The sequence below is a fragment of the Prinia subflava genome, unplaced genomic scaffold (genome assembly GCF_021018805.1).
Source record: "Prinia subflava isolate CZ2003 ecotype Zambia unplaced genomic scaffold, Cam_Psub_1.2 scaffold_52_NEW, whole genome shotgun sequence".
Taxonomy (NCBI): domain Eukaryota; kingdom Metazoa; phylum Chordata; class Aves; order Passeriformes; family Cisticolidae; genus Prinia; species Prinia subflava.
The window spans coordinates 151,516-286,264 of NW_026961053.1; the positions used below are offsets into that span (position 1 = coordinate 151,516).

A 134,749-nucleotide genomic window follows, 5' to 3' on the forward strand; every position below is an offset into this window, starting at 1 on the left:
CTACCAAGGCTGGGCCGGGCGGCTCCCCTTGGAGCCTGGCCAGACGAAGCCACCTGCTCCAAGGGCTCACAGGCCACCGAGCGTTCTCTGGGCCTCCCAGGCCTGGGCCCCGAGCACAGAGTTCTGTCTGGGGGGCCCCTGGCCCAAGGCAGCAGCTCTGGGCCCGCACGGCAGCTCCCGGCTCCCACCCTCCTGCACACAACTCACAAAAATACCATTGCCCGTGTCCACCCTCCAAATACTAAAATCCCAACCAGCCATGAAGTCACCACAAAAAAAAATTCCAAAAAACAAAACCACCATCCAACCACTTCCACCCTGTCCCCCTGCGCCTTCCGAGGGACCCCAACCCTGTGGGAATGTCCCCAAATAGGGACAAAAAGCTGCTCCCCTGGAGGCACTTGGAACACCCACCCGCGGCCCAGCTCTGGCACACGGCTCCCGGTAGCTGCCCCGCTGTCCCAGCCGGGCCTTTGCAGCAGGGAGGCTCTGCGGGACCCCCGGGCTGTGCCTCCTCCCAGTCCCTGCCCGCCCCGGGGCTGACCTTCAGCCCGGGCTCTCTCGCTGTCCCGGCTCCTGCAGAGTCCCCGCTCGCAGTTCCTTGGCCCCCTGGGCTCTCCTGTGGGGCTCGTACAATACAGTGGAACCTTGCCCTCAGAAGGAACCATTTTGGTGCTCCCTAGCAAGACCAGAATTGAAACTTTGTTCTTTTTACCTCCCTGCAAAGATTCCCAGGGTGTTTTCTGCACAGAGTTCCAGCCCTCAGGTTTTGCTGAAGGAGCTGCCTATGAATGTCACACTGCCAGGCCCTGTCCTTGCTGTCACCTGCTGTGGCTGGGCATGAACAGAGCTCCTGCCCTTGCATTTCCAGCTGCTGTGCAAACAAAGCTGGAGCTACCTGAAGGCAAAAACTGCAATATGAGCCTCTCCCCTAGGGAAAATCTCCCCTTCCTTTGCCAGCCCGGGGCAATGCTGTCATTCTCTGCTGCTGCTGGGGCACTGGCGGGTCTGGCTGAGCAGGAAAGATGTCCCTGAGCCAGGAGATTTCCTTGTGGCTGCAGCAAAGCCTGGGCACACAAAGACCTTCCTGGCACTGTGCCCTGGGGCAGGAGGGATTGTGCCCCAGGAGCTGACCCTAAATTTCTTCTCCCAGGCAGCTTTAGGACATGGAGAAGGCAGAGCTGACTGTCAGCTTTGTGCAGTCCTCCAGAAGGATCCTGTGTGTGAAGCAGCCTGAGAACAGGGTTTGCATGTCAAGGGAGAGGAATTGAGAGCCCTTTTCTCCCCTGTGGGTCGAGGGTTTGCATTTCCAATGGCCCTGCAGCTGCCAAAGGGGTCTTTTTCATGCAGCTGAGAGCATGTCTACTGAAAGCCTGTCTAAACCTGCTTTTCCTGCAAATGTGCCCAATGAATCCTCATATTTTGCAGCCCCAGGTCTTGTGTGGAAGCAGGTGTAAGAACTGAAGGATGGAACAGCTGTGCTAGAGGAAAGTTCATTTTCTTGTTTCTTCTTCTTCTTTTTTTCTTTTTTTTTTTTTTTTTTTTTTTTTTGTTGGTTGGTTGGTTGGTTGGTTTGGTGTTTGTTTTTTGGTTTTGGTTTCTTTCTTGTTTTTTGGGGAGTTTTTTGGGTTTTTTTAATTGAGGGTGGGGTACTTTGATTTGGTATGGGTTTTTTGTTGGTGGTGGTTTTTTGGGTTTGTTTTTGGTTTTGTTTTGGTTTTTTGATTAACTCCCCCAGCAGCTCTGGGCAGAGATCTGTAACTGCATCTGACACTTGTCTGTAGTACTGTGGAGGTGGCCAAGGGGACCTTCCCCGAGCTGTCTGCAGAGGAATCCACATCAGCCCAGGCTGGCGTGGTCAGTGGCCGGTCAGTTCTGTTGAGCGGACGCAGGTCTGGACACTTCCCTTGGAGTGTCTCCAGGGAAGGAACGCTAGGGCTGCCACCACTGTGGTGTCACAGAGAGGAGGAGGCTGGGGCTGTCACTGCAGTGGTGTCACAGAATCACAGGGTTAGAAGAGACCTTCAAGATCATCAAGTCCAACCCACGCCATAGCACCTCAACTAAACCATGGCACCGAGTGCCACATCCAGTCTTTTTTTAAACACATCCAGTGATGGTGACTCCACCACCTCCCCGGGCAGACTGTGTCAGTACTTCATTATTCTTTCCGTGAAATCTTTTACCCAATATCCAGCCTATATTTCACTTGGTGCAGCTTGAGACTGTGTCCTCTCATTCTGTCAGCTGTTGCCTGGAGAAAGAGACCAACCCCCCTGACTACACCCTCCTGTCAGGGAGTTGTAGAGAGTGATAAGGTCACCCCTGAGTCTCCTTTACTTCACGCTAAACAACCACAGCTCCCTCAGCCGTTCCTCACAGGGCTTGTGTTCCAAGCCCCTCACCAGCCTCGTTCCCTCTCTGGATGGGCTCAATTGTCCCAATGTCCTTCCTAAACTGAGGGGCCAGAGCTGGACACAGCACTCGAGGTGTGGCCTCACCAGTGCCGAGTACAGGGAGAGAATGACCTCCCTGCTCCTGCTGCCCACACCATTCCTGATCCAGGCCAGGAGCCATTGGCCTTCCTGGCTACCAGGGCACACTGCTGGCTCATGTTCAGTCGCTGTCACCAGTACCCCCAGGTCCCTTTCTGCCTGGGCATTGTCCAGACACACCATCCCCAGCCTGTAGTGCTGCAGGGTTTGTTGTGGCCAAAATGCAGGACTCAGCACTTGGACCTTTTCAACGTCATCCTAACAGACTCTGCCCATCCTTCCGATCATTACAGGTCTTTCCCCAAAGCCCTTTTTCCTTCCAACAGATCAACACACGCTCCCAGCTTAGTGTCATCTGCAAATTTACCAATGAAAGACTCAATCCCCTCATCCATGCTATCAATAAAAATATTAAACAGAGCTGGCCCTAGCACAGACCCCTGAGGAACACCACTGCTCCCTGGCCACCAGCTGGATGCAGCACCATCACCACCGCTCTCTGGGCCTGGCCATGCAGCCAGTTCCTAACCCAGCAGAGAGTGCTCCTGTCCAAGCTGTGGGCTGCCAGCTTTTCAGGAGTGTGCTGAGGGACACAGGGTCAAAGACCTTGCTGAAGTGCAAACAGACAACATCCACAGCCTTTCCTGCATCCACCAGGCAGGTCACCTGCTCATTAAAGGAGAGCAGGTTGGTCAAACACAACCAACTCCCTTTACTCCTCCTAAACCCACGCTGGCTGGGTCTGATAGCCTGGCCATCCTGTAGGTGCTGCATGATGACACTCAATATAAACTGCTCCATTTCCTTACTGGGTACTGAGGTCAGGTTCACTGGCCTGTAATTACCAGGATCCTCCTTCCCACCCTTCTTGTGAATGGGCATCACACTGGCCAGCTTCCAGTCCTCTGGAACCTCACCAGTGAGCCAGGACTGTTGGTAGATGATGGAGAGTGGCTTCACAAGCTCATCTGAGAGCTCCCTCATCACCCTGGGGTGGATCCCATCTGGACCCAGAGATTTATGAACATCCAAGGAGCTCAGCAGTTCTCTGACTGCCTCCTCCTGGATAACAGGGGGACCATCCTGCTCCCTGCTACCATCAACCACCCCTAGAGGACAGTTGCTCTGAAGGCAAGTTGTCTTTCCACTAAATTCTGAGGCAAAGAAGATGTTAAGCACTCCTGTCTTCTCCTCATCAGCAGTTACTAAGTTCCCACCCTCATCCAATAAGGAGCAAAGCTTGGTCCTACCCTTCCTTCTACCATTAATATAGTTGTAAAAACATTTTTGATATTCCTTTACAAACATCATCATTTTAAATTCAAACTGCACTTTGGCCTCCCTATTTTTTTCCTATATGCCCTAGCAGTCCCCGTAAATACTTCCTGAGAGTCCTGACCCTCCTTCAAAAGATGATACATCTTCTTTTTATTCCTAAGTTCCTCCAAACTGTCCTCGCACATCCAGGCGGGATGTTTGCCTCATTGATTTGTCTTTTGGCCACAAAGATAGTCTGTTCCTGTGCCCTCAAGAGCTCTGTTTTGAAGCACGCCCACTTTCCCTGAACTCCTTTGTTTTTAAGGGCTGCTTCCCAAGGAACTCTCTGAATAAGTCTCCTAAACAGGCCAAAGTCTACTGCCTCTGGAAGGCCAATGTAAAAGATCACCCGGGGAATGCTCCCAGGTCTTCTCTGAACTGAAAAATAAAAAAAATACTCACGTGATTACAGACAAAAAGTAATGAGGTTCACTTTGAAATCTTCCTCCTCAAAAGCGCTCAAAACTTACTCCAACCAGCTGCACAGCACTGGAGACCTTAAGACAACTGAAGGAAGATGAAGCACCGCTGAGGGATTTCTGTATTTTACGGAACCCCACAGTGGATTTAGGGCTGAGTCTAGGACCCTCAGGCACTGAGAGAAGGTTGGAGAAGCTGCTCCAGGAGTCAAAAGCCAAACTCCAGGTCCCTTGGAGCATCAATGGGCTCCACTGAGGGACTGCCAAAGGCACCCCAGGGACTGCTGAGAGCAGATCCCTGAGGCCAGGAGTGCAGGCAGACAAAGGCTGTGAGCAAAGAACTGCAATGCTGAGCAAGACCTAGGCTGGCTTGAGGGAGCAGAAAGGCCAAGCCCTGAGCCCAAGCTCAGCAGCAGGGCCTGTCCCTCACGGCTGCCTCGGGGTTCTTTGTGGGGCAGTGGGATGGATGGGGCAGCAAGGACAAATGTCATCAACCTGTGGGACACTGCAGATCCTTCTGGAACCAAGAGGCCAGGGTGACACTGTGGGAAGTTGTGGCACTGGGGTCATTGTGGCACTGCTGGAGCCCATGGAACCAAGGGGCCAGGGTGACTCTGTGGGGCCTCATGGAAACAAGAGGCCACTGTGAACCTGCAGGGCTGTAACACCCCAGAACACTGAAATGCTGGGGGAACCAAAGGTTCCTGTACTTGACTTTGGTGCACTGGAGAAACACCAACCAGATATTCTCAACATGGACAGATGCAGAGAATATTTTTGGCAAGAAGGGCCCCACAAGGATCATCAAGGGCAGCTCTAAAGTGAATGGCCCACACAGGGATTGAACCCACAGCCTAGGTGATACCAACACTGTGATGTAACCAACAGCGCTAAGAGGGCAGAATGACACAACATTTTACTGGCAAAATACAGACAATCAAGGAACTTTGGCAAAGGGTTTAACACAATGTTCAATTCAGCTTAAAACTCTTATCATAGCATTAACTTCACACACTTCATTTAACATAAAAACCTTTTAACTCTTAAGATGACAAGGGCTAAAACAAAATTGTTCAGGTAAGGTAAGCAGGATTAGAAGAAGAAGAAATAGAGAACAACAGAACAACAGCAGATCTACAGAAGGACACACATACAGGTACCAGCTGCTCGGGTTCCAGCGCTGCTCACAGAGGAACCCCAGGAGAAGGCAAGCGCCACACCATGGGCTGGCCTCGTGCTCCGGCTTTTAACGGCTATGAGCCTCTATGGGCCCGCCCCTTGAGTGGGACTTCCAGTTGCTTGTCCAATCAGAGTTAGGGTAGGTGGCAACTGCTGCTAGTTTGTGATTGATTGAAAGCTGACCCAATGAGAGCTGGGATAATGCTGTCTTGTCTGTGACTGATTGACAGCTGGACCAATCACAGCTGGGCTAGCACTGCCCTGGCAGCATGATTGATACACAGCTCGGCCAATCAGAGCTGGGTGACCATACCAGCTGTGCACTATGGTGCCCCATGGACTCAAGGAGACTACTGTGAAACTCGGGGTTCCCGAGGAACGAAGGGTCCCTGGTGACCTTGTGCAGCCCGTGGTGTCACGGAGGAGCCGTTGTGACACAGCGAGGGCGCGTGGAGCCGAGGGGCCATTGTGACACATCAGGGCACTGTGGAACCACAAAGCCATTGTGACACTGCAAGGCCTCATGGAAGCGCGGGGCCATTGTGACACTGCAGAAGCAAAGGGGAACATTGTGACCCTCCAGGGCCACATGGAACCAAGAAGAGCATTGTGACCCTGTGGGGTCCCACAAAACCAAGAGACAATGGAACAGCTCTGGCTGGCTGGGCCTCCTGGGGACCACCTGACAGGTCCGGCTGCCCTGGGTGTGTCAAGGGCTGCTTCTCATCGTGCCCTGGAGCACTGGGACTCTGGGCTTTCCTTCCTAATGAAAAGAACTCTTCTTCCCGTCCAGGCGCCCACGGCCAAAACTGAGATTCAACCTCCAAAATACCCTGTATCCAACGATAGCCCCTAGACCAAAGGTGGCAGTAGTGACAGACCTGGCTGGCTTGGCCTAAGGGTGGCCACCTCTCATCTTCTACCAAACCATGTGGTTTTCTTTCTTCTAGGAAAAAAACATCTGTCTTGACTAGGTGCCAATGGCTGAAATTGAGATTTCACCTCTAAAATTCCTTACATGCCACGATTGCTCCCAAGTAAAAGCTGCCAGGACAGACAGGTCTGGTGGTCCCTGGCCTCTTGGCGGTCCCTCTCACCTGCTTTCCAAGCACTGGGGCTTGGTGCTTTCTTTCCAATGGGAGAGAACTGTTCTTCTTTCTCAGGGTGTCCGTGATCGAAACTGAGATTCTCCTCCCAAATTCCATTTATCCAAGGATTCCTCCATGACAAAAGCTGCCAGGACAAACAGGTCTTGCTGGCTTGGCCTCCAAGGAGCCACTTCTCTCTTCTTCTGCCTTTGAAACACTTGGGCTCTGTGCTTTCCTTCTTATGGCAAAGAACCATCCTTCTTATCAATGCAAAAATGGCCAAAATTGTGACTACAGCTCCAAAATTCCCTATATCCAAGAGTCACTTAATGACAAAAGCAGCCAGGACAGAGAGTTCTGGCTGGCCTTGGCCTCTGATGGCTCTTTCTTCTTGCCCTCAAACTCTGTTGTTCAGTGCTTTCCTTCCTGTGGAAAAGAACCGTCCTTCTCCTCCATGTCTGAAATTGGTATTCCACCTCTAAAATTCTGTATATCCAAGGGCAGCTGCCAGGCAAAATCTGCCAGCACTGTCAAGCCTGGCTGGCCTTGGCCTCTGGTGACTGCCCCTGCCACCCTGGGGCTCAGTTCTTTCCTTCCTGTGGAGATCACAGGGACACTGTGGGGACCTCATGGAACCAAGGGGATCCTTGTGGCACCCCTGGAGCCCATGAAACAAAGGGGCCACGGTGACACGGCGGGGCTCCATGGAACCCAGAGACCATTGTGACTCTGGGGGGCCTTATGGAACCATGGAGACCATTCAGAGCCTTCAGGGCCCTGTGTAACCACGGGGACATTATGGCACCTCAGGGCCTTATGGAAGCAAGGGACTGTTGGGACACTGTGGGGCCCCCTGGAACCGAGGGAACATGGAAAAGATCTGGTTGGTTTGGCCTCCCAGGGGCCACCTGACAGGGCTGTCTGATCTTGGAATGTCAAGGGCAGCCTCTCATCAGCTCCTGGAGCACTGGGGCTCCATGCTTTCCTTGCTATGCAAAAGACCTTCTGTCTTTTCATATGTCCCATGCCAAAATTGGTACTCTCCCAAAAAATATTCTATATGCAGGGGTATCTCCCAGAAAAAAACCATCCCCCTCAGCTGGCCTTGGCCTCTGCTGGCCACCTTAAGTCTTCCTGGGAAGCACTGGGGCTCTGTTCATTTCTTCCTATGGAAAATAACCAGCTTTCCTGTCCAGGAACCATGGCCAAAATTAGAATTTGGCCTGCCAAATTCCATATATCCAATGATTACTCCCAGACGAAATCAGCCAGGACAGAGATGTAAAGCTGGCCCGGTCCTCTACGGACTTTCTCACACTATGAGCAGAATGTTTTCAATTGTAAACACCTTGGAGAGGGCCCAGGGATCTCCCAAGGTGGGGTTTGGAGGCCTCAGGCACATGAGCACTAGACAGGGAAAAACGAGCTCTGTGCTCCCTGAGATGGAGACTGAGGACAGTGGAGAGCCATAAGAGTGTTTAAAGAGTGGTTTCAGAGATGGTGGATCCTTTTCACCTAGTGGAAAACAGCCAGAGAAAGAAAGAATTAATGCCAAGTGTAGCTGGGAAGGCCTAGGCTGGACACAAGGAGAAAGGAATTTCCCTCCCAGGGCAGGGCTGTGGTGCAGCACATCCCCCAGAAGGAGTCTGGAGCAGCCCAAGGCTCTGTGTGCCCAGGCAGAGGCAGGCAGGATGCAGAGCTGTCAGCAAAGGAAGGGACCAGCGAGGTGGGGCAGCCAGGGGATGAGGACAGCCTGCAGGGACAGAGGCACAGGGCAAAGCCCTGACCTTGGGGCCCTCCAGAGCTGCTCCTGCTCCTGCAGGGTCCATCCCAAAGCCGGGGCAGCCAGAAAGCTGTGCCCATTTCTGTTCTTTCCTGTTCTGATGAGGATAGATCCTCAGCCCCTTGGAGGCTGCTAATGAATTTTGCTACTCCAGGGGCCTCTTCTTTCTTGAGCTCTTCAGTTCAGGAATTCAGTGAGAAAATCTTGTTCAAAACACCTGAACAAGAAAAGCCCCTGGGAATAATTTCAGCTTTCAGTTCTTCTGTGGTCAATTAGACAGATTTCACAAGTGTATTCAAAGTGAATATACTGCATTGATACAATGCAGAGAGAACTGTTTTGTCTAGTTAAATTTTCTTTTCCTCTTTATAGATTGATATCAGCAATGTCCAATTGATATTGACCCCAGCACCTTCAAATGCAGTCTCAATAGATATGAAAATCAAGACCCTTCATGGCTGACAATCAATCAGACTTTGTCCCCACCCCCTCCCCACAATTTCCTTCATCCCACCCCTGGCATTCATGTGGATCAAGAATGGTGTGGCCAGCAGGAGCAGGGCAGGGATTCTTGCCCTGTTCTGAGCACTGGCTGGGCAGCACCTCGAGTGCGGTGTCCAGTTTTGGGCTCCCCAATTTAAGAAGGACATGGAGGGGCTGGAGTGTGTCCAGAGAAGGGCAACAAGTCTGGTGAGGGGTCTGGAACACAAGTCCTGTGAGGAGTAGCTAAGGGAGGTGGGGATGTTTATCCTGGAGAAGAGGAGGCTCAGGGGAGACAAGGCAGTGTCAGGCCACAGGTTGGATTTGATGATGTCCAAGGTCTTTTCCAACCTTGCTGATTCTGAGATTCTCTGAAACCACCCTCTCAGCAGTTGCAGGATGAGTCCTGGGCCTCCTCTTCAGGAGGTCCAGCAGCCCAGGTCCCTCAGCTTCTCCTCACAGCCCCAGAGCCCATCCAGTCAGTCCTGCAGAACCTCTGCAGCCCCTCCTCATTTCCCAGAACAGAGAGCCCCACAGCCAGACACAGCAGCCCAGATGTGCCCCCCGTGGGCTGTGGTGCCTCTGGCAAGGTAGCAGCAGGAGGCCCTGCAGGAGCCTGCAGACAATTCCTGAAGCACTTGGAGGATGATCCTACTCCCCAAGGGACATTCTCATTGTGCCAGTTTGGGAACTGAAATGGGGAGTGGGGCCAAAGAGGGAAAGTCAACCAAGGATGGGCTGTTTGCAGGGGAGGGAAAATGAGTGGGCAATAGGAAGCAATTTGTACCAGGGAGAGCAAAGAAAGCCAAGGTGAAGCAAAAAAAATGCTCTGGGCAGTTTGGGGATGGCTGCCCGGCAGCCCTGGGTCTGAGCAACAACGTCTGCAGTGGCACAGGAAACTCACAGCTGATGGGAAAAAACTTTCTGGCTGACTTCAGAGGCCACCCCAAACCTGGCTTCAGAGACCACCACTTTCCCTGCTGTCCCCCAGCCCTTGCTGGCCCCAGGGGCTGATGGCATTTGTGCTCACTCAGGTTCATCTCCCCACACCAACACCATGGGGGTGCTGACGCCTGCTCTGGGCAGTGCAAACAGGGGCTCCTGAGGCAGTGCTGCTGTGTCTGTGCCTGCAAGGATGTGGCACCTGTGTGAGCTGAGGGAGAGGCCAGGGCTGCAGAGGAGGGATGTTGTTGGCAGGTGCATGAGGAAGCTCTGGGACGCTGCCCTGGGGTGTCCAGCGCAGTGGGGATGGATCAGCCCTGGCTCTGCTGCTCCTTCCCGTCTCCCCCAGGGACCTTGCAGAGCCCCAGCCATGCTGTTTGCCCCCAGCCTGCCCACGGCCAGCCTGGGGCTGCTGACAGGGCTTTTCTGTGCTGAGCATTGGCCTGGGCGTGTTCTGGAGAGAGCCTGGGCAAGGAGCCTGCAGCTCCCAGGCCCTGGCCTGAGGTGTCAGCACTGACCCAGCAGTGCCCATGGCCTGTCCCTGCTGCAGCCCCGGCACTGCCACCCCCAGCCCTGTGCCCGGCCCCGAGAGCACTCAGGCCCTACAGCAACAGCAGGGCCAGGAGGGCAGCGGGGCAGGGCCACGGCAGCAGCGCTGGCAACACCAAGGGCTGCTGCTGCTGGGCACAGCTGCTGTGCCAGCACTGATCTGCCCCCAGCTCTGCACACAGACATTGCTGCTGCAGCTGCAGGGAAGGGAACAAAAGGGGAATCCCTGCAGAAAAATTGCATGGGAGATCATTTAGTTCTTTTAAAGCCACCAAGAGCACTGTCCCTCATTGACACAGTCTGTAGACAGAGGGAAGATGGAGAGAAGTAGAATGAAAAATGGCACAAACAATGACATATTTTTGTGGTCAATACTGAAAATAAAAAGCACTGGGAAAAAACTCACAACCAAACTAACAAGAAGTATCAATAATGACTTTTATTACAAGTGATTTGCAGAAATTGGCCAGCAGTTTAATATTCCTTAAACCATGCAGTCATCAGTCTCCACACTGCAGCCTTGAGCTCCTGGTTCCTCAGGCTGTAGATGAGGGGGTTCAGGGCTGGAGTCACCACCGAGTACAGAACTGACACTACCAGATCCAGGAATGGGGAAGAGATGGAGGTGGGCTTCAGGTGAGAAATTATTATAGTGCTGAGGAACAGAGAGACCACGGCCAGGTGAGGGAGGCAGGTGGAAAAGGCTTTGTGCCGTCCCTGCTCAGAGGGAATCCTCAGCACAACTCTGAAGATCTGCACATAGGAGAAAACTATGAACACAAAACAACTGAGGCCTAAAAAGGAAGTAACAGCAAGAAGCCCAAGTTCCCTGAGATAGGATTTGGAGCAGGAGAGTTTGAGGATGTGTGGGATTTCACAGAAGAACTGGCCTAGGGCATTGCCATGGCACAGGGGCAGGGAAAATGTATTGGCCGTGTGCATGAGAGCATTGAGAAAGGCACTGGCCCAGGCAGCAGCTGCCATGTGGGCACAAGCTCTGCTGCCCAGGAGGGTCCCGTAGTGCAGGGGTTTGCAGATGGACACGTAGCGGTCGTAGCACATGATGGTCAGGAGGAAATACTCGGCTGAGATGAAGAACAGAAAGAAAAAGAGCTGTGCAGCACATCCAGAGTAGGAGATGTTCCTGGTGTCCCAGAGGGAATTGTGCATGGCTTTGGGGACAGTGGTGCAGATGGAGCCCAGGTCGCTGAGGGCCAGGTTGAGCAGGAAGAAGAACATGGGGCTGTGCAGGAGGTGGCCGCAGGCTACGGCGCTGATGATGAGGCCGTTGGCCAGGAGGGCAGCCAGGGAGATGGCCAGGAAGAGGCAGAAGTGCAGGAGCTGCAGCTGCCGCGTGTCTGCCAATGGCAGCAGGAGGAAGTGGCTGATGGAGCTGCTGTTGGACATTTGCTGTGGCTGGGCACGGGCACCTATTCATGGAGAAAGGACAGTGACAAATCAGGAGAGGCGGCTTTCAGCCAAACCTGGGCCATTCCCTGTAGACTGTCCCACTGTGACCCACCCACCCTTGTTCCTGCTCTGGGAAAAACTTCACCCACGTCCCTGCCTGAGCTCCTGTTGTGCTGTCTGAGTGTGCCAGGAGCAGCCAGGCCTGTGTGTGGGGGCTCTGGAGGAGCCATCTCTGCCCTGCTGCCCTGGTTTGTGGCCATGTGGCAAAGGGACAAGGATGGATATTCAGCATTTGTCAGGGGAGTCATTCCTAAAGCAGATAGGCTTTTTTCCAGCTGCACTCCTACTTATAAATGACATGGAGAGCAGGAAGGAATTTTAGCCATTATTTTCCTGTCCACACATCATTTCAGGTTCTCTGAGGGCAGAAATCCCCAGCATTTCTGCTGCACTCAGAGTTTGCCACTGAGTGAGAGATGAGAGGCAAAGGATTCCCTGTGGTTTGGGGAAGGTGAGGGGCTGGATGGGCTTGTTCCCACCTGCCCTGGGTTTGCAGCTTTGGCTGCAGTCAGAGCACAATCCCACTCCCGTGTCACCCTGGCATAAACCAGACCCTGCCCAGAGCAGAGGGATCCCTGAATGTCTCACCCTCTCCAAACATCTCTGGGCAAGGTCTCAGTGTCCCCCTTCTCCCAAGGACACTCACGGCTGCCTTAGCAAACCAAACAGTATTTCCTCAGCTCTGCCATCTCTGCACTTCCCCTGGGACATTCAGGAAACTTCCAGAGGCTCTGGCACAGATTTGCAGCTGGCAGGAATCCCAAGGGTAGTGCTTGACTCAGCTGCTGCAAATCCCAGAGTCTCTCTGAGAGCATCAGATAACAATGAAAATATCAGAGGAGTGCAGAAACAAGAGATGATGTGGTGCTGTGCCTGAGAGGGCAGGGCAGAAGACTCAGAATGTTCTGTGATTCTGTAATTGGAATTCCTATACTGCTTCTCTCATTCCCCAACTTTACTGCCTTGATCTAAACAGAAAATTTAAACAGTCTCAGGAAATCTCCTGATCTTTACAGTCATTCCTGGCTTACCTTCTTTTGGGAAGTGTCCTCCAGAGCTGTCTCCAGGCTGATCTGGAGCTGGGAGCAGCCCTGCCCCACTAGCACATCTCAGCAGCAGCACTGCCCTGCTCAGGGCAGCTCCTTCCCCCCACAGCTTCTCCCCAGCGCAGGCAGCAGCTCCCTGGGCTGAGAGCTGTCCCTGGCAGGCAGCAGAGTCCCTGGCCCAGCACAGTGCCCTGGGCTGCAGGACCCTGCTCTGCAGGACAGCCCTGGGCACCCCTGGCTGCAGCCCTGGCTGCTCAGCCCTGCAGCAGAGCCTGGCAGCAGGGAGCTGCCCTGTGCTGTGCCTCGGGTGGGGCAGCAGGGAGACCCAGCCCTGCCCTAGGGCCACATCCCTGCACTGCAGCAGCTCTGAGAGTCCTCCTGCAAGGGCCTCAAAGCCGTGGGATGTGCCAGCTTCAGGAGATCCCTGCAGGAACTGCAGCTTCTCTTCCCCCAGCCAGAGAGTGACTGTTGCCAATGCTGTGAGGATTTCTCCTCTAGTGAGCCCTCAGAGAGCTCTGCTCTGTGCTGCCAGCCCAGGCTGAGTTAAAAACCCTCTGTGCTCCTGTGCTGTGCTTGGGGTGGCTGCAGGCAGAGCCCCAGCCCTGCTGGGCTGTGCACAGGAGCTGCTCCTGGGCAGAGCTGTCATTCTGCAGCACTGCCCTTGCCAGGAGCTGCCTCTGTGCCAGGAGCTCGGCCCAGCTCAGCAGCACAGACACAGCCCAAGGATTTTAATGACCCTCTCGGGGCTTGTGCTGAGGCCCTGAACATCAATTAGTTCCTGAGAGGGAGCTGAAGAAACCTCTCAAGAACTCCAAGTCAGAATCCAACTCCAAAGTTTCTTGACGTTTTAATGGGTCCCACTGAGGGACAGGACAGAGAAAGTGTCTCCAGGCCCCAGCCAGAGCAGAGAACTGCAGGCAGTGATGACAGGAGGGGACAAAGAGAAGCCAAGTCTTGGTGCCCTGCCCAGCCTCTGTGCCACCAAGGGCTGCCAGGAGACACCTTGTCCTGAGGCCCTGGGGCCTCCTGGCACAGCCCCAGCAAGGCTGGGCACTGTCAGCCCCTTGTCCTGCCCTCAGCATCCCCCTCCCATCCCAGTGGCCTCAAGGATCTGCTGGAAGGAGTCTCTGGGGAGCCTTGGTCAGGAATGGCCCTGGGGGGCTCCTTAATGCTCCTAGGGACTGCAGGTTCTTCAAAGGACTTTGGGTTTTGCTTCAGCCTTGGATCTCTGACAGGTTTGTGCAATGATGGCCTCCAATTATCTGCAGTAATGAGTCCCTTGAGATTCTTTGTCAGTAGCAACACATAGTGGGGCTCATTAATGCTTCAAGGTACTTCAGTTTTTTAAGATACTTTCCTTTGTCCTTTCCTCTCTCAGTATCTGAGAGATTGGTGCAATCATGGCCCAAATTATCAGCTTTAATGAGTCCCTTGAGAGCTTTGTATTTGCCGCGGTGCCTCAAAAGAACCACTGGGTGTCGCTCCGAGCCAGCCCAAGCACCGGGACAAGGCGCAGTCCAAAGCCAGCCCGCTCGCCGCGACGGCGAAGCAGCTCCGACAGGTGCAGGACCCCGTAGGAGCTTATGAGGGGATGTAAAAGCGGCTAGGTAGAGGAAGGAAAGGAGGATCCAGCAAACAGAGCAGCAGAGAGTTTATTAACTCAACTCTGAGCTGTTTTCTGGACCCAGACTTTGAATCAACACAGGGTTTTAAGGGGAGCCGAGAAGGTGGGGAGAAGGGGGTGGGGTTGGCCGCCTCCAGTCAATGGTTTACAGTCTCTAGGGAGAACAGAGGGGGAAAAGGGTGCTTCGGACCAATTAAAGATAACTGGGAGGGGAAAACTCAAGGTGGGAAAGATAACTGACAATTAACTGAAGGGAACAGGTGCAGACACCTCGTGATGGAGGAGAGGGACAAAGGAATATTAATTAGGGGGGGAAGGTAGGGGTACATAGAACTGAACCTTTACAGACAACTAAATCTTACATAAAACAGTAAACTCAAAAAACATGCACTGCCACATCTCCCCATTTTCTTTTAATTAAGATGAAAAAGGCTGCGGTGGGTCAGGAAGGTATTCGGACTCCGGATAGCCTTCGGAGCCTTCTAAGTCCATTTCTTCAGGGTCATCTGACACCGCTGTGTAATTAACTTCTGGAGAGGGGGAAGAAGTGGCACTGGAAATCAATTTAAACATCATCTTTCTAATTAGTCCGAAGGCCACCAGGATTAATAAAATGATGAACATAAATAACAAAATGGTCCTCAGAATGGATCCTACCCATCCAGAGAGCCCCCAGCCACTGAAGATGTTATTTAACCAGTCCGATGTTTCCTTTTTTATCTGCCCGACCATATCTTGCATCTACCGCAAGATCTGCTTAGTGTCCTCGGCCCGGCTCAACAAGTTAAAACAACATAGACCCTCGAACTCCTCACAGGTATGCCCGTGGAGGAGCAAGAGGTAATCTATGGCCGCCTGATTTTGGAGGGTGGCTTGCCTCGTTAAATCCTCATCTTGCAGGAGGTTATATAGGGCCTTGGAAGTCATCTTTGACTGTTTGGCCACCCAACACTCTAGATGAGCCAATTCCCCCATATTTTTGGCAATTGAAACCCAGGGGGCAAATATAGTAACTGCGACTCCTTTAGACTTACTCCAATGTACAATTTCTGAATCGCAGTTTGGGTCCAAATTCTTCAAATCTCTTTTAGAAATAGCCGATTTATGTGCACCGTTTTTCTTTTGCTCCCAATCCACAATTTGGGTTTTGTTAGGTGAAAACAGTCCCAATTTCCCTAAGGTGCACGGACCTCCTGAAAGGTGAGAGGGGATGCCTGCCCAAGCATGGGTCCCGCAAATAAAAAAAACACCTTTTGGCAATTTTTTGTGGTGATTGTAAACTTGGGGGGGAAGTGCTCCTTTGGCCATTCCCTGACACCATGATCTAGTGTGATATAGGGAATTTGACTGAACCACATTTTTTGTCTTGGGGTTAAGGGCATTTGCCTCATTGGTGAAGTGGATGCAAAACCGGGCTTTGGCTGAACCAAGGAGTTCCAGATCCTGGGGTTCATCTTTTGAATTCTCTAATCGGAAAAAGAAATTCCTCCAACTAATAAAAGGACTAACACGGGGCCTGATTTTATCTAAACGGCGGGCATAATAGAGTAGTCTTTCGGGCAATTCATGTTTTTGAAAAGGGATCCCCACAAGGCAGGAGGAGATCGGGTCCGAGGCACTGGCCTGGTTTAGGCAGATGTGATCCTGGCCTAAGGACCGCGCCAGCGTGGTCCACACATTCGCATCGGGCTGTGGCACAAGCCAGGCTTGACTGGTTGTCAGGAGGCTGACGATCACGATGATGAAATGTATGGTCTGCATAGTCGGTCTGGGTGGGCAGGACCTATAAAACAAACTTAAAAACACAAATCATGAGGTCTCATAAAAACAGGCTGAGGGGGAGTCGTTTTCCCATTCCCAGATGGTGTCAAATGGGGGTGTTTTGGAGCACTTTCTTCGGCGGCGTAGTGCCGCTGAAGCTACCTGTGGGACTCTTCCTTCTCTCTCTCTCCTCTTTTGGATGTAAGGTTTGACCCATTTTGCCGGGATCCACTTTAACCCCCCATCAGTGAGGACGCAGGCGTACCCACGCCCCCAGGTCACTAGGGCAAAGGGACCCTCAACTTTTCCTGAGTCAGGGGACCTTACCAAGACGGGCGGGTGGCGCTCAACTTTCCAGTCGGTGTTGTACTGGAAATGCCTGACAATAGGCGGATTAGGATTTTCAAAGGAGCAATTTAAAAAGTTTATGACATACAAAGCCCTGGCCAACCTGACGGAAGGTGTCTCAGTTTTTAGCACCTGTTGTTGTTGTTGGAGGACCCGTTTGATGTTTTGGTGGGTCCTCTCTACGATCGCCTGGCCTGTGGGGGAGTGGGGGATGCCTGTCTTATGTTCCACTCCCCATTGCTGCAGGAAATCTGCAAGCTCCTTAGATTTGTACGCTGGTCCGTTGTCAGTTTTGATCCCCTTGGGGATGCCCATAAATGAGAAAGCCTGGATCAAGTGTTGGATAACATGATGGGCTCTCTCCCCTGCATGCGCAGAGGCATAGACAGCACCGGAGAAAGTATCCACTGAAACATGGACGTATTTAAGCTTTCCAAATGATGTAACGTGGGTGACGTCCATTTTCCAGAGCTCACAGCTCTCTAACCCTCTGGGGTTGATTCCGGCATGCAATGTCGGCACTGCATGGGACTGGCAGGATGGGCACGAGCCGACAATCGCCTTAGCCTGCTGACGTGTGAGGTGAAAGCGTCGAGCAAGACTAGGCGCATTCTGATGGAATAGCTGATGGCTGAGTTTTGCCTGCTCAAAAACATCAGGCAAGGGGGCTATTGCCACTGGGGCAGCAAGGGCATCAGCCCTTCTGTTTCCCTCGGCAACGAACCCAGGAAAATCAGTGTGTGACCTCGTATGCATCACATAGAAGGGATGCTCTCAGTGGGATACAAGCTTGACTAGCTTCGAGAGCTGCTCATATAGAGCTGTGTTAGACACCTGTTGCAAAATGGCCTGATCAGCTCTAGATACCACCCCCGCAATGTATGCGGAGTCGGTAACTAAATTGAAGGGTTCGGGGAACCTCTCAAAGGCTCTGACGACAGCGGCCAACTCGGCAATCTGAGGAGAACCCTCAACAATTTCAATATCTGCATCCCACTGCCGAGTTTTGGGATCCTCCCAAGTCATTACTGACTTGTGAGAAGCCCCGGACGCGTCAGTAAAAACGGTCAGAGCATCAAGGGGTCTCTTGCTCCGGACACTCTTTAATGCCAATCTAAAAATCACTTCTGAATTGAACAATTTGTGAGCCGGCCGATGAATTGAGATTTGTCCCGTAAAGGAATCTAGAGCAAATTGCAATGCTTCATTTTCTTGAAGCAGGTGTTCTAACATAATTTTGGTTAATTGGCCCGTTGACAAGCTAATGGGTATGTGAATGTATTCGAAGTCACAACCAGCCAGATCCCGCATCCGCGTTCTCGCTTTGCGGATCAGCTCAGCCATGAGCTCTTGTGGCTGTGTCATCCTCTTGGGCCGGTGGTGGCTGAGAAAGATCCACTCTATAATAAGGAGAGGGTCTCCTCTGCCTTGGCCCTTGGTGTCAAGTGATTTATTTGGGTCCCATTGAAAAATCATCCCATGAAGATGTGGCAGCTTACCCATTATGATGAACCTGAAGGGTAGCTTGGGATCACACCTGTGTGCTTGCCTTGATGACATTGCCTCTTGGACTTTCTCCAATGCTGCTTTTGCCTCTGCAGTAAGTACCCTGGGAGAACTAAGCTCCTCTCCCCCTTTCAACAAATCGAAAAGGGGTGCCAGATCCTTGGTGGTCAGACCTAGCCAGGGCCTTACCCAGTTCAAAGCACCACAGAGCTGATGGGCATCGGCAAGGGTATGGACGGTAGTCCGAACGTCCAATTTTTGAGGAACAACGGTCCTCTTTCCAATTTCTAGGCCCAGGTACTTCCAAGGCGGCATCTTCTGAATCTTATCGTCCTGCAGTTCGAACCCTGCAGCAACTAACGGACTTGTTACGAGGTCAAGCGCTCGTGAAAGTTCATCGTCCGTCGGCGCGCAAACGAGGATGTCATCCATGTAATGATGGATGATAACCCCCTCCGTGGCTGCGCGCACAGGGTGCAGCAAGGAAGAGACAAACTGCTGACACATCACTGGGGAGTTCTTCATTCCCTGAGGGAGAACTCTCCAGTGATATCACTTCCTTGGGGCCGCTCAGTTGATGGAAGGGACGGAGAAGGCAAAAAGTGGTGCGTCGTCCGGGTGCAGTGGAATTCGGAAAAAGCAATCCTTGATGTCAATAACAGCCAATTTCCAATTTTGGGGTAGCATGGTGGGGGACGACATCCCTGGTTGTAGGGACCCCATGTCTTCTATCACATTGTTAATTTGTCGGAGGTCATGGAGGAGGCGCCATCGCTTTTTGTCACTCTTGCGAATGACAAAAACTGGCGAGTTCCATGGGGAGTTGGTCTCTATGATGTGCCCCTTCTGTAACTGCTCCTCCACGAGCTCCTCAAGCGCCTTCAATTTTTCTATGGGCAGCGGCCACTGTTCGACCCAGACTGGTTCATCTGTTTTCCAAGTCAGTCTCAGGGCCGGGCGCTTCTCAGTGACCGCTATTGAAAAATCCTGTGGAGGGTCTGGAATGCAAATTGTGACCCCCCACTGAGACATGAGATCTCTCCCAAACAGGGGCCGCTCATAATCTAAAACAAAAGGACGGGTAGAAGCCAATTGTCCTTTTGGTCCCTCAAATTTTACCACGCCTTTAGATTGTTTCACCGATTTAAACCCACCTACACCGCGGATGCTTGCAGGCGCATCCTCTAATGCCCAATGCGACGGCCAGTCCTTAATGGGGACTATTGTCACATCTGCCCCTGTGTCAAAAAGCAACGGTGTATTTACTGACTCATCCCCTAGTGTCATCTTAGACATAATGATGGGCTTCTGTGTAGTGACACGATGCACAGTGTTTACAGAAAAGGTGTAATGGTCGGGATCCCCATAGGGAAGGGCCTGTGCAACAATTTGTCCTTTTGGGACAAATGTTGGGGGATGAGTAGTACGCAGCCAGATCATGAGGGCCCTGGGATTGTTATAGAGTGTCCCAGGAAGCACCTCAATCTCTTGCGGAGTGTATTTACAATCGCCGATGACGATGAACTTACCTCCTCTCGCCAGTGGCCAGTCCTTCAGCTCCTTCGGGTTGAGGGTTACTTGATGCCAAGCCCGATCCCGTAGGTGCAGACCCTTGGTAAGGTGCAATCTGAAAGGGTCATAGAGAGAGGAAGTGGTTACTATTGGTTTAGCTGAGTCCCAAGCAGGATTTAAAAGTGTCCAGTCCGGTAGTTTCGTGTCATTCCAGCGACCCCCAAAGGCATCTCCCCCATTGTGGTCCACCCTGTTAGGGTCATCACGCCGGGCGGACCCGCGCTCCCCCTTCAGTTTTTTTGGTCGCTGAGGGAGGGCTGCGGTGTTCCTGGTGGTGTAGCTGGCGTCCTTCTCCCTTTAGGTTTGTTGGGGCATTCGTGCGCGAAATGCCCCTCTTCTTTACAGAGGAAACAGCATCCGTGACGAGCAGGGCAGTGTTGCGGTTGTGAACGATGAGTGGGGTGTTCTGCCACATGCACAGACCTCGCAGGATTTGCAGGTGGAACTGGAGCAGGTGGATTTTGACGCGCGAGGAATGGGACCTTCATTTGACAGACTTGTAACATTGATTGAAGAGTGCGTGGAGGGTCTAAGGGAAGACTCAGAATAGCTTGTTTACACAAATAATTAGCATTAACAAAAACAAGGTTTTCCCTGATCTTCCCCCTTGCACTCGTCTGGCACCTGCACTTCTAGAGCCCTAGAAAGTTTCTCAACAAAATCTACAAAAGGCTCTGAAGGTCCCTGCTTAATGGTGGTGAAAGGTGGTAGAGGTGCGTGTGGCTGTAATGTAAGAAATGCCTTACATGCAATGTCTTTGACAACTGATAATACTGATGGAGGAATTAAAATGGCTTGGGCATCGGGGGAACTAAAAGAGCCCTCTCCACTGAGTAACTCAACAGAGAGAGGGTTCCCCTGCTCGTCAATTGCCGGGAATGGCAATGTTGGAATGGCTTCCCGCAGTGCTTGCTTAAAGGCGGCTTCCCAGAGGGTGAACTCTGTGCCGTTCATTAAGCAAGCAAAAAGCTGTCTTAAGTCTGCAGGGATTACTGTGACCCCTGCTAAATCTGCTGTTAGGAGGCCCCGGAAGTATTGAATCTCTCTGCCAAATTCCTTGTGCGTCTTACAGAGCTCTCTAATTATGTTTTGAGAAAAAGGATGCCAATTAGCTTTTTGAATGTCACCCCCCCGTGTCTTTCTGTAGGTGACTGGTGCTGCAGAGAGATGTACTTCCTCATTCCCATCACTATTATCTAGTGGTTCCAAATCGTGGGAACCAGAAGAAAAAGCGTGGGAATTTTGCTGCCAAGATGGCCTCCTTCCAGGGCGGGGAGATGCAGCCGGCTCCGCCCTAGGGGTGGAGTGATGGGCGGGGTGAGAATGGGGTGGAGCCCTGTGGGAAATGGGAGGGGTAGTGGGAGGAATTGAGGTGGGATGAGTGGGAGGGGCTTGCCAGGAGGTGGGAGGAGTAGTAGGAGGAGTAGGGGGAGGAACAGGGGCGGGACGAGAGGGCGAGAACTTTTGGAGGAGCAGAGGGGTTGTGGGAGGAGTTGGGGAAAGAAAGGGGTTGGGTGGATAGTGAGGGGAGGGGGGAAAGAAGGGGTTGGAATGAAGGGGAGGGGGGGTAGGAGAGAAAGGATTCAGGGGAGAAGAAGAAGATGTCGACCCTGAAAATCGACTGCCGCCATTTTGTGGATCACAGGCACCATTTTGTGGAGCCTGTGACTCACTCAAAGCAAACTTAACTCTGGGCTTAACTGTAGGGGAAGATGGGGGAAGGTAAGATCCTCGAGCCACTTGGCCATGGTGCCTCAAAGGATCCCCAGCAGTCCGGCCAAGACTGCTGAGGCTAGACAAGGAATTTTGTAGAGAGCCTGGGCTAGCAGGTGTCTGGGTTTCTGCTCTCTTCAAAATTCCTTTTTTAGGGACAGAGGGACTGGTGCTGGGGTGAGGGGGAACTGGGGTAGATCTCTTAGTCCGTGGATTTTCTTGCCCCTTTTTTTGTTTTGTAATGAACTTTAGTTTTGAGATCAAAAACATGAGATCTTGGACCTTTTTGTCTTTTGAACTTTCTGCTTGAACCAGTTTTCTCTCTGCAGCCTCCCAGAACTGGGAGCTGCGAACTGCCACCTCAGAAGTATTTGGAAGGTGCAAGAAAAGCCACAGAATCAATCTCTTTAAACAATCCTTAGAAAACTGAACTTTCTGAACTTGTAACATTGAAACACAAATGTAATAAATTCCTTTCTGTGCAGAGCTCAGAGACGCACCCATTCTCTTTAAGTTAGCAGAATCTGCACACTCCAAAGACCAGACAAAGTAAAGATCACAAAGAAAAAGTAAACTGCCACGTGCTTAAAAACCGGCAAACAAAAACACACTCACTAGCAACCGCAAGACCACTGGTGCACGGCACGGACTTCAAAACTACCTCCGATCGCAAAAAAAAACGAAACCGAAAGAAAAAAAAATCAAAACGCCAGGGATTTCCAAACCGGGAAGAAGAGCCCCAAAACCCAGCTCCCGGGGCCGCGTGCCCACAGACCGCGGGCTTAGCCCACACGGAACTGCTATACCGAAAGCCCCCCTCGCGGTAAAAGGGGGTTTTATGCTTACCAAGCCTGGCGCGGGTGCAAAAAGCCGGTCTTTGGGGGTTCCTCTGCAGTGGGGAGACGCCGAGCAGAGTGCGATACAAGGCGCTGCCTTCCCGTCCTCGGGGAGCACGTCCTCAGAAGAGGCAGCTCACACTGAGGCTGCGTGACGTCCAGGAGTTCTTTTCGGGGGGTCGGCTCCTGGTCCAAGCCCCGGTAACTCCGTCCGTGGGGAGGGGTCCGTCCCTGCCCGCACGTTGGGCACCAGACGCTTGCCGCGGTGCCTCAAAAGAATCACTGGGTGTCGCTCCGAGCCAGCCCAAGCACCGGGACAAGGCGCAGTCCAAAGCCAGCCCGCTCGCCGCGACGGCGAAGCAGCTCCGACAGGTGCAGGACCCCGTAGGAGCTTATGAGGGGATGTAAAAGCGGCTAGGCAGAGGAAGGAAAGGAGGATCCAGCAAACAGAGCAGCAGAGAGTTTATTAACTCAACTCTGAGCTGTTTTCTGGACCCAGATTTTGAATCAACACAGGGTTTTAAGGGGAGCCGAGAAGGTGGGGAGAAGGGGGTGGGGTTGGCCGCCTCCAGCCAATGGTTTACAGTCTCTAGGGAGAACAGAGGGGGAAAAGGGTGCTTCGGACCAATTAAAGATAACTGGGAGGGGAAAACTCAAGGCGGGAAAGATAACTGACAATTAACCGAAGGGAACAGGTGCAGACACCTCGTGATGGAGGAGAGGGACAAAGGAATATTAATTAGGGGGGGAAGGTAGGGGTACATAGAACTGAACCTTTACAGACAACTAAATCTTACATAAAACAGTAAACTCAAAAAACATGCACTGCCACATGTATTGGCACTCAGTTGGGCTCATTAATGGAAATACTCAGGGTTTGTTAAGGTACTCTGGATTTTCCTTTCCACACTGAGTCTCTGAGAGGTTTTTGTGCAATCTTGGCCTCCAATTCTTGCTTCCAAGGATTCCATGAGGAGCCTGTGTTGGGGATGGACCTCAATCAGACCTATTAATGCCTCAAGACACTTTAGGTTTTCCCTCTGACTTTGACTCCTGGAAAGTTTTGTGCAATCTCCTCTCAGGCCCTGAGGTTCAAGGGCTCAGCTCCAAATGCAACACAAAATCAAGTGAGGATGACTTACTTGGATCAAGTAAGTCCTAGGAAACCATGGCTCTGCCTCGATTTCCCTCTGGTATGCTGCAGTTCATTAGGAAGGTTCCTTACTACAGTTATGGAGAAATAGATCAAAAAACTTCAAACAAAGCATTCCTATTTTAAAGGGTGTTTTTTATTACTGCTCTCTTTAGAAAAGTCATTGCAGCATTCAGTGACTTATACTGATCCAGTGTCTCCCCTAAGGAGGTCTGGCCTGGTCAGAGAAGCTGTGCCTGACTCATTGTGGGCAACCTTGCTCCACATTTCCCAATCCCATCTGTTCGGGGTTGGGGTTTTCTTTCCTTTTCTTTCATTGTTACCTGTGGAATTTTTTCCCATTGAGTTGCTAAGAAGCACTGATGGCAGGGAGGGGGAACATTGGGGCACACAAGACAGAGTACATTGGACCTGATTATAAGAGATCTGATAATCAGGCTGCCTTGGCAAGGACAAACAGAGTTTTGAAGATTGAATCAAGACTGGCTGACAGGAAAAAAGACTGAATCAACTTCTGCAAGGAAGAGATGTCGCAAAATGTATAAGTTTGTTTACATGATGATTAACCCAGTCATTGTAGTAAAAAAAAAAAATTACTAGCCTTCCTAGAATAGTATATAAGCATATGTAATCCACAGTAAATTCGAATTCTGATCACCAGAAGCGTTCTCTGTCTCTCTCAATGCTAAGGGAACCCTCACTCTCTCGCTTTTGGCCTTTGGAGGAGGATAGTGGAGCTGCTGCTTGGGGAAAGGGAACTCATTGCTGCTGCGGGAGCCCGGCTTGGTCCTGTTTCTTCTGCTGTGGAGTGAGCCTCTGCTCCTGGGACCAGCCACTGAACCGGGACCTTGTTATTGCATGCCTCACTAAGAGAGGGGCCTGTCGCCATTTGCTTGGGTGTCCAGGGATCCTGAGCCTGCCCCTCTTTTGCTCTGCTGGGAGCCGGGTTGCTGTTGTCCCTGCTTCTTCAGCACTGCTCCAAGTTTTTTATGGTACTCTGTAGCCCACACCCCCTGCCTGCTGAGACCTCACACATCTTCAGCCACAGCTCCGCAGTTCCTGATCCATCCCTTCCATCCCTTCCCCTCTAGGACAAAGCCGCCATCCCCGCCTGCTCCCCGAGCCCGCCCCACAGCGCCCCCTGCAGCCGCGGGGGGATCATCGCCCCTGCCCCGCCCACCGGGAGCCACCAGCGCCCCTGCCGGCCATGCCCGGAACTGCACCAAAGGGGAAAGGGCCATGGCTAAGGAAGCTGCTACTGGGTTCTTGGTTCTGTTTACTATTAATGCTGTAGTTGTGGTTGGTTGTTTGCCTTGTTATACATACTAGTAAAGAACTGTTATTCCTATCCCCATATCTTTGCCTGAGAGCCCCATAATTTCAAAATCATAATAGTTCAGAGGGAGGAGGTTTACATTCTCCATTCCAAGGGAGGCTCCTGCCTGCCCTAGCAGACACCTGTCTTTTAAACTAAGACACCATCCTGTCTCTCCTCACTCACCTGGGATCTGCCTTACTTGGAGAACCGGCTGCACTCAGGCAAAGAGGGGTTTTCTTTTTTTGAAGCAATCTAAAACTCCTGAATTTCCCCACTGAAAACGGACACCCTCTTCAAGTGTGTGCCAAGACCAAGCTGCCACCAAGGAGGTAACCCTTCCCCAAGGCAGACCCCTGCAAGGAATGCTTTAGACCTTTGGAGTCATTGGTTCACGAGGCCAGACAGTGTCCCAATGGCCCCTTGGATCCGTGAGGCTCCACAGTGTCACATTTGCACATATGAATGATGCACATTTGCACATATGAATGGCCCTCAGTCATGGTATAACTGGAAGTATTTATTTAAAGTATACATAGCTTTCATAATATTTTCACTATCAGGTTAGAATAGTGTGAGCCTGGGTAGTCAACAGTGAAACTGTTCATATGTCCAATAACTAATAACATAAGTGGTCACATTCCCAAAATTAACATCAGCCTTTTTTCCCCAACTCAGGTGCTTCTGTAACAATTTCTCCTGCAAATTACTGTGCTTCTTCTACTTGTTGCATTTTAGAAACTTTGTTATATCTCTCCTGCCATGACTGTATAGTCCTTTCTTTTCTAATTACAAGCTTTTTGTTATCTTATTACAAGTTTTCTTTGTTTTCTCTCCTCATGAAGGCTCATGCAAGCAAGGTTCCACTGTGACAAAGAAAGGCCTCATGGCACCCAGGAGACCTCTGTGGGACAATGGATTCTCATGGAACCAAGGCCCCATTGTGACAAAGCACAGCCTCATGGAAACCCGGTGCCACTGGGACATCTCCAACCTTCACGCAGCAAGTGTTCATTGTGAAACAGCACGGCCTCGTGACCAACAGGATAGCACAGTGACACCACGGAATCTTGGGGAACCAAATGTCAGTTGTAAACACAGCAGGGCCTCATGGAAGCCAGGAGACCATACTGACAGAATGGAATCTCATGAAACCAAGTCTCAGTTTTTTACAAAGAGGGGCCTCATGGAAGCCAGGAGACCACTGTAACACTGTGGATTCTCATGGAACCAAGTGTCCACTGTTTCACAGAGCAGCCTTACAGAGTACTGGTGATCATTTTGTCGCAATGGAATCTCACGGAACCAGGTCTCAATTGTTACAAAGAGGGGCCTCACTGCACCTAGGAGACGACTGTAAAACTGTGGAATCTCATGGAAGCAAGTGTCCACTGTTTCACGGCACAGCCTCATAGAGCACTGGAGATCATGGCGTCATAATGGAAACACATGGAAGAATGGGTCCCTTGTGACACAGCAGGGCCTCATGGAATTCAAGAGACCATTCTGATGGAACAGAAACTCATGGAAACAAGCATCCACTGTTTCACAGTGGGGCCTCATGGAGTGCTGGAGACCATTGTGATGCAATGGAAACGCATGGCAAAAAGGCTCCACTGTGATACAGAAGGGCCTCATGGAATCCAAGAGGCCATTGTGATGCAGTGGAACGTCATGGAAACAAGTGTGATAAACACGTATTACAGCGTCAGCTTTCGCAAATGTTCTGTGTTTTATAATGTTGACTTTTGTAAAAGAGCTTTTGCTAAAGCTTAGAGTTCTTTTAATATGAATGTTGTGTTGTGATGCTAATGTTAGTTAAGAGTTGTTGTAATGATAACATTTAACCAATGAAGGAATGGAAACCAGTTGAATGTGTTGTAAAGTAACAAATGACCACAATGAAGACAACTGCACATGCTCTAAAAAGACAGGATGGGGGAGGGACCATGTTAAAATGTTTAAATATGTATAACTGTTTATGAGTAAGTGTTTGGCTGATGCAATACAAAGGATATATAAGGGGTGTTACTGTTGTTAACTGTGTGCCTCTGGCTGTGGCTAAGCACCCAGCACTGTTCCTTTTGCTTTATTGAAATTTTCCCCTATTGTCCCTTATTAAACTTACAAAATTTCAGCTGAGGAATGGCCTTCATTTCTCACACAAGGTTCCATTGTGACAAAGCTGGGCCGCATGGAACCAAGGAGACCACTCTGATGCAACGGCATCTCAAGGAACCGAGAGTCAGTTGTCAACAGGTCAAGCTCTCATGAAACTAAGGAGAATATTGCAACACAGAGTGAGACACAAATTTTAAAGAATTAAGGATTTTAGAAAAATTAAGATTTTAGCTAAGGATAGGCTTTGCTGGAATTAATTAAAGTAGAGAGATAGGCTTTACCAGAAATATTTAAGAGTTAATGGTTAGTTGAAAGAAGCTGGATCTAAGATAGCTATCCTGGATCCAAATAACTAATGGCTTGTCATTTTTGTGTTTGTTTAGCTGTGTTTATAATGAGAAGCAGAGAAACTGATAAACAGATCTAAGGAACACGGACAATTGTAAAACTTCTGCATCCAGAAACCCATTCAACAGTCACAGAGGGAGGAAATTGGAGTTCCACTAGGGCTTATTTGTATTGTCATCTCTTGAAAAGGTTGAAAGTTCAGAACGAGGAAGACTCCTTTTCATTCATCCTTTTACAGCCTCTCCCCACACAAGAGACCACTGACCCATTTCAGGGAGTAAACTATGCATGCTTAATAACCTTTAAGCTAATTACTATATGAAGCAGATAATGGGAGGGGTTAGTGTTATGAATATGTATTAGTACTCTGGATATTCAAAACTTTTGTAAATAAATAGACTCTGTAATCACTTGTAACTCTGCAGTGTGTATTCAGGGACTACCCCATGCATCTGCCCAGCATCGAATTAAACATACACTTTCTAACTCTAAACTGTTAGAGTCTTTTGTCCGTCACAGTTGGGTATCAATATTAGATCAATATCCATATTTAATAAATCTAGTGGAATCTCATGGAAGCAAGGCTCTGCTTTGACCAAGTGGGGCTGCATAGGACAGAGATGCCACAGTGATATTGCCAGTTCTTGTGAATCCAGTATCCACTGGGACAAAGCGCAGGCTCATGGAAACATGGGGGCCATTGTGACACAATGCAATCTCATGGAACCAAGTGCCCGTTGTGAACACAGCATGGCCTCGTGGAACCCAGGGGCAACTGGGACTGTCCCATGGCTCATGGATGCAAGGGGCCATTGTGATACAGCATGGCCTCTTGGAACCCAGGAGAACATTGTGGGGCAATGCAATCTCATGGAACCAAGTGTCTGTTGTGAACACAGCGTGACCTCCTCAGCTGCTGTCAAGAAGGGGCCCCGGCACTGCCCGCTCCAGTAGCGAGGTGGCTCCATAGCCTGCAGGCAGCCCTGGGGAAGGGGATGGAAGGCTGCAGGCAGCTCCACAGTACCCCCTGGAACCATTTTACACCTCCCAGAGGGCTGCGGAGGAGCATGGAGACCCTGTGGCAGATCGCTGCTGTTAGGAAAATTAATCTACAGTGCCAGAGGTTTATGTCCAAAACAGAGACAGAGGAGTCCTGTGATTTTATTTGAATAAGGGGAGAGGCCATGGGGCATTTAGCATGGGATCTCTCAAATGGTTTAAGGACACAATCTCCTTTTTATCCTAAGTTCCTGGCTGCATCTCCCTCTTCTTTTTCCTCACTGGCTGAGGTAATCAGAAGGGACAGACTTCCCAAATTGTCTACTCAATGTTCCACTCTAATATGTACTCCCCTTTTGTCATGATAAAGAAAGAAATGAAACTTCAAATTCTGTTAAGTCTTTGTTCTCTTGCTCTAGATCAGGAATGTAACATGGCCTTGGCTAAGCAACAGTCTGTATCGATTAGTAAGAGTTTCTAGAATTAAGAGCTTCATCTGTTACTTCACTATCCCAAAGTTTCTAGTGAATCTACAAGCAGATTCACTGGGTCTGTTTGTAAAGGCACATTCATCTTATTAATTTCACTCCCACTCCCTCACCTGCTCAGCCATGGGGCAGCTCATCCTGGCACTGTTAGAAATGAGATGCTTGATACGGCCAATATTTCAAGCAGCAATTTAATTTAATAATTGATTAATTAACATGGTAAAGTATGAGCAAAGACAGCGCACTGGGTACAGTGGAAGGATTTTCCCTTCCAACTGCACACCGACTGCTGGACTTGCTCGTATTTTATTGGCTATATTCATACATATTCATAAGCTTTTCTCAGCAGTTTGTATTTCCAATTTTTAACGTCACTATTCAATACCTAGAAATCGTAAATCTATGATGGTGGTGTTTGGTTCCTATTCAATTTCTATATTCTATTGTGGTCTATTTTAAATTTCAGTATTCCAGGATGCATATCCAGGATATGTATCTCAGGTGATGGGGTCCAGCTTCCAGATGTGGGGTCCAGTTTCTATTTTCCAAGTCTATCAGTCTTTGATAGTGATGTCCAGTTCCCTTTTTCAAGAACCATAAATCAGTGAGCTGAAATCCTTCTTTCATATCCAGGAAGTTTTCCAACTTTCTGTGAGAAGGCCTGAGGCCATTCTTACTTCCTTCTTTTGTCTAAAAACCCCTTTTTATATTCTAAAACTGCAGTTTAAAATTCTTTAATACAAAGCAAACATCTAAAGTTATAATTAAAAGACACTTATTACAGAATTGCCTGAGATTTATAATAGGCAATTGCAAGCAAAAGATTTATTCAAAAACCTTCTTCCATGCTTTCCTCGGCTGCTTATTAGAACTCATCTTTGTAACTGTCCCATGGCCATATTCTACAATTACAATTACACAGATTCTTTTTATTTCCCTGACACGAAACACAACTTTGTATTTCACAGCATCACCTCCTGAATCCACACCCTGCACACACACACACTTCCTTCATACACACACACAGGTTACACACACACCCCAGCACACACAGACATGTACCCCGCACCCCCTGCACACACCCCCTGCACATACACAATCCCCCAATCCCCCCCTGCAGCACCACTCACAGCGGCCCCACCCTCTCTGTCACAGCCGGCTAGCAGAGCCCTCGGCCTGCCCTTCCTCCTCTGCCTTGTGTTGACTCGCTCAACCATCCCCCACCTGTCTTCCTCACCCATTTATTTGTCCAGGTCCACCCTTTCATTTTCTTCTCCTTCTGGGACTGTCATTGCCTTGCCCAGCTCTCCCTTGCCTTGCCTTGCCTTGCCTTGCCTTGCCTTGCCTTGCCTTGCCTTGCCACGTCACCACTTGCCTTGCCCTTGAGGCCATTCCTTGCCTTACATTACCTTCCTCACCATCCCCCACCTGGAATTTAAGACCTCTTTTTTGTGACATTTTCTGGCCTTGCCCTGCCCTGCCTGCTCCCCAGAGGACTCTCAAGACTGTCCTGCATCCACAGTGTTTCAGGACCACATGAGAGGAAGCCCAGAGGAGGTCCCATGCAGTCAGACTTGTCCTTCTGGTCATCTTTTGTCTGGGACAAAAGCACAGTGCTTACATGTGTTAAAGTTTGGATAGGCAATTCATATTTCACCCTTGGGCTCCGGGACCAGGATGACAGTTTTTTGCACAGGAAAGCAGGTAGCCCAAGTGGTTTAGGTGCAGATTAGAGATGGCCCATGCAAGATCCAGGCTAGACAGAGCATTCTGTCCTGGCAGCTTTCATGTACCAGCAATCCCCGAATGCACCTCTCACCTGCCTTCCTTTGGCAATCCAAGTTTCCTTGCCTTGCTCTGCTAACCCTCCCTAGTCTTGCATTCCCTTGCATGTCCATGCCCCTCCCTTGACCTGCCTGGGCTTTCCTCCAGGGCCTTGCCTTGCCTAGCCCTTCCTGTTTCTGCCTGGCCCACACATCACTGGACTCACTTTGTGATGCCTAGCCTTGCCTAGAACATCTGAGCCTTCTCTTGCCTGTGAGAAAACAGCACAGCCTGACCCTGGAGAAAATTCCTGGGAAGCACAGAAGAACTTAGATTACACGCTATCTAAGAACAGGAGAGGCATGCTGTTTCTTCAAAGCCTGTAAACCTTGAGAAAACTTAGAAACTGTCAGGCCGATGGATTTACTACAGGCCTGCAGCCAGGTTGCGTGCGAAAGACTGGACAAAGATTCTTACACAAAGTGTATAAGTACTGTCTCCACTCTCAATAAACAGATTCATTTTGGTCTCAGCTTGGGAGCCTCACATTCATACACCACACTTGACTACTACTCCATTTGCTGTCTCCTCACTGCTCTGGCTTTGCCAGTCTCTCCCTTGACTTGCCCACTGTTATATATGACAATATAATATTGGCTTTCACATTTATGTATTAACTTTTGCATGTTGTTATTAATCACAAGGATTTTGATATAGTACAATTTATAATTCCTTTTAACTGCTCGTTAGTGTAATATAATCTATCAGTTTATGTATGCACCGTATAACTTATAGAAATAGTAACATGATAAATGTATCACAGGCCTTAGAAAAATATTAAAATAGAGACTATGCAATATTAAAATACTTTTATGTAACTAACTCAAAGAATGGTCTACAACACTTATGTTGTTTCTCACATCTGCAAACCGCTCTCTCCAAGTGATAATAGTAACAAAAACCAGAGCCTCAGAGGAGAATTTATTGATTCTTCATTATCAGGGAGTGTGAAACAACAAGATGAAACCACAAGAAGAAATAAAATATATTGACCTAATCTACGAGATGTCATGCAAACAAGTCAGAAGTTAAAACCAACAAAAGAGTTCCTGGAACATCAAACACTCACAAGAATATTTGAATCATGTATAACTCATAAATATGCATGTACCTCCAGTAATGTTACAGTATAAGAGAACATTGTTTTAAGTTAACAGTGTGTTTTCTGGCTGATCATCAAAAACACTCCAGTGCTGGATATTGTCCCTTTTTGTCTCTTACTAAATTTTTAAAAAATTTAAAGAGTAAACTTTGTTTTTCACACCCACAATTACCTACACCTGGCTTGCATTGCCTTGTCTGCATGGAAGGCAAGGTAAAGAATGGTAGGCAAAGTAAAGAAAAGCAAGGAAGTTGTAGGTAGGGCCAGGCAAGGCAGACATAAGCAAGGGAAGCATCAAGGGTAGGCTAGGAAAAGCTGGGCAAGGTACTGAAGGCAAGGCCAAGTGACTTGGAATTCCTTTCCTTGGGAAGCAGAGGACACAGTGCCAGTGTTGGTGGAGCAGATGTTAAGGTACCAAGGGGAGGGATATTCCAGCAAGACATTTCCATCCCTTCTATGGCAACAACTTTCTGTCCTGGCATGTCTGGTGTTGAAGCACTGCCTCAATTTGTACAGCTATGGAGTCGGTACCGTTCTTTGGAAGGTGGTCTCCCGAAAGATTTCATTTGGCTTGTGGTTTTCCCCTCTCAGAGTTGGCCTTTTTGAAATTCTGGCAGCACACATCCTTTGGACAAGGTAAGCAGCTACACTGAGTCTTGGTGTGCAGCAGATCTAGTGCCCTGGGCAGGTAATGCTCAGTAAGTGTTCTGGCACCTTTGTATGGGATCAGTCCCTGGATGGTTTGCATTTCAGAGGAGGGGATGCCATTTCTTTTGAGATGGGCTTCTAGTTCCTCTCTTTGCCAAAGAAAGCAATTTTAGATGTGCACACTGGGTGCTCTTAGTGAATTTAAAGGCTTTTCCCAGAAGTCAGTTCTCTGGGCTGGAGCTGTTGAACTGTCAGTAAGAATGCAGATGCCAAGCTGCTGAGCTTTTTCTCCTGGTAGCTTTAGTGTGTAAGCAGTCCCTGCTGCCGGTCCGTTTGGATCCTGACTCTGAAACTGAAGGCTTAGGACTCTATCTCGAGCTGAGAAGGGTGTGTGCTGGTAGTTTGAGGGGTGCAGTTGAAGCTGTAAGCAGCAAGAGCTTTCTCACCTGGCACTCTGTGAGGTTTGATTTTGCCAGATGTTTTCAAGTTGGTGGCTGGACTCTGCGAGAGTGAAGAAATTTATTAGGGCTATGGAGTTTGCGTTGTCCTCCGAGTGTGGTGCACAGAAGAGTTTGTGGTTAGAAGGAAAGATCAGCAGAATCTTTTTGTGCTGGCACTGCAGGTGTCAGAGCAGGGACGTTCCCACCCCGGCCCGCGCTCGGGGGTTTGAGCCGGCCTGGGCTCCCTGTCCACAGCGCCCTCGTGTGGTTGTTCTGATGAGCGCAGCCCCATTCGCGGGGCGCAGGGCGGGGGCGAGCTCCGCTGTGCGCCCCGGCTCCTGGAGACCCACAGAACGTGCTCCTGTGTGCAGCGGGGAAAGAAGAGGGGTCCTTTCATCGCTGGCTGAGCAGTTTGAAGGCTGCAAAAGAAAAGGTAATTCTAGCATTGCGTCTTTGTTGTACAACATCTGTGCGATCAGCTGCTCAGGATGTAACTCACACCCGCTGAACTGCATCAAACTCGCTGGACACATGCACTTTCCCTCAAGCTCTATGTACTGTCTCACCGTCTGCACTTCTCCAAACATCCAGCGGCTGGTCTCAAAGAAGAAGTCCAAGAACAAGGAGCCAGTGTTGGCTGTCATCTTTTTGCCCTCTTGAAACTAGACCAAACACATGACAGATTCACACTTTCCTTCCCAACTCTATAGGGCATAATTGCATTTTCTCAACGTGGCAGAATCCATTGCTACAGGAAAGCATTTCCAGCTGCAATTTGGACTCCCAGGACAGAAAGCATTTGCTGACCTTCCCTCTTTCCTGGGAAACCTGATATTCGCAGCACAACCACCTTAACACACCTTCAGCGTTGCCAAGTCCAAGCAGCTGTATCTCAAAGAGAAAGAAGTGTCAGGACAGAAGATGTTCCTAAAGTACCCCTTCTCCTAGAAGGCTCTAAACTGCACACAGCATATTAGGACTATTCACTGTCCTTCTGACATATATGTGCCGTCATATTTTTTTCCACTCTTACGGATCTTTTTCCAATGTCCAGCAGCTGCTGCCTGAAAAAGGCCCTGGAAGAAAAAGCCGGTGCTGGGCTGCACCTTCCCCTTGCCACATATGAGCTCCATCAAACAATGCACTCTGTACTTCCCTTCTCTGCTGCATCTACAGTTGTGTTCTCTGGATCTATTATGTCTATCTATCTATCTATCTATCTATCTATCTATCTATCTATCTATCTATCTATCTATCTATCTATCTGTCTGTCTGTCTGTCTATCTATCTATACAGAGAGAAAGATCTATATAAGTCTAATGCTAAACAGGATTGTTTCCCCCAGGGCTTGGATAAGAATACGTGCCAACATGAGTAGCTTTCATTGAACTTCCTATTTATGACTGCTAACTTGAATTCAGCAGGCAAGGATGTGCCCAGCCAGGCTCTCCTTGCAGCCTGTACACAGCACACACAAGCCCCATGCTCTGCGGCTCACTCTTCACCTTCTGTAACTTCACTCCCCTTCGTTCTCCCAGAGTGCAAAAGATCCATCTGCTTCTCGCACAGAACACACTGTGCTGGTACAGAGGCAGTCTGGTGCACTGCTACTGTCAAAACACACCTGGGCCATGCACTTTCCTTCTCACTTCTACATACCATTACATTCTGTCTCTCTTGCAGTCTGAATCTGAAACAAAAATTTTTACAGCTACATCTCACAATGATAATGCGCCAAGACAAGTTGCTTAATTGAATCATGCATCTTAGGCGAGGAAAGATATATTTGTTCCACAAGTGGAATGCTCTTTTCTATTCCATCATATAAACTGCAGTCTCACTGCTGTTCTGCAGTTTTCTGCTCGGCATCAAGTAAGGTCACGCACTTTCAAATTTGCAGAGACCAACATGTCCATGTCCTTTTGTACACAAATGTGTTTTGCACAAGAAGTAGGTGGACACTTTGCACTCTGGGAGAATGAAAAGGCATGATGCGTCATAACACTGAGATCAAACCTGCGCAGCACCATGGTTGTGTGTGCAGTGTTGCCCACAGGCTGCAAGAGGAGCGTTACTGCCACTGGATTGCTTGCTGAAAATCAAGGTATCAATCATAAGGAGGAAGGTCTGTGACCTGTGCTCATATATATTCCTATCTGAGCTCTATGTGGAAACAATCCCATTTAGCTTTAGATTCAACAACTACGATGTCAGAAGATGCTTGTCTTGGTTTGAAAGACGGGTATCTGCTAGGAAAGGGGGCAGGACCTCCCTAGAGATGGAGAATTCAAATCCCCTCCCTCCAAATTATTCTAATTTAGAAAATTAAAGGGGCTTCCAGGCAGAAGTATGGGGATAGGAATAACAGTTCTTTACTAGTATATATGACAAAACAATCAAACAACAACTACAGCGTTAATAATAAATAGAACGAAGAACCTCGAGGGCTTTCTTTCACAAAAAGCCTGGGGCAGTTTGGTCTCGGTGCCCCTGCAGGACTCCGAGAGGCCGAGCTGGAAGGGAGGAAAATCCCGGGCTGGTGGATGAGATGAGGAGCTCTGCGCTGGCAGCTGGAGCAGCAGGGGTGTCCCGGCAGGGCTGGGCAGTGCAGGGCTACAGAGTAGCAGGAAAAACTTCGAAACTCCGAAGAAGCAGCGGCGGTGGGGGGAGGCTTGAGAATGCGAGCTCAGGATTCCCGGGTACACAGCAGATGACGATAGATTTCCCAGGACAAGGCAGAGGCAGAGTGATGGCCGTGAACTCTTCCTGCAGCAGCGAGGGGCAGCTTGACTGTCCTCCTTGATGCCAAGAGCGAGAAAGCAACTGCCCCCGCAGCTCTGTCTTCTACCTTTCCCAAAGCTTGCATTATCTTGCCCCTCTGAGAGAAAACTCCCAGAGACCCAAAAACAATAGGTTAGCCCAGTGATACAATCTCCTTTGGCCACTTCTTTGTTTCAGTGAAAGACTGAGTAGTTAATCTCCTAGTAATTTATGGGGAAAAATTTTATAAGAAAAGAGAAAAAACAATGAACAAATCTAACCCCCAACAATGCTGTAAGGGTAAGTACATTTTGCAGAAGTGTGTTTGGTGTGGCTGACATGCAGCAAGGGGAAGGTGCAGCCCAGCACCAGCCTTTTCTTCTAGAGCCTATTTGATGGGAGCAGCTTCTGGACTTTGGCAAAAGAGTTGCAAGAGTGAAAAATGTGATGGCATGTCTATTAGGGAAGGAAGATACACAGCCACAGTGTGTTGTGTGCAGTTTAAAGACTGCTTAGAGAAGTGAGTGATTTAGGAACGCTTTCTGTTTAATGCTTACTTCTCTCTGGAGTTTAGCTGCTTGGACCAGAAGTGAAGCCCTGAAGGTGTATGAAAGTGCATATCTCCGGGTTGTGCAGTGGAGTTCAATGTGGGCAATAGGTTAAAGCAGCAAGAGTATTCTCAGCTGACTCCGATTGTGAATGAGCTGTTCTTGGACTTTTGCAATGTGGTACACTACCCACACATGCACGATGTTGTGAGGCTTCATTCTTCACCTTATGTACGCTGGACAGAACTGAAGCCCAGCAATGGCATTCAGCTTTTCTGTTTTTCAGTGTTGTCTTGGAAAATTTAACCAAAAATGTGTATTCTATTTTCATCTGTTGAAGTCGGTTGGAAGATATTGTTCCTTATCTCTTGTAACTTTAGGGGGCGAAAGAGGGCGGATGCCTTCTGTTAATGGGACACCTGATAACACCAGATAAGGCAGGGCCTCCTTATCTCTTCCTCCACCCATCCTCCTCTGAGGGACATCCCCTGTGAATGGGCCATTGAAGGCCTCTCACAGGACTGATAACATCACCTCATTCCATTGGGAGATGCTCCACCCAGTGGGAGGAACCAAAGCCTTTCCACCCGGATAAAACTGCAATCCCAAACACCACGGGAGCCTGTTTGCACTGGATTCCCAGAGGATGACTGGACCCTTTCTTGAGGATCTATTCCAACAGAGCCACAACTGTCACTCTGGGAGGACTCATTGTGGGCTGCTTCCAACACCCTGACCAACAGGGTGTCAGGTTTGCATTCTGACTCTGTCAGTGGTCCTTTGTACTATTGCATTTGTCATTTTTTTATTTTATTTTATTTTATTTTATTTTATTTTATTTTATTTTATTTTATTTTATTTTATTTTATTTTATTTTATTTTATTTTATTTTATTTTATTTTATTTTATTATCTCTCTTGTTGTTTGTTCTCTCTCTATTAAATTGTACTTCTGACTTGGAGTCTCACTGGTTTTGCTTTCAAACCAGCACTAGTGTCTATACTGCATGCATCCACAGTGTGCTCTGCATGGTTTTTCCTCAGCTGTAAGGCCAGTCATACTCTGTTATTCTCATAATTCTGACTGTCCATTGGTGGATGCTGACAGCCTGGTCAGAGAGGAAATTTCAAGTATCAGACAGCTATAAGGTCTGTGAGAAAGAAAGTCAACTTTCCCATACACTGATCTGGGAAGCTGTGAGAAAACTCATGAAGGAATTAAAAAACAATCTCTGCACCTGGTGTTTTTGCACTCGTTTACTTGCTAGCTGTTTACACAGAGGTGTTGTTCCTAATTAGCCAGTGATGGTGAGGAGTGTTGATTGAGGACCAATCAGGTCCAGCTGTCTCAGAACAGTCTATAAAAGAATGTGATGTCTAATAAATTTTGCTCTATGCCGTCTGGGAAGACCTTAGAGTCTGTCCCTAATACAACAGCAACAGTCCATCTACCTCTCGCTCAGCAAAATGTGCCAGGAGAGAAGCACTTGCTGAAGAAGACTTTCAACACAGCACCACAATCTGGGTGATGAGAAGGGGATATGAAAAACATGTTTTCGTCCTGGCACATTTTTCTGTGTGAGACATCTCTCCTGAGCCTTGGTCCTCGCGAGTCTGTCCTGTGCATGGTGACACTCGCAGCTGAGATGGACCATGCAAAGAGCATGGCAACCTGACAGCACAGGCTGCAAAGGAAAGAGGACACTCACCCTTTGATGAATGTGGTCCAAATACAAGTTTCCAAGCTTGTAAGTGGCTAGCTCTGGACAAGATTGTTGTCCTGGCACAGTTCTCAGTGTGAGACCTAAAAAAAGTAAAGTGAGGAACACACTGGAAAGTAAAGTGAGAAGCAAAGTAAGAAATACAGTGAAAAGCAACACAAAAGCAGAAATGAGAAGAACAGAGAAAACTGAGCAGGACACACAGGAGACAAAGAAAAAAGACCAAACCACAATAAAGACAGGAGCCAAAAAGTGTGGGGGGTATCTTTATTAATGTTTATTCAATATTATTGAATTACTTTTTTTATTTACGCTTCAGGAAAACACACAGAAACAACAATGTATACAAACACAAGGCTGTATAATGCAAAACATTATCTGTGTATATTGAATTTGCCTTTTTCTGTAAAGAAATCTATCCAGTTTCTAACTGGAAGGCAATACAAGTACAAATGCAATCCATATACACACAGTTACATACACAGCGGTGGCAAACACAAACACAGAATAATACAAGGCAATACAGGCCAAAGAGATATCAACACAATATAACTACTTTTCTGTTTCTGAAAATTTTATTACATTTTGTTTTATTGTTCCAAAACAAAAAAAAATTATGCAGAGAACATGTGGGACAGAATAAGGACCTTTTTCACCTTTGTTAAATCCTGTTCACTTCTGTTCACCAAAAAGCACTCTGGGAGAGGTTCAGCTGCAGGTCAGATGGGGAATGGGCTGGTGGTCACCTCCTGCATGAGGCATTGAAGACAGACCTGGTGAGATGTGTGGAGGAGATGGTTGAGTGGAGGGATGCAGGTGTTGAGACACTGCTCTGGCAGGCAGCCAACAATTTTAAGTAATTAAAAATTGTTAGAATTATGCAATGAGACTGGAGGTTCATGAATGGGATCACGAAATTCTGGGATCGTGGAATTGCAGGATTGAGGTTTTGGGGTGCCCCCTGCACCCCCCAAATCCCTGAGACCCTTCTGATGTTCTGGGGTTGTTTCCTGTTCCCCAGAAATTAAAAATGGTTGTAATTACGCAAAAAGGCCAGAGAATTGTGAGCAGGATTGTGGGATCAGGATTTGTGTGTGCTCCTCCTTTAACTCCCGCTCCCAGAGCCCCCTGGAGTATCTGGGAGTGCCAGTGTGTAAGTGGGGCACCCCCGTGCTGCTCCCCTTTTACCACAGGTGCCCTGTGCTGGCGCTGGGTCTGGCCTGCCTGGGATCACAGCCCCTTCAGCCCCTCCCTGGGGCCACACTGGGATCACTGGGGGTGGCCCCAAGACTTTGCAGTGGGAAGAAGCTGTCATTACCCTCTGAGGGTGACACTATTGGGGAAGTCCCCAAATCTGTGTGATGGGATGAGGCTGCTCGGGGGCTTTTTATTGATGATGTCACCAGATTCATGCACTCCAATTCCAGGGTCCCCGTCCTCATCTTGGTGTCCCTGTCCACATTCTGGTATCCCTGTCCTGATCCTGGTGTCCCCAGTGCCATCAGTATCCCCACAAGCCCATTCTGGTGTCCCCATTCCCATCACAGTGTCCCCATCCTGGTTTCCCTGTCCCCATCACAGTGTCCCCATTGCCATACCAGTGTCTTGTTGTGGTTGGACACTGGCCAAATGCCAGGCACCCATGAGAGTCATTTGCCTCTTTTGCAACAGTTGGGCAGAAGAGATGGGAAAAAAGAATTAATGAAGGGTTTGTGAGTTGAGATAAAGATGGGAGAAAAACACTCTAAGAGCAAAACAGGTTCAAATATAAAGGCATAAAGTAAATTTATTGTTAGCAGAGTCAGAGGGGGACAAGGAGAAGTAAAATAAGCCCTTAAAATACCTTTTCCCCCCCACACCCCTTTCCTCCTTCCCACCAACAGCACAGGGAGACAGGGTGTGGGGGTTTTGCTCAGTTCATCACTCAAGATTTTTTTTTACTCAGGTAAAGAAGTCTTTTTTCTGCTATTCTGTGTGGTCCCTGACATGGGCAAAGAGTCTTCCCAAAACTGTTGTGGTGTGGGTCACTCATCCACGGGATGCAGTCCTCTAAGGATAGGCTTCTCTAGTTTGGAAGCAATGGCTCTCTCTCTATCTCTGGAAGCAGGGGCCCTCTCTCTCTATTTGGGTCTCCCACTGGATCACAGCTTTCTCTGGCATCCACCTGCTCTGGTGTGGGGTTTTCCCACAGACTGCGAGTGGATCTCTGCATCCTCCGTGGATTTCATGCATCACAGGGGGACAGTTTGTTTCACCATAGTCCTCACCATGGCCTGCAGAGGAATCTTGGCTCCAGTGCCTGGAGCACCTCCTCCCCGTCTTTTTCCACTAACCTTGGTGTTGCCATGTTGTTTTCCCTCACAAGTCCTCACTTCCTCCTCTTCTCTGACCAGAAAAGCTGCTGCTTGTAGGTACCATTGTCAACAAGTTCCACCAATTCAAAGATTCCTGCAGGACCCCGCAGTGCTCAGTTGATTTTGTCTAGGTTCCGCGTAGGGGGATTGCTCATTGTGCCTCTGCTGCCGGCCAGGCAGCCCCGCTGGCACAGCTGGCACAGTGCGGGCCGTGGCTGCCGCGGTGCTGGAGCTCTTTAACGTCTCTCCTCACGTGGAGTGCTGGGAAGGGGAAGCTGCTGCCACCATCCCTGCCCTTTTCACCTGTGGCACGCTGGCTCGGGGCAGGCAGGCAGGCAAGGCTCACCATGGGCCCCGCCGAGACAGTGGTGGCCACAGCACATTGCTGCAGGCTCTGCCAGGACAGCCCCGGCAGCGGCGCTTTGCCACCCCTGGAAAGAAACTGCACAAACACTGTTTTGATTTTCTTCTTAAATATGTCATTGCAGAGGCGTTACCAGCCTCTCTAATTGGGCCAGCAGCATGTCCATCTTCAAAGCTATCAGAGGTTGGCTCTATTGGACATGGTGGAAGCTTCTAGCAGCTTCTCACAGAAGCCACCCTGTGGCACCCCCGCTACCAAAAACCAGGCTGTGCCAACCCAACACATCCCTGTCCTTGTGCCCCAACCCTGGTGTCCTTGTCCCCATCTCCAACCCACCTCCCCATCCTCATCCTGGTGTCCCCATCACGGTGTCCCATCCCCATCCAGGTGTCCCTGTCCCCACGCCCACCCTGCTTCCCCCTCACACCACGTGCTCCCTGCGGTGCCTCCGGAGCTGGCCAGGGTTCCAGAAAGTGTCCCCGCACTCTGGGCAGAGATGGGGCCGCTCTCGCCCGTGGGTGCGGCGGTGTCGCCGCAGGTTGGAGCTGACGCTGAAGCTTTTCCCGCATTCCCCGCATCGGTACGGCCGCTCCCCGGTGTGCGTCCGCCGGTGCTGCACCAGCGCTGAGCTCTCCCTGAAGCGCTTCCCACAGTCCCGGCATCCGAAGGGCTTCTCCCCAGTATGGATGCGCTGGTGTGTGGCCAGGTTGGAATTCTGGCTGAAGCCCTTCCCGCAGGCGCCGCAGACGAACGGTCGCTCCCCGGTGTGTGTGATGCGGTGCCGTGCCAGGTCCGAGCTCCGGCTGAAGCCCTTGCCACACTCCCTGCAGATAGTGGGGTGCAGCCTGGCCCCCTCTGGCCCCAGCAGCTCTTTCAGGGGGCTTGGTCCCCCCACAGCAGACCTGGGGGGCTTCCGGCGTGGCCGAGCCGGACTGGGATGGGCTGTGGGAGAGAGGGGTGGGCACCAGCGGGGTAGGGCAGGGACAGGGGCCTGGGGCCCCTTGGCACCTGGCCCATCCCATCAGCACCTGCCCCAATTCCTCTGTCCCTTCCTATCCCTTCCTGCCCTATCCCGATGACACCTGCCCTTTCCAACTGGCCCCTGCTCCAGGCCCTCTGTCCCATCCTGGTCCCACTGATACCTTCATCCTTCTGCCCATTTTCCATCCTCTCTTCCCCTTTTCCATTCCTTTTCCACATTGTCCATCCTATTTGTACCTGCTCCATCCCCACTTTCCTTTCCCCATCCTCTTTTACACCTTCTTCAGCCCCTCTTTCCCTTTTCCCATCCTCTCCTCCCCTTCCTTTTCCCATCCTTATCTGCTCCATCCCCTCTTCCGTTCTCCATTCCTTCTTCCCCGTCTCCACCCCCTCTGAGCCTTCTCCATCCCTTCTCCCCTTCCTCATCCCTGCTGTACTTTCCCCATCCCTTCTTCCCTTTCCCAAACCCTTTTCCACCTTCTTCATCTCTTTTCCCCCTTCCCCATCCCTGTTGTCACCCCCTCCCTCTCCTTTCAAACCCCCATCCCTATTGGATTCCAAAGCCAGAGTTCAGTTCCCCCCAACCCCTCCATTCCCACTCAGACAAGGGTTTGGGATTGGGGTGCAAGGGGGGCCAAGGACTGGGACAGACATGGAGGTGACACTACCCAGAGATGATCCCAAATTCCCTCTGGAAACCAGGCATGGAGTTGGGGTACCCAGAAACCCCCCTGCACCCCAAAATCAGGACATGGCATTGTCACACCATGGGCTTGGGGCAACCCTGCCCCAAATACTGGGACATCCCCATCATGTGGGATTGGGACATTGTACACCCCAAAATCAAGGCACGCCCATTTCATGGGATTGGGACATCCCTGCAGCCTAATACTGAGGCATTCCCATGCCATGAGATTAGAACCCTGCACCCCCAAATCAGGTGATACTGACCCTGAACTCTGGGATTGTGGTGCTCCCATATCCTGGGATCAGGGCACCCCATATCCTGGGATGGGGGTACCCCATTCCTTGTGAATGGGATACATCTGTACCCCAACATTGGGACACTCCCATTCCATGGGAATGAGACATTGCTGTACCCCAGGACTGGGGTACCCCTGAGCTGTAGGATCAGGGCACCGTCTTCCCCTGGAATTCAGACATCCCCTACCCTGGGAACACGGCTCCCCACACCATAGGAATAGGACAACCTCACATTCCTGAGATTCCCATATCCAGGGTTTGGGGAACCCCCGTATTTCAGGATCAGGGTACCACATCTCTGGGGCACCCCCCGACCCTGGAATTGTTGTATCCCCATGCCATAGGAATGTGATACCCACATATCCTGGGGCATGGGAAATGGGAATACCTTGGAACTGGGGCACCCCACACAATGAGAACAGGACACTGTCACATCTCTGTGTCCCCTCTTACCGTGGAATTGAGGTACCCCTGTGCCATGGGAATGGGGCACAGTGACATTCCTAGGATTCCCTTACCTTGGGATGGGATCACCTCCATACTATGGGATCGGGGTCCCCCCACACCATGGGACTGCAATGCCCCCACATCCCTGGGACCCCCCCAGGACCCGGGTCCCTCCCTCAGGTTTGAGGTCTCCGTGTACCACGGGGGCAGGGTCCTCCCCCCTACTGCAGGTCCCCAGAAGACCCCCAAAAAAGCACCCACCCCCTCTCCACGATTCCAGGGGGCCCCTCAGAACCTCTTACCGTGTCCAGAGGTCTCTTCTGTGGGAAGTGGGGTGGTCTCAGCTGTGGGGGGAGCCTCGAGCAGCAGGGCGTCCCGAGGATCCGGGGGGTCAGGGGCATCTCGGGGGACCGACACCCCCCCCGCTTCCATTACCGCCGTCACCTAGATGGGAGGACCCTGCCGGGGGAGAGAGAGGGGGCAGAGAGAGAACTGGGGTGATCCGAGGACACCCCAAGGGGGGGGGTCGCTGCCGCACCCAAGGGAGGGATCCCGCCGGGCCCCAACCCCCTCCGCGCCCCTCCCGATGCTGGGGACACACACGGAGTGACATGACGTCACCGCCCTTGTCCCATCTCACACCCCGTCCCATCCCCCCCCACGGAGGAACCCCAAATTTGAGGGGGGGTCGCTTCCTCTCGCCTCTTCCCCCGCACCGCAGCCATCGCGGGGCTCTGGGGAGGGGAAGCGGAAAAAGAGAGGGGGGGGGAAAAAGGGAGGGGGGGAGACACGAGGGGGAGCTGCTCAGTCCCGGTTTGGAGGGAGGATGTCCCCGGGGGTCACTCACCGCTGTTGGGGAGCACGGGGGGGGGGCTCAGGGGGATCGGACCAGGGCGGGCGCACGGAAGGACCTCAAACCCCCAAACCCGCCCCCGGGAGGGAGCCCACCCCCCCCCCAAAAAAGGGCGGAACAATAAGGATTCTCCCACCATCGGTGGTGGAATAGACTTGGGGGAGGGGTGGCCAGGTCGGTGTGGTTTGGAGGGAAACTGGGGGGGGGCAGCTTTGGGAGGTTGCGGTTCGGGGGCGCTGGGGGTTTGGGGGATACACGGGGATATGGGGACTACTGAGGGATTAGGGGGATTGGGCGATGCTGGGATGACCGTGGAGACTGGGGGATAATGGATTTCTGGGAGATTGGGGGATACTGGGGTGTCAGGGATAATGGAGAGAATGGGGAACTGGGGGATTCTGTGGGGACTGGGGGAACTGGGGGGATTGAGGAATACTTGGGAAACTGGAGAACTGAGGGGATACTAGTGGGTCTGGCGGGTACTGGGGGATACTGGAGGACTGGGGAGTGCTGGGAGATACTGGAGGGACTGAGGAATTGCAGGGACTACTGAGGGGTTACTTAGGGTTACTCGGGGGAACGAGGGGAACGGAGGGACTGGAGGGTACCAGGGGACTGGACCACTGGGAGGACTTGGGCGACTTGTGCTACCAGGGGATTGGGGCTTGATGGGAGGGATTAGGGGTTACTGGGGGGACTGAGAGATTGGGGCCACCGGGGCCACTGGAAGTGACTGAAGGATTGGGGAGGATCAAGAATTCTTGGGGGATACTGGGGGTAGTTGGGGCGCTCGGGGCTGGGCACTGGACCCAAGGCTCATTCCCCGCACTCCCGAGCGACCCCCGGAGCTCCCAAACGACCCCCGGGCCCCGCCGCAGCCGCCCCCGGCCCCGTCCCGCCACATGGAGGCGCTCACCGGGCAGGACACGCCCCGCCATTCAAACCAAGCCCCGCCCCCGTTGCCATGGCAGCCGCTGTGGCGGGAGCGGAGGCCACGCCCCCTGGCCGGGGGCCCGGTCCCGCTCCCCAGCGCGGAACCGCGGCGGGAGCGGAGCGCGGTGAGAGCCGGGCGGGGCCGGGCAGAACGGGCGGCCTGAGGGGAGAACGGGCGGCCTGAGGGGAGAACGGGCGGCCTGAGGGGAGAACGGCGGGGGTCCGGGCTGGGGGGGCACCGAGGGCACCGCGGGATCGCAGGCACCCGGAACAAAGGGCACTAGCCACACGGCGGGGACATGGGGAGGGACATCGAGGGGAGCCCGGACAGAGAGGGGCCACTGGGGTGACACTGGGGGTTCTGGACTCACGGAAGGATGGGAAGGCACTGGGGGGACCCAGCCCCAGGGTTGAGGGGACATTGGGGTGACACTCGGGAGTCTCAGGCCCCGGGCAGGGTTGGGGCACCGGGGGCACCAGGAAAGCCCTCGGGGTGGGCGGTGACCCTTCTACCCCCAGTCTGTGGAGCACAGGGTGACCCCCTTCCACCCCCACCCCGAGTTTTTGGGGCCCAGGGGTGGCCCTTGTAATATAACACCCTCCTTTTCCCCCACTTGTTGGGCTGCGTGGTGACCCCTCTCTCCCAACTTCATGTCTCAGGAGTGACCCCACTTCCCTGCGGGATTTGCTGCCCCGATGGCGAGGGACGAGCGGGTGACGCTGCTGGAGGTGCACCAGGCGCTCCCGGAGGAGCAATTCCAGAGCCTAAAGTTCCTGCTGGAAGGGCAAGTTCCTGCCGGGCATCTGCTCCCGGCATCGCGCCCCGAGTTGTGCCGGATCCTCCTCCAGCGCTTCCCGGGGAATTCCCTGCGTGTGATCGCCGGGATGCTGCGGCAGCTCGGCCGCCTCGACCTCATCCAGCGCTTCCAGCTGCCCCTGGAAGAACAAATCCCAGAAGAAACTCCCCGGGAAGCTAACGGGGACACCCCCAATGTGAGGGGGGACCCCACTTCAGGACAGCGTCCTGGCGAAGTTGCAGCTCCACCCATGAATCCCCGGCGCTTGACAGAGAAGGATTTGATGCAAATCGCTCGAAGATTGGGAAAAGAGTGGCAGGAAGTAGGGATTCTGCATCTAGGGCTGGAGCGGAGCCGGCTGGAGCAGATCCAGGAGGAAAATCCCGGCAATCCCGTCCTGTGGAACTTCGAGATGCTGCGGGAGTGGCAGCGGCGGGAGCGACACAAAGCCACAGCGTCCCAGCTCCGGTCCTGCCTTGAGCACGCCCGGCTCGATCCCGGAATCCTCGACCTCCTCCAGAGCCTCCAGGGGGATTGAGGGACCCCCCCAAACCCCATTTCGGGGGGAGAGGGGTGTGAGAAAGAATTAATGTAAAATTGGGACCATTAAATGCTGTTTTATTCCATGGGTGTGGGATTTTGGGATCAAGCGCCACGAACTTCCATCTTAATTCCTGATTTAAAGATTCCAACCACTTCCTCAGGGATGGAGGCAGCAGGTTTTGTGGTACCCTCCCAAGAGGTTTTTGGGTGCTGACAGATCCTCTTCCATACAAATTCCAACCTGTGGAGCTTCAAGAAGTCATGGGAATATCAGGAGAGTCACAAGACTGCTACATCCTGATCCCACAATCTACAACCTCCTCTGGAACTTCCAGGGGAACTGAAGGACCCCCTATACCCCAAACTCCATTTTGAGGGGTGGGGTTATATCAAATTATTATCAGATCAGGACCTTTAAATGCAATTTTATTCTGTAAGTGTGGAATTTTGGGTCATTTACAATTTTGGGATGTGGGGAGGAAATCAAGGCTCTGCTCTCCTTCCCTGTGGATGGGGGGCAGGGTTTGGGGTCTTTCATAGGGGTTTTGGGAGTGCTCACAGATCCCATCCCAATTCCTGGATCTCATCCAGGAAGAAGTCCAGGTCCTGGCGGGTGACAGCAGGATTGGTGATAATCTGCCGGAAGAAGTTGACCTGGGATCCATGGGGTTGGTATCCCACCATCATGGAGCCCCTCCGGATCATCTTTTCCTTGATGGCTGGGGCCACCTAGAGAAACACCATTTCGGGATGAGTTTGTTTTAATTTTGGGGTGATTTTTTGGGGATTTGGAAGGCTGGGAGGGAATTTGGAATTCTGGGCTCACCTTTCCCAGTTTGTCCCAGAATTCTGGGGAGCTCTCCTGGCCCCGCAGGCTGGGCGGGATGAACCAGAAGCAGAGGTTGATAAATTCTGGCTGCAGAAAGAGGAAGGAGATCATGGCCATTCACCCAATTCTCAGAATCTGATGTGGATTCAGACCTCCAGAAATTCAGCCATGTGTATTTAACTGTCTGGGATTGGAACCGGCAGGATTTAATCCTCCAGGATTTAAACCTCCAAAATTGAAACTTCCAGGGTGATTTAAAACTCCAGGTTTATTTAAATCTCTGAGATTTCAATTCCAAATTTAAATCTCCACAGTTTCAACCTCTGGGAGTAATCCTCAGGAATTCAAACCTCTGGAGAATGATTTAAAACCTCCAGGATTTCAACCTCTGGGATGATTTCAACCTCTGGGATTTCAACCCCTGGGGTGATTTAAACCTCTGGGATTTCAACCCCTGGGATGATTTAAACCTCTGGAATTCCAGTCTCCAGGATTTCAGACTCTGGGATTTAAACCTCTGGCATTTGTACTCAAGGACCTAAACCTCCAAGATTTAGGGACAATTGAAACCTCTGAGATTTCAGCCTCTGGGATTGAAAACTCTGAAATTTAAACCTTGGGGATTCAAACCTTTGGGATTAAATCCCCTGGGAGTTAAACCTCCAGGATGATTTAGACCTGTGGCATTCCAACCTCCAGGACTCTTAGGTGTCCACATTCCCCATCCCACATCCCAGCAGCATCCCTACCTCCATCACCAGCTGGAATCCCTCCCTCCTCTTCACCTGCTCCAACAGATACCTGGGGGGAACAAAGGGGTGAAGCGCAGTCTGGGGGGGTGGAGGGTCTCCCCAGTCCTGGGGCTCACCGAGTGGCAGCGAACGCCCTCTCCACACGCCGTGCCAGCCCCCGCGTTCCCACGGCTTTCCAGAGGATCCAGAGCTTGAGGCCGTCGGCGCGGCGGCCGCACTGGGGGCTCTTGTCCCCCGTGTCCAGGGACACGTCATAAAACTTGTCCCGCTGGAACAGGTAGGAGGCCCCCACACCGTGGCAGCGCTGCAGGAGCCCCTGGGAGGAGCACGGGACACCAAAATTAATGAGAGGACCCGGGGAGGCGTGCCAGGGGCAGGGATTCAGGACGGGGGGCACCTACGGAGCTGTCGCGGAGCAGGAATGCCGAGCACTGCAACCCCACCATCAACAGCTTGTGAGGGTTCCAGGTCACCGAGTCAGCTCTGGTGGGAGGGGAACAGCAGAGTTTGAGGGGCTCTGTGGGGAAAAGATGATCCCCAAAACCTCGGAGGGGGAGGGGTGGGAGCCTTTTGGGGGGGCAGAGTGGGGACACACCTGTGGATGCCGGCAAGGAGGTGACGGAGTTGAGGGGACAGGAGGGCGCTGCCCCCCCACGCTGCCTGCAAGGAAAGGGGGATCAGTGCCCACAGGGGGACCCTCGGGCCCCCCCCAACCAGGGATCCCCCGAACTCACATCCACGTGCAGCCACAGCCCGTGACGGGCACAGATGTCGGCAATGGCGTCCAGCGGGTCGAAGGCGCCCAGGACAGTGGTGCCACTCGTGGCACACACAAAGAGGGGCTCTGAGCCCTGGGGGAGATTAGGGAGGGGTCTGGGGGTGTTGGGGGGTGCATGGAAGGGGGGAAGGCAGGGGGAGCACAGGGAGTCGAAGGTGGCCAGGACGGTGGCACAAAGAAGGGGCTCCATGTCCTGGGTGGAGAACATCTGGAGGAACTTTGGGAGGGGTTGGGGGGAATCTGGGAGGGTTTGAGGAGGATTTGCAGAGGATCTGAGGGGATTTGGGAAGGACCTGGGGAGGCTTGAGAGGGCTTTGGGAGACAGGACAGGGGGACACAGAGGGTTGAAGGTGCCCAGGATGGTGGCACAAAGAAAGGGATCGAAGCCCTGAGTGAGCATTTGGGCAAGCTTTGGGGGTGATTTGGAGGGGATCTGGAGAGGTTTTGGTTGATCTAGGAAAGCTTGGGGGGGTTTTGGGAGAGAAGGGGCAGGGGGGCACAGAGGGTCAAAGGTGGCCAGGATGGTGGCACAGAAAATAAAGGGGGTCCAAGCCCTGGGTGGGCATTTGGGGGGGCATTGAGGAGGCTCAGGAGGTAGGTTGGTGGGGTTGGAGGATACAGGGGGACATTGGGGGAGCAGGAAATGGGCTTTAGAGGACTTTGGGGCAGACGGGGGACTTCAAGGGGGGACAGGAGCTCTGAGGAGGACAGGGGACATTGGGTGCATTGGAGAGTATTAGGGACAGTGGGGCAGGGTGGGCGGGCACTGGAAGAGATTCAGGTTATTTGGGGAGACATTGGGGAGATTTGGGGAGAGATTGGGAGGACATGGGGGGTTTTGTGGACATGGGAAGGGCTTTGGGAACACTGGGAAGGCCATTGGGGAGTTTGGGGGGCTTTGGGGACATGGGGGGTGCAACCTCTCCCAACCTCAGCTTTCACCCTCAGGATCTCCTTCTCCAGCTCTTCCGGAATCATCTTCCCCCTGAGGGCAAGGGACAGGGATGGAGACATGGAGGGACCCCCTGACCTGGGAACCCCCAGGACCTCCCAGCACCCACCTCTCATCTGTCCGCACCAGGTGAACGTTGTCCGTGCCGATTCCCAGGAGAGCAGCTCCTTTTAGGATGGAATAATGGCTCTGGGCAGGAAAACAGAACCAAGTTTGGGGGGACCCCAGGAACCAAATTTTGGGTAATCTCAGGGACCAGACTTGGGGTGACCCCAGGAACCAGATTTGGGGTGATCCCATGAGCCAGGTTTTGGGGTGATCTCAGTGACCAGGTTTTGGGGTGACCCTATGGATCAGGTTTAAGGCAACTTCCAAGGATCAGCTTTGGGATGACAGCAGGATCAGGTTTTGGGATGACCTCAGGTGACCCCCTGGATCAGGTTTTGTGGGGATCCCAGGGATAAGATTTGGGGTGACCCCAGGAATAAGGTTTGGAATGGCCCCATGGATCAGAATTGGGATGACCCTGAGGGTCAGGTTTTGGGGTGATGACAGGATCAGGTTTAGAATGACGCCAGAGACCAGGTTTGGGGTGACTTCATGCATCCAAATTGGGATGACCCTGAGGATGAGGTTTTGGGGAGACCCCAAGCCCCCCACTCCCACCTCCTGGGATGCAAACAGGCCCAGGCGAGGCAGGTCCCAGTTCCCTCTGCTCCGGCTCTCCGGGAAACGCCGGAATCGCGCCACGTTCATAGCCAACATGTTGGACATAGAGCCCCCTGCCCAGGGACAGGGACCTCCGTGTCACCCCCGGGGCACCACGGACAGGCTGCCAGGGGGAGAGGGGACACAGGGATGACTCCCAGGGAGGATCCAGGATACCAGGAGCGAAGATCCCGTCGCCGCTGCTCCATCCCACAAGCTCCCGGAGTTTGGCCAGGACCTGCTCCTCCATCAGCACCAGCACTGGGGCCACCTCGTATGTGTACCTGGAAGAGCCCAGCAGCAGCTGGAGGGTTCCCCTCCCCCTGAAACCCCAGAACCCCAAACACCTTTCCCCCAAGCCTCAGCACCCCAAAACCCTCCCACTCAGCACCCAAACCCCTGACCCAGCACCCTGCCTCCATCAGCACCAGCACTGGGGGATCAGGGGAGTCAGGACAGGGTTTTGGAGGGTCCTCTCTCATTTGGGCTCCCCCAAACCCCTCCCTCCAAACCTCAGCACCCCAAAATCCTCCCCTCAGCACCTCCCGCTCCATCAGAACCAGGGGTTCCTCACAGGTAGATCTGGGGGAGGGGGGGGGGGGTCACTGCAGGTTTTTGGGGGTCTCCCCACATGCCAGCCCCTGTTTGGGGGTGTCAGGGGCTCACGGGCTCGTGTTGAGGGTCTCGGTGAGGAACCGCCCGGCCAGGGCGTGGTGGTCCAGCCCCGAGAAAAGCTGGTTGAAGAACCGGGGGTGACCTGGGGGAACACGCGGGGACATGGGGTGGTCAGGGGGGGACACGGGGGGGACAGAGAGAGATGGGAGGGGATAGGGGGAAATGGGGGGGATCATGAGAGGGTTGGGGTGGCACATGGGGGGTGGGAGACAGAAAAATAAGGGAAAGACCTGGGAGGTTCAGAGGGGACATGGGGGGGTCGTAAGGAGATTGGGGAGATGGGGGGACATGGAGGGCAGAATGGGGGGTGGGAGGAAATGGGAAAATTTGGGGCAGGGGGGATATGGGGGATGCAGGGGGGACACAGGAGGGACATGGGGGGATTGGGGGTGGGTAGGGAGGGAACAGAAGGGACATGGCAGGGAGGAAATGGCAGGGCCACAATGTTTGACACTGGGAGGCACCACAGGCCACACTGGGAACTGCTGGGGCTGAGCCAGGGCCTGCTGGGCTAAAGGGGGAGGTGCCGTGCCAAACTGGGAGTTTGTGCAGGGCTAAACTGGGAGGCACTGGGCTGTGCTCCTGTGCACTGGTGTGCACTGGTGTGCACTGGTGTGTACCGGGCGCGCACCCGTGCGGACGCTGAGGCGCAGCACGTCCCGGCAGCGCTGCAGGAGCCGCTCCTGCCCCTCCCCATCGCTGCGCAGCTCCAGATCCAGCAGCTCCCGCAGCTCCTGGGGCTCCTTCCACACACACACCTGGGAATGTGCTGGGAATGACTGGGAGGGACTGGGAACGGGGCTGGAAACCGCAGGGGGAATGGGCTGGGAATGGCATTGAGAATGGGAATGGGAATGGGAATGGGAATGGGAATGGGAATGGGAATGGGAATGGGAATGGGAATGGGAATGGGAATGGGAATGGGAATGGGAATGGGAATGGGAACAAGAGTGGGAATGGGAATGGGAACCAGAATGGGAATGGGACTGGCACTGGGACTGTGAACAGAACAGGGATTGGGAATGAGAATGGGGCTGGACATGGGATTGCAAATGGGATTGAAAATGGAAACATGCTTCCCCTTCCATGTCTGCTTCTAGTCACACACCTGGGAATGACTGGGAATAGGGTTGGGAATAACTGGGAATGAGAATGGGATTGGGACTGGAACAGGGAATGACTGGGAATAGGACAGGCAACAGGGAAGGGAATGAGAATGGGATTGGGAATGACTGGGAATGAGAATGGGATTGGGAATGACTGGGAATGAGAATGGGATTGGGACTGGAACAGGGAATGACTGGGAATAGGACAGGCAACAGGGAAGGGAATGAGAATGGGATTGGGAATGACTGGGAATGAGAATGGGATTGGGAATGACTGGGAATGAGAATGGGATTGGGACTGGAATAGGGAATAGGACAGGCAGCCCCACCCCCTCCCAGGGGGCTCCTTCCAGTCACACACCTGTAGGAATGGGATTGGGATTCAGAATGGGATTGAGACTGGGACTGGGACTGGGACTGGGACTGGGACTGGGACTGGGACTGGGACTGGGACTGGGAATGGGAATGGGAATGGGATGGGGTGGGATTGGGGCCCCCCACCCTCCTGAGTGCTCCGGTGTCCCAACCTTCTGTGTCACGTCCGTGCTCTTCTGCACGCCCTCCTCCAGCAGGATCTGGAACACTTCCTGCAGGAATTCTTCCCCGGCGGCGATGTCCAGGCCGGGATCATCCAATGGGATGCTGTCCCAAATCCCAGAGGCCTCAGCCATGGCAGGAGAACACGGGGAGAGCCGGAAGGGCACTGGGAGGGACCCTGGGCCTGGGATTGGCAGAAGGCAACAGGATGGGGAATCCCAGGATGAGCTTCTCCTGGAAGGAGTTAATCCTGGGATAAAGGGATCCTGGGGCAAGGTTCTCCTGAGATAAGGTGATCTCAGGGTGAGCTTCTCCCTGGAATGAGGCGCTCCTGGGATAAGGTTCTCTCAGGATGAAATTCTCCTGGGATAAAGTGATCCCAGGATTATGTTATTCTGGAATGAGGTAATTCTGGGAGAAGATGATGACAAAATTAGGTGTTCCCAGGATGGGTTTCTCCAGGGATCAGGCTCTCTAGACTCAGGTGCTCCCAGCTCCTCTCACCTCTGCCAGCTGGAATTTTCCAGGATCAGTGCTGCCAGCACCAGGTTCTCCTGGGATGAGGTGATCCTGGCACCAGGTGATCCCAGAACTGGGTGCTCCCCAGAGAAGCTTTTCCTGGGATCAGGCTCTGCTGGCTCCTCTCTCTCCCCTCCCCAGGATGGAATTTTCCTCTGGTCACGTTGCCAAGGGGCAAGGGGCAAAGTCCAGGAAGGAGCCCCAGAGGGTTCTGGGGACAGGAGGCAGGGACTGTGTCCCAGATCTGTGGGAAGAGGGAGGAATGGTGACCCTATATGTCCTCCCATTCCCAGTGTCCCCAAAAGCCATTCCCAGTGTGGCCCCCACCCATTCCCGGGGTCCCCAATGTCCCTCCTGTCCCCAGTGGATCCCCATCCCCAGTGCAGCCCCATCATTCCCAGTGTGTCCCTGCACCAGTGTTTGGTATCTCCCCTGTCCCCGGTGTCCCCACACCCATTCCCAGTGTCCCTCTGTTAGAAATGAGACACTGACACAGCCAATATGTCAAGCAGCAATTCAATTTAATAATTGATTAATTAGCATGGTAAAGTGTGAGCACAGACAGCACTGGGTACCGTGGAAGGATTTTCCCTCTGACTGCACACCCATTGCTGGACTTGCTGGGGTTTTATTTGCTATATTCATAAGCTTTTCTCAGCAGTTTCTATTTCCAATTTTTAACGTCATTATTCAATACCTATTGTGGTCTATTTAAATTTCAATATTCCAGGATGTATATCCAGGATCTGTATCCCCAGTGGTGGGGTCCAGCTTCCAGATGTGGGGTCCAGTTTCTGTTTTCCAGGTCTATCAGTCTTTGCTAGCGATGTTCAGTTTTCCTTTTTCAGGAACCATAGATCAGTGAGCTGAAATCTTTCTTCCATATCCAGGATGTTTTTTCTACCAGTCTGTGAGAAAGCCTTTTTACATTCTAAAACTACAGTTTAAAATTCTTTAATACGAAACAAGCTTCTAAAGTTATAATTCAAAGACACTTATTACACAATAGCCTGAGACTTGTAATAGGTAATTGCAAGCAAAGTTTGTTCAAAAACCTCCTTCCACACTTTCCTCGGTTGTTTATTGGAACTCATCTTTATAACTGTCCCATGGCCGTGTTCTACAATTACAATTACACAGATTCTTTTTATTTCCCTGACACGAAACACAACTTTGTATTTCACACCTCCCAGTTCCAGTGCCCCGTTTCCAGTACCCCCCTCAATTCTCAGACACCACGGGCAGAGCCACTGGGGAGGGGGATGCAATTAAGGGGGGCAAAGGAAAAGGGGGACAGCCCCCAAAATGAGTCAGGGAGAGACCCCAAAGGGAGCGGCCAGAGGGGGGGGCAAAGGGGGGTTGTAGTAGGAGGTCCCCAAGGGGGGTCTCCAATGGGGGCGCCGGGGGAGGTTTGCGGGGGGGGGGACGGTGTCGGTGCCGTTCCCGGGGAGGAGCAGGGAGGTCGGCGGTGGGGTCGGGCCGCAGTCGGTCCCTATCTCGGTGGGTCAGGGGGGATCAGGGGGGTGGGTCCCTGTCCTGGGGGGGGTCACGGAAGCTCGGGGGGTCTCGGAGGGTTCCAGGCCGCGCCGTTGCCATGGCAACTGCCCTCACCCACCATGGCGGAGCAAGGATTGGCATCAAACCGCCACTGTGCGTATGCGCAAGGCAGGCTTCACTTCCGCCCGGCGGCCGGCGGCCCCGGAAGCGGCGGCGGGGGCGGGGGCTTCCGGTTCCGGGTGGTGGCGGCGGCGGGGGGGCGGCGGGGCCGGGCTCGGGCGGTCGGAGCGCGGAGGGTCCGCGGCAGGTACGGACTGACCCCCCCCGACACCCCCCGCGGACCTTCCGCCACCCGCGGGGCCACCCAGACCCCGCCCGGCACCGCGGCGCCGTTCCCACCGGGGATGGGGGAAGGGGAACGGGCTGGGGGTGGGAGGGGGATGGGGAGGGATTGGGGGGAGGTCCCTGACGAGAGAGGCGGCCCCGATCCCCGGTGTGGCCCCTCCCGGCGTGACCCTTCCCAGGCCTTTCCCCGGTTGTGACCCCTCCCCGGGACACCGCCGCTGGGACCCCCCCGGTAACTCCCCCCGCCCTCCCTGGGGTCTCCCCGGTGTGACTCACCCTCCCCGGGCACCCCTGGGTGCGATTTCCCTCTCGCTTTGGTGATCACTCCCCCGAGCCCCCCAACCCCCGCAGGTTTCAGACTCGCCCGGGATCCCCCAGAATCGTCCCCACCTCCCCCTGCCCCGGGACCCCCGAGTAACCCACCCGCGGGACCCCCCCGGGACCCCCCGAGTCACCCACCCGCGGGACCCCCCTGGGACCCCCCCGGGACCCCCCGAGTCCCCCACCCCCGGGACCCCCCTGGGACCCCCTTTCTGCCCCCTCCAGGATTCTCCCCCGAGCTCCATCCCGTCCCGGGACCCCCCTGCATTACCCGGGGGTTTCCCTGTTCCCCCCTCTCCCTTTGGGCCCCCCTTTGACTCCCCCCTTTTCCCCTTCTTCCCTCCAGGCGGATCCCCCTGGATTCAGCTCCATCCCCGCAGATCCGCCCAGCTCGGGGGGTCCCGGCTCCGGGGGGGGGCCCGGCCCTGTGTCCCCCCCCTTCCTGCCCCAGTGGCCCCCCCAGGAGGAGGAAGAAGAGGAGGAGGAGGAGGAGGAGGAGTTGGAGTTGGAGGAGGAGGAGGAATGGCGGCACCGTGGCGGGTACTGGAGCCCGCCCAAAAATCCATAAAAATTTACTGATCCCACCTTTTCTTACCCCAAACGAGCTTTACCTGGGCGAGAAGTAAGGCCAAAGGCTCCCACAGCATGGCTCAGGTAATGAGCCCCCACCCCCTGCATCCTGACACCCCCAGGCCCAGGAATCTGGGGGAACAACGGCCCCCCAAAAAATGGGAAAAGGGAAAGAAGAGGGGAGAGAACCTGGAGCTTCCCTCCCCCTGTGCCTCCCCATCCTGCTCCGGGGAGATATCCCAGGATTATCCCTGTTTTCCCCAAGAATTATCCTGATTTTCTCCAGCAATATCCTCAATTGTTCCCTTAACCCTGAGGGCCTGTCAGGCCTCAAAAAAAGAGGTTCAAGCTGCCCCTCCACACTTGGGGCTCTTCCCAGGATTGTCCCAAAATTTCCGCAGTATTATCCAAATTTTTCCCCAGGATTTCCCCAGCAGCCTTTAGGGCCCCAATAAAGGCAGATCAGTAGTTCAGCAGTTGGGGGTGTCTTTGTCTCCCCCCACCTTCCCCTCCCCGTTTTGGGGTTTTTTTCCAGAGTTATTCCTGAATTCTCCCAGTTTGTGCTGGAATTGTCCCAGTCTTCCCTGGGATAATCCAAATTTTCCCCAGGATTGTCTCGAAATTTCCTGTTATCCATTAGATCCTGTGTGGGCTAGAAGAAGGGGTTTCAGACACACCTTGAGGTCTTCCCAGAGTTACTCCAGAATTATCCCAGTTTTCCCTGGTATTCTCCCCAGAGTTTCTCAGGTTTATCCTGAATTGTCCTTATGATTAGCCCAGTTTTCTCCAGGATTCCCCAAATTTCCTGGTAGCCTTTAGGTCCTCTCAGGCCTCAGGAGTTTAACTCCCTCAAACCCTTCTGCTTTGGGGCTTTTCCCAGAATTGTGCAGGAATTATCCCAGGTTTTCCCCACAATTCCCCTTTTTTTTTTCCTGGGATTATCCCTTAATTTCCCATTAACCCTTAGGTCCCAACAGGTCACAGAAAAAGGGAGTTCAGCCTCCTCCATTCCCAGTTTTGGGGTCTTCCAATTTTGCCCTGGGTTTATCCCACTTTTCCACAGGATTATCCCAATGTTGCTGCACAATTCCCTTGAATTTTCCCATTTGACCTTAGATCCTCATTTGGCTGAAAGAGGAGGGTTCAACCCCCTGTGTTCCACTTCAGGGTCTTCCCAGAATTATTCTGGGATCATCCCAAATTTCCCCTGACATCATCCCAAATTTTCCACAGGATTATCCCAAACTTCCCTCAAGATCTTCCCCAGCATTATCCCAAATTTCCCTCAAGATCATTCCAGAGTTTCGCCAGCATTATCCCAGATTTATCTCCATATCATCCTAAAGGTTCCCCAGCATTATCCCAAATTTCCCTTGAGATCATGCCAAAGGTTCCCCAGGACTATCCCAAGTTTGCCTGTAGATCATCCCAAGGGTTCCCCAGCATTATCCCAAATTTCCCTCGAGATCATCCCCAATTTTCCCGACATCATACCAAATTTTCCACAGAATTATCCCAAACTTCCCTCAAGATCTTCCCTAGCATTATCCCAAATTTCCCTTGAGATCATTCCAGAGTTTCCCCAACATTATCCCAAATTTCACTTGAGATCATCCCAAAGGTTCCCCAGGACTGCCCCAAGTTTCCCTGAAGGTTATCCCAAATTTCCCTCAGGATCATCCCAAAGGTTCCCCAGGATTATCCCAAATTCCCCTTGAGATCATCCCAAAGTCTCCCCAGCATTATCCCAAAGTTCCCTCAAGATCATCCCAAATTTCCCTTGATATTATCCCAAAGTTTCCATAGTATTATCCCAAATTTCCCTCTATATCATCCCAGTTTCCCCAGCATTATCCCAAATTTCCCTCAAGATCAGCCCAAAGTTTCCCCATCACAATTCCCAATTCCCCTCAAGATCATTCCAAAGTTTCCCCAGCACTATCCCAAATTTACTTCTATATCATCCCAAAGGTTCACTAGGACTATCCCAAGTTTCCCTGAAGATCATTACAAAGTTTCCATAGTGTCATCCCAAATTTCCGTGTATATCATCCCAAAGTTTCCCCATCACAATTCCCAATTCCCCTCGAGATAATCCCAAAGTTTCCCCATCACAATTCCCAATTCCCCTCGAGATAATCCCAAAGTTTCCCCATCACAATTCCCAATTCCCCTCGAGATAATCCCCGAGTTCCCCAGCATTATCCCCAGTTTCCCTCCAGACCATCCCCGATTTTCCCCAGGTTTCCCAGTTTCCCCCAGGGCCCGGCAGCAGGGGCTCCTCTGGCGCGGGGCGCGGCGCTGACCGCGGGGGTCCCTGTTCCAGGCGAGTCTCCTGGCCTGCGAGGGGCTCTCGGGCGTGTGCCTCGTCCCCACCGTCGCCAGCAAGAAGATGATGCCCAAATCCGGAGGGAAACAGGACGGGAGCCGGGAACGGGGCTCCAGCCCCGACCTCCTGGTACGGACTGGGAACCCCTGCTGGGACCTGGCACCTTCCACGGGGGGACCCCACCTTTCACTGCGGCTTTGCACCCTTTCATTTGGAGCTGCATGCCTTTAGTTTGGCGTTTCCCACCTTTAATTTGCTTTTTCTACCTTTAATTTCTTTTTTTCCTGCTTTTATTTGGGGGTTTCCGACTAATTATTTTTTCCTGCTTTTATTTGGGCTATTCTGCCCCAAATTTGGCATTTTCCACTTTTAATTTGCCTCTTCCTTCTTGAACTTGAATTCTTTCTCCTCAGATTTGAGGTTTTCTCCCTTTATTAATCCTTTCCTATATTTTATTTGACATGTTCCCCTTCTAATTTGGCTTTTTCCTGCTTTAATTTTCCTCTATGGTTTATGGAAAAATGGCTTTTTCATCCTGTAGTTTTCCTGCTTTTGTTTGATTTTCCCACTTCTCATTTGACCTTTTCCTGCTTTAATTGTGTTTTTTGCCTTTTCATTTCCCATTTCTGGCCATTACTTGATTTTCTTCCTCCACTCACCCTTCCTTTTATTGGGCTTTTTCATTTGAATTTTTCCTCCTTTATTTGCTCTTTTCCTGCCTCGGATTTTCCTGTTCTAATTCCATTGTTTCCCCTTCAATTCCATTATCCCCCAACCTCCCCATTCTCTGCTCATCCTGAACACCCCAATTTCCTGCCCCCGTTTACCCTCCCTAATCCCCCCCCACCCCAATTCCTGCCCCCCAACCTTCTCCAATTCCTGCTTTTCCAATCCTGGCTTCCCAATTCCTTGTCCCCAATTCCTGCCCCCTTCCCAACCCCCCCGTCCCAATTCTTGCCCCCCTTCCTAAATCACCCCTTCCTAAACCCCCTCCCCGCCAATTCCTGGTCCCCCAATCCTCCTTTCCCAATCCCCCCTCCCCAATTCCTGCCCTGTTCCCAACCCTTCCCAATTTCTGCCCCCCAATCCCCCCTTCCCAAATTCCCACCCTCCAATTCCTGCTGCCCCCCAGTCCCTCCGCCAGGACCCCGACAAGCCCCGTGCCCGCAAGGACGACGACGCTCCCGAGGCCTCCAACCCCAAGAAATCCATGAAAAAGGCAGGTCCCCTCCCCCCGCGGGGGTCACCCCTCGATTTGGGGCTCTGGGGGGGGTCGGGGGCCATCTCGGGGGCCGCTGACCCCCCCTCGCCCCCCCGGCAGCGCCGCAAGCGGGTTCCCGGCGCCGAGGGACCCCCCAGCTCCTCCCGCCGAGGATCCCAGGTTTGCCGCCGCGCCGCACGAGGAGGAGGAGGAGGAAGACAATCTCCCAAACTCCGGCAGGCGCAGGACGGCCGGGGGGGGGGATTTGGGGGGGCTGCTGGGGGTCCCCCCGGCTCTGAACCCCCAAATCCCCCCCGTTTCAGATGGTGGTGATTGAGCAAAACGGCTCCTTCCAGCTCAAGAACTTCATCTGCGACCACTGCTTCGGCGCCTTCCGGAGCAGTTACCACCTCAAACGGCACATCCTCATCCACACCGGTAATGAGCGCTCGTTAATGAGCAGCCCTCGTTAATGAGCAGCCCCCACCCCGCGCTAATTGCCGCCCGGAATTCCAGGGGAGAAGCCCTTTGAGTGCGACATGTGCGACATGCGCTTCATCCAGAAGTACCACCTGGAGCGGCACAAGCGGGTGCACAGCGGGGAGAAGCCCTACCAGTGCGAGCGCTGCATGCAGGTATTCCCGAGAGAATTCCCTCGGGAATGTGCGGGACATCCCCGGGGATTCGCAGCTCCACCCCCAGCCCCGGAGCTGAGCCCTCCGTGTCTCCGCAGAGCTTCTCCCGCACGGACCGGCTGCTCCGACACAAGCGCATGTGCCAAGGCTGCCAGACCAAGACCCCGCCCGACTCCCAGCTCCTGCTGTGAAAATCTGGGAATCCCGGGAAGTTCGGGGGGTGCGGGAGGGGGGTGTTTCCTCCCGCACCCCTCCATCACCATGCTCTGCCTCACCTGGATTTCTCACCCCCTCTAAGGACGGGGAAGAACCCGAGCGCTGCCAGCATGAAAAAACTTGGATCGTTCCTGCCCTCCGGCTTAAAAACTTGGATTATGATCCCAAAAATCCTCCTGAAATCTTCAAGTGCCCCCCTCCCCCACCATCATTATAGCCCTGAATCCACCCCTCCCCCTCTCAGGAAAGACTGGGAACCCCCAAACTGCCCGAAATCCCAGCGGATCCAGGATACCTGTGCACAGGTAGGAGGGTCCCGCTGGCAGCAGCAGCATCAATCCCTCTCTTCTTTAGGAAAAGGAGGAAAACTGAAGATGTTGGGGGGCTGCTTCAGCTTGGGGGGTGCACCCCCAATACTTTTTTTGGAAAATAGGAAAAAAATGAAATTTGGGATACCCCCTTGAGCGGCGGATCCCGTGGGACACTCAGCGGCACTTCCCATTTCCTCTGAAACTCCTTCAGATTTTGGGGGGGTTCTACTTCTGTGTGGTTTTGGGGTGCTGTCTATGCCCCCATGCCGGGACGTCTGCGCCCTTGGGGGGGTGGCTAGGGCCCCCCAGTTTCCTGGAAAATGGTGTTCCAAGAGCAAGGAAAACCCCTGGATCAAGGGTGAGGTGTGGGGGAGGGTAGGAGCAGCCACAAGCCCCCCAAAACCGCGAGTGGGGCCCCTGCTCTCCCCCCATTTTTAGGGTGTCCCTGTCCCCCAGCACAGACTGCTCCAAGGGGCAAGAGAGATAAGTTTGGTCTCCCCCATTTTTGTGCCCTGAACCCCCGTTCTGGGCCTGGAGGAATTTTGGGGGGGACCCAAATTTTGGGGACGTCCCCTAATGACACTTCAAGAAGGACTTTGGCTCTGCTGAGCCCATTCCCCCAAATTTGTGGGGCCCAGGGGGGAGCAATTTGGGGGCTCTGGCAAGGGTTGGGGTGCTGTGGGGGGGCTGGGGGATTTGGGGGGGAGGGTGGGGGGAGTTGGGGCACTCCAGGGTCCCCCACCTGCAAAAGCTCCCAGCCCCCTCACATCACCCCCCCGGCTTCATTTTTGGGGTGTTTTGTTGGGATTTAGGGTTTAATACAGTTATTTTGCTATGGGGGGGAGGGGGGGCATAGGGGTGCAGCCCTGGGGGGGTGGGGGGGGGGGGTCACTTTTAAACTGTAGTTTTTTTCTAAGGGTTCCCAAATTTTGTGTCCCCCCTTTCCACTGTGTTCCCCTCAGTGTCTCCCCCGTCTCCACTGCGTGTCCTCCCCCCTCCTTTAGGGTTTATTTAAATAAAAATTCGGGTTTTTGCTTTTTTTAACCCCAAATTTGGGTCCTTTGGGGGAGTGAGAGGGGACCTCAGAACCCAAACAAAGTGAGGGGGGGCTTACACTGGGAATATGGGGCTTTTAAATTGGGGAGGGGTCCAGATGTGTCCCCCCTTTTATTGCTGGGAGCGTCCCCAGGTGCTCCCCTTATCCCTTGAGGGGTCCCTAAGTCGGGGGGTCCCCAGGTGCCCCCACCATACCCCAGGGGTGCCCCCTCACCTCGGGGGCAGTGCCAAGGTTCCCCTCCAAGTCCCCTCTACAGCCCCCCGCCCCAAATTCACGACCCCCCCCAAAAATTTCCATAACTTTATTTTGCAAAAATAGAAAAGTCCCATGTCCTCCCCCCAGCACGGGAGGGGGTGGGTGGGCTGTAAACATGGCAGGGGGGCCCCCCAAAAAGGGGGGAGTTAGCGGGGGGCGGCAGCGGGCGGGGGGGGTCCGTTCTTTGGGGGGGGCCCGATGTAAACGCAGAGGAATAAATAGGGGTGAAAGTGCAGCCCGGGGGGGGCACCCCTCTGTGTAGTGTAACAGGCTCCCCCTGAGGGCTCTGCACCCCCAAACTCGGGGGGACAAATGTAGGGGGGTCAGTAAGGCCAGACCCCATCATCCAGCCAGGCTGGAGGTAACAGATTTGGGAGGGCAGTTGGGTCTGGGGGGACCCCCAGGATTTTGGGGTCACCCTATGGCTTGAGCCCCCACCCCAAAATGGGAGGGGGGGGGTTGTGGGGGTCACTTTGTATCCCACATCTTTGGTCTCTGTAGTGTCTGGGGGGGGTGCCAGGGTAATTTTGGGGTGTCCCTCCCTACCCCAACAGCATCAAAAAGCAAAACCCACAAGCAGCCTCCCCCAATATAAACGGGGTCTCCCCAAATTGGGGGGGGTAGGATGCCCTAGGGGGGGAATGGGGGTGTCCCCCCCAAATCCACCCTGTGTCCAATAAATAAACCGTGGGAGGGGCACCCCGGGAGTGTCAAGCATTAGTTTTGGGGGGTGGGGCTGGGCCCCCAAACTCCCCCCCCTCACATCTCCCCCAGTACAAGGGGGGTGGCAGCGGGGTCTGAGGGGGCTTTGGCGTGAAGCTGAGGTTTAGGGGGCACCCCCAGACACCCCCAGCTTAAGGCAATAGCTTTGCTCTGTCAGTCTCTGTCCCCTTCCCCAAATTCGGGGGCGGGGGGGCACTTTGGGGAGCTCCCCCTTCCCAGAGCAGAAGGGGAGGTCCTGGAAGGCAGCTCTGAACATCCCACCCCACTGGGGAGGGGCTTTGGACTTCCCCGCCAAGCTGGGGGGGCTATGGGGATTTGGGGGGGCCAGGTGGACTGTCCTGGGCAGCAGGGGGGTCTGGGGGTGGGGGGGGAGCATCCCCCCCCATCTCGTTGAAGATTTCGGGGTTCTCCAGCATCTCCCGGATCAGGGGGGGCATCGGCCCCGGGATCTCCGTGCGCAGGGTGATGGCTCGTTCCGCCCCTGGGGGAGCCAAAACGTCAGCACCCCCTGAACTCCGGCCCCCTCAAGGCCTTGGGCCCCTCCTCAGAGATGGAACCCCCTTCCAAAAAATTAGCTTTCAATACCCCCTCAAATTTCAATACCTCCCAAAATCCTGAACCCCCAAAACCTTGGACCCCTCAAGGCCTTGAACACCCCCAAAATGAGCTTCAATCGCTCCAAAACCTTGACACCCCCTTGACACCGCAAAGAGATTGAATCCCCCCCTACCCAGAGGCCTTGTATCCCACCCAAAAATGAGCTTCAACACCCTCTTAAATTTCAATAGCCCCCAACTTTCAAAACCCCACAAAAGCTTCAACGCCTTAAAAACCTCGAACCTCCCCAGATACCTTGAACATCACCAAAATGAGCTTCAACCCCCTCTCAAAACCTAGAAACACCCCCAAAAACTGCCCCTCCCTGAGAGCTTCAACACCCCTGGTGCCAGGGACGGGTTTGGGGGTGTCCTGGTGGGTTTTGGGGTCCTGGGAGGGTTTGGTGGTGACTTTGAACAGCGTTTGGGAAGATCACTGTGACGGGGGGGTTTTGAGGAGGTTCTGGGGTCCTGGCGGGGTTGCTGCAGTTTGGGGGGGGTCCTGGCGGGGTTGCTGCAGTTTGGGGGGGGTCCTGGAGATCTGGGGGTTGCTCACCCTTGGTGCTGATGCCACGCAGGTCGGTGATTTTGAGCAGCATCTGGGGGAAACGCTGCGGCTGCCGCGGGCGCCGGCGCCGGGCATAGACCCGGAGAGCCTCGAGCAGCGGCTCCTGCAGGCGCTCCACGCGCCGGGGCTGCTCCAGCTCCATCCGGTCTGCGAAGAGAGGAAGAGGCCACCTGGATAGACACTGTCCCCGTGTCCCCATGTCCCCACATATCCATCTTCTGTCCTAGAGATCCCCGTGTCCCCACCTCCGCAGCTGAGCGGCCACAACTCAGTCCCATGTCCCCATGTCCCCGTGTCCCCTGCCCACTGCAGCCCTGGTACCCCCCATGCCCCCCGAACCCTCACCCTGACAGATGAGGCAGATAACGCTGAGCAGCCCCAACCCAGGCCCACGTCCCCATGTCCCCCACACTGCCCTGCTGTCCCCCGTGTCCCCACCCCCACAGATGAGGCAGATGGCGCTGAGCAGCCCGGTCTCGGTGTCATCGAGCTGCAGCGGCAGCAGCTGCCCCGCGAAGGCGAACACGAGGTCAGTGAGGGGCCCAAATCCCGCGTTGTGCATCTGGGTGCGGGTCAGCGTCAGCCCATCCGAGAACGTCATCGTGTCCTGCTCCGGGGTGTAGCGGGTGCAGATCCGCAGCATCTGCAGGGCAGGGACCCCAGAATCACCAAGGGGTGCCAGAATACATCCAGGGACACCAAAAATGTGTCCAGGGTCACCAAAATCACCAAGGGGCAACAGAATCCACACAAGGGCGCCTAAAATCCACAGAAGGGTCCGAAAGTACGACCAGGGACACCAAAAATTCACCCAGGGTCAGCCCATCCCACCCCTTGTCCTGCTCTGGAATGTAGCACGTGCAGACCCACAGCATCTGCAGGGCTGGGACCCCAAAATCCCCTGAGGACCTGCCCGTCCTGGAGCATCATCGTGTTCTGTTCTGGCTCTGCCAGAGGACAGACACAGCACTCGGGGGGGTCAGGGGCACCCCAAAATAGCCAAGGGTCACCAAAAGCACCTAAGGGACCCCCAAGTTTCCCACCCAGAGATCCCAAAATCGACCCAGGCCCTCCCAGTAGACCTCCCAGACCCTCTCCAGGAGATCTGTCTGTGGGGTGGTGAGGTCAGGACCACCGTGGGCCACCCCAAGCCCCTTCAAGGAACCCCCAACCCCCCTGAGGAGCCCCTGCAACCCCCGAGGAGGCGCAGCCCTCACCAGGATGTCGAGGCAGGCAGCCTTGAGCAGAGTGATCTGGTCAGCCATGCTGAGCCCCGTGAAGCCCGGGAGGCGCTTGGCAAACTCCACGATCTTGATGATGCACTTGGTGGCCAGCTCGCTGAACTTGTCCCACAGCCCCAGGTCCAGCTGCACCCGGTGGTCAGCGCTCGAGTTCTGGGGGCATGGCGGGGCCCCGGCTCTGTTAGGGGGGTGGTTCAGGAGCCCCTGGGACCCCCTGGAACCTCTGGGACCCCAACCCCAGCACCCTGAACTTGTCCCAGAGCCCCAGGTCCAGCTGCACCCAGGGGTCAACGCTTGAGTTTTGGGGGGAACGGGTTCAGTTATGGGAGTTCAGCGTGGATTGGGACTCCCTGGGACCCCATGAGACCCCAATATCAGTAACCCCCAGGTCCATTTGCAACATGTGGTCAATGTTCAATTTATGGGGGACATGGGCTCAGTGGGGGTTCAGGACCTGCTGGGACCCCCTGGAACCTGCTGGGACCCCCTGGAACCTGCTGGGACCCCCTCCTCAGTGATCCCCAGCTCCTGAACTCAACCCCAGCCCCAGGTCCAGCTGCCCCCCTCCCTCAGCACTTGTATTTTCTGGGATCAGGGGGTACAGAGACCCCACTCTGGGCTCCAGGGTTGGGGTTCCTCCTATGAGTAACCCCCCAAACACCCTCCATGTTCCCCAGTGCTCGGTCCCAGTGAACCCCACCCCCTGAACGTGTCCCCCAGCCCACCAATTGCTCAGCGCTTGGGTTTTGGAGGGTCATGAAGGAACAGGGACCCAACTGTAGGTCTGAGGATTGGGGTCCCCCCAAAAACCCCCTGTGGACAGAAACCTGGTGCCTCACTCCCCCTGAACGTGTACCCCAGCCCCAGCTGCCCCCAGTGCTCATGTTTGGGGGGGATCAGGAGGGAGCAGCAACCCTGCTCCAGATCCAAGGGTTGGGGGAGGGTTGGGGTCCCCCCTCGGTCCCCCCAGCCCTGCTCACCGTGGTGTACTTGCCCAGCTGGCCCAGAGAGGGGAAGGTCTCCTGGTGGGCTCTGCTGACCCTCCGCACCAGCTCGGCCAGCTCGGGGCTCAGCTCATCCCCCCCCAGATCCTCCTTCACCTCCTTCTTCCTCTTCCGGTCGTTCCGCACGGCTGGGGGGGTGGGATTTGGGGGTCGGGGGCATTGCTGGGCCCCCTCAAATCCCTCCCAGGTGGGGTTTCCTCCCCTCTCCCCCCAAAAATCCCCCCATGGGACAGGAACATCACCACCATGAGCATCCCCAGGACCCTGGGACCTCTCAGCAAAGCTTTGAGGGTCTCAGTTTTAGGGGAGTCCCCTGCAGGACCAAGAGGGGGAACCCCCACACCCCACAGTCCCCTCCACAGCCCCAAATCCTCCCCAAACCCCTCCCAAGAACAGGAACATCCCCAGGCCCACTGTGACACCAGCAGGGCCCCTCAGCGATGCTTGAGGCGGATCTCCAACGTCGGGGGACCCCAGCCCGGACCCCCTCGCACCTTCCTTGGACATTCCGACCTGGAAGCACTTCTGGAGGCGGCAGAACTGGCACCGGTTCCGTGTGACCTTGTCGATCTGGCAGTTCCGCTCCCGGTGACACGTGTACACCATGTTCTTCTGGATGCTCCGCCGGAAAAACCCCTGCAGTGGGAAAACGGGGCTGAGGGGCCAGGGCACCCCCAAACTGGGGGCACCAGTAGCACATCCCCAGGGATCCCAGTAAGGCTCCTCAGTGTTTGCTGCCCTGTATCCCAGGGTGGGGCACAGGGCTTGGGGTCTCCCGTTTCCTTGGGGGGCTCCCATTGTCCCTGAGGGGTCCCCATTCCTCAGCGGTGCTCCCATTCACCCCACAGGGTCCATGATGTCCCCAAGTGTCCCCACTCCAGCTCCCCAGTGCTTGGGGGACTCCCACCTCCAAAGGGGTCCCTGTTCCACGAGTGGGTCCCCACTGCCTGGGGGGGGGGGGCCCTTTTCTTGGAGCACATTCCCAGTGTCCAAAGGAACCCCCCAGAGCCTCCTCCAAGTGCTGGGTCCCCGCTTCCCCCACTCCCATCACAGAGTCCCCACTGCCCCCACCAGGGTTTCACTGTCTCAGGGGGCTCCCCCTGCCTGGGGGGATCCCCACTGTCCCCCGCTGCCCCCCACCAGGGTTTCACTGTCTCAGGGGTGTCCCCCTGCCTTGGGGGGTCCCCACTGCCCCCCCAGCCCCACGCACCTTGCAGCCCTCGCAGGAGCTCACCCCGTAGTGGTACCCCGAGCTGCGGTCGCTGCACACGAAGCAAGGCTTGTGCACGCGGGGGGGCGGCGGAGGAGAGGGGGGGCCCGTGTCCCCCAAAACCCGCCCAGGGGAGGGCTCCAGGGCTGGAGGGGTAAAAGGCAGGGCGAGTTAAACAGCCCCTCTCCAAAGGGGCCCCAGATCTTTGGGAGGGAAAGGGGAAACTAAAGCACAGGGGGGTGTGATTTTGGGGATCTCACTGTCACCTCCACGGCCCTAAAACCTGAGCTGCAACCCCCCCAAATCATGGACTGGGGACTGGGGGGCTGGAATTTGGGGTTGCCACATCAGTGTGCCCCCTCTCCTCCCCTACCCTCTCCCCAAACCCCAAAGCCCGAGGTGGGGATGTCCCCAGCTTTCCCAAATCCCAAAATTCTGGAGAAGGAGGGTCCCCAGCCCCCTCAAAGTTCCCCCGTACAGTGCCGGGGGGGTGACACGGGGGAGAGGGAGGGGCCCCCCTGCGCACAGCCCAGGCGGCACTGGGGGAAGGGCTGCTGGTTTCAGATTTTTTTGGGGTGGGTTTTGTGTGTTTTGCTAAAAAAAAAACCACCAAAATTGCTGAAATTGAGGAAATTCCGGCCTCGAGCGGCGCGTTTGTAACCGCGGGAGAGAGGGGGGGAGCGGGGGGAGCGCGGGGACCCCGCCCAGAGCATGCCACGAGCACCCCAAAATAACCCGGGGGGTGGAGGAGGCCCCCCGCTCTAAAAACGGGGCCAAAATTGGGGACCCACCCGTTCATACCCCGGGCTTGGGGAGGGCTGGGTGTGACCCCCCCATCAATACTGGGGATTCTCCACAGAGGGTGGGGGTGGAGGGGGGATTCATTCGGGGGGTGCGGGCACATTTGGGGGACCCCACCATGCGTGTTTTCTCTGAAGACTCCATTTTTGAAAGGGGAGGAACCCAAATTAAAGCACGTACCCCTGAAAACACAGCACCCCAAAACCATCCGGGGGTGCCACGATGCTGTGGGCCCCCCCAGTTTTTTGGGGTACTCCCCGCTCCAAGGCGCGGTGCCCCCTCAGGCCTTAAAATGAGGGGGACGGGGGCAAGCTCCTCCGCCCAGGGTGGAATTTGGGGGGGTCCCGGGGGTTCCCCCCAAAACTCGGGGGGTGACGCCCCCCTGCCCTGCTAAAAGCCCCCAGTCCCCCTCCCCACGCCGTCCCCGCGCCAAGGGGGGATCGGGCGGTTTTGGGGCAGCCCCGCAGGGGTTAAAGTGCCACATTGGCAGCGCGGGGGGGACGCGGGGGGGGGGCGGGCGCGGTCCCGACTGGAACCAGTTGGGCCGAGGAACTGGGAGAGGGGAGGACACGGGAGGGGACAGCGCAGCTCGGGCATAGGGGGGGATTTAGGGGGATTTGAGGGGATTTTCTCCCATCCCACCCTGTTTACAGATTTACACACGGAGGGCTCCTGTGCCCCCCACCCAAAGCCAGGCGCCTCTTTCTACCCCCACAAAGGGGTCTGCAACCCCCAAAAACCAAGGTCCGGGGCCCCTGAGCCCCTCCAAAACACGGTCCAGGGGCCCCGAGCCCCCCAAAAGGATCCTGTGTGGTCCATGTCCCTGTGCTCCTGTATCCCTGACCCCCCCAAAAACAGGTCCCTATTTCTGACCCCCAAAGGGCTCTGGGACACTGCGACCTCCCCCCAAAACAGGGTCCATGTCCCTCGCCCCCCCCCCCCCCCAGTGAGGCTCCCCCAGTGCGGTCCGCACCTCCCTGTGCCCCCCTCAAAACGGGTCTGGGACCTTGCCCCCCCCAAAACCGAGCCCCTGCCACCCGGGTCCCTCCTGGGGAGGATTTCGGGATGTCCCCCCCTCCCAGGCTCGCCCCTCACCGCGCACACGCCCCCCGGCCACCCCCTCGCGTCACTCCCGCACACGCCCAGCTCGGCCCGGCACCCACGCGCGTCACCTTCCCCCACCCCCCGCGTCACCCCCGCGAGGTCACCCCCGGCCCCCCGAGTCCCCCCTACCCCCCTTTTCACGCGCGTGTGCACACTCGGACGCGCGCTCCGTCCCAGCCCCTGGCACACCCACGCACCCACTCGCGGGCACGGAGCCGCCCCCACGCCCGCACCAACCGGCCCGCTCAGCGCGCCCCCTCTCACACTCACTTGCACACCCAGGGTCACACTCGGAGACCCCTCCCAAGGGCCCCGACCCCCCCCCCACGCGCCCCACTCCCGCTCGCGGACGCGCGCCCGCCCCTCCCGCGCGGTCCCCCCCGCGGTGCCACAACCCCCGCGCGCTCACGCTCATCTCCACACGCTCGCACACTCACCGGAACACCCACAGGAGCCCCCCGGCACCCCTCGCACCCACTCGCGACACGAACGACCCCCCACGCGCCCACCGCACACTCGCCCTCGTACCCATTTGCACACTCAGTTCACACCTGGACGCGCTTCCCCGCCCCCCCTCCCCCCCACGCCCACTCGCGAACACCGCCACCCCCCGGGCGCTCCCGGCCCCCCTCGCCCTCGGCCCCCCCGTCCCGGTACCTCTGCGGGCGGGGCCGCCGCAGCCGGGCGGCACCGGGACCCTTCGCAGGCTGCAGCCCCCGCGGTTCGTCACGTCGTGCAGCCGCCGCGGCGCCGCCGCCGCCTCCACGCAGCCGAACATGGCGGCCCCGGGCCCCCCCCGGGCCCCCCAGACCCCTCCGCGATCGGTCGCGATCGGTCGCGATCGGCCCCGGTCGCGATCGGCCCCGAGCGGCCCCGGAGGGTGCGGCTGCGGGGGGCGGGGCCTGAGAGGGCGGGGCCTGGATGGGGCGGGGCTTGAACGCGTTTGGGCTGAAGGGAGTAGGAAATGGGGCGGGGCCTGGGCGAGGGGCGGGGCCTGTGTGGGAGGAGGTGAATGGGGAGGGAAGATGGGGCGGGGCTTGGGAGGGCGGGGCTATATGTGGGCGGGGCTTAGGTGGGCGGGGCTAAACTGAGAGCGCGGCCTGCGCTGAGAGGGCGGGGCTCGGATGGGGCGGGGCCTTGAGTGGCTGGGGAGAATGGAAATGGGCGTGGTCTTGATGATGGTGGGGCGGGGCTCGGGGGCGGGAGGGGCGGGGTTTGTAGCTGGAGGAATTGTAAATGGGCGTGGCCTTAACGAGGGGTGGGGTAGTGGGCGGGGCTGAACGGGGAATGGGCGGGGGTTGGAGCAGTGGGAGGGGTCTGGGGGTGTCGCGTACACACGTGTCACATTGTCACACAGCACCAGACGTGTGTGTCTCCTCCGTGTGTCCCCCCTCCCTGGGGGGCACCCAGACCACGCTCCCTGTCGCCCCTCAGCCCCTCCCAGTCCTCGCGTCACCCCCTCCCGAGTCCCTCCTGATTCTACTCGGTGCACTCCCGGTCTTCATGTCACCACCGGTCTCCCCAGTCCTCCCAGTTCTTCCAGTCGTTTGCAGCTCCCCTGTCACCTCCCTAGCCCTTCCCAGTCCCTCCCAGTCCCCTTGTCACCCCTCAATCCCTCCCAGTCGTACCAGTTCTCCCAGTCCACTGCGCATCATCTCCCACACATTCCCAGTCCCTTCCAATCCCCTTGTCACTTCCCCCGGTGTATCCACTGTGCACACGTGTGTGTCGGCATGTCCAGGTGTGCCCAAGTGTGTGCAGGTGTTTGTGAGCATGTCCAGGTGTGCACAGAGTGTGCGCAGGTGTGTCTGGGTGTGCCTGGGCGTCCCCGGGTGTGCGAGGGCTGTGCCAGCATTGCCTGCCCGACTGCATTCCTGGGGCTCTGCGTAACACACCTGTACACGAGATCACCGCACGTGTCACACACCTTTACACGGGATGATCATGTGTCATTACACACCTTGACATGAATCACGTGTGACTGCACAGGTCACACACCTGTGCACGGGATCACTGCACCGGTGGCACACCTTTACACGGGGTGATCACGTGTCACTGTCCGTGTCACACACCTTTACACAGCGTGCACACGCATGTCAGGGCGTGGGGACACGTGTGCGGGGTGTGTCCCTGCATGTCACACACGCACGCACGCGTCCCCACGCCCTGACACGCGTGTAAGGCCCCCCCTCACCTCCGCCGTGCTTGGGTTTCCCGAGGGGTGGGGCTGGAGCGGGGGAGGGGCGGGAATGGGCTCATGGAAAAAGTTTTGGGTGGAAATTCCTCTCCCCTCCCCTCCTCCACTGCGGCTCAAGGGCCCCTTTGTGCAGCCCCGGCCCCGCCCCCGCCACGCTGAGACCCCCCTGTGTGTCTCCCCCAGTCCCTGTGCTCCCCCCGTGTGTCCCCCCATGTCCCCCTGTGAGCCCCAATCGTGTCCCCACCACGCCCCCCCCGTGATCTCTATGTCCCCAACCTGTGTCCCCCCCTTTAGCATCCCCCCGTAATCCCCGAGCCCCCCAAGTCCCCATAACCCGGGGTCCACCCCAGCCGTGTCTCCCCACGTTTTTGTGTCCCCTGTGAGCTCCATAACCCCGCGTCCCCCATGTCCCCCCCCGTGTCTCCCCATGGCCCCCGCGTCCCTTATGCTGCCCCATGACGCCACAACTCCTTCCCCCCTCCCCCCAGTGGTGTCCCCCCGGTGTCCCCTGTCCCCCGTGTCCCCTGTGCCCTACCATGCCCCTATAACCCCATGCCCCCGAACGTGTTCCCCATGTCCCTTGTGCACCGCTATGTCCCGTGTCCTCTCAGCTGTGTTTCCCATGTCCCCTGTCCCCAATACCCCCCCACATCCCCGTATTCCCCCTAGTGTCCCCCGTGTCTCCTGTCCCTCCCCAAATCCCTGTGTCCCCAAATTCCCCCGAGCTGTGTTCCTCATGCCCCCGTCCCCAATTTCCTCCCGTGTCCCCCGAGCTCCACTGTGTCCCTTATGCCCCCGTGTCCCCTGTGCTCTCCCATGTCCCCTCTGCCCCCCGTGTGCCCTGTGCTCCACCATGTCCCCCACATTCCCCATGTCCCCGGTGTCCCCATGTCCCCAGTGCCCCGCTCCGTGTCCTCATGTCCCCATGTCCCGGTGTCCCTCACCCACGGGTGCCGCCACGTGCCCCCCCCCGCTTCCCCCGCTCAGCCGCTTTGCCCAGTAAATCCCCGGGGGGGGCGGGGAGGGGACACACCGTGGGGTGAGGGGGGGGCGGCTCGGCCATGGGGCTGGGCTGGCCGCGACCCCGGCCTCGGCGGCGCGGGGGGACCTCCCCGGGCTGTCACCCCCCCTGTCACCTCCCCCCGTGCTGCGCCCCCGCCTTCTGCCCCCCGCCCTGCCCCTTCTGCCTGCCCTCCCCCTGCTGCCCCCAGTGCCATCCCCCCCTCTGCCCCCCACCCTGCTGCGCCCCCCCCTGCTGCCCCCTGCCCTGTTACCCCCTCTGCCACCCCGCCTGGTGCCCCCCGCCCCCCTGTCCCCAGTGTCACCCCCCGTCCCCCTTTCCCCAGTGCTACCCCCTGCCCTGCTGCCCCCAGTGCCCACCCCCGCCCTGTCACCCCCCTCCCTGCTGCCCCCAATATCACCCCCCGCCCTGTCGCCCCCCCTGCTGCTCCCCCTTCTGCGCCCCCCCCACCTGCCCCCAGTGCCACCCGTCCCCCTGTCCCCCCCCGTGTCACTCCCGCCCGTGCCCCCAGTGTCGCCCCCCGTCCCGGTGCTGCCCCCCCCCCGCGCCGCGCTGCCCCCCGGCCCCGCTTCAGCATCAAGTGAGGGGCTCCGGCCCGCTCCGCGCCCCGCCAGGGACCCCCGGAGGCGGCGGTGAGTGAGGGGCAATGGGGGGAGCTCCCTTGAACGAGCCTGAGGAAACTGAGGCACGGAAAAGGGGGTTCATGGGGAGTGGGTGTTGGGGGGGGTCACCGGGGGGATTTCACCCAGGGGTTTCACGGGAGAGGGGGTTCACGGGGGACTCCCTCGAGGGTCTTTGCACGAGGTCTCTGAGGGCGGGGGTCCCCACAACCCCCCCACGGTGTGTCTGGGGGGGGGTCTTTGGGGTGGGGGTGCCGAAGCCCCCCGTGGACGGGTACTCGGGGGGGTACTTGGGGGGGTCTCCATAATCCCCCGTGGGTTGTCCTGGGGTCCCCATGCGGGGATGTCCAAACCCCCCGTGGCGGCTCTGGGGGTCTCCGTGGGCCCCTGTGGGGGGGGGGCGGGGGGCGTGGTGGTGCCCTGTGTCACGTGACACGGACCAAGATGGCTGCGCCCATGGAAACCGGAAGCGGAAGTGGCTCTGCTGAGGCGCCGCGGGGCTGCTGCGACGCCGGTGGGGACCGGGGGTATGTGGGGCCCTGAGGGGCCCGGGGGTTGCCGGAATGCGTGGAGGGGCCTTGGAGGGTCTGAGAAGTGTCTGGGAGGTCCTACGGGGCAACTCTGGGGTCGGGGGGACTATGGAGGGTAGAGAAGGGGCAATGGGCAGTGGAGGTTTGGGTCTGTAGGGGGGGCTCAAGGAGGATTTGAGGGGGCGAAGGTCCAATGGAGGTCCTGTGAGGGTTCTATGAGGGAATCTCTGGAGGTCCTGTGTGGGGCCTGTGGAGGATCTGGACTGCGTGAGGGGGCCTTTTGAGAGGTATAGGGGGTCTGTGGGGGGTTATGGGGAGCTCTGGTGGGGTTTGGGGGTCTGTGGGGGTCCTGTGGGGCCTGGGTGGTGTCTGTGTGGGCTTGGGAGGGGTGGTGAGGCCTGTGGAGAAGCTGTAGGGGACTGTGTGGCATATCTATGATGCTGAGAGTCCCTGTAATCTCCCACGATTGGTTTTAGGGACTGGGGATCTCTTTGGGGTGGGGGGTTCCCATGGGGCTGTCTGGGGGGTTTGGGGCGCCTGGGGGGTCCCTCTGGACTCTCCCAGTTCCTCCGAGTGCTGATGCCCCTTTTTCCTTCCCCAGGCCCTCCTGAGCCCCCTCCCCACCATGTTGCTGCTGCCCTGCTCCGCCCTTGCCCTCCTCCTGCTCACCTGCCTGGCCCTGGAGCCGCCCCCGCGCCGCCCCTCGCCCTCCAACCCCGCCTTCCGCCGCTTCCAGCGGGGATTCCTGCTGGGATACCTGCCGGCGCTGGCTGCAGACTGGCTGCAGGGCCCGCTGCTGTTCCGGCTGCTGCAGAGCCGGGGCTTCCTGCGCAGCCAGATCGCCGCCCTCTACTCCTGCGGCTTCGCCTCCAACGTCGCCTTCGGCCTGGTCTCCGGTGTTTTCGTGGATCGCCTCGGCCGCAAGAAGTCGTGCCTGTTGTCATCGGGGCTGTGCTCCGTGTCCTGCCTGCTGCAGCTCTCCCGGGATTTCCTGGCGCTGGCGGCCGGCCGGCTACTGGCGGCGCTCGGCACCTCGCTGCTCTTCTGTGCCTTTGAGGCCTGGTACGTCCACGAGCACCTGGAGCGCCACGACTTCCCGGCCGAGTGGATTCCCGGCACCTTCTCGCGTGTGGCCCTCTGGAACAGCGGGCTGGCCGTGGCGGCCGGGCTGCTGGCCGAGGTGGTGGCCGAGGGGCTGGCGCTGGGCCCCGTGGCCCCGTTCCTGCTGGCCGTGCCCTTGCTGGCGCTCTCGGCGATCTTTGCCGCGAAAAACTGGGACGAGAACTACGGGAAGAGCCGGCCGTGCTGTAAGGCCTGCGGGGAAGGCCTGCGGGGCCTCCTGTCTGAGCCCCGGGCGCTGCTCCTGGGGCTGGTGCAGGCCCTTGTGGAGAGCATCCTGCTGGTCTTTGCCTTCCTTTGGACGCCCGTGCTGGACCCGCACGGGATCCCGCTGGGCATCGCCTTCTCGGGGTTCACGGCCGCCAGCGCCGCGGGCTCGGCCCTGTTCCGGCGCGGCGTCACCGGGAGGCTCCGGCTGCAGCCGCTGCGGCTCCTCTTCACCTCCGTGCTGCTGCTGGCGCTGTCCCTGCTGCTCTTGGCGCTGCCACTGTCCGCCCCCGGGGATTTCCTGGCGGTGCTGCTGCTGCAGCTCTCCTGCGGGCTGTACTTCCCGGCCATGGCGTTCCTGCGGCGCCGGCTGGAGCGCAGCGGGGACGCCGCGGCGGCGGCGCGGTGGCTGCGGCTGCCCCTGGGGCTGGCGGTGGCGCTGGTGCTGCCAGCGCTGCCCGCGGACCCCGCGGGGACACGGGCCGTGCTGGGGGCCGCGGCGCTGGCGGCGCTGGTGGCACTGGGGGCGGCCGGGGGGGTCCTGGGCACCGGCCGGGGGGACGAGGGGCTGAGGGTGGGGGAGGAGGGGCTGCTGGAGGGGGACCCCGGGGAGTGACAGCGGGACAGGGACACGGGGACAGCTCAGCAGGGACAATGGGACATGTGGAGGGGGACACCAGGATGTGACAGGAACAGTGGAGTGTGACAGGGACGTGGAAACTGGGACAGCTCAGTGAGGACAGCAGGGTGTGACACTGTGACGCTGTGACACTGTGACAGCTCGACAGGGACACTGGGGTGGGACAGGGACACCAGGACAGCTCAATAGGGACATCAGGATGTGACTGGGACACCAGGACAGCTCAATAGGGACACCAGAATGTGACTGGGACACCAGGACAGCTTGCTGGGGACATCAGGGTGTGAGTGGGACACCGGGACAGCTCGATGGGGACACTGAGGTGTGATAGGAATGGGGGTGCTGGGGTGGGACAGGGACACCAGGACAGCTGAATGGGGACACCAAGGTATGACAGGGAGACTGGGATGTGACAAGGGCAGAGACACTGGGATGTGACAGTGACATGAGCACCAGGACAGCTCTGTGGGAACGCCAGGGACACGGGGACAGCTTGCTGGAGCACTGGGATTTGACAGGGACAAGGTCAGTAACTCCTGGCTGGGGCAGGAACACTGGGACAGCTGAATGGAGATACCAGGCGGTGACAGGATCAGGGCCACTGGGCTGTAACGGGGACAGGGACATGTGAAGAGCCCATGGGGTCACCAGGCAGTGATGGGGTCACAGTGTCACCCCAGGACGGACGGTGGGTGACTGGGACACCCCATGGGGACACTGAGCTGTGATGGGTCACAGTGTCACCCCACGATGGCCTGTGGGTGACTGGGACACCCCGTGGGGACACTGAGCTGTGATGGGTCACAGTGTCACCCCACCATGGACTGTGGGTGACAATGACACTGGGACACTCCAATGCCAAGGAACTGTTACAGGTCACAGTGTCACCCCCGTGGCTGAGCTGTGGGTGACACCGGGACATCCTACTGGTGACATTAGGCTGTGACAGGTCACAGCGTCACCCTCATAATGAGTTGTAGGTGACAGTGACACTGGGACACCCCGATGGTGACCTGGTGTCACCCCCACAACGAACTCTGGGTGACAACATGGGGACACCCCCAGGTGACACCCAGGCTGTGATAGGTCACAGTGCCACCTCCCCCAAGGCACAGCAGAGGGAACAAGGGGACACCAGGCCAGGCATGGCCTGTGACCCCATGTGGTGTCATGGGGGTGGGGGTGTATTAATTACCTAATTAATTTCTAATAAAGCCACCCAATAGAGGTGTTTGTGAAGTCTTCTGCCCCTGCCCCCCAAACCTGGGTCTGGGGGATGCTTAAACCTCTCCAGAGTGCCCCCAGTTCAAACCAGTGACTCCCAGTGGGGCCATGCCCCAGTGGGACCCTCGTGCTGGTTTGACCCCAAGCTAAACCCCCTCAGTGCCTCCAGGAGCTTCCAATTCCCCCCAGTCCTCCCAGTAACGCCCCCATCACCCCAATTTTCCCAGTTTCCACCAGTCTCCCCAGTTCCCCCCATTCTCCCTCCATTTCTCACAATTCCCCCCAGTGTTCCCGGTAACTCCTGGCCCCCCAATTCTCCCCAGTCCTCCCCAGTTCTCCCCAGTTTCTCCCAATTCCCCCGGTTTTCCCCGTCCTCCAGGGGGCGCCCTTGCGCCTTCCAGCCCCATGCCCGCAGCGTCACGTGACCCTGGCCCACACTCGTTTCCCTTATAGGCTCCGCCTCCTGCCCGCTGCTGGCTCCGATTGGCTGAGGGGGCCGTCAGTCGCGGCGCAGCGGCTGGCGATTGGTCCACGGCGCGCAATGGGCGGGCGCAGGGAGGTGGAAGCGATCGGGACCCGGATGTGAGCGCGGCCCATGGAGGGGGCGGGACCCCCGGTATGGGGGGCCCTGGGGAGCCGGGGGGGCCCGGGGAGATCGGGAGGTCCGGGGGAGATCGGGGAGGGTCCTGAGACGCTGGGGAGGGGGACGGGGAGACGGCGGCCCGGGAAATACGGGAGCGATTTGGGGGTCCTGAGGGGAACTGGGGGGTCCCGGGGAGCGGCCGCGGTGCGGGCATTGGGGGTGCTTGAGGGGGCTCTGGGCCAGCGGGGCCGGGGAAGGGATCCGGGATGGGATGGGGGGACCTTGGGGTGCGTGGGGGTCAGGGTTGGGATTGGGGGGCAGTTTTGAGCTCTCAGGTGTGATCTGAGTGTGCCAGGTGTGGGGTTTGGGGGCTCAGGTGTGTCTTGAGGGGCAGTTTTGGCGGATGTTAGGTGTGATTTGGGTGTGTCAGGTGTGTGTTTGGGGGCTCAGGTGAGTGGGGGGACAGTTTGGGGGTCTGCGGGGGGATTTTTAGCTCCAGGTGTGCTTTAGGGTGTGTTTGGAGGGCCTGATGGGTTCTGGGGGGTTACGGCTATTTTAGGGAGTCAGGTATGTTAAGGGGGCTTAGGTGTATTTCGTGCATCAGGTGTATTTTGGGGATTAATCCTGAGAGTTCAGGTGTATTTTGGGGAGTCGTGTATGGTTAAGGGGTTCAGGTGTGATTTGGAGGATCGGCTGTGTTTGGGATCAGTTTCGGGGTGTCAGGTGTGTGTTTGGGGGCAGTTTTGGGGTGTCAGGTGTGTTTGGGGGCAGTTTTGGGATGTCAGGTGTGTGTTTGGGGGTCAGTTTTGGGATGTCAGGTGTGTGTTTGGGGGCAGTTTTGGGGTGTCAGGTGTGTTTGGGGGCAGTTTTGGGGTGTCAGGTGTGTGTTTGGGGGCAGTTTTGGGGTGTCAGGTGTGTTTGGGGGCAGTTTTGGGGTGTCAGGTGTGTGTTTGGGGGCAGTTTCGGGGTGTCAGGTGTGTGTTTGGGGGCAGTTTTGGGGTGTCAGGTGTGTTTGGGGGCAGTTTTGGGGTGTCAGGTGTGTGTTTGGGGGGCAGTTTTGGGGGATCCCTGTTGTTGGGGGGTTCATGTCACTCTCGGGTGCGTCGGTTCTGCCCCCCGGCCTTTCGGGGGTCCCACCGTTGCCTCCCCGCAGGAGCCCCCCCGCCATGGATGACCTGAACCTGCACTTCAGGTTCCTCAACTGGCGCCGGCGGATCCGAGAGATCCGGGAGGTGCGGGAGGGCCGGGACCGGGACCGGGATCGAGACCGGGACCGGGACCGGGACCGGGGCCTGCGCTGCCAGGAGCGCGCCCGGCACATCCTGGTGGACGGAGACACCCTCAGGTACCCCGGGGGGGCCGGAGACACCCGCAGAAAGGGGCTGGGGGCACCCGTGGGGATTGGGGGGACCATGGGGGTGGAGGGGGCCGAGGGCACCCACAGAAAGGAGCTGGGGGGATCCATGGGGATTAGGGGGACCCATGGGGGTGGAGGGGGCTGGGGGGACATGGAGGGGGCTGGGGGCACCCCAGAAAGGCGCTGGTGGGGCCCAAGGAGGGGGGGATGCACCCATGAGGGTGGGAGGGGCTCGGGGCTCCTGCTGGGGAGGGGGCTGGACCCACAGAGAGTGGTCTGGGGGTACCCTGGGGAGGTGGAAGGGGTCTGGCAGCACCTGCAGATCTGGGAGGGGTCTGGGGGCACCCAGGGGGGTCGGGGGATGTCTCAGCTCCCCGTCCCCCCCCATCCCCCGCAGCTACCGCGGCCCCTCGGGCGAGGTCGGCTGTTACGTGGCCCCGCGGCCGCTGACCCGCGACAGCAACTACTTCGAGGTGAGCCCGGGGGCGCGGGGGGCGTGGGCTGTTCCAGGGGGGCACAGGGGGCGTGGGCTGTCCCGGGGGGCGTGGGCTGTCCCGGGGGAGTGCGGGGGGTGCGGGCTGTCCCGGGGGAGTGCGGGCTGTCCCGAGGGGGCGTGGGCTGTCCCCGGGGGGCGTGGGCTGTCCCGGGGGGCGCGGGGGGCATGGGCTGTCCCAGGGGGCACGGGGGGCGTGGGCTGTCCCGGGGGGCACGGGGGGCACGGGCTGTCCCGGGGGGCGTGGGCTGTCCCGGGGGGCGTGGGGGGCGCGGGCTGTCCCGGGGGGGCGTGGGCTGTCCCGGGGGGCACGGGGGGCACGGGCTGTCCCGGCGGGCACACAGCCTGACCCCCCCCGTGCCCAGGTGTCCATCGTGGACAGCGGGGTCCGCGGCACCATCGCCGTGGGGCTGGTGCCGCACTGCCACAGCCTCGAGCACCCCCCGGGATGGGGGCCCGGCTCCGTCGCCTACCACGCCGATGATGGAAAGTGAGCATCGAGATAGTCGCGATAGTGGGGTGGGAATTGGTCGGGTGGGGGCGATGTCGTGATAGCAGGGAGGCTTTGGGATAGCTGTGGGTGTTGGGATGTTAAGGAATTTCACGATGTTGAGAGATTGTATGTTGAACAGTGAGGTGAAGGGTGAGATGCTTTGGGATATCAGGGGTGTTGGGATAGCAGGGGCATGTCAGGATATTGAAGGTTGGGACCTTGGGGGTGTCAGGTTACTGAAGGTTGTGATCTTGAGGGTATTGAGGGGTTGGGACCTTGGGGGTGTCGAGATATTGAAGTGAGCTGGGGGGGCTCCCAGCAGGACTGGGAGGTGTTGAGGGGCACCGGGGCCTGGGGACTGTCAGGGTATTTGGGGTCTGCTCCAGGTTTGGAGTTCCTCATTACTGACAGCCCTGCCTCCCACTGTGAACCCCCCATTTTCGGGGTCCCTTCCCGTTTTTGCACCCCCAGGCTCTACAGTGGCCGGGCCAAGGGGCGCCAGTTCGGCTCCAAGTGCAGCTCCGGGGACCGGATTGGCTGCGGCGTCGAGAGGGGCTCGTTCGGGGCCCCCCCAGCCCAGGTGTTCTTCACCAAGAACGGCCAGAGGGTGAGGGGACCCCCACCCTGCCCCAGAGCACCCTCAGAACTCACCGGGGCACCCCCAAACCTCCCAGGAACCCCCAAACAGGAGGTCCTTTTGTACTTTCCCTAGCTGTTCTTCACAAAGAGCAGACAGAAGAAGGGGGACCCCCTAATCTTCTGAAACCCCAAGGTCTCCAGAACCCCCTCACTTCCCACTTTGGTGTTTCCATAAACCCCAGATGGGAAGCCTGGGGGTGCCCTTGTCCCTGAGCCCCCTCACCCCCGACTCCTCCATGGCAGGTGGGGGGTCTGGGGGTGCCCCTGTCACCCCCGGGGCTGTTCCCAGCCGTGGGGCTGCACTCGCTGGGGGAGGAGGTTCGGCTGCATCTGCCCCCGCCCGGACCCCCCGAGGACGAGGGAGGGGCGATGCTGGTGGACAGCCTGGAGGAGGAGTGGGGCAGGCTCCACGACGTGCGGCTCTGCGGCTCCGTGAGCGCCCGGGAACCCGAGGGGATTGGGGGGGCCGGGAGGGAGAAAAAGGGGGGCTGGAGAATGGGGATGACCCAGGGAGGGAGCTCAGAATGAGGGGAGGCTTGGAAGAGGTTGGAGCCCCTCCCTGGGTTGGGAGGTCAGAAATGGAGATGGGGTGAGGAAAACTGGGGTCAGGGAGTTTGGGTAAGGATGGGTTTGGGGAGGGGACAAGAGGGTTCCCCAGTCCTGGGGAGGGTGAAATGGGGGGGCTGTGACATGGGGTCCCGGTTAAGGGGGTCACAGCAGCGACATTGGCAGTCTGGGGGTTCCTGGGTGCCCCTAAATCCCATGTGTGTGCCCCCCCGACTCTCTATGACCCCCCCTCAACCCCTGTGATCCCCCAAGTCCCACCCAGGACCCCCCAAACCCTTCCAGGAGCTGTTACTAGGTAGGGAAGGGGATGAATTGCACAGATCTGGGGCTGGTCCAGGTTGGGGGGTGCCCCCTTTTCCCCTATCTGAGCCCACCTTGCCCCCCCCAGGTGCTGGAGTACGTGGGGAAGGGGAAGAGCATCGTGGACGTGGGGCTGGCCCAGGCCCGGCGGCCGCTCAGCCCCCGCAGCCACTACTTCGAGCTGGAGATCCTGGACCCGGGCGAGAAGTGCTACATCGCCCTGGGCGTGGCCAGGAAGGTGCGGGGGGCTCGGAATTGGGGTGCGGGGGGGGGCTGGGGGGGGGTGGAGACACCTACGGAGCTGGGGGGGAGGCAGGGAAGTGGGTCAAAAATGGGAGTCTGGGGGTTCCAGGGGGAGTAAAGGGGGGCTGGAGCTGCCTCTGGGGCTGGGGGTAGCCAAGGAGGGTGGGGAAGGGGCTCAGATTTGGGGCACGGAGGGGCTGGAGCCTCCTGCAGAGCTGGGGGTGGCCAAGGAAGGTGGGGAGGGGGCTCAGAGTTGGAGTACGGGGGGGCTGGGCTGGAAGGTGGGTGGGATGTCAAAAATGAGAGTTTGGGGGGGGAATTGGAATCCGCATGTTTGGGGGGCTGGCTCCCCCACGTTGCCCTCACCTCCCTCCCCTCTGCCCCCCTCCAGGATTACCCCAAAAATCGTCACCCCGGCTGGAGCAGGGGCTCGGTGGCCTATCACGCGGGTGAGCCCCCCAAAAGTGGGGGGGACCCCCAAAATGGGCGGGACTCCCCCCAAACGCAGGACCCCAATAGTTGGACCTCCTCCTACTCTTTGCTCCCCTAAAAAACCCTTTTCCATTTTTCACCCCTATTTTGGGTTGCACCCCTATAACAAGGGTGTCCCCCATGACCTTGGGGGTCCCCCCTAATTTGTGGGGTCAGCATGACCCCTCCCTCCCCGTCCCTCCCTTCATCTTTTTCCCCTTCCTTTCCCAGCCCAGTTTCCTCCCCTTTTTTGGGGTGCAATCCCATGGGGTGGTTTCCAGCCCCTCGGGGGTCCCCATGGCCTCTCCCTCTCCCTTTTTCCCCCCTTTTACCTCCTTTCACCCCCTTCGCCTTCCTCTTCCTTCCACCTTTCTCAGGCCTATTCCTCTCCTTTTTTTGGGGTGCACCCCCATGGGAGGGGTCCCCCTCATGACCTGAGGAGTCTCCCCTGATCCGGGGGTCCCTCTGTGCACCCCCTGTCCCAGCTGTCCCCTTCTCTATTTTCCCCTCCTCCACCTGCACACCCTTCCCCTGCCCATTTCTCCCCCTTTTTTTGGGGTGCACCCCCATGGAGGGAGTCTGGGGGTTTCCCCTACAAACTGGGGGGGATCTCCCTAATTCGGGGTTTCCCCCCAGATGACGGAAAGCTGTTCCACGGCAGCGGGGTCGGGGATCCCTTTGGCCCCCGCTGCTACAAGGGTGACGTGATGGGCTGTGGGATCATGTTCCCTCGGGATTACGGCCGCGACAGCGAAGGTACCGCGGGGCGGGGACCCCTCCGAGCCTGGGCGGGCCCTGCGGGGGGGTCCCTCACCCTTTCCTCCCGCCCCAGGGGACAGCGATGACTCCTCGGAGCCCCCCGAGGTGAAGGTGAAGATGCGCAACGTGATGTACCTGGAGGAGGAGGAGGAGGAGGAAGAGGAAGAGGAGGAGGAGGAGGAAGAGGAAGAGGAGGATGGAGAGGACATGGAGCAGGAGCAGGAGGGCAGGAAGGTCGTGGTAAGGGTGGGGACACCCCATCAAAAAAAATCTGTGCCCCAAAAAAGCTCCTCCTTGACCCTAAAATTCTCCTTTGTCCCCTGTTGGGATCCTTTTGAATCGGCCTGGGGGCTCCAACACCTGGATTTTGGGGGTTGGGGGTGGAGCTAGGGGTGTCCCGCTCCCCTCATATTTTAGGGTGAGCCCCTGTTTGTCTATGACATATCTGTGCCCCACCCCTGGACCCTCCATCACCCAAAAAATCCCCCTTGCAGCCCCCACTGGGTTCCCTTTAGTGACTCACCCTGGGTCACCCCTTTTGCCCCCCTTTTTTGGACACCGGGGTCTCCCTGCCCTCCCCTGATATTTTGGGGTGACCCTGCCGTGTGTCTCTGACCCCCCTCATGTGTTTGTGCCCCCTCAAAACCCCTCCTCACCCCAAAAATCCCTCCTTCACCCCTCTTCTGGCTCATCTTCCCTTGCCTTACTCCCCTCTTCACCCCTGGTTTTTGGGGGGTTCGGGTCTCCCTGGCCAGCAGTACAGGGGTGCCCCCCCCGGTTTGTGCCCCCCAGGTGTTCTTCACGCGGAACGGGACGGTCGTGGGGCGCAGGGAGGTTGGGGTCCCCCCCGGGGGGCTCTTCCCCACCGTGGGGATGCTCAGCACTGGCGAGAGGGTCAAGGTGGACCTGCACCCCCTGAGCGGATAAAGGGGGAGCCCGCGTGGGCCCCCCCCAAAACCTGAAACCCTCTGGTGCTCCCGGACCCACCCTGGGCCCTCCCAGTGCACTTTAGGGTGTTTCCACCCCAGTGGAGACCCCCCCAAGGTGGTTTTTGGGGGGTTCACTCCTGCTGCCCTCATCGTTTTGCCCTTTGGGGGGGGTTCCCCTAATTGATTCCCCCCACTGACCCCTCAAAAGTACCCCATTGTTGGCCCCCTAAGTGGTTTTTGGGGGTCTCAGCCTTGGTCTCCACCATATTTTTGGGGGGCCCATTCCTGCCCCACCCCTGTGGTTTGGGGGGACTCAATCCTGCCCCCCCCAAATCATCCCAGTGACCCCCCCCAGGTGGATTTGGGGGTCTCAGTCCTGCTCCTTCCACCATGAGTGACCCTCTTGCCCCTCCCCAGAGCCCCCCAAATCACCCCTTTGACCCTCCCCAGTCCCCCAAACCCTCCCACCCCCTCTGCCCCCCCAAATCACACCTGTGCCCCCCCTCTCTTCCAGCTCTCCCCATTCTTGGGGGGTTCCAGGGGGCAGAATTAGGGGTTCCCCCCCATCATGAATGTAACCCAATCCTTCCAATTCCATGGGACCCCCCCAGAGCCCCCGGTTCTGTGGTGGGGGCTGGGCTGGTTTTGGGGTCCCCTTTGACGTTTGCACATGGGGGGGTGGTCCCCATGCCTCCCCCCTCAAATAAACCCATTTCTTACACCAAAATAAATGTGGATTTATTTGGGTTCCCCCAGGACCCCCCCGAAATTGCGGGGGGCATCTCTGTGCCCCCTTTTCTACCAGCCCCCCCTTTCTTCATTTGAGGGGGGCAGTTTTGGGGTGCAGGAGGTTTTGGGGGGTCTCCAAGAGGAAGTTGGAGGGTCTGGGGAGCGTTTGGAGGGGCCTGGGGGGTGTCTCGGGGGGAGTTTGGGGGTCCCTAGTAGGATTTCAGTGATGAAGATGGTGGGGACGGAAATTATGGGGGGGGTCTCCTTGTGCTCCCCCCGAATTGGGGGTGTCTGGGAGGGTTTGGGGGGTCCGGGGATAGTTTTGGGGAAGTCTCGGGGGGGGGTTGGGGCTGTTCAGGACCTCGGTGAGGAAGGTGATGATGGTGGGGGGGGTTGGTTATGTGGGGGACTCGGGACGGGGGACTCCAGGGGGTCCCCAGGTGTTTTTGGGGGTCCCAGGGGGTTCTGGGGGTCCCTCAAGGCCGTGTCCCCAGCAGGACCTTGCTGAAGATGGGGAGAAGTCCCCCTGGGTTTGGAGGGTGCCCCTGAGCCCCCCCTGCCTCGGGGGACTTTGGGAGTCTCCAGGCGGTTTCGGGGGTCCCGGGGGGGTCTCTCAGTGCCGCGTCCCCAGCAGGACTTTGGTGACGAAGGTGACGATGGCCCCCGCCGGCTGCTCGGGGTCCAGCTCGGCAAACACGTGACACGCGTTGCCCCCCCCGGGCGCCCCCGCCTGCTTCGCCACGAACCCGAAAATCCTGGGGGGGGCCAGAGTCACTTCTGTGCCCCCCCTCCTTCTGGGGGATTCCCATTCCGGGGGTCCCTCCACCTACCTGGCCATGGTCCCATCGGGGGTCGTCCACCTGGGGGGGGTTAAAGGGGTTGGGAGGTCTGGGGGGGTTTGCACGGTTGGGGGTCCCCCCTTTGTGCCCCCCCCTCACCTGCGGTCCTGGGGGTCGGTGCCGCAGTGGGTGACGCTGCTCACGGGGTAGTGCCGGCGGAAAAAGAGTCTGGGGGGGCAGGCACGGGGGGGGTTGGGTTTGGGGGGTGTGGGGTTGGTTTTGGGGGGTGTGGGGTTGGTTTTGGGGGGTGTCAGGGTGCTGGGCGGGGACCAGTTGGTGCCCAGGGGTTTTGGGGGGAGGTTGGGGTTGATTTTGGCAGGTGTCAGGGTTGGTTTTGGGGGGTGTCGGGGTTGGTTTTGGGGGATGTTTGGGTTGGTTTTGGGGGGTGTTGGGGTTTGGGGGATCAGTGGTTTGGAGGATTAGGGGTGTAGCGGGGTTGGGGGTTCAGGGGTGAAGGTTTTGGAGCATTTGAGAGGGTTTGAGGTGTTGGTGTTTGGGGGAGTCAGTGCTTTTGGGGGATTTGGTAGTTTGGGGGGTTTGGTAATTTGGGGAGTTCATGGTTTGGGGGTTCAGTAGTTTGGGGGTTCAGTAGTTTGGGGGGTCGGTGTTTGGGGGGATCTCAGTTTGAAGAGGTCCGGGGGATGGGGTTGGGTGGTGTGGGGAGGATCGGGGGGTTTGGGGTTATTTGGGTCAGAGGGGTCTCGGTTTGGGGGTTCGGGGGTCCCTCACTTGCGCTGCCGGTCCGTCAGGGTGATCCCCTGCGCCGACACCTTGAAGTGCACGGGGCTGGGGGGGGGCCGGGGGGAGCCCCCCGCGCCCGGGGCCCCCTCCAGGAGGGACCCCACGGCCTTGGCCACGGCCTGGGGCCCCGTCAGGGCCTCGGTGCCCACCGAGCCCAGGAACAGCACGGAGCAGGCTGGGGGGGGCAACGGGGGGAGCTGCCCAAAACGGGGACCGGGCACCCCAAAACGGGGACCGGGCACACCAAAAATTGGGACCAGCACCCCCAAAATGGGACCAGCCCCCCCCAAAAAGGGGACCAGCCTCCCTGAAACTGGCACCAGGTTCCCCAAATTGGTGACCAGCCTCCCCAAAACCAGGCCTGGCCTCCCCAAAACCGGGCCCGGCCTCCCCAAAATGGGACCAGCCCCCCCAAAATGGGGACCGGGCTCCCCGAAATGGGACCAACACCCCCAAAACAGGACAGGCGTCCCCAAAACTCGACCAACCTCCCCAAAACCAGGACCAGCCTCCCTGAAACTGGCACCAGGTTCCCCAAATTGGTGACCAGCCTCCCCAAAACCAGGCCAGTCCTCCTCAAAACCAGGGCCAGCCTCCCCAGAACCAGAGCCAGCCTCCCCAAAACCGGGACCAGCCCCCCCAAAACCGGCATCAGTCCCTGCAGTGGTTCCAGTCCCAATGCCAACCCCACACAGAGACCCAATTCCAGCCCCCCCATCCCAGTGCCCCCCACTCCAGTATCCCCCAGTGCCATTTCCCCCAGCCCCCCCGGTGTGCCCAGTCTTCCCAGTCCCCCCAAACCCCCGAGTCCCACCTGCCCCCTGCCTCAGGAGGGCTCCGGCCGTGCTGACATTGGGGGGTCCAGGGGGCTCCGGGGGCTCCTCCTGCAGCTCTGGGGAGGGGGGCACAGGGTGTGGGGGGGCGGCCGGGAGCCCCCAGTGCCCCACCAGAACCATCCAGGGGAAACTGGGGGTGCTGGGGGAATTTGGGGGAAAATTTGGGGTACTCTGGGGGGATTTTGGGGGCTGGAGGAGTTTGTGGTGGGTCCCGTCCACTTTTTGGGAGGTCCTGACCCTTTGAGGGTGTCCCCGAAATTTTGGGGGTTCCTGCGGTTTGGGGGGCTCCTGTGGTATTGGGGGAGGACTGGAGATTTTGGGGTGTCCTCATGCTTTTGGGGTGTCCAAGCGGGTGTTCAGGGGTGTCCCCGCGGTTTTGGAGGTGTTCCCTCGTGGGTTTTGGGGGTTCTCTGGGGAGTTTGGGGGTTCTCTGGGGGGTTTTGGGGTGTCACACGGGCGGTTTGGGGTGTCCATGCAGTTTTGGGGTGCCCACCTGCGTGGGGGATGCGGAGGGTGCAGGGCAGTGAGATGGGGGTGATGGAGTGCTGCAGCACCAGCGCCGGGAGGCTCCCTGGGGGGCACAGGGGTCAGGGCACCCCAAAACCCACACTGGCCCCCCAAAGCCCCCATAGATTCCCTGGATCCCAACCCCCCCAGCCCCCAGCCCCCCCAAGTTCCCCTTGAGACCCCACTGACCCCCTTTGCCCCCACCCTGACTTCCCCAATGCCCCCCAACTCCCCCAGACCCTCAGAGACCCCCCACAGGTCCCTCCACCGTGCCCCCCGAGCCCCCCTTGCCCCCTCACCAAAGTAGGGCTCCTCGGGGCACCCCCGGATTTTGACCCCCCGCGGGCCCGTCTCGATCAGGAAGTGCCGCACCAGCTGCTCCTGGGGGTCCCCTGGGGGGCCGGGAGGGGGTCAGACCCCCAAGACCCCCCCAGCACCCCCCGATGCCCCTGTATTTTCTATGGGGCATTTGGGGGGGTGCCCATGGGGGGATCCATGAGGGTTCAAGGGGTGTTGGGGGTGTCCAACCCCCCCGGCAGAGCCCCAATATTGCACGAGGGGGGGGGTCTATGGGTGAATTTGGGGGCTTCTGGTGGGGAATTTGGAGTGATTTTCGGGGGTCCCTGGAGTGCTGGGGGTGTCAGAGCTCTGGGAGATGCCCGAGAACCCCTCCGGCCCCCAAATATTCCACAGGGGGGGAGGTGGATTTGAGGGGTGCCTGTGGAGCCGGGGGGTCTATGGGGTTCGGAGGAGTTTGGGGGGGTCCATACCCACTCTGGAGGTGGCGCGGGGGGGCGGGACCCCCACCCTGAGTGCGAGCCCGAACGCCCCCGGGAAGCTGCTGCTGCGGCGGACCAGGAACGAACCGGGAGGGGCGGCCTTGAGCAGGGACACGGCTGGGGGGGCACAGGGGGGGGTCACACGGGGGGGAGGGGGCGCACGGGGACCCCCCAATGACACCCCCGTTCAACCCTCCAAGCCACCCAGAGCCCCCCCCAGTAACCCCCCCACCGCTCCCCTGACCGCCCCCTCAATGCCCCCCCCAGACCCTCCCATGCTGCCTCCCCAATCCCCCCACGAGCTCCTCAATACCCCCTAATAATCCCCAACCCCCCCAAACCCATCCCCTCCAACTCCCCCGGGAGTTTCCGGCCCCACGCCCCCCCACCAGCCACGCGGGGGTCCCCAGGGCCCCTCCGCCCCGCCCCCCCGTACCTTCCTCCCGGGACAGCCCCGGTTTGTACCAGAACTTGGTCGTGTCCTGCACGAAGGTGCCCCCGGGGGGGGTCCCGCCCGGCGCCCCCCCCGCCGAGGGGGGTCCCTGGGGCTCCCCCGGGCTGCGCTGGGGTGAGGAGGGGTCCCGGGGCCCCCCCGGGCTGCGCTGGGGTGAGGAGGGGTCCCGGGGCCCTCCCGGGGCCGGGGGGTGCCGCTTCTCGGGCAGGGGCGGCTGCAGGGCCGGGGGGGGCCCGGGGGTGCCGCTGCCGGGGGAGGGGGCGCGGGGAGACTCGGGGGGGGCACGGAGCGGGGCCGCCCACGGGGTGCCCTCAACGGGGCTGCGCCGCCCTGGAGGGGGGGGCACAGAGAGCGGAGTGAGACCCCCCAAAAACCCTCGGGGGGTCTCCAAAATCCTCCCTCCAGCGGCTCCTTCGCCCCTTGCCGCTCCCCAAAACCCCTGCCGCTCCGGACCCCCCAATGACCCCTCCAACCCCGCCAGATCCCCCCACATTTCCCCCAGTTTATGCCTCAGCTCCCCCAAGGCGCCCCCTTGGGGTGATGGAGTGGCCACGGACCCTCCCCAGAAGCCCCCACGGCCCCTTTAGACCCCCCTCAATCTCCTCAACACCCCCCCATGAACCCTTTTACCTCCCACAGATCCCCCCCAGGACCCCCCACAGCCCCTTTCATGCCCCCCAAAGAAGCCCCCACAGCCCTTTAAGACCCCTCCAAATCCCCGGTATCCCCCAGGACCCCCATTAACCCCTTTGCGCCCCCACTTTGCCCCCCATCCTTACCTGCCGGCTCCTGGGGCTCCCCCGCGGCGGGGGGATCGTAGCCCCCTTTTTCGGGAGGGGGTCCCCGCTCCAGCCCCAGCCCGGGGCGGCCGCAGTGGGGGCAATTTGGGGGCTCCAGAGGGGGCGCGGGGGGGTTCCCCCAGCCGTGCCCGCGATAAACCGGGCGGGTGGGCAGTGGGGAGACGCCCCCCCAGCCCTGGCAGTCCTGGCAGGGGCAGAGGGGCGCGAGTCCCCCCAAAAGCAGATACCCCCCCGCCACCGGGCGCCCGTAGGCCCCCCACGGGGGAAACCCCTCGGACAGCGAGCGCTGCACCCCCCGTTTTGGGGGCTCCCGGGGGGAGGCCAGGCTGGCTCGGCGGCACAGGGGGGGGCACGGGGGGACCCAGGGGCTGGGGGGGGCCCAAGGGCTCGGGGGGCTGTGGGATCCTGGGAGGCTGTGAGGTGTGGGGGGGCTGGTGAGTGAGGGGGCGTCGTGGGCTACGGGGGGGCTGTGGGGTGCGGGGGGGGCCGTGGGGGGTTGGGAGTGCCTCGGATATTGGGGTGATGTGGGAGATTGGAAGCCCGGGGGACACGGGGGTGCCATGGGGTTTTGGGGGGCTGTAGGATGTGGGGGAGCTGTGGGGGGCTGGGGTCTCCTGCGATGTGGGGGTCCCGTAGGGTGTTAGGGTCTCATGGATTATTGGGGTCCCGTGGGATATTGGGGGGCTGTAGGATGTTAGGGACTTCTGGGCTGGTGGGGGGCTCTGGGGAGTGTGGGAGCCCTGGGATGTTGGGGATCCGTGGGATGGGGGGGTCCCATAGGACTTTGGGGTCCCGTAGGGTGATGGGGACCCCCGGGATGTTGGGGTTCCATAGGGAGTCGGTGTCTCCAGGGATGTTGGGGTCCCATGGGATGCTGGGGGGCTGTAGGGTATCGGTGACCCCTGGAATGTTAAGGTCCCCTGGGATATTGGGGTATCCTGGGATATCGGGGTCCCGTGGAATATCGGGGACTCCCGGGATATTGGGGTCCTGTGGGTTACTGGGGTCTCATAGGGCGCTGTGACCCCGGGGGATGTTGGGGTCCCCAGGGACACTGGGAGCCCATGGGGTGCTGGGGTCCCGTAGGATGTTGGGGACCCCTGGGGTGCTGGGGGGCCATGGAGTGTCAGGGTCACGTGGGGCACCAGGGTCCCGTAGGGTTTTGGGGTGTCATAGGGCGTGGGGGACCCCTGGGATTTGGGGGGCCCCGTAGGATGTGGGGAAGCCATGGGGTGTTAGGGTCCCACCGGACGTCGGGGGGCTGTGGGGGGCAGGGGTGCCATGGAACGGGAGGGTCCCATGGGATGGGGGGCTCTTATGGGATATTGGGGTCCCATAGGATATCGGCATCCCGTGGGGTGGGGGGGCCTCGTGGGGCACGGGGGTCTCATGGAATGTGGGGCTGCCGTGGGGCACTGGGGTTCCGCGGGACATCGGGGTCCCGTAGGCTGTGGGATTCCTGTAGGGTGCCGAGGTCCAGAGAGGTTCGGGGGTCCCGTAGGCTGTGGGGGTCCCGAGCGGTTCGGGGGTGTCGGGGGGCTCCTCCCCCGGGCCGGGGGTCTCGCGGCCCCCCCGCACCCCGAACCCCCCCAGCAGCTGCTCCAGCTCCCGGCGCTCGGCGGCCGTGGGGGGCGGGGGGCGGCCGTGGGGGGCTCCGGGCGGGGGGCGGGGAGTCAGAGCCCCCCCCGGGCGGGGACGGGCCCCCCTTCTTCTGCACGCGGGCATAGGGGCTGCCGTCCAGGGGACCCCAAGTGTGGGAGGGCTCTGGGGGGCAAAAGGGCGGTCAAACCCCCCCCTGCACCCCCAAACCCCACGGGAACCCTCCTGTCTCCTCCCCCAGCCCCTTCAGACCGTGGGGACCCCTCCTGTGTGCCCCTATGGCCCCCCAAAGACCCCCGTGCACCCCCAGCTCCCCGCATTTTCTCCAGACCTTCAGCTCCCCCCTCGAAGGTGGAGACCCCCCCCAGCCTCCCCCAAACCCCAGCCCTTCCATACAGTGGGGTCCTCCCGAACACCCCCAGCCCCCCCGGCCCCTGAACCCCCCCCCCAGGCACCCCTGACACCCTCCAGCACCCTGAGACCCCCCCCGCGTCCCCCAAACCCCAGGCCATGGGGTCCTTCCTCCCCCCGCCGTGCCTTGCGGTCCCCAATTTCTCCCCTGCCCCCGCTCACCCTCGGGGCTGTCCCAATGCCCCTCGTAGGAGTCCCGGCGAACTGCGGGGTCCCGCACCCCGTAATCGATGGGAGAGGCGGGGGGGCCGCGGGGAGGGGCCCAGCCTGGGGGGTGAGGGGTAGGCGGTGAGGAGGGGGCCCGGCCGGGTATCCCCGGGGGTCTCCGCCCCACAAAACCCACCTTCGACCCTCTCGGGGCCCGAGGAGAAGATGAACTCCACGGTGGCGTCAGGAGGGAAGCGCTGGTCTGGGGGGGCAGCACGGGCGTGGGGGCGTCCCCATCATCTGCACCCCCCCATCCCCCCGCACCCCCAATGCCCCCGCACCCCCCAATCCCCCCGCACCCCCAAATCCCCCCGCACTCCCCAATCCCCTCATTCCCGGCCCTCATTCCCCCCCTCCCCGCACACCCCAACTCCCCCAGGTCTGCCCTTCTTGTTCTCATCTGGGGGGGCACAGGGGAACTGAGGGTGACCCCGTTACCTACGCCCCTAAATTCCCCCGTGTCCCCCCTCCCGGCACCCTTCGAGTCACCCCAGGACCCCTCCCCCGAACCCCGCTGTCCTCCCGTGCCCCCCCAGACCCCGCAGCCCTCCCAGCTCCCCCGGACCCCTCCCCGTGTCCCCACCTTGCCAGGCCACGTCGAGCTCGTCCCGGCGCAGCCTCAGGCGGGGCCCGCGCAGGGTCCCCGTGTGGAACTGAACCCCAAAAACCGCCTCGCGCCCCCCCCGCCGCCGGTGGTAACAGCGCACCTGGGGGCGGGGCACAGGTGAGCGAGGGGCACGGACAGGTGAGGTGGGGGGGCCGCACACACAAAGTTTGGGGGCGTCAGACACTCCCCGCACGCCACCCGCGACCCTCCCACGACCCTCTGAGCCCCCCACTTTCCTCTGCCCCCCCGCGCCCCCCCGCGCTCCCCCCTCACCATCACGTCCCCCTTGAGCAGCAGCGCCGGTTCCAGGGTGACACAGAGCGACTGCGAGGCGGGGGGGCTGCTGGGGGAAGAACGGGGGGCGTCCAGGGGGTGAGGGTTTGGGGGGTGAAGGTTTGGGGGGCAGGTTTGGGGTAATCAGTTTGGGGGGGGTGGGTCAGGATTGGGGGCGCTCCCTGAAACTCCCCCACCCACAGAGCACCGGGGGAAATCGGGGGGGAAGGTTGGGGGGAGCCCCCACAAAGGGGAGGGTCGGGGTGTGCATGTCAGGTTTGGGGGGCCGGGTTGTGAGTTTAGGGGGACCCCTCAATGGGCACAGGGGGGGATGCGAGGGTTGGGAGGCCCCGGGACCCCCCGAGGTGCAGGGGAGGTCAGATTTGGGGTGGGGGTGTCACTCACTAGACCCCCGAGGTGTAGACGAGCTGCAGCGATTGGTAAATCTTGAGGAAGGGGCGGCAACCTGGGGAGGGGGGGACACGGGGGTATCATTGGGGGGCCCTGGGGGGTTACCGGGGTCCCCCCGCACCCCAAACTGACCGTCGGGGGGGTCGTAGGCGGGCAGGGGGGGCAGCAGGACGTGGTGCAGGAACTGGGGGGAGCTGTTCAGGCGGAGCTGCCCCGAGAGCAGCGCCCCGAAATCCTCAGTGTACCTGGGGAGAGCACAGGTGGGATCCCAAAACCGCCCCAAAACCATGCCAAAAATCCCCTCAAAACGACCCCAAACACACCCCTAAGAATCACCCCAAAACCATCTCAAAAACCGCCCCAAACAACAGCAGGTTATCTCTAGAACACCTTAAAACCCATTTCAGAAACGCACCAAAAAACCCCTCCAAAAATCACCCCAAGTAACACCTCAAAAATCCCCCCAAAATCCCCCACAACAACCCTCAAAATCACGCCAAAAACCATTCCCCCAAATCACCCCCCAAAAAACCCACAAAACCCCTTAAAACCACTCCAAAAACCATCCCCCAATACACCCCCAAAAAACTCCACAAAACCCCTTAAAACCCATTCCAAAAGCACTCCAAAAATCACTCCAAAACCACCCCAAAATCATCTGAACACCCCAAAAATCACCCGAAAACACCACACAAAACCCCTCAGAACCACCCCAAAAACCATTCCCCCAAATCACCCCCAAAAAACCCCAAATCCCGCCACGGCCCAGCCCCCACAGCCTCCCCACGCCCCCCAAGCCCCCCCACCTGCGCTGGGAGGGCTGCAGGACCCCTCCCAACTTCTCCTCGCAGAACCTCCTCATGCTCAGCGCGTTCAGCGCCTGCTCGGGGCTGGGGGGAGGTAAAAAGGGGAGCAGGGGACCCCCAAAAGTCCCCGCCACCACCCCGGGACACCCAAGTCTCCCCCAAGCCCCGATGATTTCTGCACAGCCCCAATGACGCCCTTGAACCCCCCCACGACCCCCCCTCAGCCCCCCCCTCCCCGGGCCACCCCCGAACTCCAGAACTCTCCTTTGGACCCCCCAGTCTGCCCCCAGCCCCCCCAGTAACCCCCGTAACCCTCCAAGCCCGCCCTTACCCCCCCAGCGCCCCCTCACCTGCCCCACACATCGCTGTAGTGCAGAAACGCCCCCACGACCACCCCGACCGGAGCCTTGCTGCCCTGGGGGGTGGGGGGGGGAACAGGTCAGGGCTCTCAGGACCCCCCAGTAACCCCCAGTGCCCCCCCGCAGCCCCCAGTACCCCCCAGTGCCTCCCGGTGTGACCCCCACCCCAGTGCCCCCCATGGCCCTGAGTGCCCCCAGTACCACCCAGTTCCCGCCCCATTGCCCCCCCAGCCCCCTCCCCATTGTCCCCAGCCCCCCAACCCCAACAGCCCCCTCAGACCCCCCCCAAACCCCCCCCCCGTTGCCCACCTTGCAGAGCAGCACGGCCACGTTGCGGGGGTGCCCCCCCAGGCACCCCTCGAGCGCTTTGCAGACGGAGCAGAGCAGCTCCAGCGGGGGGCGCCAGGAGCTCCGGCCACCCGAAATCCAGCACCTGCGGGGAGCCCTCAGCGCCCCGAACCCCGCGGGGCTCCCCCGAACCCACCGGGACACCCCGAACCCCGCGGGGGAACTCCGAACCCACCGGGATAACCCCCGAACCCCCCGGGACACCCCGAACCTCCTGGGACACCCCCCGAACCTCCCGGGATAACCCCCGAACCCCCGGGACACCCCGAACCTCGCGGGGGCGCCCCGAACTTCCAGGGATAACCCCGAACCCCGCGGGACACCCCCGAACCTCCCGGGACACCCCTGAACCCCGCGGGGGCACCCCGAACCCCCCGGGACACCCCGAACCTCGCGGGGGCGCCCCGAACCTCCCGGGATAACCCCGAACCCCGCGGGACACCCACGAACCCACCGGGACACCCCCGAACCCACTGGGACAACCCCGAATCTCCCGGGATACTCTCGGGTCCTCCAATCCCCCCTCCCAGGACATCCCCAGCACCCCCCGAGACTCCCGCAGCCCCCCCGGACAGCCCCATGCCCCAGCACCCTCCCCGGAATCCCCAAAACCGCGCGGGGGAACCCCCAAACCAGCGAGACCCACCCCCGGGACCCCCCCACCCCCCAGGGCCCCTCGCACCCCCCAAGATCCCTCCGGACCCCCCCTCACTTTGGGGTTCAGGCGCGTCAGGTCCCGGCGCTTCTCGGACAGGTTGAAGATCTGGGGGGACACGGTGGGAGAGGGGGGTCGGGGGGAGCCCGGACCCACCGGGGCGACCCCAAAACTGCCCTAAGAACCCCCACCAGCCCACCCCTGGAACCCCCGAAATCCCAGCCCCCTGCCACCCCCTCGTGTCTTGTCCCCTCTCACCAGTGCCCCCCGCAGCCCCCCCGGACCCCTCTCAGTGCCTCCCTCCAGTGCCCCCCCAATGCCCCCCCCACAGACCCCCCGGATCCCCCCAGTGCCCCCCCCCCAGTGTCCCCCCAGCCCCCCCGGACCCCCCCAGTTGCCCCAGTTGCCCTCACCGTGTAGTTGGGGCCGTGCCGCGCCCCCAGCAGCTTCGCCAGGTGCCGCAGGTGCCCCCCTGGGCCCCCCTCGCCGCCCCCCGGGACCCCCACGCTCAGGATCCGCTCGGTCACGAACGTCAGGTCCAGGGGGGGGGACGGGGGGGCCTCGGGGCTGGGGGCGCGAGGGGTCCTGGGGACAGGAGCGGCTCAGACCGGGGGTGGCACCCCCAGAGCCCCCAGAGCCCGCTGGAGGGAATTTGACCCTCCGGGACTCTCTCAGCGCCCTGAACCCCCCCAGACACCCCAACTCTCCCCGGGACGCCCCAGCACCCCAAAACCTCCTGGGATCTCCCCCAAATTCCCCTCCCCCCCTCCCGGCACCCCCAAGCCCCCGTACCTGGGCAGGGTGCTCCGCTGGGGGGCGCTGTCGAGCGAGGAGCCCTGGAGGGTCCCAGGGGTGCCCCAAAAACGAGGGAGGGGGAAAAGGGGGTGGGGGGCACCCAAAACATGGCGGGAGTTAAGGGGGGTTCCCAAACACGGGGCGGGGGAGGGCGCCAAGTACGTTCAGGGGGTGCCAAGGCAGGGGGAGCAAAGGAGGGGGGGTCGGGGGGGTCCCCAAAACAGGGCGGGGTGGGGGAGAGCGGGGGTGTCCCCAAAACACGGGCGTGGGGTCAAGGGGACGGCCAGGGGGTCCCCAAAACGGGAGGAGGGTCGGGACGGGGTGGGGGGATCAGGGAGGGGTAAGGGGGGGTCAGAGGGGTCCCCCAAACACCGCAGAGTCACAGGGGGTTGGGGGGGGGGTCAGGGGGATTTGGGGAGTCCCGGGGGAGGGGTTGGGGATAGGGGGGGAGGTGAGGGGTCACGGGGGGGTCACGGGGGGGTCACGGGGGTTTTTGGGTGTTCTGGGGGTTCCGGGGGTCTCACCACGCGCTCGCTGCGCCGCACCGGGGCCGTGTTCCGCCTCTGGGGGGGCACAGAGGAGTCTGGGGGGGCCCGGCCTCCGGGGAGGGGGCAGGGCCCTGCCCGCGAGGGTTTTGGGGTCCCGAGAGGGATTTGGGGGGTTCAGGGTCCAGGAGAATACGGGCGGTGCTGGGTCCTGACAGAAGCGTTGGGGGGTCCCAAGGGGGGTCCCGTGTCCTGCTCGGGGGGGCTTGGGGGGGGGCACCCCTTCCGAGGGGTCCCTGATCCTGCCCGGGGAGTCTGGGGGTGCTAAGGGGAGTTCGGGGGGTTCTGCCCGGAGGTGCTTCGGGGGTTTCGGGTCGTGGCCGGGGGTTTCGGGGATCTCGAGGGGGTCTCGGGTCCTGCCCGGCGGGTTTGGGGAGATTGCGCCCCCCCCCACTCACCAGCTCTGGCGGGGGCAGAGGCTGGCACGGTGACGTCACCTGGAGGAGGACACGGGGTCATCCCAATGGGACCCCAGCCCCCAAATGGCCCCCCCGCCCTTGGGTGACGCCCCCGACCCCGGCGTACCTTGCTCTCACATCTCTTGTGGGCGGCGACTTTGCAAACTGGGGGGGACAACGGGGACATCAGGACCCCCCAGGTATCCCCAGGGTCCCCCCCAGACCTTCGAGGGTCCCCAGTGCCCCCCCAATATCCTCCCGCTGCCCCCAGTAACCTCCCAGTATTCCCAGTGACCCCTCACTGCCTCCACTAAACACTCCAGTAAACTCCTCAGTGCCCCCCAGTAACCATCCAGGTGAGCCCCCAGTGCCCTCCCAGTGCCCTCCCAGTGCCCTCCCAGTGCCCCCAGTACCTGCCCAGTACCTGCCCAGTACCCCTCCGCCGGCCCCAGTAACCTTCCAGTATCCCCAGTAACCCCTCACTGCCTCCAGTTTACACCAGTAAACTCCTCACCTGCCCCCAGTAACCATCCGAGTGAGCCCCCAGTGCTCCCAGTGCCCTCCCAGTGCGCCCAGTACCTGCCCAGTGCCCTCCCAGTACCTGCCCAATACCCCTCCCGCCCGGCCCCCAGTAACCTTCCAGTCCCGATCCCACTGTCCCGAGTAGCCCCACCCCCTTCCCCCACCCAGCCCCCCCCCAGAGTGTCCCAGGGGTGTCCCGGGGGTGTCGGCAGGGGTGTCCCCGGGGGGTGTCACCTCTGCACACGAGCCCGTGGGGTCCCAGGGCGGTCCCGCAGCCCCCGCAGGGCACCCCCCGGCGCAGGCTCCGCTCGCGGAACATGTGGGGGGGCGGGTGGGGACGGCCGCGGCTGGGGGGACACGGGGGGGGTCACCGCATGTCCTCACCGTGTCCTCCCCGTGTCACCCCTACGACACCTCGTGTGTCCCCCGCCGTTGTCACCCTCTGTGTCTCTCTTGTGAACACCCCGTGTCCCCTCGGTGACCCCCTCCGTGTCCCGACCCCTGTCCCACCCAATTCCCCTCGTGTCACCTCCGTGTCCTCTCGCGCCCCCCCCGTCCTCCCCTGGCCCCCTCACGTGTCCCCAGGTGTCACCCCCCCTTGTCCCCGCGGTGTCCCCCATGTCCCTTCTTGTGTCCCCCGGTGTTCCCCCCATGACTTCTCACTGATCTCTCCATGTCTCCCCCGACTCTCCCGTGTCCCCTCCGTGTCACCCCGTGTCCCCTCCGTGTCACCCGTGTCCCCTCCATGACACCACACGTGTCCCCACGTGTCCCGGTCATGTCCCCCTCCTTGTCACCCCCCCAGCGTTCTCCCCGTGTCTGTCCCCTCTATCCCCTCCCGGGTCCCACTCGTGTCCCTGCGCCACCTCCCTGTTCCCCCCATGTCCCCGCTGTGACCCTCTCGTGTCCCACATGTCACCCCCAGTGCCACCCCGGTGTCCCCCGTGTCCCTCCGACTCCCTCCGCTTGTCCCTCCCGTGTCAACTCCACTCTCTCTCCCGTGTCCCCCCCGTGTCACTCATGTCCCCCGCGTGTCCCCCCGTGTCCCCTCGTCTCCCTCCCCGTGTCCCCCCTCGTGTCGTCCCGCGTGTCCCCCCCCGTGTCCCCCCGGCCCCCCTGGCCCCCGGCCACGGACACCGCGTCCCGCAGGAAGCGGGGCAGGGACAAGCCCAGGAAATGCCCCCCCCGGGACCACCCCGCCGTTCCCACGGGGGGGAGGGGCGTGGGAGGGCGTGCGGGGGGAGGGGGACAGCGGGGGGAGGGAGGGGCCGGAGGAGAAAAGGGGAAAAGTGGGGAAATGGGGAAAAGGGAGCGGGGAGGAGAGGGGTGAGCGTGGGAAAGTGCGGAGGGGCTGCGGGGGAGGGTCAGACTTGAATTTCCCTCCCCGGCATCACGCGTGGGGAGGGGGCGTGCGGAGCGGACCGCGGGGGCGCCACGGGGGGATACCCCGCCGCTCCTCCCCCGCCCCCAGCGCCCCCCTCCCCACGCGGGACCCTCCCCACTCCCCCCCGGGGCCTCCCCCCGGTCCTACCGCGTCGGGGCCATCGCGGCGGCCGAGGGCGCGCAGCAGCGTCCCCACGGCCCCGGGGGGCTTCATGGGGGGCTCCGGGGGGCTCGGGGGGTGCCAGGGGCTCCCGGGGGCGGCTCGGGGCTCCCGGAGGGTCCCGCCGGCGGCTCCGCGGCCGAAGGCGCACGGGGAGGGGCCGTTTCCGCGAGCCCGGAGCCTCTTCCCGTGCCGGGGGGGGGACACGGACACGGGGGGGACACGGGGGGGACGACACAGGAACGACACGTGTGGCCACGGGGAGGGGACACCGGGGGGAGCACAGGGGAGCCAGGGAGGAGGCTCGGGGGGTGACACAGGGGACGCACGGCGGGGACACCGGGAGGAGCACAGGGGAGGAGAGGGGACACACACGGGGTGACAACTCCCCCTGCTGACGCTGCCTCAGTTTCCTCCTCTCTCCCTTCCAGGATCCCCCAAAATTCCTCCCGAGCTCCCCTGGGACTTTTCTGGCGCTGCCCCCGCCCCCTCTTCATCCTCCTCCTCCTCCTCCCACCGTCCCCCCCGCTAACCCGGGACCCCCGAACTCGGGGGAAGGAGGGGGTTGGACCCACGCCATGGGGACTTCCAAAGTCGAGGAGAAGGGGGAAGCTGAGACCCCCCATGGGACCCCAAATTCGGTGGGAATGGGGGTCCTCAGCCTCTGCGACCCCAGACTCGGGGCAGGGGAGCGCAGGGACCCCAAACCCCGCCCTTGGGATGCCCGTGGGGGGAGCTCGTTCCAGGGGGAGGAATTGGGGGGGTATGGAATTAGGGTACAGGGGGGGTTTGGGGGGAACTGGGGTGGGGGTTAGGGAAGTGGGGGCGTTTCGGGTTGTGGGGGGAATGGGGGTTTCGGGGTGCAGGGCTGGTTTTGGGTGTGGGTTATCATGCAGGGGGGGTTGGGGTGCAGGGAGGGCAGTGGGGTTCAGGAGGGGAACTGGGGAGGGGCTTTGTGGGGTGCAGGAAGAGCATTTGGCTTTGAGGGGTTTTGGGGGGCCTGACCAGGGCCCCTTCCCGGCCGGGGCTGTCGGGGTCCCCTTCTCCCGGCCCCTGGGGTCCTCCCAGCCCCTGGGGTCCTCCCAGCCCCTGGGGTCCTCCCCCCTCCCGGCCAGGACAGACCCCCCTTTGTGGGGCCGGAGCCGCCGCGGGGGGGGCGCATTCCAGCGGTGGGGGAGGCGCGCTCCAGCATTCCAGCGGTTGGGAAGAGCCGGGAGGGGAAGGGCCGGGGGGGCCATCCCAGGGCTCGGTGCTGTGCCCGCGCCCCCGATTAATTACCGTTAATCACCGGGGGCGGAGCAGGAGGGATGGAAGGAAGCGAAGAAGGGAGGATCGGGATCGAAGAGAAGGAGGAACAGTGAAAAAGGAGGAAGAGGATGAAGAATTAGGGATGAGGAAAAAGATGGAAGGAGGAAACTGAAGGAGGAAGGAGAAGGAAGAATGGGAGGAAACACAAAGGGAAGGAAGGAGAAGGAAGAAGGAAAGAGGAAGAAGAAGAATGAGGTGGAAGGAGGAAGGTAAAAGGGAAGCAGGAGATGGAGTGATGGAGGGAAGAGGAAGAAATAAGAAAGTGGAAGAGGAAGGGGGGAGGAGGAAGAGAGGATGGGAGGAAGAAGGATGGAGGAAAAACAGAAAGAAGGAATGAAGAAAGATGAGGAAAGAGGAGGAAGTGGGACAAGGAAGAAGGATGGAATGAGGAAAGAGGACACAAGAAAGAAAAAGAAGGAAGCCCTGGGAGAGGAAGGCAAATGTCAGCACAGGAAATTCCCCTGGGGGGCTTTGAAACTGCCCTGCTCCATTCCCACGGGGGGAGAAGGGCAGAAGGATCTGGGGCCTTTCTGGATCTTTTTAAGCTCATTTTATTGGAGAAAACAAAGCAGCCCCCAACCTGGGGGAGAACCCCAAAACTCCCCTGGGACCTCCCAAAACCTCTGGGGAGGTTCTTTTTACACATTTTTACAGCCCACCCCAAATCCCAAAATCTCAGAATATCTTGAGCTTCTGGGGTGGAAATCCAGGTTTTCCTGTGTAAAGGGCAGGGTTTGCATCCCAAAAATTGGGTGGGGCAAGTGGGGGGACACCTGTGAGCAGGAGGATGATGATGGGGGAAATCAACATTCCAGAGGTGTGGAAAATGGGGGGCAGAGCGGGATCCCAGACCCTGGAGGATTTGGGGGGATTTGGTGCCTCCCCATCCCTGCTTTGGAGGGGTTCCAGTGAGGAGGGGGGTGGGAGGAAGGCCAGCTATTCCTCACCCCTTATTCCATGGAAAACACAGACTGGGGGGCTGCTTTTCCTTCAAGAAAACTCTTGGAATTACCCCTCCTGCCTCTCCTGCTGATTTTGGGGTGATTCCCGTGCGTTCAGGGTGGGTTTTTTTTTTCAGGATTTAAGAAGCCGTAGCTGAGGGAATTGATGAGTTTTAGGCTTTATTTCTGTCTCGCCTGGATCAAGGTTGGGATTTTTGGGAATCTCCAGAGGTTCCCACGGCGGCTGAGGAGCAGGAGGAGGGGGAGGAAGCTTTTACTCAGCTCCTTCTTCATCATCACCTTCATCCTCCCCGTCCATGGAGAGCGCGGCGTATTTGCTGGCGTGGCTGAACTGCAGGGAAAACCAAGAAAAAGTCCCAAAAATGTGATTTGAGGGGGATAAAGATCCTTAGTGGCTCACACATCCCAAAACCAGGGGTCACAGGCCCCCAAAAGGGGCCAGACACATCCAAAATTGCTGGGGTGGTTGAGCTGGGAGGGCCAGGGGGGTCATTATTGAAAAAAATTCCCCAAGCCCCCAAAACCCCAAGATTTGGAGGGGATGAAGACCTCAAAGGGGGTCATGCACCCCAAAAAGGGGAGGTCACAGCTCCCCCAAAAGGGGCTTCAGACTGCCCATGGCTGAACTGTGGGGGTGGGCAGGGGAAAGGGGGCAGAAAATTCCCAAAATACTCAAAAAATGAGATTTGGGGGGTCAAGGTCCCCTGGGGGTCACTCACCCCAAAGAGGGGTCACAGCCCCCCCATTAATTGGAGGCATGGGGGGTCAGTTATGGTGGAAATTCCCCAAAATCCCCCAAACCCAGGATTTGAGGGGGGTCCCTCCCCCGTTTTTGGGTCCCCCTGGATCCTTACAGAGGGGGGGTTCTCCTCCAGTTTCTTTGGCTCGTGCTCCTTCCGGGGGTCCCTCCTGGGGGGCAGAGGTCAGAGGTCAATTCCCAGGGAGATTCCCAGAGCCCGGGAGGGTTTCCCGGTTCCGGGGGGGTTTGGGGGGGCCTCACCTCTCCGGGTCCCCTGCGGGGCCGCGGCTGCAGCTCCGGCCCTTGGAGCTGCTCTCCCGGCCCCCCTCCGGCTTCGGCTCCTCTGCTGGGAAAGGGTGGGGGGGTCAGAGCCCCCAAAACCCCCTGAGCCCCCCACGCCCTCCTGAGCCTCCCAGTGAGGCTTTGACATCCCTGGACCCCCTTTAGAACCCCCCACAAAATCCCTCAATCCCCCCAGATCCCCTGAGACCAACCTCTCCCCGAGCCCCCCAAAGCCCCCTGAGCTTCCCCAAAATCCCCAACCCCACCCCAAACACCCTCTGAGTCCCCAAGACTCCCCCAAACCCACCCTGAGCCCTTCCAATCCCCCCTCCCATTCTCACCTCTCCTCTGGGGGGTCCTGGGGGGGCCCCCATCATCTCCAGGGGGGGAGGGGCCGGGGTGGCCCCCACTGGGGAGAGAGAAAAGGGGGCAGGGGCATCAGGGGGGGGTCCCTGAAATGGCCCCATTCCTAGGAAAGGTGGGATGGGGCCTGGGAATGTTGGGGTGGAGCACAGGAATATCAGAATGGCACACAGGGAATTCCTGGGAATACTGGGATGGGGCACAGGGACATCTCTGAGCCCCAGGAAAAGCTGGGATCAGGCACAAGAACGTTGGGATGGAGCCCAGGAACACACATGAGAATGGTAAGAGGGAACACAGGAAGGTTGGGATGGGCCTCCATGGGCTTCAGGAGTGTTGGGATGGGCCACAGAAGACTGGGATGGGGCACGGGAATATTGGGATGTGCAGCAGGAACATTCCTGGGCCACAGGAACTCTGGGATGTGCTGCAGAAATACTGGGTTGGGGCACAGGAACATCTCTGGGATTCAAGAATGTTGGGACGGGCAGAAATATTGGGATGCGCTATGGGATCATCCCTGGGAATGTCAGGGTGCCCTGGCCCTTGGAAGGGGCTCCTCCAGGGAAAAGCAGGGACCCATGGAAAGCCACCCCCAGGCCGCTCCCTCCTGGGACCCCCACCTGGTCGGGGAGGGCTGCTCCGAGTCGGAGCTCTGGGAATTGCCGGGGGGGTTCTGGCTGCTCCGCTTCATCCAGGCGTTTTCCTTGGGAGGCGGCGCCGGCATCACCTTCGGCTTCTCCTCCCGGGATTTGGGGGGCGGCGAGGGCGGCTCCTCCTCTTTTCCTAGGGGCTCGTTCTCCAGGGATTTCTCGCTCTCCCTCCTCCGCGTGGCTGGGGGGACACAAAGCTGTGTGGGAGCTGCTGGGTGCCCCGGGCCGGGTCGCTGCGGCCGCCCGGACCCCGACTCACTGCGGCCGGTGGGGCCCGAGCCCGCCGACGTTCCCGGCGGTCCCGCGGGGCCGCTCTGGGAGGATTCACTGCCTGTCCGGGATCGCTCCTGGTTCTCTTCGCTCCGCCAGCTTGGATGTCTGGGACAGGGCAGAAACAGGATCAGGGGGCTGGGAAAGGGCTGCCCCATCCCACCTTTCCCATAGGATGAGCGCCACCCCACCCACACCACTCCCAAGGGATCATTCCCACCCATCCCACTTTTTCATAGGGACCATTCCCTGTCCCTCCCATCTCTCTGTGGGGATCAGCCTGGAATTTCCTGAGGGATCATTCCCTGCCTATCCCCACCTTTGCCACGGGATCATTCCCTGCCCATATCCCCTTTCCCAAGAGACCATTCTCTACCTCTCCCTTTTGGGTGGGATCATACCTCACCCATTCCACCACTACCAAGCCATCATTCCTTACCTATCCCACCTTTCCCAAGAGACTATTCCCAGCCTTTCCCACCTTTCCCAAGGGATCATCCCCATCCCACTCCCTCTTTCCCAAGGCGCCATTCCCACCTTTCCCGGGGCCGTCTGTCGATCCTCTTGTCATCCTCCAGCTGCCGCTGGAGCTTTTCCTGCTCCTTCTGGAGCCGCTCCTCCACTTCCCGCTCCCGAGCTGCTGTGTCCACAGGCTTGGCCCCCCCGAAGATGGAAGCGGCCCGGCTGGACTGGGCAGCGGGAGCTGCAGAGGTTTCCTCTTCCTTGGGAGCGCTCCGGGGCTTCAGGTTGAGCTTCGGTCTCTGGGTGGGACCTGGGAACAAACCGGGGGATTCCACCTGGATCCACTGATCCCACGTGAAACAGTGCTGGGACTGACAGGATAAACCCTGTCCCATCCTGCCACTCCCAAGGGATCATCCCCTTCCCCAGCCCACCCTTCCTGAGGGACCACTCCCACTCTCTTTCCCTTTTCCATGAGGAACATTTCCATCCTAGCCTATCTTTCCTGAGGGACCATTCCCTGTCCTTCCCACCTTTCCCTTAGGGATCCTTCCCATCCCACCCTGCCTTTCTCAAGAGACCCTTCCAAACGCATCCCATCTTTCCCAAGGGATCATTCCCATCACACCCCACCATTCCCAAGAGATCATTGCCAAGGGATCATTGCCATCACACACCATTCCCAAGGCATCATTCCCATCACACCCCACCATTCCCAAGAAATCATTGCTAAGGGATCATTGCCATCACACACCATTCCCAAGGCATCATTCCCATCACACCCCACCATTCCCAAGGGATCATTGCCAAGGCATCATTCCCATCACACCCCACCATTCCCAAGGGATCACTGCCAAGGGATCATTCCCATCACACCCCACCATTCCCAAGGAATCATTCCCAAGGCATCATTGCCACCACACACCATTCCCAAGAAATCATTCCCAAGGAAACGTTCCCAAGGGATCGTTCCCATCACACCCCACCATTCCCAAGGAATCATTCCCAAGAGATCACTCCCACTCTATGCAACTTTTCCCAAAGGAACAGCCCCGGTCCCAGCCCACCTCTGTCGTCGCGGCGGAAATCATCCCGGCCGTAGTCATCCCGGGAATTCCACCGATCCATCCGGTCATCCCGCCGGTCATAGCGATCCTCGTAGCCGCGGTAGTCGTCATCCCGGCGGTACCCGCTCCCAAAGGCTCTCCGGCCGCTGCCTATTCGGGAATCGTAGCCTGGGGAAGGAGATGGATCCGTCTGAGGGTGACCGGGGATAACGCAGCCCAGACTCCCAGTGGTAAGAGTCCGGGAATTTGGGGGATGCCCCATTTCTCACTGGCCACGGGGGGGTCTGGCTCCCACTCTCTCTGCCCCTGAAAACCCTTGGGATTCCCACCTCGGTCGTAATCCCTGCTGCGGTCGTCGTAGCGATCCCGGCTCCCAAAGCCGCGATCCATGTCCCGCCGCGGCCCGTCCCGATAGCGGTCATCGTAGCGGTCACGATATCCTGGAAGGGCAACGGGGTTTTACTGGGATAGGCACAGATTGCACAAGGAAGGAGGAAAATCCCAGTACTGCTCCACAGGGGAGAGGAGGAGGCCCTACAAACTGGGAATGGGCTTGGGTGGGAAAGAAGAGTTTTGGGAATGAATGAGTCTGAGTAGGAATGAGAGCTGAGAACAAATCGGGAAAGAACAAGCTCAGGGTGGAATGAGTCCTGGGAATGCATGAGGAACAGAACAAGCTCAGGGTGAACTGAGTCCTGGGAATGCACGAGGACCAGAACAAGCTCAGGGTGAAATGAGTCCTGGGAATGCACGAGGACCAGAACAAGCTCAGGGTGGGAATGAGCCCTGGGAATGCAAGAGGACCAGAACAAGCTCAGGGTGGAATGAGTCCTGGGAATACATTAGCCCCTGGTGGGACTGAGCCCTGGGAATGCATGAGGACCAGAACAAGCTCAGGGTGGGAATGAGCTCAGGTAGCTCCTGATCTCAGGCAGAGTGGTGTCAGGTGCCCCTGGACCCTTGGACAACGCTGGCTCCCAGGACACAGGGGAAGGAGGGAGTGCCTGGAATGCCGGGCCGCTCTGTCACTCACTGTCCCCGAATCCATCGTCACTCCGGCGCGGGGGGAAGTCATCGAAGGTGTCGGGAGCGGCCGGACGTGCGCGCCAGTCGCTCTCAAACCGCTCCGAGTCCCGGAAGCGATCCCGGTCTCTGCCGAAGCAGCGATCGTCCCGGTCTGCCGGGAGCCAGGGACACGGACAGGGGCAGGCAGAGGGAAAGGAAGGAAACAGGGCAGGGTTAGGGCTGGGCCCTTGGCCGCTCTTCCTGAATCCCTACCCTGCCCAATCTGCAACCCCAGCTGGACGCTCACCTTTATCCTGAGCTTGATCCGCCACATCCACTCGTATCCTTCTGTTTCCTAAAGACTGGAACAACAGTGGGAAGTGAGTGCTGCGCTGGGAATTCCCTCCCCATATCCCACCCAACCCTCCCCTCTTCCAGATGGAAGCCATTTGCCCTCTTCCCACCACTCCAGGCCATGTCCAAATCTCGCCCAGGTCCTTGGAGCCCCTTTAGGCCCTGGGATGTGCCCTTGGAAGCTGGGACTGCACTCACCTCTTCGTTCAGGCTCAGGGCCTGGAACAGGGAATCAATATCCTCGAATTCCGCATATCCGAACCCTTTCAACCTCTCGGGATTGGTGGGTTCCCGCGGGAGGCGCACGGCGCTGATCTGCCAAGGGAGGGAAGGCAGGGAAGCTCCCCTCAGGATTTTGGCTTCCCAAGGGGAATGTGGAAGGCTGGCGGGATCTGGGATGGAGCAACTCATGGATATCCAGGCATTGAGGGGGTTCCCCACGAGGAGGGGAGAGGGGGTCCCACCCCAAACACAGCAGAGCTTTCCAACATCTTTGGATTGAGGGACTGGGAAGAGAATTCTGGCTCCAGCAGCTGCACTGGGAACAATGGGAAGGGCCGGATATGCTCTGCAGACTCCAACCCAGGCTCAGGGAAGCAGGAGCCATCCCAGTGGAAAACCAGCCCTGGATGTGCCCAGCACAAATCCCACATGGACACAAGGTAGCCCACAACCTCCTTTCTCTGGATTTTGGCTCCCAAAGTGTGGGAGCTCCTTGCTCATTCCTGATCAGAGACCTGGAAAATGCCAGGAGCCATCAACATCTCAGGGGGTCACGGGGTCCCCTGAGCATCCCTAGGATTTTCCTGGGATGGATTTGCTGATGGGAAACTTTTGGAAAGCCGGGATCTAGCTTGGTCCAAAGGAGAATCCACAATGCATCCAAGGAATTATATTCAAAGGATGGCAAATGCCAAGGAAGAGGGAAAAGGAATGAGGGTGGCCAAGGTCAGGTGCAGAGCTGGAGAGTGAAGGGCAGGATTGGTTCAAATGGGAATAAACTTGGTTTTCCCCAATTTGGGACTAATTTCCCTGTGGTTTTCAACACCTCTGGGTGATCCGTGAGCTTCCTGATGCTTTCTTTCTATTGGGGAGTGATCCAGCTGCCCTGCCCCACTCCCCAGTCTAATCTCCACAGGGTGCCACAGGGAAACCCTCCACTGGAGGCTCCTCAATCCCACTGGAGGAGCGGGAATGGCTGATCCATGGCTGGGGAATCAAGGAATTCTCTCAGCATCAACCCACAGACACCCAAATCCCAGGAAAATGCCCTATGGCAACGGATACAGGCACCCAGTGGAGAGAGAGCGCCACACCCTGGGCTCCTGTGGCATTCCCGCCCTCTGGAACGTCACTCACATTGAGCCCTCGGAAGAAATCCTTGATGGACTCTTCCGTGACATCGTAGGGCAGGTTTCCCAGGAATGCCGTGTACGGGGGAGACTTGGGGAGGCGGCTTCTGTCGATGTTGGGCTCGCGGGCAGCGCGCGGGGCCGTGGGGAGGATGGAGCGGTCGATCGGAGGCGCCCGGTAAACGTCGTCGTCATTGCTGTGCCACGTGGTGGAGACTGCGGAGAAACGCGGGATTGGGCACGGCCGGGTCAACTGGAATCACCAAACCACCCCAAATCCCACCCGGATGGGGACAGCTGAAAGCTGGAGGCAATGGGGACAAACCGGAGTTGCCCAGAGCCAACTGGAGTCTGGCACAGCAATGGCAACTGCCGGCAGCGCTGGTAAATCCATGGAAAAGGTGCTCTGAAGCCATCCAGAGCACTCAGTGCAAGGATAGGCAATCCCATGGGATGGCTTTCCAGGATTGCAGCCTGGCTCGGTGGGAAGCTCTGGTGAATCCAGCCCCCCAACCCCTCAATATCCCATTCCTGCTTTGCTGGACACTGAGCCTCATCCCTAAGGAAAACTCACATGGCTCTCCCAGCTTCGTTATTCCCCACAAAAGGAATGGCCAGTGGATTTTTCCAGTTGTGGGTGCCACTGGCAGGTAGGAAAGCTAATCCTGGAGCTGGGAATGCCAATCTGGAAGGCAGGAATTATGTTCCAGGAGCTGGGAATGCAGACCCAGAGCTGGAAATGACAGTCTGGGAGCTGGGAATGCCCTCCATGATCCAGGAACAACCCTCTGGGGCAAGGAATATTGATCCTGAAGCAGGAATGCCAGCCTGGGAGCTGGGAATGCCAACCTCACTGCTCAGAATGCTGGCCAGGGATTAAGACTCCTGTTCCAGCTCTAGGAATGCTGCTCCAAGGACTGGGAATGCCAATCCCAGAGCTGGAAATTCCACTCTGGGGGCTAGGAATCCTATCCTGACTCCAGAAATGCCTCTCTGGGGGCTGGGAACACCATTCCAGGGGCCAGGAATGCTGTGCTCACCTTCCAAGTCGTCGGTCTCATCAGCCCAGCTCACAGGTTTGGCGACGTAGGTGGGGACCCCCCCGCCCCCCCCATCCTCCGCCAAGAAATCCGTGAGCGTCAGCGTCTTCCCCTTCTTTGGCTTCTTCTTCGCTGCCGCTGCAGGAGCGAGCGGAGACACGATCAGAGCGGGAATGGGGACGGGAATTAGACAGGGAATGGGTGGGGATGAGAGGAAACCAGAGGGGGAATGGGCAGGGAAGAGAGGGAATCAGAGGGAACGAGAATGGGGTCAGAGTGGCAATGGTGGGAATGGGAGTGGGGATGGGCAGGAATGAGAGAGGGAATGGGCAGGAATGAGAAAGGGAATGGGCAGGAATGAGAAAGGGAATGGGCAGGAATGAGAGAGGGAACGGGCAGGAATGAGAGAGGGAACGGGCAGGAATGAGAAAGGGAACGGGCAGGAATGAGAGAGGGAACGGGCAGGAATGAGAGAGGGAACGGGCAGGAATGAGAGGAACGGACAGGAATGAGAGCAGGGAATGGGCAGGAATGAGAGAGGAACGGGCAGGAATGAGAGAGGGAACGGGCAGGAATGCGAGCAGGGAACGGGCAGGAATGAGAGAGGGAACGAGCAGGAATGAGAGAGGGAACGAGCAGGAATGAGAGAGGGAATGGGCAGGAATGAGAGAGGGAACGGGCAGGAATGAGAAAGGGAATGGGCAGGAATGAGAGAGGGAATGGGCAGGAATGAGAGAGGGAATGGGCAGGAATGAGAGAGGAACGGGCAGGAATGAGAGGAACGGGCAGGAATGAGAAAGGGAATGGGCAGGAATGAGAGAGAGAATGGGCAGGAATGAGAGGAACGGACAGGAATGAGAGCAGGGAATGGGCAGGAATGAGAGAGGAACAGGCAGGAATGAGAGGAACGGGCAGGAATGAGAGAGGGAACGGGCAGGAATGAGAGAGGGAACGGGCAGGAATGAGAGGAACGGGCAGGAATGAGAGCAGGGAATGGGCAGGAATGAGAGAGGGAATGGGTAGGAATGAGAGAGGGAACGGGCAGGAATGAGAAAGGGAATGGGCAGGAATGAGAGAGGGAACGGGCAGGAATGAGAAAGGGAATGGGCAGGAATGAGAGAGGGAATGGGCAGGAATGAGGGGAACGGGCAGGAATGAGAGAGGGAATGGGCAGGAATGAGAGGAACGGACAGGAATGAGAGAGGGAACGGGCAGGAATGAGAGAGGGAACGGGCAGGAATGAGAGAGGGAACGGGCAGGAATGAGAGAGGGAACGGGCAGGAATGAGAGAGGGAACGGGCAGGAATGAGAGCAGGGAATGGGCAGGAATGAGAGAGGGAACGGGCAGGAATGAGAGCAGGGAACGGGCAGGAATGAGAGAGGGAATGGGCAGGAATGAGAGAGGAACGAGCAGGAATGAGAGCAGGGAATGGGCAGGAATGAGAGCAGGGAATGGGCAGGAATGAGAGAGGAACGGGCAGGAATGAGAGAGGGAACGGGCAGGAATGAGAGAGGGAATGGGCAGGAAGGAGAGCAGGGAATGGGCAGGAATGAGAGAAGGAATGGGCAGGAATGAGAGAAGGAATGGGTCAGAAAGAGTGGGAATGGGAGGCAATGAGTGGGAATGGGAGGCAATGAGTGGGATAGGTGGAATGAGAGCAAGGACAGGAACAGAGGGGGCTGGCGACACTGGGGTGGGACATAGGACACTGGAATGGGACTGGGGACACCAGGATGGGATATGGGGCACTGGGATAGAACACAAGGAGCTCACATGGAACATGAGGCACACTGGGATGGGACTGGGGACACCAGGATGGGACATGAGGAGCTGGGATGGGACACTGGGATGGGACAAGAGCCACTGGGAACCGACACTGAGAGTGGACTCGAGGAGCTGAGAGTGACATGAAGTGTCAGGATGAGACAAGGGGCACCAGGACATGGGACACTGGGAAGGGACAGGAGGTGCTGTGATGGGACATTAGAATGGGACATGGGATGCCAAGAGGTGACAGGAACCACCAGGATGGGACACAAGGCCTTGGGATGGAGCACAAGGTGACAGGATGGGACGCAAGGTGGGACACGGGACACTGGGATGGAATGGGAAGAGCTGGGATGGAACAGAAACCACTGGAAAGGAACATGGGGCACTGGGAAGGGACATGAGGAGCCTGGAAGAAACAGTACAGGAGGATATGGAACACCAGGACAGGACAGGAGGCCCTGGGATGGGACACAAGGTGACAGATGGGACATGGGACAATGAGGATGGGATGGGATTGGATGGGACAGGAGGAACTGGGACAGGACAGGAGCCACTGGGATGGGGGATACAGGAGGGGACACAAGGCATCAGGATGAGACAGGAAGGGATGGGACACAGAGCACCAGGATGGGTCAGGAGGAGTCAGGATGGGACACAAGGAGCTGAGAAGGGTCAGGAGCCACCAAGATGTGACACCAGTCACTGGGATGGGACACGAGGCATCAGGATGGGGCACAAGGTGACAGGATGGGACACGAGATGAGACACAAGGCACTGGGAGGGGACACATGATGGGACACAAGGTGCTGGGATGGGCCCCAAGGGCAGCAGGGTGGGACACAGGGTGGGACAGGAGCCACCGGGATGGGACAGAAGGAACCAGGAAGGGACGTGGGGCACCAGGACACGAGGAACCGGGATGGGACAGGAGGAGGCACAGGAGGAGCCAGGAAGGGACACACGATGGGACACAGGGCACTGGGATGGGATATGAAGAGCTGGACACGAAGACCTGGGATAGGGACAGGAGACACTGGGATGGGACAGGGCTCCAGACTGGGACAGGAGCCACTAGGAAGGGACACACGAGGGGACAGGAACCACCAAGCCACCTCCCAGCCCCCTTTAGTCGCTATTCCCACTGGGAAAACTGTCCCCATCCCACCCCCTGAGGGACACACCCAGGCACATGCTGTGACCCTCTTGGAAATCTGGGATATTTCCTGGAAGGCGGGTTCTGATTCACAATTCCCCCAGTCCTCCCACCTTCCAGGAAGAACTACTGCCCTCATGTGGCTCTGCTGCTGGATCTGGGACCCTTCCTGGCAAAAATGCTGCATTTTCCAGGAAAAATCCCTCCGGGTGGAGCTGAGTGGGTTTGGAGCCCCAAAGAAATAGTGGATTCCCTTCCTTCCCCCAGAAGGATTTGGGGAGGTCAGTTGTGCTCCCAGGGGAAAGAAAACTGGAGTGTTTTAATGATATGAAAGAGAAAGGCTTGGAAAAACATTCCCCTCTGTCTTCTAAGGAGAGATTGTGAATTTTTGGACAGTCAGAGCTCTGACCAGAGAGCGGAATAATAATAAATTAATCAACTGAGGGGCTTTAACAAGAATAAAAAGGATGGAGGTGAGATGCTGGGATTGCTCACCTAATGGCCTGGAAATGTATCATTCCATGGAAACCCAGCACAGAGAGAACCACCACCAGTGTTTTCCCGTGGGAATTGAGAGGGGGTGGTGGTGGTGTGTGAGACCCCTGGGGTGGCTCCATCTTCAGCCAATCCCTCCCTACCATGGATTTCAGGGAATCCTACGGGAATCCCATCCTGAGGGCCGGGAGCCCCAGGCCCCTCGGAGCTGCCCCAGGGTGACCCGACCTCCCCCAGGAAACCAGCCTGGGACAGCCCTGGGAATGCGGGAAGCACCGGAGGCCCAGGGAAAGCTGGGCCAGGAATGGATCCAGGTGGGAAACACCGAACCCGGGGATGGGGGAGGCACCTTCCCGCACCGCCGTGCTCATCCCGGTACCGGGACCCCTCCTCCCGCTCCAAGGAGAGCCGGGGATCCCGGGAGATGCTGCGGGATCGGGAATGGAGGGGGGAACCGGGTGGGATTCTGGTGTGCAGCCCTACCCCGGAACCGACCCCAGGAGGGGCGGGGAAGGGCCACATCCCGCCCCGCCTCCCCCGTTCCTAACCCCAAGGAGCCTCAAGGGCACGGCGGGCCCGGGATGGGCTCCCGGTGCCGCCCCTGCGGGCAGATGTGTGTGTGTGTGTGTTTGTGTGTGTGTTGTGTGTGTCGGGGGGGCTGATCCCACCTCCCCCCCACACTCCCGGTACCGGGGCCCCTCCGCCCCCCCCCCCCCCCGTTCGCGGCCACGTGGGCGCGTCGCCCCCTCCCCCCCGCTACTGCCGCGCGCACGCGCTGAGCCGCGCCCGGCGCGCGCCCGTCAATCACCGGCCGGGCGCACGCACGTCAATCAGCGGCCGGGCGCGCGCGCCCCCGCCAATGGGAGGCAGAGGGGTGTTGAGGGGGGCCCGGCGCGCGCACGTCAATCACGGGGCGCGCGCGCACCCCCGCCAATGGGAAGCGGCGGGGGGGGTGGGAAAGGGCGCGCGCCCGCCCTGAGGGGACGCGGCGGAGGAGGAAGGGGGGGGTGTTCGGTTTTCCCGCCGCTCTCCCCGGTTTTCCCGCCACTGCCTTTCCCCCCAGCCCCATCTCCGAGCGCGGCGGTGCCCGGAGCAGCCCCGGGGCCGCCATCAGTGCCGCCATCAGTGCCCATGGAGCCCCACGCGGGCCGGCGGGGCCCGGGCCTGCGGCGCAGCGCTCACCTGGGGCCGCCATGTTGGGACGAGGCAGAGAAGGCAAAGGACCCGGATGGCGGCGTCACGTGACCACGAGCGTCGCGCCCTGTCAGGGGGCGGGGCACAGCGCGGGGGCGGGGCCAGAGCCGGGGGCGGGGCCTGGGGCCGGAAGGTGCGGCGGGGGAGGGGCGGAGGGGGCGGGGCCTTCGGGACGGCACCGGGACCCCCCCACCGGGACCCCCCCACCGGGACCCCCGGGCAGTGACACCCCCGGGCACCGGCCGGCACCGACAGCCCCCGGCACCAAGGCACTAGGACTGCTCGGAAGTCCTTGGCTCCCACACCTCCGGGCAGTGACACTGCGGGCACCGAGACGCCCCAACACGGTCACTCCGGGGACCCCTGGGCACTGACACTCCAAGGCATTCCCGGTCACTGGGACCCCCGACATCAGGAGCCCCGGACACGGGCTCCCTCACACACCGACAGCCCCGGGCACCGCGATCCCCCGGACACCGACACCCCCGGCAGGGCCCTCGGTGCCGGCAACCCCGGGCACCACCCCACCCCCCCCGTGTACTGACACCCCAAGGGACCCCGGACACCGCGACCCCCGGGCACTGACACCGGGATCCCCGGGCACCGGCACCTCCGGGCACCCACCCCCGAGGAACCAACCCCCTCCCTACACCGGGACTCCCGGGCACCGCACGGGGATCCCCGTGTCCCCCCGGGAGCGGCTCAGGACGGGACGGCGAGCCTGGAGCTCGGGGCTGACTCTGAGGCCGGCGAGGACAGGGAGGTTTTGGGGTCCTCCCGGCTGCTTCTATGAGGTCGATGTCCCCAGGGACCCGACATGGGTGGGGGGCGAAATGGATGTCCCGAGGGGGCACAGGTGACCGGGGGTCGGTACCCAAGGAAGGGGTACAGGTATCCATTCCTCCCTGGCATCCCCCCACACGCCGTGCCTCAGTTTCTCCCCGCCCTCAGCCCCGTGTCCCCACCCCCGTTTCCCCCTCGGAAGGAGACACCAGCACATCCCATCTCCCATTCATGGCATTCACCACTTTATTTGGATCTGGAGGGGCTCGGGCCCCCCCCGAGTTTCGGGGGCCGGGGATCCCCTCAGTACGTGCGGATCTTCACCTCCCTGGTCTCAGTGACCACGCGCTGGGTGGTCCCTGTCCCTGCCGTGGTGGCCGTGGTCTCCTTGTCCAGGGCATCCCTCAGGCTGCAGGGAGGGGTGGTTAGGGGTGGGGGCACCTGGGGGTCCCCTCCCTGTGCCGGTCCTGTCCCCCTCAGTGTCACTCAACAGGGATGGAGATGAAATGTCCGGGGGGATGGGCTGGGGTGTCCCAACACCCTGGAGATTGTCCCCTCTGGGTGTCACCACTGTTCCCTGGCTGTTTCCAAAATACTGTATCTGATGGCACCTGGACACTTGGACACCTGGGGTTCATCCCCTGTGATGTCACCACTGTCCCCATCCCCAGACCATCCTGAAGGACAGAGCTGGGATATGTGATCTCCTGGAATCATCCCCCATGGATGTCCCCAAAATTTTGTAACCGGTGGGACCTGCAAACCTCATCACAGGAGGCTCATCCACCCTGGGTGTCACTGCTGGGTGTCACCCTGGGTGTCCAGGGATGGCACCTGGACATTCCATTCCTGGGATTATCCCTTCCTCCTCTGTCTCCATTTCCCCCTCACCTCAACTTCCACCCCACCTGAACCCCCCTGTACCTGGATTTCCCCCTCACCTGAACTCCTCCCCTCTGAATTCCTCCCCCCGAGCCCTCATACCTGAACTCACCCCCCAAACTTCCTCACCTGAGCTCTGTCTGCTCATCTTCCCCCAAACCTGAACCTCTTCCCTCACCTGAACGGCCCCCACATTCTCCCCTGTACCCAAACTCCCCCCAGTTTGAACTTCCATCCCCTTTTCCTGGCTTTTTCCCCCTCCTCATCTGAGCTACACCCCCAGATTCCCCCCTCACCTGAACTTCTGACACCCTGTACCTGAATCCTTCCCTCTGCACCAAACTCGCCCCTGCACCCTCTCATACCTGAACTTCACCTGAACCCTCCGAGCTCCTCCCCCTCACCTGAACTCCCCCCCTCCCCCCCAACTTCCTCACCGACCTGAACCCACCCCCTGTACCTGAACTTCCCCCCTCACCTGAACTTTCACCCCAGGGGTGCCTGAATTTCTTTTCCCCCCACCTGAACCCCCCCTCCCCCCATACCTGATCCTCTCCCTGTCCCCCCTGCTCACCTGAAGTCGTCGCCGCCCTCCAGCAGCTGCCGATAGGTCGCGATCTCGGCCTCGAGCCGGTCCTTGAGGCCGAGCAGCTCCCGGTGCTGCTCGTTCTGCCGCTGCAGCTGCGCCCGCACATCCCGCAGCTCCGCCTCGGCCGCGCTCACCTGCAGCTGCACCTGCGCCAGGTGAGCCCCGGCCCGGGCCTCGGCCTCGGCCAGCGCCGCCTCCAGACCCGCGTTCTGCAGGGATTTTGGGGGGTTAATGGGGTCTGGGGCGGGTTCTGAGCCTCAGCCTCGAGCATGGCAGCCTTTAAATCCATGTTCTGGGGTCTTTGCGGGGGGAGTAGGGAGTTTTGGGGTAGTCAGTACCCCTAAAATGGGGGGTTGGAGGATCTGCACCATGGAAATGAGGGGGGAGTCACCTCAGGCTCAGCCAGTGCTGCCCCCAGACCCGAGTTCTGCAGGGACTTGGGGGTTTTGTGGGGGTTCACCCCAAAAACTGGGGGTTTACCCCAAGCTTTGGTCAATGCAGCCCCAAACCCATGTTCTGGGAAGATCAGGGGAGAATTAGGGAGTCTTGTGTGGCTTCACCCTGGCCCAACCCTCAGCCTCAGGCAGCACCGCCTCCAGCCCTGAGTTCTGGGGGGTTTGGGGGTGGGGGTCAGGACCTCAAAAATGGCCTTTGGGGGGCTGGAGTTACGGGTTGGGGGCTGGAAGAGTTTTGGGGCCCTGGAGCCATGAATTAAGGGGAGTTAGGGTTTTTTTGGGGAGGGAGTTGGGGGTGTGAGGCTGTTGATTGAGGGTTTTGGGGAGGTTGGGGTTTTTTGGGGGAGTTTAGGGGATTTTAGGGCACCTGGTTGCGCAGGGCCTCAAGGTCGATCTCGAGGGTCTGCAGAGAGCGACGCAGGGCCCCGACAGTGCCTCGCGCCGTGTCCAGGTCCTTTGTGCTCTGCGTCACCTCCAGGGTGGTCTCCGTGATCTGGGGGGAAAGAAGGGGTCGGGGGGGCCTGGGGACACCCTTGGGGTCTGGGGGGCGGCAGCCTCGGTCCCACCCTCCACGGACACCCCAAGTCTTGGATGTGGAGCGTGACACCATCCCAAGAGGAGCCAGACTCAGGCATGGGGGTCCCACATCATGAGGGTCCCCTAGAAGAGGCTCCAAACTTGGATTCTCTTGGACAGAGGCCACCCCAAAATGTTCCCAAGATTGCAACAGGAACTTCCTGAAGCAGTTCACCCCAGAAGTCCCCCTGAAAATGTCCCAAATCTCCACCCAGGACCCCCCTGGGTCTGCCACCCCTCCCTCTCCCCTTGTGGGGCTCCTTTGGGGACCTCCCATGCCAGCCTGCAGACACCCCCCAAAAGGTGTTTCCTCCTTGTTTAGGACCCCCACGTGACCCCCCACTGGGGACAGCCTTATGGAGCATCACTGGGGACCCCTGGGTGTGGATTAGGGGGCTGTTGGGTCCCCAACTCCCACCCCCTCTGCTTCTCCAGGTCCTCCGGGGATTTTAAGACCGGGGCATTGTCCTGTATCCGCAGCTCCCCCAGGACCATTTTGGGGGCTGTTTTGGGTTGGGATTTGGGTTTTTTGGTGTTCCCCACCTGCTGCCCCCACTGCTTCTCCAGGTCCTCCAGGTTCTTCTGGGCCAGGGCGTCGTACTGAGCCCGCAGCTCCCCCAGGACCTTCCCTAAATCCTGCGACCGCGGTGCATCCACCTCCACCGTCAGCGCGGACTGCGAGACCTGCGCCCGCAGGTCCTGCACCTCCTGGGGGCAGAGCGCGTCAGTTTGGGGTCCCACGCCCCCCAATGCCCCCCCGAGGTCCCCAAGACCCCCAGACCAACCCGGTCGTGCTCCTTGCGCAGCAGGATCAGCTCCTCGCGCAGTGCCTCAATGTCCCCCTCGAGCTGCAGCCGGGTCATGTTGGTGTCGTCCAGGACCTTGCGCAGCCCCGCGATGTCGTTGTCCACCGACAGGCGGATGGCCAGCTCTGCCTCGAACCTGGCAGCGCCGCAGGAGCGGGATGGGGCATGGAGCGGGGCCAGCCTTGTGCCTGTTCCTAACTTTGTCCTTGTCCTCGGCCCCATTTCTGACCCCGACGTATCCTTGTCCCCATCAGCCCCATCATTAGCCCCACTTCCATCCACTTCCAACACAGCCTTTTCCTCATCCTTGTACAAACCCCATCATTCTCAGCCCTGTTTCGATCCCCAACACATCCCTTCTCCCCATCCCTGTCCCATCCTCATCTTCATCCCCATTTCCATCCCCATCACATCCCTTTTCCCTGTCCCAACCCCATCCCATTCCTATCATTCTCATCCTCAGTCTCATATCCATCCTCATCCCCATCTCCATTTTCGATCCCATCCCATCTCCTCGTCCCACCCTCGTCCTCATTCTATCTCGAGCCCCACCTGACCTCATCCCATTGCTGTCTCCATCCATGTTCTTATCCCTGTTTCATTCCCTCTGCCACCTCCACTCATCCCATCTTTGTGTCTGTCCCCATCCTCATTCCCATCCTTCTACTTATCCTCATCTCCATTTTCGTTCCCTGTTCCTGACTCCATACCTCTCATCCTCTTCCTCATCCTCATATCCAGTCCTGCCCCATCCCTGTCTCCATCCATGTTCCCATTCCTGTCCCATTCCAATTCTCACCTGCAGCTGTCCCCATCCCTGTCCTTTTCCCTGTCCCTATCCAATTTCCCATCCCCATTCCCACTCGTTTCCCTCTCTGACTTTGTCCTCATCCTGATTTCCATCCTCAGCCCATCCCTGTCCCTGTCCACATCCGGTCTCCATTCCCGCTCCTATTTCTATCTTTGTCCTTGTGCACATCCCTGTCCCATCTCCTGCCCACCCTCATCTCTGTCTCCACCCCATTCCCATCCCTGTACCCACCTCCGTCCCACCCAACCCCATTCAGTCTTCACCCCATCTCCATCCTCGCCCCCATTCCACCTGTTCTCCCCCTAGTCCCACCCCATCCCCATCCCCATTTCCACCCTATTCCCATTCCCACTCCTGTTTCCGTGCTTGCCCCATCCCATCTCCCTCACCATTCTTATCCCCATTCCCATCCCCACTCCCATTTCCATCCTCGTCCTTGTCCTCATCCCCATCTCGTCTCCATCCCCATCCCCATCCTCATCCCCATCCTCATCCCCATCCTCATCCCCATCCCCATCCCCATCCCCATCCCCATCCCCATCCCCATCCCCATCCCCATCCCCATCCCCATCCCCATCCCCATCCCCATCCCCATCCCCATCCCCATCCTCATCCCCATCCCCATCCTCATCCTCATCCTCATCCTCATCCTCATCCTCATCCTCATCCTCATCCTCATCCCCACTCTGTCTTTATCCCCATTCCTACCCAATCCCACCCCTCTCCCCATCTCCATTCCCATCTTGTTTCCAACTCCATTTCCACACCTCTCCCCACCCCTATTCCCACCCCATCTGCACCCTCTTCTCCATCATATTCCCACCCCCATTTCCACCCCCATTCCCACTCAATCCTCATTCCTATGTTATCCTTGCCATGTTCCCATTATTCCCAGTATTCCCAGTATTCCCAGTATCCCGCCCTCACTTGACCCGGAAGTCATCGGCCGCCAGCCGCGCGTTGTCGATCTGCAGCACCATCTGAGCGTTCTCCACCGTGCTCTCCAGGATCTGGGGTGGGGACACAAGGGCACACGTGGACACAGGGGACACAGGGACATGGGGGGACATGGGGGACACGGGCATGTAGGGACAGATGGACACGGGGACATAGGGGGGCATGGGGGGACATGGGGATACAGGGACACGTAGGGACAGATGGACACGTGGACATGGGGGGACATGGGGATACAGGGACACGTAGGGACAGATGGACACGTGGACATGTGGACATGGGCATGAGTGGACACAGGGTTATGGGGGGACGTGGAGGAGGGACACATGGGGGGACACGGATGGACACATGCAGTCATGGAGACACACGGACACATGGATTTGGGGGGGACAGGTGAGTGGCACATGCGGGCACAGGGACGGCAGGGACACAGGGCCACGTGTCACCGTCACCGTGGCAGGATGGCTTCCTTGGCCCCCCTTCCCCGCAGGGCCTCGCCCCGGAAAAGCGGCGATAACCCGGGGTGGGGGCGGGGCGGGGTGGCCCAGGTGTCGGGGGTGGGGTGAGGGGTGCCGGTCACCTTGAGGAGGCTCCAGGAGGGGCTTTGGGGGGGCTGGGGGGGTCATTTACCCAAAGATCGGGGTAAAAATGGAGGGGGGCTCCTCTGACCCTGCCCCACCCCGGTGGCCTTGGTCACGTCCCTTCGCCCCACGCACAAACAGCCCCGCGGGGAGGGAACCCTTCCGTGCCCCCCACCCACGGGGACTTACAGACCTCCCCCACACCCCCCATACCCACCCAGGACTCACAGACCCCCCACAGATACAAAGTTCAGCCCTTCCCCTCCCCCCTCCCCAGTTAATGTTTAACGCCCCCCGCGCCCCCACCTTGTCCCGGAGCTCCTCGATCAGCTCCCACTGGGGGCTCCAGTCGTGGGCGCTGGGCCCCTTTCGGGCCATAAACTCCCGGATTTGCGTCTCCAGGCGCCGGTTCTCCCGCTCCAGGCTCCGCACCTGCTCCAGGTACGTGGCCAGGCGGTCGTTGAGGTCCTGCATCGCCTCCTTCTCGTTGACCACGGCCCCGGAGCCCCCCAGGAGGACGCTGCCCCCCAGGCCGGCCCCATAAGCGGCCCCAAAAGTGCCCCCGGCGCCGCTGAGGGTGCGGGTGACGGAGATGCGGGACCCCGCGCCCCCCGCCCCCGCGTACACGCTGGCGGCGCTGCCCAGCGGGGCGAAGCGGCGGCCGGGGGCGACCCCAGCGCCGCCAAGGGTCCCGATCCCGCCGGAGCGGACGGAGCTGGAATAGACGGTGCGGCGGGAGAAGCTCATGGGGACGGCGACACGACGGCGGCAGCCCGAGAGTGGCACGGACGGAGGCGCGGGTGGAATTCCGGGCGGGAATTGTGGCCGGGATTTATAGCCGGGAGCGGCCCCGCGGCACCTCCCCACGGCCTCGCTGCCGGGAAGGTGCGGCTGGAGCCGGCCCAGGGCTTTGTGTTCCCGCGGGGATCGGCGCCACAGCTGGGGGTGGGGGAACAGGGAACGGGGATCGACCCCAAAACTTGGGGAGCGGGGGGTGAGGGAAGAGAATCAGCCCAAAAACTCGTGGGACGCGGGGTACAAATTTTGGGGTCTGACCCAGAACTGGGGAGTGCAGGGCAGGAGGGAGGGAATCCTCCTGCCCCATTTTGCTCCGTTTTGCCCCATTTTTGCCTTGTTCGTGTCCCATTTACTTATTTTTGCTCATTCCCCATTTTCCCCATTTTCCCCATTTCCCACATTCCAGCCTCTTTTTGCTCCATTTTACTCCATTTATGCCAATTCTTTCCATTTTGCTGTTTTGCCCCATTTTGCCCTGTCTTACCCCATTCCTGTCCAATTTTACTCATTTTTACCCTATTTTGTCATTTTATCCCATTCTTGTCCCACTTTAACCCTTTTCACCTCATCTTGCCCTGTGTTGCCCCATTCTTGTCCCATTTATCCCTTTCTGCTGGATTTTCCCCCGTCTCTATCCAATTTTGCTGGTTTTCCTAATTTTTTTGCCGTTTCTCCCCATTTCCCCCCATTCCTTTCCCATTTCCCCCCATTCCTTTCCCTTTTCCTCCCATTTCCCTTTCCCCCCATGTTTTCTCTGCTTTGCCCCATTCCTTTCCCTTGCTCATTCCGTTTTGCCCCATTCCTGCCCAATTTCCCCCCTAACTTATGCCAAATTTTATCTATTCTGCCCCATCTTCCCCCTTTCCCCCGCTATTTGCCCCCTTTCCCCCTTTTTGCCCCCATTTTCCCCCCGGGTCCCCGAGGTGCCGGATCCGAGGGTCCCAGGGGGTCCCGCCCGGGGTTGCAGCGGCCTCGTCCCTCTTTGGGGACCCCCTGGGCCCCCCTGAAGGGTTCGGGGGGAGGCGCGGGAGTGTCAGGGCTGCTCCCACCCTGCGCCTTATCGGGAACATTCCGGGCGTTCCGGGTGGGTGACGTGTCCCACCCGTGTCCCCCTCCCCCGCCGTGCTCCCCCTCCCGGCTTCCCCCCGTGTCCCCCGGTCCCCAAACATCCCCCATGTCCCTGTCACCCCCCCGGTGTCCCCCCGCGTCCCCCCGTTGTGTCCCTCCCGTATCACCTGGTGTCCACTCCTGGTGTCCTGCCGTGCACCCCCGAGTCCCCCCATCCCCAAAACGTCCCCTGTGCCTGCACCCCCCATCACCTCAAGTCCCCCCCGTGTCCCCCCCGTGCCTCAGTGTCCCCAGCTGATGGCAATGGGGGACTCAGCCGGGCTTGAGGGTTTAGGGGGTCCCTGCTGCCCCTTGGGGGGTCTCGGTGGTCCTGGGGGCTGGGGTTGTATCCTGCAGGGTCTGGCACCCACGCCACCCCCCTCCGACGGTTATCTCTGGAAATTCCTGCCTGATAAGACAGGCGCGATTTCGGGAGGGAGCTGGAAGTGGTGGGGGCCTCTGGGGGGGTGGAGGAGGGGGGAGCAGGATCGTGTCCCCTCCCGGGGGTCGCAGGTTTGGGGGGCTTTGAGACCCTCCCTGTGGGGCGGGGTTGCTCAAGAGCTGTGTGAGCCCCCCCATGGTGGAATCTGGATGGATTTGGGAAGGGAGGGAGGAAAAGAAGGGAGGAAAAGGAGGGAGGGGAGGGAGGGAAGGGAGGGAGGGAGGAAGGAAGGCAGGCAGGAAGGAAGGAAGGCAGGAAGGAAGGCAGGAAGGCAGGAAGGAAGGAAGGCAGGAAGGCAGGAAGGGAGGAAGGAGGAAGGGAGGAAGGGAGGAAGGGAGGAAGGGAGGAAGGAAGGAAGGAAGGAAGGAAGGAAGGAAGGAAGGAAGGAAGGAAGGAAGGAAGGAAGGAAGGAAGGAAGGAAGGAAGGAAGGAAGGAAGGAAGGAAGCCCCCTGGAGCCCTCTAGATCCCAGCTCCAGGATCCCAAATCCCAGGGCCTGACTCCCGGGCCGCAGGTGCCGCACCCTCCCCGTGCCCGGCGTGTGCCGCCCTCGTGCCGGGCAAGTCTGGGCTGGAGCCACCAACGGAGCCACCACTGCACGCACCGGCACCTGCTGGACCCACCTGCACCTGCTTGAGCGCACCTGAACGCACCTGAACTCACCTGAACACATCTGAACACACCTGAACTCACCTGAACACATCTGAGCACACCTGAACCTGCTTGAATGCACCTGAACACACCTGAACACATCTGAACACACCTGCACACATCTGCACACACCTGAACACACCTGAACACATCTGAACACATCTGCACACACCTGAACACATCTGAGCACACCTGAACCTGCTTGAGCGCACCTGAACGCACCTGAACACACCTGAACACACCTGAACTCACCTGAACACATCTGAACACACCTGAACCTGCTTGAATGCACCTGAACACACCTGCACACACCTGCACACACCTGAACTCACCTGCACCTGCTTGAACACACCTGAACCTGCCTAAATGCACCCGAACACACCTGAACACATCTGAACTCACCTGAACTCACCTGAACATTAACTGAACTCACCTGAACCTGCTTGAACACACCTGAACACATCTGAGCGCACCTGAACACACCTGAACCTGCTTGAACATACCTGGACACACCTGTCCCTGCTTGAACACACCTGCACACACCTGAACACACCTGCACACACCTGAACCTGCTTGAACTCACCTGAACACACCTGAACTCACCTGCACACACCTGAACCTGAACACACCTGAACTCACCTGAACTCACCTGCACACACCTGAACCTGAACACACCTGAACTCACCTGAACCTGCGTGAACACACCTGAACTCATCTAAACATGCTTGAATGCACCTAAACACACCTGAACACACCTGAACCTGCTTAAATGCACCTGAACACACCTGAACCTGCTTGAATGCACCTGAACTCACCTCCATCCATCCATCCATCCATCCATCCATCCATCCATCCATCCATCCATCCATCCATCCATCCATCCATCCATCCATCCATCCATCCATCCATCCATCCCTCCATCCATCCCATACCTTTTTGGGGATGTTTTCCCTATTTTGCAGCTGAGTTTGGTGCTGGGCCAGTCTGGGGCCGGGTTTGGAGCGATGTGGCTGCAGCCCCACGCTGGGTCTCAGATTTGGGGACAGGGACAGGGGTCAGGGGTTGGGGACACAGGGCTTGGGACAGGGCTTCAGGTTTGGGGGTTGGGGAACAGAGTTTACGGACACAGGTTTGGGATGTAATTTGGGGACAGGGCTGGGGGTCTCGGGTCTGGGGCCATGAGGACACAGAGAGGGGGATAGGGACTGGGGCACGGCACTGAGGGACAGGGGGCTGGGGACACCGTTTGGTGGCCCACCAAACTATGGGGTCAGAGATGGGGGACATGGGCATGTGAGCTGGGGACAAGGATTGGGGAAAGGGACTGGGGACATAAGTTGAGATCCCGGGATGGGGACACGGGCATGGAAAAAAGGTTGGGGACATTGGCGAGGGGAATGATTTGTGGTCACAGATTGGGGATGTGGTGCTGGGGACACAGGGTGGTGACATTGGTCCGAGACCCAGACTGGGGACAAGGGAGGGACGTGGGCTTGGGTCAGGGCTTGGGGACTGAGACTGGGGGGACCCGGCCTGGTGTGGGGGGTTGGGGACCCAAACTGGGCGGGCAGGGCTTGGTGAGGTGGTGACGGACTCAGACTGGGAGACGCCGGTGAGGGGACACGGTGGGGGACAGGGCTGGGGACACTCCCTGGGCACTCGGTGGGTCTCCTCCTCCGGGAGGGGCGCGGAGGGCACCGGGACCCGCATTTTGGCGTGAGCCCACCCCCCCCGCCCGTCTCGGTCCCGGCGATCCGGCGGATCCCCCGTCCCGAAGGAGTTAAAGCTCCGGTCCCTCCCCTCGCTTCTCCTCCCCCGGCTCTGGGACAAACCCGGGAACCAACCCGAGAACCAAACCGGGAACGCGCCCGGAACCCGCCCGGCCGCTCCGCCCGGCCCGGCCCGTCCTGCCCCGACCCGTCGGGCCGGTCCTGCCGCGGGGCCGCCGGAGCCTTCCTGCCCCGAGCGCGGCTCTCGGCCTCGTCCTGCTCAGCCGTCTCCAGCGCCGTCCAACCTCCTCCAGCCGTCCTCATCCTCCTGAGCCTCTGCAGCCGCCTGCAGTCGTCCTCGTCCTCCTCAGCTGAGCACCTGCTCCAACCCTCTTCGGAACGTCCAATCTCCTCATCCTCCTTCCAACCTTCTCCATCCTCTCTGCAGCCTCCTCCAACCCTTTTCCAACCTTCTTCATCCACTTCCCAACCTCTTTCGAAGCTCCCTCCTGTCTCCAGCCTCCTCCCAATCTTCTCCAGCCTCCTCATCCTCCAGCCCCGCTCCTTTCCCACCTCCCGAACGCTTTCCGAGCCTCTTTCCGCGCTTTTCCGCGCTCCTCCCGCCCCGATGTCGGTCTCCATCCCCCGGCAGCCGCTCGGAGCAGCTCGGCCGTCCCGGTTCGTTCCTTCTCGTCCCGCTCCTTCACGGCCGGCCCGGCGCTGAGGATGAGCACGGCCCCTGCCCTCGGCCCTTACGGGGGGCTCCGCTGCGGCTCCGGGGGGCTCGGGGGTCCCTCGTGGGTCCCGGGGGCTGGCGGGGGCATCACGGCCGTCACCATCAACCGGAGCCTCCTGGCGCCGCTGGACGTGGCCGTGGATCCCGAGCTGCAGGAGCTGCGCCGCGAGGAGAAGGAGCAGATCAAGACCCTCAACGATAAATTCGCCGCCTTCATCGACAAGGTGGAGCTGGGGGGGGGGGCCCAAGGAGGGCTGGGACCACCCTGGGGACTGGCCTGGGACCTCCTGAACATCTTTGGGGACTTCCCGTACTCTTGGGGACATTGAGACCTTCTGTGGGACCCCCTGAGTCTCAGCTGTGACATCCCGAGCACCTTTGGGGACCTCCCGAGACCCCTGGGGACACTTAGAAACTGTTCCGGGTACCCTTCTGGGACCCCTGGATGAGCTGGGACCTCCTGAGCACCTTTGGGGGCCTTCTGAGACCCTCGGAGACACTGAGACCACCCTTGGGGACACCCTGTCCCCTCCTGACTCCCCACAAGGACACGCAGACTCCAGCTTGCCCCAGGACCCCAAATCTTCCCCCTGCCTCCACCCTTCCACTTTGTGCCCCCCCTCCAGCCCAAACCATTCTCCTGAGGGTGATTTGGGAAAATTTTGGGGTGCTGACTCCCTTTTCCCCCTTTCCCCCAGATGTGATTTGGGGGTGGAAGTGATTTTGGGGTGATTCTGAGGTATGGGAACAACCTGACCCTGCTTTCCCCCAGGTTGTGTTTTTTGGGGCGTGGCAGTGTTTTTTTGGTAATTTTGGTGTGTGTGGAGGCTATTTTGGGGTGACTTTGGGGTGATTCTGGGGCGTGGGAGTGCTCCTGACCCCCTTTCCCGCAGGTGTGATTTTGTGGTGATTTTGGCCGGTTTTGGGGGTGCTGTCCCCCCTCCCCAGGTGCGGTTCCTGGAGCGGTTCCTGGAGCAGCAGAACAAACTCCTGGAGACCAAGTGGGGGGCTCCTGCGGGCGCAGCCCCCTCCCCGCAGCAGCCTGGGGGGGCTCCTCGAGGGGCTACGCAGGGACCCTGCGGCGGCAGCTCGAGGGGCTGGGGCAGGAGCGGCAGCGGCTGCGCACCGAGCTCGGCCACGTCCACGCGCTCGTCGAGGAGTTCAAGGCCAAGTCAGTGTCCCCCAAAGCCCCCGGGTGCCCCCGTGTCTCCCCAGACCCTTCCACACCACCTTGTAGCCCTCCCCAGGGCTACAGCCCCTGCTGACCCCACCTGGGCCACGTCCGCAGCCTCCTGGAAGAATTCAAGGCCATGTTTGTGTCCCCAGGTGTTCCCCCACACAGACCTGTGTGGCCTTGCCCTGTGTCCCTTCATCCCCGTGTCCCCCTGTCCCCATGGCCCTCGATGTCCCCCCTGGGTGTCCCTATATCCTCATGTCCCCACATCTCTAGTCCAAGTCCTCTCTATGCCCCCACATCCTCCCAACGCCTTGTCCCTGTGTCCCCCTGTCCCCAGCTCCCCATGTCCTGCCATCCCCTTGTGTCCCTGTATCCTCCTGTCCCCATGTTCCCATGTCACCCACCCTCATATCCCTCCCTGTCCCAATGTCTCCCCTGTCACCATGTCCCCATCGCTGATGTCTCCATACCCCTGTCCCCGTGTCCCCCATGTCCCCCATCCTCGGGTGCCTACATCCCTCCAGCTCCCATCCCCATGTCCCCCCATCCCCATTTCTCCACGTGCCCCTGTCACCTCCATCTTTGTGTCCCCCTGCCCAGGTATGAGGAGGAGATCAACCACCGCACAGAGAAGGAGAATGAGTTTGTCCTGCTCAAAAAGGTGGGGGAACCCCGACCCTGAGGGGGAACCCCGACACGGGGGGAGTCCCTGAGACCGAGGGCTTGCTGGGGGGTCCCTGGGGGTGCTGGTGACAGGGGGTGACAAGAGTGTTCCTGCAGGACGTGGATGAAGCCTACATGTCCAAGGTGGAGCTGGAATCACGCCTGGAGAGCCTCACGGACGAGATAAACTTCCTGCGGCAGCTCTACGAGGAGGTTTGGGGGTGCCTGGGATTTGGGATTTGGGGGTGCCTGGACTCAGGGGTGCCCCCCGCTAACCCCGCCCTCCGTGCGCGCAGGAGCTGCAGGAGCTGCGGGCGCAGGTGTCGGACACGGCCGTGGTGGTGTCCATGGACAACAGCCGGCAGCTGGACATGGCCGGGGTGCTGGCCGAGGTGCGGGCGCAGTACGAGGACATCGCCGGCCGCAGCCGTGCCGAGGCCGAAGGCCTCTACCAGATCAAGGTCAGGACGGCACCCCCTGCTGCCCCCCAAGCCTTCCTCCTCCTCTTCCTCCTGCTTCCTCCTTCCTCCTCCTCTTTCTCCTCCTCCCTGCTCCCCAAACTTTCATCTTCCTCCCTCTTCTCCCCCAATCCTGCTTTGCCCTGATCCTCCTCCCTGCTCCCTCATCCTTTCTCCTCACTGCTTCCCGAGCCTTCCTCCTCTTCCCTGACACTCTTCCTCCCTGCTCCCTAAACAACTCTCGTCCTCTTCTACACCCTGAGCCTTCATCCTCCTCACTGTCCAATCCTCTTCCTTCCTCATTCTCCTCCTTCCTGCCCTGAGCCTTCCTCCTCCTCCTCCCTGCTCCTCAAGCCTTCATCCTCCTCACTGCCCCATCCTCTTCCTTCTTCCTCATTCTCCTCCTCCCTGCCCTGAGCCTTCCTCCTCGTCCTCCCTGCTTCTCAAGCCTTCATCCTCTTCCTTGCTCCTCGATCCTACTCCTTGCTCCCAAGCCTTCATCTTCCTCGCCCTCTCTGCCCTGTCGTCCTTCTCCCTGCCCCATCCTCCTCCTTCCTCCTGATTCCTGAAACTTCCTTCTCCGCCTCCTCCCTGACCCAAATCCTTCCTCCTTCTCATCCTCCTTCTTCTCCTCTTTCTCCTCTTCCTCCTCCTCTTCCTCCCTGCCCTGGGGGCTGCTGCGTGGGAGAAATTCTGGCGCTGCCCCATCCCAGCCTGGAGCGTTCCCTGTGGCGTGGGCTCATCCCAGTCCCGGGGTGCCGCGGGGCAGGGAGGGGCCCCATCTCCATTCCTGGTGCAGATCCCGGTGCCAGCACTTCCCAGGCTCTGTCATCCCCCGTTTTGGGGTGCTGGTGGAAAGTTGGGGGCCTCATCCCCCCCAGATTCAAGCCCAGCCGGACCCACCACATCCCAAGGAGAGCCGCCCCGTCCTGGGTGGATCATCCTCCCCAGCACTGCTGCATCCTGGCTCTTTCCTCTGAATTTTTGGGGTGCTGGTAGAAAAATGAGGTTCCTCCCTCCCCATCCCACCAAGCCCCTGCCTCCAAAGTGGACTCACAGCATCCCAGTGGATCATCCCAACTGGAGCGTCCCTCCTGGCATGGTCCCATCCCAGCTCCTTCCTTCTGGTTTTGGTGTGCTGGGGAAGAGAGGGGTCCCCTCACCTCCATCCCCCTGAGATCCCAGACCCCACTTGGATCATCCTTCTTGGCACAGGCAGGTCCCAGCTGTTCCATCCCAAAGTTTGGGGTGCTGGGTGAAAATAGGGGTCCCTCCAATCTCCATTCCCCCAAGATCCCAGTTCCAAACCCAGCTGGACCCATCAAATTCCAACTGGAGCTACCCCATCCCTGTCAGAGCATCCCTCCTGCCTCCCCTGCATCCCAGCTCTTCCCTCCCGATTTTTGGGGTGCTGGTGAACAAGGGGGGGGGGTCTCCCCATCTCCATCCCCCCCCCAGGGTTTAGGGTTTAGGGCCACAAACCCACCTGGACCTACCACATCCCACCCTGGACTATCCCTCCAAGTTTGGCCACATCCCAGCTTTTTCCTCCCAGTTTTGGGGTGCTGGTGGGTTTTGGGGGATGCCCCACATGCCCATGCCCTGTCTGCTGTCCCCAGTACGAAGAGCTGAAGACGGCGGCCGGGAAGCAGGGAGACGACCTGCGCCAGACCCGGGGCCAGATCCAGGAGCTGAACCGGCGCATCCAGCGCATCCAGGCTGAGATCGAGGCGCTGAAAAATCAGGTTTGGGGTCCAACCTGCAGAGAAATCTGGAGGGAGACTGCCTGCCCCTCCCCCACACACCCCCCAGCCCCTCCTGGGGACACCCCCACTGGATTCCTGAGGATCCCTTGGGATCTTGTCCAGGGAATGGGAGGAGAGAGCAATGGCTTGGGGATGGGGGTGATTTTGGGGGGCTGGGAATACTGGGGGAAAAGGAGGGTGAGGGATAGTGGGATGTGAGGGATAGTGGGACACTGGGTGCACTGGAACATGGGGACCCTGATGGGGTGAGGGATGTTGGGATCCTGGGGATGTTGGGTCCGGGGGGATCCTGGGCTCAGTGTCCCTTCCCGCAGCGCTCCGGGCTGGAGGCAGCAGTGGCAGAGGCCGAGGAGCGCGGGGAGCTGGCACTGAAGGACGCCCGGGCCAAGCTGGGGGGGCTGGAGGGGGCCCTGACCCAGGCCAAGCAGGACCTGGCCCGGCAGCTCCGGGAGTACCAGGAACTGATGAACGTCAAGCTGGCCCTGGACATCGAGATTGCGACCTACAGGAAGCTGCTGGAGGGCGAGGAGTGCAGGTGGGAAGGCCTGATCCCAGATCCCAATCCCACATCCCATGGGCATCCCACATCCCATATACTGCCTCCCACATCCCATAACCTCTGGGCATCCGTATCCCACAGCTGGTGTCCTGTGCTCCATCCCGTATCTCATGGGCATCCCATACGCTGTGCCCTTCATTCTGGATACCATGGTCATCCCATATTCCATGTCCCGTATTCCATGGGCATCCCACATTCCATATCCCACATCCCATATCCCATGGGCATCCCACATTCCCCCCATATCCCATGAGCATCCCACATCCCATATCCCTTGGGCATTCCGTATCCCACATCCCATATCCCGTGGATATCCCGTATCCCGTGGGTATCCCGTATCCCACGGACATTCCACACCCCATGTCTCATCCCATGAATGTCCCAAATCCCCCCCATTTGACCATGTCCCTTATTCCTCTCCCTTCAAAAACACTCCGTTTGTGGGACCCCCTCCAACCCCCCCCAACTTCACCCATGTCCCTTAAATCCCCCCCATCACTGCTCCTGTTTAGGGGAAAGTTCTGGGGGACACCCCCCCCCGCTAAATTTCCCCCCCAGGCCATGTCCTTTATCCCCCCCTCCATCACTGATCCTATTTGGGGGACCCCCCCAACCCCCCCAGGCTCGAGGCTGCTGTGCAGAACCTGAGCATCCACACCAAGCCCGCGAGGTACCTGGGTGAGTTTGGGGGGGGTCCCTGGAACCCCCTGCTCTTGGGTGCCCCCCACGTGCCTCCCCTCACAGCTGCCCCCTCTTCCCCACAGGTGGATTCGGGGCAGGTTTTGGGGGGGGCTTTGGGGAGGCGTTTGGGGGGGCCGTGGTCAGCTCGGGGTACTCGGTTCCCCCCACACCCCCCGAGGGCACGGCCCCCCCCCAAATCCCGCGCCATCGTCATCAAGAAGATCGAGACCCGCGACGGGAAACTCGTGTCCGAGTCCTCCGACGTCCTGGAGAGCTGAACCCCCTTTCCTGGGGGACCCCCAGCCCTTGGCTTGGCCAGCTGGGCTGAGCCCCCCCTTTCCTGAGCAGACCCTAAATCCTGCCCTGCCGAGGCCCCCCGGCCTTTCTGGGGTGCCCCCTCACAAACCAACCCCTTCTTTCCCAGGGGGATCCTCCATGCTCCCTGCCCTCCCAGGGTGTTCCCCTAAGTCCCCCTTTCCTGGGAGGGGGTCCCCATGTCCAGCCCAGCTGAGCCCCCCTCTCTCCATCCTGGGAGTCCCCTCATGTTCTGGAAAGATGAGCCCCCCCTTTTTGGAAAGGGGGGCCATGACCTGACCTGCTGAGCTCCCCTGAGCCCCCCTTTCTTTCCTGGGGGGTCCCCCAAAGTCCAGCCCAGCTGAGCCCCCTGGGCCTCCCCTTCTCAGGGTGTCCCCCCATGTTCTGCCAAGCTGAACCCTCTTTTCTAGAGTGGGGGAGGTCCTCCCCATGACCTTCTGAGCCCCCCCAAGTCCCCTCTTTCCTGCCTGGGGGGTTCCCTCCAAGTCCTGGCCACCTGAGCCCCCTTTCTTGGGGGGTCCTGTCCATGTCCTGGGGGGGGTCTTGGGGCACCCTTGTCCAGGCCAGCTGAGCCAATTCCCTTCCTGGGGGGTTCCCCCATTCCCGTGGGGGTCCCCCACGTCCTGACCTGCTGAGCCCCCCCCCTTTCCCTGGTGTCCCCCCTCCATCCTGGCCCCCTTCCCTGGGGGTCCCCAGCTCTGGACAGGACACCAGGCACCCTCCACTGACAACCTGAGCCAGAGCCCACCCAGTCTGCCCTGGAGGGCTCCAGCCCCGCCATTGCCCCTCTCGGGCTGTGGGGTGGGAACTGGGGGGGTCTGGGCCTCCCCCGGGGGTTCTGCTCGCTGCTGGAATAAAACCTTGAAAATTTGGGAGTGTTGATACTTGGGGGGAGGGGGTTGTGCGCCTCTTTGGGGTCTTGGGGCTTGTCCCAGGCTGCCCGGGGTGTTTTGGGGAGCCAGGACAATCTTGGGGTGCTCAGATCAGTGTGGGGGTGGCGGGATCCATCTCAGGGTGTCTGGGGCTGTTTTGAGTTTCCTGAGTCTTTCTTGGGGGACTGGGACCAATCTTGGTGTTCCCAGATCAGTTTTAGGGTGTCTGGCTCTGTTTGGGGGTCCTAGAATCTGTTTTAGAGTGCCAGGACCCATCTGTGGCTGCCAGGACCAACCTTGGGGTGCCTGGGTCCCTCCCTGGGGTGCCAGGACCAGTTTTGGGGTGCCAAGACCCACCCCAGGGTGCCAATACCTGTTTTGGGTTCCCTGGATCTCTCCCAGGTGCCAGGACCCATCTCAGGGTGCCCGGCTCTGTGTCAGGGTGCCAGAACCCACCTGTGGGTGCCTGGGTCTGTTTTGGGGTACCAGGATTCACCCTGGGGCCCCAGGGTCGCTCCTGGGGTGTCTGTGGCCGTGCTGATGTGCCCAGGTCTGGTTTGGATGGCCGGCTGTGTTTTGGGGTGCCAGGACCCATCCTGCACTACCAGTATCCCCCAGGAGGGGACCCTGAGGCATCAGGACCCTTCCAGGGGTGCCAGGACTTGTTTTGGGATACCAAGCCCTGTTTTGGGGTGCCTGGGTCCTTTTTTGGATGCCCAGATCAGTTTTAGGGTGTCTGTGCCCATCCTGTGCTACCTGCAACCCTTTTGGCCAACCAGGACCCATCCCAGGATGGCAGGATCCGTTTTGGGGTGCCAAGGTCCTTTCTGGGGTTCCAGGGCCCATCTTGGAGTGCCAGGCTCTGTTTGAGGGTGCCAGGGCCCCTCTCAGGGTCTGGGTTTGGGGTTCCCGGATCCCTCTGGGGTGCCAGAAGCAGTTCCAGGGTACTTGGGTCAGTTTGGGGGTACCAGGATGTGTTTGGGGGTTCAAGCACCCACCCTGGGGGGTCAGAGCCTATTCTGGGGTGGCCGGGTCTGTTTTTCAGGGTGCCAGGAGCCCCTTTGGGATGCCAGAATGTGTTTTGGGGTGCCTGGGTCCCTTCCTGGGCTCTTATCCAGGGGTACCAGAGTCTGTTTTGGGGTGCCCATGTCCCTCCAGGTGGGCACTGTGGGGCCCTTTGCTCTCGGGATGCCACCGCACCCCAAAACCACTGGGTGCCCTTTGGGGCCTCCCCCTTTGGAGCGGCGGGGAGGGGGGGCAGCGGCCCAGTTTGGGGGTCCCAGCCCCCCCGCCCCGTTGGTTTTGGGGTGTCAGGGTCGTGCCCTGAGGTGTTTGGGAGAGATTTGGGGACACGGCAGGGGCTCCGAGCCATTTTTGGGGGGCTTGGAGCCGTCCTGGAGAGTCCCCACGGGGTGGAGGGGAAGAGGGGAACCCCCAAAATTGGCACTGCCAGCGGACTTTGTCCCCTGTTAATGATTAACCCAGCGGGGCCAAGGAGGAGGGGAGGGTTTGGGGGCTGGGGGGGTTTGGAGCAGATTTGGGGGTCCCTCCCTGGGCTGGGGGGGGCTGGCAGTGCCCGCAGGGTCTGGGGGTGTCGCAGGTTTTGGGGTGTCCCCCTTTCCCCCCCCCAGTTCCATCCGCGGTGACACCTGGTGCCTGTAATTAGTGCTGGCAGAGGATAAATTAATGAATTCGCTATAATTAATTGAGGAGCTGGGGAGGGGCTGCAGCCCCAAAGGGCACGGAGCCCTCCCCAGGGCGCACCCCGAGGGTTTGGGGACCCTTCCCAGATTTGCAGGGGGAATTGAAGGGGGGATCCCCAAACCGAGAAGGGCTCCCTCAGACCCACCGTGAGACCCCCACCCAAATTCTGGGGAGTCCCTGAACCCCTCGGGGACCCCTGAGCCTCGGGGGGGGGGGGTGGGGCTGAGCTTTTGTGGGGCTTTTGGGGTGAAGGGGGGTGCTGGCTCGACCCCCCCCCCCCCGGGAGGGTTAAATTGCGGTCACCTCCCTGCACCCCCTTTTCTGCCCCCCCTTTCAACTCCCCCTGGCTCTGTGTCTGGTTTGGGGGTCTCGTTCTTTGGGGGTTTGGGGTCTCCCCGAGCTTTCGCCCGCAGCCCTTAGAGCCCCCCAGCCGCTCCCGCCCCGGTGATTTTGGGGTTCGCGGGCGCTGGAGGGCGGCAGAGGAGCGGGAATGGACCCGGGGGGGAGGCGGGATTTGGGGCTCCCCCGATCCTTCGGGGGAGCGAGTCGGGAATGAGGGGAAGGGGGGGTCCCCGCCCGGGCCCGGCTGCGCTGAGAATTGGGAGGGGGGAAATGGAATGGGGGGGGGGGGAATCTGGGGGCGTGGGGGGGTCTGAGGGGTTCGGGGGGGTCGGGAGTGGCTCTGGGGAGTCTGGGAGAGTCTGGGGATGGGTCTGGAGGTCCCTGGGGGGTCTGGGATGGGTTTGGGGGTGTCTGGAGGAGTCAGGGGATGTTTTTGGGGGTGTCTGGAGGGGTCGGGGTGGGTTTGGGAGTGTCTGGAGGGGTTTGGGTGTTGGGGGCTGCGGGGCTGCGGGCGGGCTGAGGGGTCGGGGGGATTTGGGGGGTGTCTGGGTGTCTGCGGTGGTCTAGGAGCATAAGGGGGGATCGGGCGCTCTCGGGGGTTTGGGGGGGCTGTGGCCCGGCTGTGGGGTCTCAGGGGCTCAGGGGTTTGGCTTCGGGGCCCTGGGGGGGATCTGGGTGGGGTCTGGAGGGCCGCGCCTTGGGGGGGTTGAGCCCCACGGGTCCTCCTGGTTGGAAATCGGGGGTGACGGAGACCCTGCAGGGAAACTGAGGAAGGCACAGTGGGGGGAGCTGGGCCCCCCCAGCTCGGTGGGATCCCCCGGGATGTCCCCTCGTGTTACCCTCTGCGCCCTCTGGAATCGAGGGGGTGGCACAGGACCCCTCCCGTGAACCCCTACAGTGCCAGCATCGTCTGCTCGCGTCACCCCTTTCCCCAGGGGGGGGCGCCCCAAATTCGGGGAGGGACAACCTCTCTGGGAGCAGGGCGCCCCACCCCGCCCCGCTGGGACACTGGGGGGGCCCTCGGGGGTCCCGGGGCACCCAAAGGTCCCGGGCAGGGAGTTTAATGCCCCCATCACCCAAATCTCCCAGCAGCGGAGCTGCGGGCGCAGGTGGTGCCCGGGGAGGGAAACTGAGGCACGGGGACATCTCGGGGACCTCCCCCCCTCCTCCCCAAGATTTGATTCCGAACCCGCCCTGGGGGTTCATGCCCGGGACCTCGGAGCCCCCCCAGGGCTGGGGGGCGGGGAGGGGGGACAAGCTGAGACCTGACCCAGCTCATCCCAGGGGTAGGGCCGTGACTCACCCACCCGGTGGGGCCCCGCTTTGAAGGCCCCCAGGTTTGGGGGGATCCCTGAGCTTTTGGGGGCGTTGAGGGGGGGGCCGGGAGAGGGGGCCCGGACACCGCGGTCCCTTTTGGGTCCTTTTGGGGGCGGAGTGAGCAGTTTGGGGTGCCGAGCCCATGGGAGGTGCTGGGGGTAGATGGGGAGTGTGGGGTGTGGGGATGGGGTCGAGTTCAGGGCGTTTGGGTTTTCACAGGCTTGGGGGGTCCCTGCTCCTTTTGGGGTCACTCTTGGGGTGGGGGTAGTGGTGTGAGGGATTTGGAGATGCTGGGGCCTC

The 134,749-nt window shown here is 58.8% G+C and overlaps 11 protein-coding genes across 16 annotated transcripts; 4 read left to right on the forward strand and 7 right to left on the reverse strand.

Annotated features, from left to right (window-relative positions):
* Positions 1 to 10,726: 10,726 nt before the first annotated feature.
* On the reverse strand, positions 10,727 to 13,193 carry LOC134565486 (olfactory receptor 14J1-like). The gene is made up of 2 exons (XM_063425074.1): positions 12,754 to 13,193; positions 10,727 to 11,682 (listed from the first exon to the last, which is right to left on the reverse strand). Exon 2 carries the CDS (start codon positions 11,657 to 11,659, stop codon positions 10,727 to 10,729), a length of 933 nt encoding a protein of 310 aa, XP_063281144.1. The 5' UTR covers positions 11,660 to 11,682; positions 12,754 to 13,193.
* A 27,540-nt stretch (positions 13,194 to 40,733) lies between these two features.
* LOC134565465 (zinc finger protein 853-like) lies at positions 40,734 to 44,481 on the reverse strand. The gene is made up of 4 exons (XM_063425052.1): positions 44,407 to 44,481; positions 43,441 to 43,458; positions 43,027 to 43,168; positions 40,734 to 41,254 (listed from the first exon to the last, which is right to left on the reverse strand). Exons 1-4 carry the CDS (start codon positions 44,479 to 44,481, stop codon positions 40,734 to 40,736), a joined length of 756 nt encoding a protein of 251 aa, XP_063281122.1.
* Positions 44,482 to 46,090: 1,609 nt separating this feature from the next.
* On the reverse strand, positions 46,091 to 53,912 carry CSAD (cysteine sulfinic acid decarboxylase). Its single transcript, XM_063425064.1, has 14 exons — positions 52,178 to 53,912; positions 51,176 to 51,302; positions 50,536 to 50,626; positions 50,047 to 50,153; positions 49,828 to 49,943; positions 49,271 to 49,350; positions 49,140 to 49,194; positions 48,166 to 48,282; positions 48,027 to 48,091; positions 47,833 to 47,914; positions 47,548 to 47,747; positions 47,429 to 47,480; positions 46,677 to 46,766; positions 46,091 to 46,579 (listed from the first exon to the last, which is right to left on the reverse strand). Exons 1-14 carry the CDS (start codon positions 52,319 to 52,321, stop codon positions 46,406 to 46,408), a joined length of 1,500 nt encoding a protein of 499 aa, XP_063281134.1. The 5' UTR covers positions 52,322 to 53,912; the 3' UTR covers positions 46,091 to 46,405.
* Positions 53,913 to 55,250: 1,338 nt separating this feature from the next.
* ZNF740 (zinc finger protein 740) lies at positions 55,251 to 60,826 on the forward strand. Of its 3 annotated transcripts, none has more exons than XM_063425092.1 (7): positions 55,251 to 55,409; positions 57,766 to 57,897; positions 58,901 to 58,987; positions 59,090 to 59,149; positions 59,293 to 59,407; positions 59,486 to 59,604; positions 59,703 to 60,826. In XM_063425092.1, the coding sequence occupies exons 1-7, from the start codon at positions 55,392 to 55,394 to the stop codon at positions 59,793 to 59,795; spliced, it is 624 nt and encodes a 207-aa protein (XP_063281162.1). In that variant the 5' UTR covers positions 55,251 to 55,391; the 3' UTR covers positions 59,796 to 60,826. The 3 variants fall into 3 exon arrangements, with proteins under 3 accessions (XP_063281162.1, XP_063281164.1, XP_063281163.1); XM_063425093.1 differs by having other exon boundaries at positions 55,293 to 55,523; XM_063425094.1 differs by lacking the exon at positions 59,090 to 59,149.
* Positions 60,827 to 61,614: 788 nt separating this feature from the next.
* Positions 61,615 to 69,564, reverse strand: RARG (retinoic acid receptor gamma). 2 transcript variants are annotated; one of them, XM_063425089.1, is made up of 8 exons: positions 69,348 to 69,564; positions 66,786 to 66,931; positions 66,070 to 66,211; positions 65,552 to 65,703; positions 64,548 to 64,724; positions 63,769 to 63,973; positions 63,319 to 63,477; positions 61,615 to 62,647 (listed from the first exon to the last, which is right to left on the reverse strand). In XM_063425089.1, exons 1-8 carry the CDS (start codon positions 69,466 to 69,468, stop codon positions 62,472 to 62,474), a joined length of 1,278 nt encoding a protein of 425 aa, XP_063281159.1. In that variant the 5' UTR covers positions 69,469 to 69,564; the 3' UTR covers positions 61,615 to 62,471. The 2 variants fall into 2 exon arrangements, with proteins under 2 accessions (XP_063281159.1, XP_063281160.1); XM_063425090.1 differs by lacking the exon at positions 69,348 to 69,564 and adding an exon at positions 69,128 to 69,254 and having other exon boundaries at positions 66,089 to 66,211.
* Positions 69,565 to 72,902: 3,338 nt separating this feature from the next.
* On the forward strand, positions 72,903 to 75,140 carry MFSD5 (major facilitator superfamily domain containing 5). The gene is made up of 2 exons (XM_063425088.1): positions 72,903 to 73,055; positions 73,660 to 75,140. Exon 2 carries the CDS (start codon positions 73,684 to 73,686, stop codon positions 74,998 to 75,000), a length of 1,317 nt encoding a protein of 438 aa, XP_063281158.1. The 5' UTR covers positions 72,903 to 73,055; positions 73,660 to 73,683; the 3' UTR covers positions 75,001 to 75,140.
* Positions 75,141 to 76,710: 1,570 nt separating this feature from the next.
* SPRYD3 (SPRY domain containing 3) lies at positions 76,711 to 83,415 on the forward strand. Of its 2 annotated transcripts, none has more exons than XM_063425096.1 (11): positions 76,711 to 76,864; positions 77,985 to 78,176; positions 78,586 to 78,661; positions 79,047 to 79,171; positions 79,646 to 79,781; positions 80,057 to 80,245; positions 80,769 to 80,918; positions 81,315 to 81,372; positions 82,031 to 82,150; positions 82,227 to 82,393; positions 82,946 to 83,415. In XM_063425096.1, the coding sequence occupies exons 2-11, from the start codon at positions 77,998 to 78,000 to the stop codon at positions 83,078 to 83,080; spliced, it is 1,335 nt and encodes a 444-aa protein (XP_063281166.1). In that variant the 5' UTR covers positions 76,711 to 76,864; positions 77,985 to 77,997; the 3' UTR covers positions 83,081 to 83,415. The 2 variants fall into 2 exon arrangements, with proteins under 2 accessions (XP_063281166.1, XP_063281165.1); XM_063425095.1 differs by having other exon boundaries at positions 76,859 to 76,910.
* Positions 83,416 to 84,289: 874 nt separating this feature from the next.
* Positions 84,290 to 98,300, reverse strand: TNS2 (tensin 2). Its single transcript, XM_063425053.1, is given in 32 exon segments — positions 84,290 to 84,566; positions 84,642 to 84,671; positions 84,750 to 84,818; positions 85,380 to 85,566; positions 86,206 to 86,283; positions 86,721 to 86,798; positions 87,034 to 87,126; positions 87,505 to 87,630; positions 87,950 to 88,297; positions 88,747 to 89,172; positions 89,228 to 90,000; positions 90,200 to 90,399; positions 90,401 to 90,531; positions 90,940 to 91,044; positions 91,121 to 91,186; positions 91,568 to 91,691; positions 91,865 to 91,934; positions 92,270 to 92,330; positions 92,408 to 92,520; positions 93,082 to 93,165; positions 93,432 to 93,496; positions 93,750 to 93,839; positions 93,841 to 93,873; positions 94,501 to 94,551; positions 94,857 to 95,028; positions 95,236 to 95,279; positions 95,763 to 95,801; positions 96,182 to 96,220; positions 96,309 to 96,346; positions 96,938 to 97,050; positions 98,235 to 98,243; positions 98,245 to 98,300. Coding segments are annotated over 32 exon segments (4,053 nt in total). The 3' UTR covers positions 84,290 to 84,424.
* A 1,789-nt stretch (positions 98,301 to 100,089) lies between these two features.
* On the reverse strand, positions 100,090 to 112,732 carry EIF4B (eukaryotic translation initiation factor 4B). Of its 2 annotated transcripts, none has more exons than XM_063425041.1 (15): positions 112,705 to 112,732; positions 108,104 to 108,241; positions 107,071 to 107,279; positions 105,910 to 106,026; positions 105,665 to 105,719; positions 105,386 to 105,529; positions 104,682 to 104,792; positions 104,353 to 104,520; positions 103,361 to 103,595; positions 102,813 to 102,931; positions 102,524 to 102,734; positions 101,879 to 101,946; positions 101,517 to 101,598; positions 101,371 to 101,425; positions 100,090 to 100,847 (listed from the first exon to the last, which is right to left on the reverse strand). In XM_063425041.1, exons 1-15 carry the CDS (start codon positions 112,715 to 112,717, stop codon positions 100,770 to 100,772), a joined length of 1,803 nt encoding a protein of 600 aa, XP_063281111.1. In that variant the 5' UTR covers positions 112,718 to 112,732; the 3' UTR covers positions 100,090 to 100,769. The 2 variants fall into 2 exon arrangements, with proteins under 2 accessions (XP_063281111.1, XP_063281110.1); XM_063425040.1 differs by having other exon boundaries at positions 101,517 to 101,601.
* Positions 112,733 to 113,722: 990 nt separating this feature from the next.
* On the reverse strand, positions 113,723 to 121,249 carry KRT18 (keratin 18). The gene is made up of 8 exons (XM_063425068.1): positions 121,187 to 121,249; positions 119,460 to 120,092; positions 118,546 to 118,628; positions 116,787 to 116,943; positions 116,545 to 116,709; positions 115,793 to 115,918; positions 114,956 to 115,179; positions 113,723 to 113,908 (listed from the first exon to the last, which is right to left on the reverse strand). The coding sequence occupies exons 1-8, from the start codon at positions 121,232 to 121,234 to the stop codon at positions 113,803 to 113,805; spliced, it is 1,542 nt and encodes a 513-aa protein (XP_063281138.1). The 5' UTR covers positions 121,235 to 121,249; the 3' UTR covers positions 113,723 to 113,802.
* A 3,238-nt stretch (positions 121,250 to 124,487) lies between these two features.
* On the forward strand, positions 124,488 to 131,085 carry KRT8 (keratin 8). Its single transcript, XM_063425069.1, is given in 13 exon segments — positions 124,488 to 124,512; positions 124,515 to 124,819; positions 125,544 to 125,600; positions 125,602 to 125,655; positions 125,657 to 125,766; positions 126,373 to 126,433; positions 126,553 to 126,648; positions 126,732 to 126,896; positions 128,513 to 128,638; positions 128,974 to 129,194; positions 129,841 to 129,896; positions 129,983 to 130,077; positions 130,079 to 131,085. Coding segments are annotated over 13 exon segments (1,470 nt in total). The 3' UTR covers positions 130,178 to 131,085.
* The last annotated feature ends 3,664 nt before the right edge of the window (positions 131,086 to 134,749 follow it).

Excerpts from the sequence above, each read along its gene's own strand:
- KRT18 (XM_063425068.1), bottom strand. The coding sequence starts at position 121,234 with ATGGGGGGACTCGGGGGTGCACGGCAGGACACCAGGAGTGGACACCAG. Across the intron at positions 116,710-116,786 it reads TGCGCAAGGAGCACGACCGG|GAGGTGCAGGACCTGCGGGC; the intron begins GTTGGTCTGGGG and ends CTCTGCCCCCAG. Across the intron at positions 113,909-114,955 it reads GAGGGCGGCGACGACTTCAG|CCTGAGGGATGCCCTGGACA; the intron begins GTGAGCAGGGGG and ends CCCTCCCTGCAG.
- ZNF740 (XM_063425092.1), top strand. Across the intron at positions 59,150-59,292 it reads CCTCCCGCCGAGGATCCCAG|ATGGTGGTGATTGAGCAAAA; the intron begins GTTTGCCGCCGC and ends CCCCCGTTTCAG. Across the intron at positions 59,408-59,485 it reads GCACATCCTCATCCACACCG|GGGAGAAGCCCTTTGAGTGC; the intron begins GTAATGAGCGCT and ends CCGGAATTCCAG.
- SPRYD3 (XM_063425095.1), top strand. The coding sequence starts at position 76,867 with ATGGGGGGCCCTGGGGAGCCGGGGGGGCCCGGGGAGATCGGGAG. Across the intron at positions 78,662-79,046 it reads GCGACAGCAACTACTTCGAG|GTGTCCATCGTGGACAGCGG; the intron begins GTGAGCCCGGGG and ends CCCCGTGCCCAG. Across the intron at positions 81,373-82,030 it reads CTCGGTGGCCTATCACGCGG|ATGACGGAAAGCTGTTCCAC; the intron begins GTGAGCCCCCCA and ends GTTTCCCCCCAG.
- LOC134565465 (XM_063425052.1), bottom strand. The coding sequence starts at position 44,481 with ATGTGGCGGGACGGGGCCGGGGGCGGCTGCGGCGGGGCCCGGGGGTCG. Across the intron at positions 41,255-43,026 it reads AGAAGAGACCTCTGGACACG|CCCATCCCAGTCCGGCTCGG; the intron begins GTAAGAGGTTCT and ends TCTCTCCCACAG.
- MFSD5 (XM_063425088.1), top strand. The coding sequence starts at position 73,684 with ATGTTGCTGCTGCCCTGCTCCGCCCTTGCCCTCCTCCTGCTCACCTGC.
- CSAD (XM_063425064.1), bottom strand. The coding sequence starts at position 52,321 with ATGGCTGAGGCCTCTGGGATTTGGGACAGCATCCCATTGGATGATCCC. Across the intron at positions 47,481-47,547 it reads AGGGCGTTCGCTGCCACTCG|GTATCTGTTGGAGCAGGTGA; the intron begins GTGAGCCCCAGG and ends TGTTCCCCCCAG. Across the intron at positions 46,580-46,676 it reads TCTGGGACAAACTGGGAAAG|GTGGCCCCAGCCATCAAGGA; the intron begins GTGAGCCCAGAA and ends GTGTTTCTCTAG.
- RARG (XM_063425089.1), bottom strand. The coding sequence starts at position 69,468 with ATGTTCGGCTGCGTGGAGGCGGCGGCGGCGCCGCGGCGGCTGCACGAC. Across the intron at positions 64,725-65,551 it reads AGCTGGGCAAGTACACCACG|AACTCGAGCGCTGACCACCG; the intron begins GTGAGCAGGGCT and ends CCATGCCCCCAG. Across the intron at positions 62,648-63,318 it reads GCGTGGCATCAGCACCAAGG|GGGCGGAACGAGCCATCACC; the intron begins GTGAGCAACCCC and ends TGGCTCCCCCAG.
- LOC134565486 (XM_063425074.1), bottom strand. The coding sequence starts at position 11,659 with ATGTCCAACAGCAGCTCCATCAGCCACTTCCTCCTGCTGCCATTGGCA.
- EIF4B (XM_063425040.1), bottom strand. Across the intron at positions 103,596-104,352 it reads TTTCCGCCGCGACGACAGAG|GTCCCACCCAGAGACCGAAG; the intron begins GTGGGCTGGGAC and ends GTTTGTTCCCAG. Across the intron at positions 100,848-101,370 it reads TGGAGGAGAACCCCCCCTCT|TTCAGCCACGCCAGCAAATA; the intron begins GTAAGGATCCAG and ends TTTTCCCTGCAG.